Source organism: Halichoeres trimaculatus, unplaced genomic scaffold (genome assembly GCF_033239565.1).
Source record: "Halichoeres trimaculatus isolate MK-OKI-2021-1 unplaced genomic scaffold, fHalTri1.1 fHalTri1_scaffold_12, whole genome shotgun sequence".
Lineage (NCBI taxonomy): Eukaryota > Metazoa > Chordata > Actinopteri > Labriformes > Labridae > Halichoeres > Halichoeres trimaculatus.
The window spans coordinates 31,412,610-31,544,007 of NW_027437190.1; the positions used below are offsets into that span (position 1 = coordinate 31,412,610).

At 40.2% G+C, this 131,398-nt stretch overlaps 2 protein-coding genes across 3 annotated transcripts; both read left to right on the forward strand.

The window, feature by feature from the left end:
• The first annotated feature begins 14,826 nt into the window (after positions 1-14,826).
• sv2a (synaptic vesicle glycoprotein 2A) lies at positions 14,827-84,607 on the forward strand. The gene is made up of 13 exons (XM_074683395.1): positions 14,827-14,984; positions 46,279-47,064; positions 66,110-66,290; positions 69,138-69,289; positions 70,590-70,723; positions 71,275-71,364; positions 73,691-73,798; positions 74,266-74,354; positions 75,114-75,278; positions 75,535-75,668; positions 77,975-78,181; positions 78,318-78,477; positions 80,814-84,607. The coding sequence occupies exons 2-13, from the start codon at positions 46,455-46,457 to the stop codon at positions 80,995-80,997; spliced, it is 2,214 nt and encodes a 737-aa protein (XP_074539496.1). The 5' UTR covers positions 14,827-14,984; positions 46,279-46,454; the 3' UTR covers positions 80,998-84,607.
• A 1,830-nt stretch (positions 84,608-86,437) lies between these two features.
• Positions 86,438-90,647, forward strand: bola1 (bolA family member 1). 2 transcript variants are annotated; one of them, XM_074683740.1, is made up of 2 exons: positions 86,438-86,580; positions 87,204-90,647. In XM_074683740.1, the coding sequence occupies exon 2, from the start codon at positions 87,210-87,212 to the stop codon at positions 87,660-87,662; it is 453 nt and encodes a 150-aa protein (XP_074539841.1). In that variant the 5' UTR covers positions 86,438-86,580; positions 87,204-87,209; the 3' UTR covers positions 87,663-90,647. The 2 variants fall into 2 exon arrangements, with proteins under 2 accessions (XP_074539841.1, XP_074539840.1); XM_074683739.1 differs by having other exon boundaries at positions 86,442-86,580; positions 87,187-90,617.
• The last annotated feature ends 40,751 nt before the right edge of the window (positions 90,648-131,398 follow it).

Sequence of the window (131,398 nt, forward strand, 5' to 3'; positions counted from 1 at the left end):
CTTTTAAAGCCACACTCTTGTTACTTTAACACCTAAAGCAGCACTTCCTTGTGCTGCTGTTAATCTGTTTTCCTGCTGCTGTTTTTGGAGAGAAACTCATAAATGATGACGTCAGATTGGTGCATTAATCAGTGACCAGGAGAAATTTCTGATGCTATCAGAGCGACTGTTTTGGCACGTTAAACCTATGATGGCGTCATGCATTCTGACGGGTTTTGAGTGTCATAGTCCGTGTCATGTGTAGCTGTCATGGCAGTGGCAGCGCGTTAAAAGTCCCCCATGAGCTTCTTCCTCAACCCCATCGACTCCCGTGCTCCTTCCCTGTGAACTGCTGCTGCTGCAGGATGCCGTCCGGCCCGTAGAAGTACCCCGAGGAGGACGGAGGGAGGCCCCCCAGCTGGCGGATGGACTTGCACATGGGGCAGGGGTAGTCGGACAGGCCTTCGATGTCCTCGAAGGCCAGGTTGACGATCTGGTCGCAGCAGGGGTCGCAGTACAGGTGCCCGCAGGAGAGGCGCTTCAGGCGGGCCTCGTAGGAGATGCAGCACTGGCAGTGCGGGAGGTCGGGGCCCAGAGACAGGGAGCCGGTCAGGGAGCTGCTCTCCAGGCTGCCGCCGTGGCTGGAGCTCTGTTTGGTGGGAGACCTGAGGAGGATAACGACCAGTCCATCAACATGACGAGAAAATGTTTGAGTTTCAGACTAAACAAGCTAATTAAGACCTCCCATAAAGCCTGCACAGATTCTGATTGACATTTTAAACCTTTTTTTCCATCATATAAACCAATCCATCATGAGAGTCCTCATCATAAAGCGTCCAGGTCCATAAATCAGCTGATAAGGACTCACCACAGCCTGGGAACCTGAAACCTGTGTGTCTTTTTCTCCCTGCAGATCAATCACAGACATTTTTACAACTTAAGGCAGAAACAGACTCAACCAAGATGGCCGCCATTGATTTTTGAAGTCTGTATGGCCAAGGTTGTTGTTTCTTTCTAGGAAAAATTATTTCAAATTTTGGTGTTTTATTTTAAACTAGTTCACATTTTCTGTGAAATATTTTAAAGAGAGGCTATAGCGCTCTTTTATTGTCTTTATTCTGTCCCTCTGGTGCTGCCGTAATAGCTGTACATAATTTAAAGCTTAAAAAATCCCATATTTTTCTCTCACTGATGTTTAAAAAAATCCTTATTTCAACCTTGGTCTGAACACTTTTGTTTTAGCTGCTGTCTCTTTAAGACTCCTGGCAACACAAACCCCCTTCTCTCTGATTGGCCAGCTCTTTAGAGGCCTGTCAGGACAGAACTACTGTCAAACCTTAGTGTTTGAGGTCCATCCTTCAATGTGTCATGAACCAGTAAGGAGATCTGTACTCGTTTTGGTGTTTTTTTGTTTGTTTTGTTTTGATATTTTTTCTTTTTGGACTAGACTATTTTATTTTTACAGACTCAGGGTTTTCAACAACATATGAATATGCAGAGGTTTGAAAATCTGCACACATTGGCTCTAAACACCCAGCATTGTTACTTTATATCCATGTTTAAAATAAAGGGGTGCAGAATACCCCTTCTTTAACTTATCTAGTTTACAATGTCTCCCACTAAGAATAAGAGTAACAATAAGAAGCTAAACAGACTAGTTAAAGAGAAACACAGATTCATTGTTGTTTATTTACAGGATATTGCGCGTTCAATGAGACCTGAGAAGTATCTAGAGACTTTGTTTGATTAAAGACCTTTTCCAATGCTTTCAAAGGATGTTAAAGAAGACGCTGATGATGGAAATATGTTGTCGTTTCGTTAATGAGGCGAGAAGGCACCAAAAAGTGAGCAAAATGTCAAACAATGACATTTTCTGACAGCTTGGTTTAGACAGTGAAGGTCAGCATTAATGAAGTCATGAAGAGGACAGTTGGTTTTCTGTCATCAGCCAGACTCCTCGAAAAACATGTCACACAAATACGAAAACTGAAATCTGAGCAAGTGTTTGTCTTAGGTTTGGAAACAATTTGGCATCGTAGACTTAGGATGAGTTACAATCAACAGATAAGTCCAGGAAAACATCTCTTTTCCACTTTTAAAAGACATTATGAGGCCTGGATTGCTTGTGTAGTGTAAAAAAAATCAGACAATGAGGAAAGAAAGATTTTCTTATCAAGTTACCAGAAGAACAATCACATTTTTTCACACTATTGGCAGATTTTGTTTACTCTTTGCAAGCAATTCAGGCGTCATTTTTGTCTTTTCATATCTTGAATTCATACATTCTTTAAACCTGCAGGTGAATGTTATTTATGGTTGGTCAAATGAGACATTTTTGACTAATATTAGACAAAAACACAAGCTTATATTTCAGTTTTTGTAGTGCTTAGGAGGGCAGAGCACACCTTATCATTCATTGGCATATATGAAAATCGATGGCAGGGGGGGCATCAGCAAAGACATTTTTTTTGTTTTAATATCTTGAATTCATACATTTTTCTGGACCTATCAGGCGAATGTTCTTCATGGTTTGTCAAATAAGACTTTTTTTTACCATAATAAGACAAAAACACAAGCTCAGATATCAGTTTTTGTAGTGCTAAGGAGGACAGAGCACACCTCCCTTTTCTTTCATGTGTATACATGACAGAGCATCAGAAAAGACTCATTTTTTCTCTTAATATGTTACATTATGACATTCTTCTGGACCTGCAGGTGAATGTTTTTTATGGTTTGTCAAATGAGACAATTTTTTTACAAGTACAATACAAAAACACAAGCTTTTGTTTCAGTTTTTCTAGTGCTGAGGAGGGTAGAGCACACCTCCCTTCTCTTTAATGTGCATACATGAAAATCCATGGTAGGGGGAGCATCAGCAAAGACATTTTTTTCTTTAAAAAAGCTTAAATTCAGTCATTTTTTTGGACGTGCAGCTGAATGTTCTTTGGGATTTGTCAAACGAGACAATTTTGTACCAAAATAAGACAAAAACAAAAGCTTAGATTTTCAGTTTTGTAGTGCTAAGGAGGGCAGATCACACCTCCCTTCTCTTTCATGTGCAAAACATGAAAATCCTTGGTAGGGGGAGCATCAGCAAAGACATTTTGTCTCTTTTAATATCTAGAGTTAAGACATTTTTTGGACCTGCCATGTAAATGTTCTTAATGGTTTTTCAAATAAAACATTTTTTGCCAGTATTAGACAAAAACAGAAGCTTAGATTTCTTTTTTTGTGTGTGTGTGTGGTGAGGAGGGTAGAGCATACCTCTCTTCTCTTATGTGCATATATGACAAACCATGGCAGGGGGAGCATCAGCAAAGATGAAATAAGATATTTTTCTGGACTTGTCAGGTGAATATGGGTCATCATATGAAGTCCAGGAAAACATTTTCTCTAAAAATAAGACATCAACACTTGCTCTGATTTCTGGTTTTGCAGGAAACACGCGGTGCACTCTGTACACAGATGTGGGATTAGATTTGTTCCAGTGGATACAAACAAACAGGTAAAACTAGACCTGAGCTGAGCTTCTGGAGGGAGGAGTTCATGGGATTGCTTCATCATTTTAACCGCTCAGACATGTCTCTGATTAAAAACCTGAGACTGTTTGTACCTGCAGACAGGGAACAGCCTGTTTCTCTAGCAATGGATGCTCCTGATCTGCGTTTAGTCACCCTGAGCTGCCTTCAGGAGACGTTTCAAAGTGTGTACAGGTGATTTTATAACCTGATGCCTCCTGGACTAAAGGAGAGATTTCAGATTGGCAGATTTTGTGACACAAAATGGACTTGAGTGCGTGGAAATACTGAGTCAGAAAACCTGTTGCCATAACAACAGTGAAGTGAAGGTGTCTTATGTATTTGTCCTGATTTAATTTACATTTAAAGCACAGGAGCTCATTTATGGGAGATTTTACTCACAGAAAAATCAGCAGAAAGGAGAGAAAATGAGGTTTTATCAGAGTATTCCTGTCAGAGCCGGAAACACTGGTTGATATAAGTGAGAAAACGAGGTTTAAGTAAACCTTACTCACCTTGTCGACGATGAATCTTTGAAGCAGTCGAAGCTGAGAGCTGCGAGGATCCTCCACAGCAGGTCCATGCCGGCTCCTCTCATTTTAACATCCAGATTTCAGAGACCTGCTTTCTGACCAGCGTCATATTTTAGAAACCACGACACACCGCTGCTGCCTTTAAATTCAGGACAAAACAACCGAGACAGAGAGAGAAAACCTGCACCATCCCCCTCCCACGCTGCGTTTTTAAATATGCGAGAGCACAGGATGCGCCACCACCATCAGCTTCATCATCTTCATCATCATCAGCGTCCTCTGGCATGTGAAGGCGCGTAAACAAAGCGCTACTTTCATGTCGTGCCTCTGTCTGGGTCTGTTTCAGGAGCTTTCTCTCTGTGTGGCGTTTCTCTGCAGCAGCAGCAGTTCTGGCAGTGGGTGCAGTAACACGGTGTGTCCACAGGGGGCCGCTGCTGAGCTGATCCAGCTGCATCAATCAGAGAGAATCACGCACACGTCTGACTGGGAGCTCACCAATGAGCTTAAAGTGGAGCAGGACACCGAGATGACTGGAAATACTCAGGGGGGTCATGAAAGGAAGAGTAGAGATGTTCAAAATAATCTCAGCTACACCTCTGGATTTAGATCTAATGTGGATGGAGTGGATTTAAAAGCTATTTCCAGAACTAAGGCTCACTTAAAAAAAAAAAAAAATAATAATAATAATAATAATAATGAAAAAAATCCCAAAGTAGAGGTACTGAAACAGTGATAGATATGGCTTAAAAGCCCTAACAGCAAATAAAATGAATAAATTAATAATAATGATAATAATAATAATTATAATTATAATAATAATAATAATAATAATAATTTAAAAACAAAACAAGACTTTAATTTATATATAACTGTTTAAACAGAAAATATTTGATTTATTTTCCACAATCCATTGTTACAAAAAAAAAAAAAAAAAAAAAAAAAAAAGGAAACTCAGCACTATGTGCACTAAAGAAAAAAAAAGAAGCTTTTAAATAAGTTTTGGATCCTCATATTTAAGCAATATCTCATCTGTTTCATTTTCATGATAAACTGTCCTTCCTTTATGCACAGTCTATTTAAATTAAACACATTAACTGTCATATATTGATGAATGTCTTGTATCAGACCAATGGTATTCAAATAGGGGAGACCAGGTGTGGCCATAACATGGGGATTCTTTATACGTCACCTTTTCCACCAATCAGGGATAAGTACGACGGCGTATTAGGGCCACTAAATAAATTAAATAAATAAATAAATAAAATTTTGAGAAAAAAACTCAAAATTTTCAAGTTTCTAAAGTCACAAATTTATGACCTTGGAAAGTCATAAATTTACTGGTTTATGAAGTCACAAGTCCCGGATGCCACGCTTGAGAGATGCACACGCGTTACGTGTGTAAATTTATACTCAGTTATAGTTTTAAGGTCAGGCTGGTACACCAAACCCATTGTCACAAGGAAAAAAGCTCAGTGGTTTTGCTTAATCTACTTGGTAACATATTTGCCATCCTTGCTACAGTTAACAACTGTTGAGTGTTCAAGGCAAATGGCTGTTTAACTGTTTATAACAACCTACACATTCGAAGCCACATAAAAATCTTCGCGAAATTGGAATTTATGGGCAGATGTCGTAAACTTGTGACTTTACAAACTCGAAAATTTCTATTTTTTATTTTTTTTTTTAATTTTGTTTGATTTTTTTTTTTTTTTAAGTTTTTTTTTAATTTCTTTAAGTGGCCCTAATACGCCGTCGTAGCTAAGCGAGGAGTCACATGTTTTTCTCATTGTTTCATTTTACCTTGATCACTCTGCCCCGCTCACACTGTGGTTTGTAAGATGGTTCACCTGAAATCTGAATGTAATTATTTTGATTTTGGACTTTATTTTGTAAGGTCTATTCAAAGGACAGTAGTTTTTACACCTTCACAACATAAAAGATGAATAAAATAAAAATCTGACACGTCCTCACTCAGAGCAATGCAGAAAATCTAGTCCACCCATTCGTTACCTCCAGGTTGGATTACCTTAATTGTCTTTTATCAGGCTGTCCTAATGAGTCCACAAAGACTCTTCAGCTGGTTTAGAACACTACAGCTCCAGTGTTAGCTTCTCTACACCAGATCCAGAATTTAAAGTCATTCTCCAGACCTGCAGAGCTCATAGAGCCCTGTTACCCCTTCAGATCACTGCTGATCAGACATGTTTAGTGAACCTATGGTCTCTATAAGTTGTATGGGAGGTCAAGCCTTTAGCTAACAGGCTCCTCTCCTCTGGAATTATCTACCAATCAGGGTCCAGTAGGCTTAAAAATTTCACCATCTCATGGTTATGCTGCTATGGACTCAGACTAACACACTGACCAACTGAAGTATGCTAATAACATTAGCAGCTCTTAAGCATCTTAAGATAACATTTTGTTGTGAGTCAGTAAAACATAAATAAAGTTTTAATGATTAAAGATTAAAGATGGTGAAACAATCCTACAGCAGCTTTTGATCTGAGGAGTTTCAGAAATTCCTTTGTAAAGCGTTACCTCAAGTCACCACCAGAGGGCGACAAAGATCAAGCTTAGAGCTAAACCCTTAGGAGTGACAAATATTTCACTCTTTTTTTCTCCCTAAGAGAGAATAACTTTATTCCTTCCTGTGAAGACTGTAGTAGAAAGTGGACTTTTAGGCTTTAAACAGAGGTTTGTTTTATCATCAAAGAAGGCACTGTTATCATACAACACCAAACAAACAATTAAATCGAATCATAACCCAAAGAAGAGTCATTCAACTTAACTGATCAGCCTCTGCATGATCTGAATTATTGTTACATGTGACACACTTTTAGTAAACACCAAGAAGCTGATTTAAGAAAATAAACACCCCACATTCACACTCAAACAGAGACAAGTGATCTTTGACCTCTACAGTAATGAGACTGATTTCTCCTCCCTGTTTTCCACCAGTTTAACTACAAAATATGAGTCATTAAGAGAATTTAAATCTACATCCTGATATTTCCATCACTGTTCTTTGTTATTCTTGTGGGTTTCTGAGTTAACTGTGTTAATTTTAGTTATTTCTTTTGTGTGATGTGTTTTTGGTCACTTTGTTGCCCCCTGTGTTTGTTTTAGTTCTCCTTGTGTTCCCCCCCTGGTTGATTGCTCCTCGTGAGTTTCACCTGTGTCTTGTTTCACACCTGTGCTTGATGACTCCCCAGTCTATATAATCAGCCAATCACATGGCAGCAACTCAGTGTATTTAGCCGTGTAGACATGGTGAAGACGATCTGCTGCAGTTCAAACCAAGCATCAGAATGGGAAAGAAAGGTGATTTAAGGGAGTTTGAACGTGGCATGGTTGTTGGTCCGAGTATTTCAGAAACTGCTGATCTACTGGGATTTTAACCCACAACCATCTCTAGGGTTTACAGAGAATGGTCCCAGAAAGAGAAAATATCCAGTGAGCAGCAGTTCTGTGGGACAAAATGCCTTGTTGATGCCAGAGGTCAGAGGAGAATGGACAGACTGGTTGGAGCTGATAGAAAGGGAACAGTAACTCAAATAACCACTGGTTACAACCGAGGTCTGCAGAAGAGCATCTCTGAACGCACAACACGTCCAACCTTGAGGCAGATGGGCTACAGCAGCAGAAGACCACACCGGGTGACCCTCCTGTCAGCTAAGAACAGGAAACTGAGGCTACAATTCACACAGCAACACCAAAACTGGACAATAGAAGATTGGAAAAACGTTGCCTGGTCTGATGAGTCTGGATTTCTGCTCCACATTCAGATGGTAGGGTCAGAATTTGGCGTCAACAACATGAAAGCATGGATCCATCCTGCCTTGTATCAATGGTTCAGGCTGCTGCTGCTGGTGTAATGGTGTGGGGGATATTTTCTTGGCTCACTTTGGGCCCCTTAGTACCAACTGAGCATGGTTTAAAGTCCACAGCCTACCTGAGTATTGTTGCTGACCATGTCCATCCCTTTATGAGCACAGTGTACCCATCTTCTGATGGCTACTTCCAGCAGGATAACGCTCCATGTCATAAAGCTGGAATCATCTCAGACTGGTTTCTTCAACATGACAATGAGTTCCCTGTACTCAAATGGCCTCCACAGTCCCCAGATCTCAGTCCAATAGAGCACCTTTGGGATGTGGTGGAACGGGAGATTCTCATCATGAATGTTCAGCCGACAAATCAGTCAAAATAGACATCTGAATCGCAAGTAAAGAGGAAAAAAAAGTGCGTTTTTTTACATCACATACACTAAAAATATCTTGAATTTGCTCAAACTTGTACCTTTAGGTTGCCCTGTGGAATTGAAGCCATCATGAACACTGAGCTCTGACTGAGCCATTTCATTTTCATAAGTGTGTAACTTTATACCATCCCTCTGCTTTCTGCTTTGGGTTATTGCAGCTTTTATCACGGCAGATAAAAGCTGCTGCAGCGAAATCATTTAATCGTCCACAGTCAGGAAACGTGATCCTGTTTGTGGACGTTATTGTGTGTCGCTCAGGTGTGACCTTACGTTTTGTAACTGCAGAGAGGACACAATTAAGACAGCATTTAGAGTGAACAGCTGCAGGTTACACACACACACATGCACACACACAAAGAGGGCTCTTGTGTGTATGAAGGTGTGCTTTGGTTTGTACAGATGATGATCCGGTGTGTCGGGGCTTCAGTCGACCAGCTGCTGCGTGCTGGAGGGAAACCATACAGCTGTGTTCATCTGCTCAGTCAGATTACCAACAGGTTCCTGTGCAGGACGGAGGAGGATGGTGCTGCTTAGCTTCTCTTTTCATGCATGTGTGTCTTTCTCTATTTCCTGCAGAGATTGTTTCTATTAGTGCAAGAAGTTCAGCTGCAGACCTCCACTCTCAGCTGACTCTCCTCCACCGTCAGAAGGAAGTGACGTCGGGAAATGAAGTAAACCTTTCTAAATAAAAGTTGCCTTCAAAGTTATGTTGGGTAGACACATTTGGAGTAAAGATCTCATTTTTATTTCCTCGTTTGTTTCACACCCCAGCTATCTTAGCTTAGCAGTTGGAAAACAGTCCCCCCCCAAAAAAATAAAAATAAAAAAAATTAAATTAAATAAATAACTGTGGTTCAGGATTTTCCGCTTAAAGTTTTACAGAACTCACAAAAAAATGTACATTACTCTCTCACACCAGATTCTTATTCAACACATTCAACATGTTAAACATCTCATAATGGACCAAAAGCAATATGGAAAAAAATCAGAGCTAGCTTGACGCTAAGGCTTATTTTGCAACTTAAATTTAACTTCTATGCTAGTAGCATTTATTGATATAACTTCAGTTTTAAACCAGAATTTCAACTTTTATCACAGGAACATCTCACAGTTAGTCTTCTGACAAACTCTAAATGTCAAAACACTAAAAAACAAATGTTTTCCAACAATAAAATAAAAATAAAAACTTACAGGCTTTGGCTCAAATTTTTGCTTTTACCACTTCAAGACATTAGATGGCCTACTTCAGTCAATAGCATATAACAAAACAATAAAATAGGCATCAGGTGAAGTGCAATTTTTTACTTATCTTTGTTTAATCATGTACAGAGATATACACTTCTGTTGACCAACTTTTATTGAATTGTAAACTCTTTGTTGGCTCAATAAAATGCCGTTTGAGTTTTTAATAAAACAAAGTTTTTATTTATGTTTAACTTCACATCCTTACATCACTTCCCCCTGAAAGTGGAGCCTCCAAGAGAGTTAGCTGAGAGTGAAGGTCTGTTTTCCAAAACCCCTACTACGCTAGCAGTGCCTACTATTTTAGCCAAAATTCAGTCTGTAGTGGGCAGTATGTGGAAACTTGCAAAATCTGCAGTATGGCAGAAATCCCTGGATGTCGTACTGATCCAGGAAAATTTCTCAGTATACAACAGACCAGTCTACCTGGCATACTATTTCCCACAATGCACTGCGCTAATGCTGTTTGTCAATGCAGGTGACAGGTTTCAGTGAATTACTGCCATCTACTGGAATGAGTTGGAATTACAACTACAATACAACAACACTAACGTTGGATCAGGGGTCTGCAGCCTCTACTTTCAAGGAAGCTGTTTAGCTACAGCTCACCTGGATTAAAGTCATTCAGGAGCCACAAAATCTACTTTACCTTTACAATAAAGACAAAAAAGTGTAAAAAATTTTATACATAGCTAAAATATAGTAAATAATCTAAACAACTAGATTTTTGAATTTATGTAAACTTACATGTGGTGTTTGATTTTTATAAAAAAAAATTGCCAAAAATGTCTAAAAATTTATTAAAAATTTTGAAAATTTATTTTGCAAAATTTTCTTTTTTAAAATTTCAAAAGATATTGCATGAGAAAAATATTTTTATTATTTCAAAAGGTAACGCATGAAAAAAACATATTTTCTTTAATTTTAAATTTCAAAAGATAATGCATGAAAAATATTTTTTCCTGTTTTATAAATTCAAAAGATAATACATGAAGGATTTTTTCTTTTCTTTTTTTATTTTAAAAGATAATGCATGGAATTTTATTGTTCTTTTAATTTCAAAAGATAATGCATAAGGATGTGTGGTAGAAAACAAACAAATTAAAGGGTTAATGCGTTTTATTTTGTGTCATTGTCTTTAATCATCAATACTCTCTATAAGAACAACAAAAATGTTTTATTTCAATAATATTTTTTTTAAAACCATATGTGGATTATATAGAAGTGTTTTTTTACTTACCAAGATTAAAGTTCAAATATGAGGTTTCTGCTGTGATATGATAAACAAAATAACTAAAATCTCACAATCTACCCAGAGTTTGTTTTGTACATTTTTTTAAAAAAGCTTAAAAAATAGTAATCAGCTGTAGCTCGCTTTCTGAAACTTAGACAAGACAGCCCCAACAGAACTGTCATACAACATGCAAAAGCAGTATACAGTGCCTACTACAAATTAAATTCACACGTAGTATTTAGTCATTGGTTTTAAAAACAGCCAAGGTCTGCAGCTGGACCAGCATTTAACAAAACATGAACAATAAAAAATGACAGCTCCAAGTTTTTCCAGTGTTTTAGTGTAAAAAGCACACTCTGAAAATTAAAATAAAACATGAACAACCTTGAATTTGCAGGAAAAATGAGTGCAATGTCAACAATATTATTCTGCCTTCTCACCCCTTTTCAGTGGGAATGATGCATGGATCACCTCTGAGCCTCTGCAGGATTTAGATCCAGCCTCCTTCAGCCTGTCGTCTGTGTGCTCAGAGGATATTTGTGGGCGTAAACGACCTCGATAACACCTCTCCCCTCTGATAGATCCAAGGAGAGGAGGTAAGTCTTGGAAAAGAGCACATTCAGAGCACTTATCTCAGGGTTGTTCAATCTGGACCACCCTTGGTCAAACGGCCTGCCGGTCAGGTAATCTGTTACCCTGGGAACAAGCAGAGCGTGAGTCTGCATGACAATCAGCCTGTCCTCCAGTAGCAGAGACGTGTTGGTGGTAAATTCACTGCAGAGGAATGTGTCTGTTCAGTTGTCTATCTGTGGTTCCTGCTTTTATAATACTAAGCTACATTATGTCTAATCTGTTGGTCTGACCACAAACTGCCTGTAGGACAAAACCAGATCAGATTAAACCACAGGCTTGGTAAAACTGTCTGAAACATCCACAGGAGAGTTTCAGCTGAACTCAACGCGAGCACTAATGTGTCACATTTTGACTCTGTTGGTCTCGGTCAGCGCGTGTTAATCAGTCACCACAGTCAGACAGATGGACGGGGCGTGCTGAGAGCAGATAGCAGCCTGGGAGTCCAGTGGATCAATAGATGAGCCACACAGACAAAAGCATCTGAAGGCCTGAGGGGAGATGAAAGGACTCGTCTGATCCTGATGACAATCTGAGGACAGCTGCAGCGTCACCCAGGACCTGAGAGACAGGAGACCCAGGGATGAATGGATGAGGTCATGTTGTTTTGGACCAATCAGGGACAGGGCAATCGTTGCCTGAAGTCCTGTTTTTATCTCACAGTGTATTAATGATGGCACTGAAATGAATCCTGCTCCAAATGATGTGAACATTTACTCTTTCTATCGAGGTCACAAACTAAACCAAAGTTAGTGAGGTCTCATTGAACATTTGGACTGTGTTAAAGCTTCTCGTCTAAAATCTAAAGCTCTGTTCATTCAGCAGAAACTCAACAGCTCTTCCAGCTGACAACTTTAAATTAATGTTTTTATCATGATGAGAAAATGTGAAAGTTCAAAAAACACTTCAGAGAAAACGAGACGAGTTTAAAGTTATGAAATTCTGCAGGATGAGAAATGTATAGGGATATTTTTTTTCCTTTTCCTTCCTTCCTTTCCTTCCTCCCTTTCATCCCGGCTGCCATCCTTCCATCATACCTGATTCATACCTTCCTTCCCTCTTTCCTACATCCTCTCCTCTCCTTTCTTCCTTATCTTCCCTTCCTCTTTTTCTTTATCTTTCTCTTTCTTTCTCCATTTCTTTCCATATCCTTTCCTTCCATTCTTTTCTCCATTCCTTCAAACTTTTCATTCTCTTCCTTCTTTCATACCTCTTTTCATGTCTCCCTTGCTTTATCCCTTCCTTTTTTCTTCATACCACCATTCCCTCTTCCCTTTGACCTCTGACCTTTCTTCATTGCTTTCTTTCTTCCTTCCTTCTTTCCTTCAAATTTAGACCTTCCTTCTTTTGGTCCTTTCCCTCTTTTTTCCCTTACTTTCTTCATTATACTGTCATTCCTCCTTTCTTTTAACCTCTGACCTTTCTTCCTTCCGTCTGTCATCCCTTTCTTTCTCTTTTCCTTCAAACTTAGACCTTCCTTCTTTCTTTTCTTCCTTCTTTCCTTCCTCTTTTCCTTTCTCCCTGCTTTATCCCTTCCTTTCTTCTTCATACCATCATTCCTGACTTTTCTTCTTTGCTTTCTTCCTTCATTTCTTCCCTCTTTCCTTCCTTCCTCATTTCCTTCAAATTTAGACCTTCCTTCCTTCTTTCCTTCCTCTTTTATTGTTCGCTTCCTTTCTTCTTTCCCATCTTATTTCATTTCTTCCTTGCTTTATTTCCTTTCTTCTTTATACCATCATTTTCCCTTCCTTTTAACCTCCTCCTTTCTTTCTTTCTTTCTTTCTTTCTTTCTTTCTTTCTTTCTTTCTTTCTTTCTTTCTTTCTTTCTTTCTTTCTTTACTTCCTTCTTTCCCTTCCTTCCTTCATATATTCCTTTCACCCTTACATCAAACTTAGACCTTTTTTCATTTTTTCTTTATTCTTTACTTCCTCTTTTCTCTTCTCCTTTGCTTTATTCCTTCCTTTCTTCTTCATACAATCATTCCTTCTTGCTTTTAACCTCTGACCTTCCTTCCTTCCTCCCTTCCTTCAAATTTAGACCTTTCTTTCTTCTTTAGGTCCTTTCATTCCTTTATATCTTTTTCCTTCACTTTCTTCATCATACTGTCATTTCTCCTTTCATTTGACTTCTTACCTTTCTATCTTTTACTTTTCCACCATTTTCCTTCCTTTCTTCCTTCCTTCATACATTCCTTCCACCTTTCCTTCAAACTAACATCTTCCTCCCTTCTTTTCCATCTTATTTCATTTCTTCCTTGCGTTCTCCTTTACTTTCTTTTTTTAAACCGTCATTCCCCCATTCTTTTCACCTCCTCCTTCTCTTCCTTCTTTTCCATCCTTCCTTCATTTATTCCTTTCACCTTTACTTCAAACTTTGACCTTTTTTCCTTCTTTCCTTTATTCTTTCCTTCCTCTTTTCCTTTCTCCCTTGCTTTATCCCTTCCTTTCTTCTCCATACCATCAATCCTCCTTCCCTTTAACCTCTGACCTTTCTTCCTTCCTTCCTTCTCCTGCCATAAACACATCCTGACATATTCCCTCATATTGTCCTCTAATGGAGAACATTTTCCTTGGTCAGAAGCAGGACACGGAGAGGTGAGCTGTGATTTCATCAGTCTGTGATTTTGGGACGAGGATATTTGAGCACACTAAGTGACTGATTTTTACAGAAATCACTAAAACAAAATCTAATTTCTGCTCTAACTGGTGTTTGGCTCATGTTGTGATTTGGTTCAGTATTTTCTTATTAACTCCACCTCATCTCAGAGTGATTCAAATTAGCAACCAGAGTGTGCAAAGTGGATCCTGAGGAAGCCAAGAAAGACAGACAAAAAGAAGTATAAGCTGTCAGACCTGGTGACTGATGAAAACTGTTACCTGAACACCTCAGGTGAGGACTTCCTGTCTGATACATGATGCAGAAGCTTCTCATGTCGTGATTTCTCCACATGTCACTAACACTGCAGTCATCTCTGTCTCTAACAGGATTTCACTTTTTTCCACCAGGGGCATCCTTGTAATATTTCTCTCCTATCCTAACATGGCCAATTATGGGCACGAGCCGCAGCACGTGCCGGGAGAGGCTCGTCTTGCACAGTTCGTTGCACCAACCATTGGGTGCATATGGAGCAAATCACAGTGTGAGGCGCGGAGCGTGGATGTGGACGCAGAGCGCGGCTTCCACACCTGCCTGAGAGCATCCTCTGACGGAGGGTGGGATTTTTAAAAGTTGCACAAATAAAACAATCAATAAGGAGGAGATTATCAACCTTAGAAGGTTTTTCTTTTTGCAGCAGCTCTGCAAACCCCCCTCTCCTCTGTGAGACGAATGGTGTCTGCTGGAGGAGGGATGGGAGCAGAGGAGGAGGGGGCGGTGTCTCCATCCAAGAGGGATGTTGTGTAGTAAGTGAAGGGGGCGGAGGAGGGAGGAAGGAAGGGAGGGTTCAGCTCTGCTTCTACGTCAGTGTACATCACAGGGACACACACAGGACCTTTTTGCTCCAGGTACTCGGGGTGACTCCCTGCTCGGAAAAATCCCAGCTCCGGTCCCCCTGAAAGGCGCAGACCCTCCCTCTTTAACCTCTTTAAAGGTAAGACAACAAATAATCCTCTTTACGCGCGTAATCTGATCCTAATCTTCCTGTTGATGCGTTAATTCAGCCAATTGTCCCTGCTGATGCTGTCATTTCCACCCGAGCATCCAAGTAGGAATTGACATTTTATGATGTGCGTGTCCTTCTCACACGACTCGACTTTCATCTGCACTAAAAATGTGATAATAGGCCTCTGCTGCGCAACGCGATGACCCCTAAACCTGCACCCGAGGGGGACGCAAGGGACAACTCGACCTTTGAGGAAGAATGTTGACAATTTGTCAGAAATGTTGCACGAATTTGACGATTCTTTACGCGTTTTTTGGCGAAATGTACGCACAGTCCTCTTATCTTGATGGGAGGTCTTGCGCGTTAAGAGACATCATCATCATCCATGAAAGCGCAGAGGATTCACTCTGAGGAAGAGGAGGGAGGAAGCAAGGAAGGGTTGGATGTTTGGTGATTTTGTTTTAATGTCATGAATCTGCACTCATGAGCTTCCCATCATCGATTTAGTGTTCGATTACAGATTGGTGATGCTTTTTGGCACCGATGCCCTTGTCTCCCTAACAGTTCCGGCTTTTTAAATGTGTGCTCCAGCTGTAGAAAGAATTTTTTGGAGGTTATTCTAAGCCTTCTTGTTGTTTTTTGTTGAGTATAATCCGTTGAAAAGGAGAAAGAGCGTCAAACTGAGAGTGCAGCTGGGTATCCTGTCCTGCGTCGTGCGCCAAAATGACCTTGTAGAAACCCAGCGGGGAGAATATGATGGAGAAAGAGTGATGAGCAGCTTTTCCTCCCCCTCTAATTTTGCTCTTCTTTGCGGTGTTTGATGAAGCTTCAGAGACTTTGATGAGGGGCAGTGTTTTTGGAAAATGTGAAAGCGTTTGAATGAAAGGTGAAAGATCTGTCTGGAAACAACAGATGGGATTGATTGTTGTGCAGATTTTGTGATGCGTTTGAAAGTTTGCATGTCTGGTGCCTTGTCCCTGTGGCAGCCATGATGCAGTTCCTGAGCTATTTATGCAGCCAGCCCACATGAAGGGTGGCAGTGAAGGGAGCAGCTACTGATGCAAACCTGCAGGATGCTGACAGTCTTCACCTCTGGAGGAAAAACATGATGTTACATCCAGCTCAACAGGATGAAATTCAAATTCTGCATTTCTTCCTCTCCAGCCCGTCCCTTCAGTTTCCTTACCTTACCTGCTGTGGGTGTTGTGTTTAACTGAAGCCTCTAAGCAGATGGTGGGTGTTTCCTCTTAATTATCAGGGCCCAAAAAGGCAGCAGCCAGCTGGGGTTGCTGAACACCAGACTTCTCAAAGAGAGCAAATCATCTCAACATGGCTCTTTGTGAAGCTGGTGTACACAATTAGGGCTGTAATTATTTACTGCAGAGGTGTAATAAGTAGGGATGTCCTGATCTGGTATACTGATCGGTATCGGCGCCCGATATAGGGGAGACTGGGGATAGTTGCAACAAGCCTTATTTCTCCAATCAGAAACATGTTAGAGTGATGACACTCACACTGCACATGCTCAGTTAGACCCTCTACCCACCAAGAAGAGAGAGGCCATACTGAGCATCTGGTCCTGCTTCTATCAAGTTAAGTTGTTTTGGAGGTATGGAAGTAGCTTTTTTCACGACCTGTTTTTTTGTCGTACTGTCCTGACCTTATGTATGAATGAATCCAAACCTTTCTAGTTTGAATCACTGTTTGTTGACTATTAAATGACATGGTGAGCATGTGTCAATGTCAATGTGGCTAGCAAGCACATGGCGTTTTGTCATGACTGGTACCATGGGGACAGTTGCAACTGTAGCAACTGTCCCCATGCTATCAGGTTAGTCATATTAGAAGAGACCACACAACCATATTTTTAGATTTTTAGTTCAAAATAGATAAAATTAATATATTTTATGGCTCATGATGAACAGAATAGACAGTCATATGGAGAAACTAACGCTTATGTTAAACGGAATAATTTCCCAAATAACTTGTTAAGCAAAAATTAGCACTTAGTTATTATTGTATGTTGTATGTGTCATATAAACTTGTCATATAGTGAATGAATCATCTAAATAGAGAAATTGTATTCCGTTTCTTTTCAGTATGCCAAGAGTGAGGAAGAGAGTCCCTAGCAGAGGGGTTCCCCTCAGTATTTTGGAACAAGCCTCAGATATTATTACAGTTGAGGACAAATCAGCGAGGGCAGTGACCAAGGCCTTTGACATATGCCACACCACATTGTTCAGGTTCCACAAGAAAAAAAAGAATCTTGCAAGCACGGCATCAAAAAACAAGCCGCTTGCAGGGTACTGGACCAGCAGAAAAGTACTCTCAGAGGACCAAGAGAAGAGCCTCAATTAATATTTACAAAGGTTTTGTCCAAAAATGCAATATTTAGTTTTTATAGCTTCTGTAACATCTGCACATTGACTCAAGGTAGGCCCATGTTTTAAACAAAACTAATTAAATACCTTAAAGCTGTACAGAAAAGAAAATTAAATTTGAGACCACTCTGGGTCATAACATTAGTATTTGTCCTATTTAGACAAAACACTGTGAATAATAAGTGAAAAATTAATGTTTTTTTTTACATAAATATATATATGTTGCAACCGTCCCTGAACTGTGTTGCAACTGTCCCCAGGTTTGGGGTCAGTTGCAACTTCTGAATTCCTCTATTCAAATTAATATTCTGATTGATATGTTATATGTAGCCATCTTTAAATGGTATGGGCATTTAGCAGACAGGTGTAGGTTTAATATGTAAAGATTTGGTGAGACTAGTCCAAAAAAAAGTGTTGCAACTGTCCCCAGTCTCCCCTAGCTACTTTTGGAGGATCAGATAACATCTGATTTTGTTACATGATTGGGACCAATCCTCTTTTCATGTGTCTTCAACAGTAGCCACGTGGACATGGACCCAGATATTCCGCTTGCATTTGGCTTCTTTGCTCAAACGGAAAGAATATAACCTTTGTATACACCTCATTCTGAAAGAAAAGTGCCAATCTAAATGGACACTTAATCGGTTTCAAAGAGGTGGAATATTCCTTTCCCCAAACTGATTGAGGTATCATGTATCCACTCAAACGGAAAGTTGTCAGGGTGCGTTCTTTCAGCGCATGCTCAGATATGACGTAAGACGCAACTAGAGACGTTCCTCAATTTTACAAATGGCTGCGAGCCGTCAGCACTGGGCTGCTGCGGAAAGTTTGTTTTTGATCCAAACTTTGAAAGAAATGAACAGAATTTCAAGACTGGACGGACGACATAAACAAACTATCGTCCTCCAGCTTTGATAAATCTCGTGACGTTTACGTTTTTCTGCGCATGCCCCATTGACTATTCTGTTTGTTTATAGCGGCGCCTGTAGACCAGAGATATATTCCTTTCCATGTATACTAGGGCTGGGCAACGATTAAAACTTTTAATTGTAATTAATCGCATGATTTCCCTGATTAATCATAATTAATTGCATTGTAAATTCAAAATCTAATAATGAATTCAAAAGCAGTGTATAGGGCACTTTTATTGGAATGTTCTGCCATACGAACAAAAGTGCCATAACATCTGTCATGCAAACACTAAATCAGTACTTGTTATACAGTAATAGTTAAATCACATATTCAGTGCAAATCAAATTTACAAAATGTAAATACAAAATTAAAGCTTATTGCCACTGTCAGGGCATTAAAGTGATACTCCGTGATGGAACAAGTTGGGTCCTATCACAAGGTTTAGGGCAGAAATTACCCCTACAGCTGTGTTTTTGTGCAGCAGAAGCCCAGGGCGCTTGCACCTAACACCCCCTCCCTGCTCCTCTGCTGGTTTCCTCTGCACTCAGACGGGGCCAATTTTTACTTGACCAAAAACACAAATAAACGGACTCCCACCGAAAAACTCTGATATCGGTCTGCATTCACACTGTATTTAGAGAATTTTCAGCACGTTACTTTCACACAAAAACACCGCTAAATAAGGCTCTAGTTCTCATCGTGTCTCTTTGTCCTGGCAGACTACCTGCGTTTGTTTATATCTGGCACGCCGTGCGCGCGGACTGATACACTAAGCGGTAAGCGCCTTTCAGTTCCGTGACGGCAGACCGCAGCTAGTGCTGTGCACGGCACTCACGCTTTATGTGTTCACAACTGGATCAACTTTGACTGACGTTACTTCCTCTACGGCTGTGCCAATCGCTTCTTCATTTGAACCATCAGCCATTTCCTCATCATCTGTTTCCCTTCTTGTTCAGACTGGATGGGTGGAATCATGTGGCTCCACACGCTGTACCTCGTCCTTAAGAGGAATGAACATATCCTACCAGCACCAGATGAAACAGACTAAAAAGACTTTTCTTTTCTTTTTTTATTAAAACACTGAACTTACCGACATGGCAAAATCATGTCGGTTATCATAGTAAATTTCCATAATGGTAAATTTTCGGTTCATCGCCCAGCCCTACAACAAATATGATCCATCATTTACCACAGAATCACCCAACAGAGTATGGGATTTATCAGAGAATCGGATCTGTATCAGCAAAACATACTATGATAAAATTGGATTAGATCGGAAGTAAAAAAATCTGTTTCCCTAGTAAAAAGGTTTTGAAGATGAGAAAAGACAAACTTACCATTAAGAGGCGCAAAGAAATCTAGAAACTCAGCTAGCTCCTAATATTTCAAGATGTTTTTAAATAAATGAAAAACAAATTCTTTGCAGATATCAGCCTCCTAAATGTTGACAGTGATGCTTTTGTGTCTCACAGAAGCCTGAGCCTTTTAAACACATTTCCTAGTCGCCCTCAGGGCAAATATTTGTGAATGAATCTGGGATAATATGCATGATGATCAATACCCCTGCCTGCAGAGGATCAATAACATGTTGAATTGTTTGTGTCTCTGCCCCGAGGCCTCACTCAGCAGCGTCAGAGTGACTCTGCACCCGAGCTGCAGGTGAAGCTAATGCTCACGCTGAAAGCTGCCCTCGCTGAACGCAGGAAGGAGGAGCACAGCAGGGGGGGAGCTGCTCTGTTTGGTGTTCTCATTTTCTGCCTGCTACCCCGCTGATTGGGCCGCGCTCGGCTCAGTCCGCAGAGATTAGCCCCCGTCACAAGTTACAACTCGCCCTCCCTGCAGCTGGAAGCGATGGTGCCCATTACATTAGCATAACATGTTAAAAAAAAAAGAAGGTGCAGCAGAGCACGGCTCTCCACCTCATGAACTGCAACTGAGCCGTGACAACATCAGCGATGAGGGAGTTTAAAGACTGAGATCAGTGACTTAAGGTCATTTTTATTGCACCCTTTCCTGCTCCTGATCTGCTTTTGGCTGAATGGCTCCTCAGCTAAAGATTTACAGTGAGACTGAGAGGAAATCGATGGCCTTCCCTGTCGTCTCCAGATGGGTGGGTCGAAGCAGCGATTAGTGTCAAGCACATAACTCTCCATTAACAGCTCAAAGAGGTGTTACAAAGCTGTGTCCTGTTTTTAAGAGCAATGCATCAGATTAATATCCATTGCTGTTTAAATTTTTGGGTTTTGTCTTTCCAAAACCCTCTTTGTAAAGTTATAAAACAGGTTTCAAGGTTGGATATGGCTGTGAGGAGCAACATCTGTCATTTTTCTTTTTTTCTTGAAGAAAATAATTTCTCAGATTGATTTTGTTGTGATCTCAGATGCTGGAGTTGGAATGTTGTAAAGAAAAAGGAAACAGTCTCTTTATTTAGAATCACTACCGATTCTGGCCACAGGTGTCACTCTAATCAACACCAACCAGCGATCACCGTATCTTTAAGTTCCAACTTGAAACCTTGTTTAAAGACAAGAAAATTGAACACAATCAAACTCAACTCAACACAGCAGGTTAGCAGGTCAACCTCCTTCAGATTGGTTTGTGTGGTTTGCACTAGCAGAGCTAGCATCACCAGCCTTTTGCTACCCCTACTATCTTTTATATGTTAGTAAGGGGAGGAAGAAAAAATCAATTCACAAAAGTACTGGAATTTTTTGTTTTACAATTTCAAACTCTGAACTCTGGAAAAAAAAATATCCCCCCCCCCCCCCCCCCCCCCCCAAAAAAAAAATGTAAATCCTTAATTTCAGTCTGAGAAAAAGTTACCACTTTTCTCCAGCAGAGGGCAAAATGTTTCTCCTAGACTCAAGTGATGTGTATTTGTTTGGGAAAATATGGCACCTGATATAGTCTGTAGACATTATCATCATCAATCAACTTTTTCACATGGTCTGGTGTTAAAAAAGCAAACCAAAAATCGCAAGAATCTGAAGTATTGAAGAAACGCATCTTAAATTGAATTGGCACCCCAAAATCGAAAGTTGTGACAGTTTTATTCTAGATCAAAATACAAACAAACATGCTGCACAACAAAATGCCGCCATTCTTTGCTTTCTAAAGTGTTTGATCACATCCAGGTAGTAGAGCATTATAGCGTTAAAGCAGTAACCACAGATAGGGCAAGTGGTGGATGGCTGTGCTACAAGCTAGGTACAATTTACAACCTGTCATGTCGTGCCTACAGTCGTCAAATTGTTAAATAATGTTAAATTCTGGTGGAAGCTAAAAAAAATTAAATGTTTTTTTTTCCAAAATTAATCCTTCAATTTAGTCTTTGTTTATAAGCTGGTCTGGAAAAAAGTTACCACTTTTCTCCAGCAGAGGGCGAAATGTTTCTCCCAGACTCAAGTAGAAACATGGCTCCTGATATAGTCTGTAAACATTATCATCTTAATTCAACTTTTTTGCATGGTCTGGTGTTAAAAGCAAACCAAAAATGGCAAGAATTGGAAGTATCGCAGAAACGCGACTTGAATCGAATCAGTACCCCCAAATCGAAAAAAGTTGCGAGAAAAGCACATCGTCCCAGCTCTGATGTTAGTTTAACTCCACACAGTTTTATCTCCACTTTCTAGATTTTAAAATACTAAAGGAAAGTGTTTGTTTACGTCCAGGTAGTAGAGCGTTATAATGTTAAAGCAGCAGCCACAGATGGGGCTAGTGGTGGATGGCTGTGCTGCAAGCTAGACACAATTTACGATTAGTCATGTCAGGCCTACAGTAAAAGAATTGATTAATAGTGTGTAATTCTGCTGCCAGTTAACAAGAGTGACCATTTCTAACTGTTTATGTGACAAAAGGTGTTTGCACCTTCCAATGCATTTATTTTGTATCAATTGCTAAAATTCGCAGCAATTGATCCTGAGCAAACCATCACACACATGTACACCAGTCTTCATTCATCAACGAAACATCACCCAAAATTTGTAGAGAAAATATGTCAGAAAATGTGAATATGTGATGTTGCAAGTAACCTACGGTGTCTCTGAGCAGTCAAACTACCTTGGAAACGAGCTGGGCGGATATGAAAAAGTGCAAAAAATCAAACCTGTTCTGAAAAAAAATGACTGACGAAAGTTTCTGATCGATTGTGCAAACATGATTGACATATCATGGGACTGAATTTGTTTTTTAATGTGTGTAAGATTTGGACGAAAAAAACGGTCTCAGTGTGCAAAAAGTCTTAAATGTGCACGCCCAGGTGGGAGAGCTAGCAGACAAGAAAGCCACAGCCCTAACGCTACCCAAATATCAAACATAGGGTGTTAAAAAGGATTCATTTCACCCTTGATAAAATTGTTTTAAGAAAAATGGAAATACCAAATATGCTAGTTGGTCATTTAGGCAGATTTTTGACATTTGTTGTTAAATGTATTGTTGGGCAGCTAGCCTAGCATCCCTCAGTTAAACCACAACTGTTATTATTTCTTCATGTTTCCTTCACTGAACAAAACAATATGAGTTAACTATTTATCTTAACAGAAACTCAGACATATTTCATCCCTCACTTTCTCTCTTTCACAGTATGCTAGGCTAAGCTAATATAAACATGGTCTTGTATCACAGAGAAAGTGGCTGAGATCTGACTGATTTGAGAAGAGAAGTGCTGTGAACTTTGCTTTTCTTTTGACCTCCAGATGAACTGTTCGATATCATCCTATTTATCTTACTGTGTGTTAGCAGGCGAGGGACTGACCTTTGTCCTTTGCCGACTGTGCATCACTCAGTTTTGCAAGAGAATAAAGACCAGACAAAGACACTCGGATAGTTTGCTGAGCTTTAATGAAGCCCTGAAGAGAAACCTAAACATTCACGAAACAAAATGTTCACTAACGTGTATTATGTCTCATGTTATCGTTTTTCTGCGATAAAATTAAATTCCTTTTTAAGAAAGTATCTATGAGATAAGAAGCTGCTAGAAGCCGTAACACACAGCGTCTCTTTGTTTGCCCTCCTCTGCTTCAGAAACTGGTGTTTGCTAGTTTGAGCCTGATGCAGTAATGAGAACACACCCTGCAGCTCCTGCACAAACACACAGACTTTGATGCACAGTGAAGTGAGAGGAACGCTTGTAGAGACAACAATGAAATTCACAAACTGTAGCAAAGGCGTTATGCTGGATGTTCACTGAGAGAGGAGGAGCTGCAGAGGAGGACCTGTGGAGCCTGATGTGATGGTGAATGTTAGTGCTGAGAATTTGGTCTTAACTCTTTTACTAACTATATTCTACATGTGTTGATAATTTTCTGCTTCAAAACCTCACCCATCTTCATTTTTTACTTCTAATTCAACCTGTAATAAGCTCTGAACCTTTTTACAAAGGCTGTGAATCGTCTCCTCTGACACTTACCCTGTTCAGCAGTGTCATATATGGGCTTTTTTTTAATCTGTTTCATATTATTTAGATGAGTCTGTATTTTTATCAGTTTAATCACTAGCAAAATAAAAATCCTCACAGGAGCTTTAAGTACAGTTTCTGTTCAGGACAGACAGCTAAATCTGTTTTCATGTTAGCGTGCTAATGTTAGCACCTAATTCTGGCAAAGCTACAGCCTCACAGAGGTATTAGCATCATGTAAACCTGTAGATAAATACATTTACCTTTATTTGGTAGACCTTGCTAGTCTCAGGTTGGACCCCGTTTGCCTTCAGAACTGCCTTAATCCTTGGTGGCATAGATTCAACAAGGTGCTGGAAACATTCCTCTGAGAGTTTGGTCCATATTGACATGATATCATCACACAGTTGCTGCAGATTTGTCGTCTGAACATCCATGATGAGAATCTCCCGTTCCACCACATCCCAAAGGTGCTCTATTGGATTGAGATCTGGGGACTGTGGAGGACATTTGAGTACAGGGAACTCATTGTCATGTTGAAGAAAGCAGTCTGAGATGATTCCAGCTTTATGACATGGAGCGTTATCCTGCTGGAAGTAGCCATCAGAAGATGGGTACACTGTGCTCATAAAGGGATGGACATGGTCAGCAACAATACTCAGGTAGGCTGTGGACTTTAAACCATGCTCAGTTGGTACTAAGGGGCCCAAAGTGAGCCAAGAAAATATCCCCCACACCATTACACCAGCAGCAGCAGCCTGAACCGTTGATACAAGGCAGGATGGATCCATGCTTTCATGTTGCTGAGGCCAAATTCTGACCCTACCATCTGAATGTGGAGCAGAAATCCAGACTCATCAGACCAGGCAACGTTTTTCCAATCTTCTATTGTCCAGTTTTGGTGTTGCTGTGTGAATTGTAGCCTCAGTTTCCTGTTCTTAGCTGACAGGAGGGTCACCCTGTGTGGTCTTCTGCTGCTGTAGCCCATCTGCCTCAAGGTTGGACGTGTTGTGTGTTCAGAGATGCTCTTCTGCAGACCTCGATTGTAACCAGTGGTTATTTGAGTTACTGTTGCCTTTCTATCAGCTCCAACCAGTCTGTCCATTCTCCTCTGACCTCTGGCATCAACAAGGCATTTTGTCCCACAGAACTGCTGCTCACTGGATATTTTCTCTTTTTGGGACCATTCTCTGTAAACCCTAGAGATGGTTGTGGGTTAAAATCCCAGTAGATCAGCAGTTTCTGAAATACTTAGACCAACAACCATGCCAAGTTCAAAGTCTCTTAAATCACCTTTCTTCCCCATTCTGATGCTTGGTTTGAACTGCAGCAGATCGTCTTGACCATATCTACATGCCTGAATGCATTGAGTTGCTGCCATGTGATTGGCTGATTAGAAATTTGTGTTAACGAGCAGTTGGACAGGTGTGCTTCACAGACTTGCACATATGAGTATCATCTGCATATTAAAGAATAGAGAAGGATAGATGAATGCTGGTGTTTTCACATTTTAATGATGGATTCAGTTTGATATTTGTTGCATCACTTTGGATCAACACCCTTTAGTTGTATAAATATATGTTGGGATGACTGCAGGCTGTGCAGAATGATAATGAGCCTAACAGAAGGAGATGACTCTAATGGGAGCCGTCTGTCCAGGCTGTTTTGTGCTCCACAGTTTCTCCCTAACATGCTACACTGAACTGCACCTCTCAGCTGCCCTCGGTCTGACTCCTCTTCAGTCCATTTCGCAGCGAGCACAGCCAAAATGGATGCAGAGAGCTGACGTCACTGTGTTTGACATGGTGTTGCTAGCCGCCTCGGTGCCACCAGGGTGACGGTGCACACCCAGAGCCGGAGCAGGGGAACAACGAAGTGACTCATGTTAGGCTGTAGATTCTCCCAACGGGGACTCTGCAGCCAGGGAGGAGCCACGACCCACTGGGCCCAACGACCAATCATCGCCCCCCTCCTCTCTGTCCTTAGCTTTAATGGGCCTGGAGCCACACAGGAACATGGTGCAGCTGAGTAAAACTGTCACTTCCTGCGCGGCTCTGTGCAGATGTCGCCCTGTGGTCGGTGGAGATGAGCAGGAATGGGACAGAGGCTGGAGTGAGAGGAGTTTTATTTTCTGTAGCATCAATACATCACCGCTGAGGGACGAGGAGGCTCTGGCACCTCTGTCCTTGTGGCCAGAAAACAAGACATGAATAATGGATGGATTCCTCACACACACACACTGAGCAGGACTGCCCAGGCGGCTCAGACCAGAGCAGCTAATAGGAAAATGATGGATGAGAAAGGCTGGTCGATGGGCAGGGTTGGGGAGTAACAGATTACATGTAGCAGCGTTACGTCATCAAGATACAGAAATAACTAGTGCTGTCACTTTAACTCATTAGCTGCCAGTCATTTTCAGAGCATCTTGAATGATCTTTCAAGACCCAAATAATATTGTTTTCTATGTCATCTTGGGTGCTCCATCCTTTGATCCTCTCCATGATCTCCATTGTCTTTTCTCACGATGGCGCCGCACTTTCTCTCTGAACTACCGCAACACATCCTCAGTCGGAGCGTGAGCTACCTGAACTTTTCTGACTTGCAGCGTCTCACTTTGTCTCTGTCATCTCACATCTTCTCCTCATATCCATGCTGAGCTCTCATCCAAAGAGCACACCGCTCTCACCCACGGTAGTTTACGAGCAGGATTTTGATTGACAAGCTCCACCAGACCTAGCGTCCCCCTGCTTAAACATAATTTAATTCTATAGACGCAGTAAACTGTTGCAACTAAATTGACATCCATAGACGTCAATGGCAGTGAACAGACATTTTAACATTGGCGATTGAAAACAAATGTTAATTTGCAAATCGTCTCTTCTTCGTGTTTTCATTTGATTAGTCATGCACAACAATTTTGTAATGTCCTAGAACTCAGATTCTTTATTTGGGGACGTAAGCAGATATGAGATCAAAATGCGATTAATTAGATTAATTAGATTACAAATTATGCAATCAATTATATATATATATATATATATATATATATATATATATATATATATATATATATATATATATATATATATATATATATATATATATATATATATATTTTTTTTTTTTTTTTTTTTTTCATATTTTTTATATGTTTTTGTGTTCAACTGAAACAGCATTTCTTGCCTTAATGTTCATGTTTGGTATTAAAGTAATCTAAAAGTAACCCAAAGTAATCAGGTGTATTACTATTGTGATACTTAGAGTAAGTTACTGATGACATTTTTTTAACAGATAACTTGTAATTGTACTGGATCGCATTTTTAAAGTAACCCTCCTATCCCTGTCAACTGGTGGACATACAGAGTTACTATAGGAGACTCTGTATGGAGGACCAAGACTGCCAAAATTAAAAATAAATACAAGTGGAAATTAAATAATAATAATAACAATATATACATAAGTAAATAAATTAATAAATAAAAGTGAAAATAAATTAATAAATAAATGTGAAAATAGAATAAAGTATTAATATATAAGTACATATTTATTTATTCATTTATTTATTTATTATGTATATTTTTTATTATTATTTCTTTTTTAATTTTATTTTCATTTTTGTTTATTTTTTATTTTGGCAGTTTTGGTCTTCCATAGCTCTGGTGGCAGAAACGGCAAAATGTGGAGCACAAAAATAGTTCAGAATGCAGGATAAGAAATATTTGGGTGAAAATGTAGTTTGTAGATCAGAATTGTCAGAATATGAAAAACAATCCTAATCCTGCCATAAAACATCCTGACACATGTTCCTCACACCGCCCCCTAATGGACAACATCTTCCTTGAGAGGAAGCTCTTCTGTCAGCACTTTTAACAGCTTGTTTGCCACTGCTCTGTGGAGTGACAGCCTCCTATAGCCCAGGTTATGTATATTTATAAAGACAGCTGCCTTGCTTCTGTTTTCCACCTCTGTGAGCAGATCTGAACGAGCGTCTGGCTGGATGTGATCTCCTGCTGCGCTCTGAGCTAACACAGAGCTTCATTATGAGCGTGGGTGTTTGCTGACGGAGTCTTGTGGGGGAAGTCTTCAAACAGAGGGAGCGTGTGGGCTGTCAGTGCTGACCCGGCACAGGAGAGCAGGACGGACTCTCCAGCTCAGCTTACAGTAGCCATCCACAGAATCAGCTTATAAAGTCAGATCTTAACACAATAAACCATAAAGAAAATTAAAAGTGATCTGTTTCTGTACATTATGTGCTCTTTACATTTCTGTCTCGATCTGAGCCGTGCCGAGCCACGGGGACGATCTATCAGAGGAGGAAATTTCCTGCAGGCTCTATGACGAGAAATCAGAGATGTCAAGTGAAATTAATTCAACGCTGCATGACATTATCAGCCATCTGCAGCTCTGAGGACTCAGCACTGACCGAATCATCCCCATCTATCACTCCCTCTCCCTCTCCTTTCTCACACACGAGTGTGAAAACTATCAACACTCGTGCCGGTCGTGCTCACACCCGCTCACTGCAGCGTCTGTGCTGTCAAAAGAGCATCAAGAATTGATTCACTGTGTGAGAGGAAGTGAAGAAAAGATGAGCAGCAACTCACAACTGCTGCTCAGGGAAACAACAGAAACATTTCTTTTTTGTTGTCAGTGAAATCTAAAGATTGAGTTAATAAAATCTGTAGACTCAACTATAACTCACTGACAGAAATGCAGGATGCTGGAGATGTCAGTTTCACAAAAAGCAGGTCGAGCAGGACAGGAAGTCATGCACAGAAACCATCTAAAGTGACCAATGATTTTCATAATGAAAGAAGCCAAACCAGATGTGAATAGGCTAATGGATCTAGATTAGATAAACCTCCTATCAGTGTTTTGTGACCTCCACTTTAGGAACCACTGATTGAGAGGATTGATAAAGTCATGCTATGTGTTATAATAACAAACTGAGCTTCTCTTAATGAGCAGACACTCTCCAGAGCTGTTCTGCTGCAGTGGGATCACCTCAGGTGTCTCACAAACTCAAAAAATACCTGCAGCCCACTCACAGTATTTATTAGTCTGAGTTTGAAGCGACTGAACATCTCGTCCAGGCTGCTGAGTCACTTTAAAATGATTATTTTGTATATTTTCTTGCTAACAGTAACAAAACCAACTGTCTCATGCGGCTCTTTGACTCCTTTGCATGTAGCTTCAAAAAATATTATCAAAATGAAGAATTTTGTTTTCCCTACAGAGGGTAGTGAAGGTTAAGGACACTGACACAAAATAAAATCATGTGTTAAATTTTTTTGAACTAAATCTACATCATATTTTCAAATAAAGCTTTCAAATTTATTTAGGTGATTTTTGCATTTTTTTTCCATTTTTGCAAGTTATTTAATTTTGTTATTTTTCATATTTTTCAAAAAAAGCAAAAAAGAAGATTTGCACATTTTTTTGATATTTTTTGAAGTCCATATTTTTCCTACAATTTAATAATTTCTGCATTTTTTCAAATTATTTAAACTATTTTTTTGAAAACTTCTTAAACTGTTTACTGTTTTTTTTTTTTTTTTTTTTTTTTTAGATTTTTGTAGTTTTTAAACTTTTTGCAAGTCTTTGATTTTAATTTTTTGGACTTTTTTTTTTTTTTTTTTTTTCAAATTTAGCCAAAAAGACCCAAAGAGTTAAAAGATTTTGCAAATATCATTATATATATATAATTTAATTAATTAATAATTTCTTCAGCTTTTGCAATTTTTTTTTTTACTTTGGAATTTTTTCAACTATTTCCAATGTTTTAAAACATTTTTTGTCCCAATTTTTGAAATTTCATTTTTTTTGCACATTTTTAAAATTTCCTTTCCTTGAAAAATTTTGCAAATGTATTAAATTTTTAACATTACAAATTCTTCATTTAAAGAACAGGAAAACAAGTTAGATATCACATTAGATTAGATTAGATTAGATAGGAACTTTATTAATCCTTTGGGAGGGTTCCCTCAGGAAATTCAGAATGTACAATGTACATGTACAATCTAATCATCTTAATAAACACAAAAACTTCTTGTTTATATTTATTCACTAGATTTTTCCTTGTCAAGAATTTTAAACACTTTTTTGTCTTCATTGTAGAAGAAACAGTAAATTTCCTCTCCTTGGTGATTCTTAAACATGATGCTCTGCTGCTCTATGGTGCTGCTCCATGATGCAGATCTGTGTTGTCTTTTTAGACACCCGTGGCAGGAAGTGTTGCTGATATGAAGCCTGTGATCACAGGTGTAGGCCGAAAACCTGTGACAGCTCTCGCTATAATACTGAATAAATTTTCAGGGCTTTACTCAAAAAACATTAAAACCAGTCTGAGTTTGACTCCATCGTCTGAGCCCTTAAGCAGAATCTGTCTTCCAGATGATGCTTTGAAGGTGTAGTCTGGGGTTTTTCATATACTTGCTCATCATGTGAGTTATCTTGCTTTTTTGTGATCTGATAAATCATTATAGTCAATTTTTTTTCCAGCAAAACCTTCATAAAATCCAACTCTTCTGATATCTTTAAGCCTTAACTGTTTGTCAGAGAAACTTGACACTCAAAGACATCCCAGTGGACTGTCGTGATCGAGTGTTTTAACAAAGAAATATGAAGAAGAACTGATTGGGATAATGGTTAGCAGCAGCACGACTGTAGATCCCTGCTTTGCATGCATGAAGCTGTGTTAAGAAGTGTCAAAGTCTTCCTCTGCACGGTGCTGAAAGCTGAGGTTATATTTGGAGAGAGGAGTGAGTCACGCTGGCAGAAAACGAAGGGCTGTTAATTGGATGCAGCTTTAACAAAATGTGAGAAATTCAAATGGAGAAAATCTACCTGAGAGCAGAGACTGAAGAGAGACGTTAGAGAGGGCGTTTCACCTCGATGTTCCATATTTTAAATATCTCAAACACTGTCTTGTTTAGATTTAACAGGATGAAAACAATAGATTGTTTAGACGTCTTAATGTGGATGTGAAGACAGGCGTCCATTGATAAATGTGAGCCGTAGTACTCTTTACTGTATGACCTCTTTCTACGACAGTGAGAGGAAATAAAGCAGGAGAAAAGATAGTAACTGTCAGGTGAATAAATGGATCTGCTCTGAGTGTGTGATGGGATTTCATCAAAGCTGCTTTTATTCAGAGAGGAGTCGAGAGGTTTAAGGGCGGTGGTCTCCGAGCTGAACGATCCATCTTCTGGAAGCCCGGTAACCTCCTGCCAGCAGCTGTCTGCCGCTGAACGGCTCTTGTATTTCCACTAAATAAAACGTCCCACTCCTATCATCGAGTGCCAAGGCCTGACGTCAAAAGGAAAAGTCTATTTGGAGCAGCTCATCAGCTGCTCTCAAGGTTCGAGATTTAACAGTGCAGCGAGGAGTAATTGTTAAAAGCTCAGGGCTATCAGCGCGGCTGATGAATGGAGGTAATTCACTGGTGTTGAAAGAACGGCCTTGTCAGAGTCAGACTAATGTGGTTACAACTCCCTCAGTGGCAGCTGGAGATCCAGAGAGCTGCTCTGAGAGGTAAATAGAGGAAGTGAGAGCAGACTTTCTACGCTCATAATGAAATATCAGTCTCACAATAAACCTTTCTATGAAGGACATTCCCCCTTATCATGTTAGAGTTTATGTCGTGCTTTATTTATGTTTAAACAGTGATAGAAAGATGCACAGAAATACTCACTGGTGTAGACTTGTGCAGCCTTTCCATTGTCCCCCTGGTCGTCAAACCTATCCCCTCCTTTCACTGGTTCCCAGGACTATGGTGGGACTTGACCTATGCCCCCCATAATCTGCTCCTTTCTAAAAAATAAATCTCTCTGTGCCATCCTGAGACATATATCTCTCAGTTTCTCCCAAGGATGCAGGTGTGTCTATCCCGACACTGCTTTACAAGAGGTCGCCACGAAAACTGCTCCCCCTGGTGACTGGCTGCAGAATAGGTCAAAAAAATCTAGCTCTCCAGTCATTCCAGATGGGCTGTGGTCCAACTTTAAAAAATTAATACACCTTGTGGAAATGTTTTTCATGTCTTATTGTTTTGGTGATTTGAAGATATCATTTGGCTGCCTTGTATCCAAGTCCAATTTTTCCTGAAAAGTTTGTTTTCATTAGTTGTTTTTCTTACCTGTCACTTTCATAGCACATTTGAGCATTTTGTTGATCTTCGATTCATACTGAACACATAAAAAGCCAAACCAGGCTGCCATCTCTGGAACCCCAAAAGATTTATAATTTAGTATATAAAAACATTTTGATAAACAACAAGTATAGATAGATGGATAGAAAATACTTTATTTATCCCCGAGGGGAAATTCAGGAGTCACAGCAGCAATCAATAAAACAAAAGTAAGAAAGTGTATATAATATGGCCATTAAATTGTGAAAAAAGACAATGATATTGTGAAAATATATATATATTTCTTTAATATCAAATTATTTCAATATTTCATAATGATTATTGCAACAATTTCATTTTTCAAGCTTTAATAAAATATTGGTTTTTTTTTCCACGTTGGCCTTTAAAGGACATTACAAAATAAAAATTGACTTTGTAGAATTTTTTAAATTAGATTTTTAACTAAATTATTACTTTTTTATTTTATAAAAGCTTGGAATTCAAAACAAAGTCATTTAAAAAAAAAAGTATTAAATTGTAAAAAAAAAAGTCATAATGAAATATATAACTATAATGTCTTGACATTTAAAAAATAATAAAACATATTTTTTAATTATGGTGCTATTTTTCACAATTTAATGACCATATTACATATTTTTCTATTATTCATCAATATGGTTTTTTATTTCAAAAGTTGTTTTTATTGAAATAATTGTAAACTTCTTTTGATTTTATAATAGCTTGGAATTTTAACCAGAAAGTCATTAAAAAAAGTATTAAATCTTTAAAATAATCAAAATGAAGTAGTTAATTTTAATAATTTGATATTAGAGAATAATAAAACATATTTCATAATAATATAATAATAATAATAATAATAATAATAATAATAATAATAATAATAATAATAATAATAATAATGCCCTTTTTTCTATCATTAATCAAAATGATATTTATTTTAAATTATTGTTTTTATTTATTTAATTATGAATTTTTGGGGGGTTCTATAGTCATCCCATATCTGATCAGAGTCCCCATAGCATCATTATGGAAGGTCAGCAGCTTGGTCAGATATTTGGAAGGGGGTTGGAGGAGATACTTGTCGATAGTAAAGCCTGCTTTATACTTTTGGGCCTACACAGTGATGGCGACACATTGATGCAGAAGAATGGTCAAATAGGGTCACAGGGTCAAAGCAGAAGTATAAACCAAGCTTACTCTATAACCCTCAGAGGATCCGTGTCATTTGTGCCCCTCGAATCAGCCAGAGGCGCTGTGGTTTCCTGCTCCCATCGGTCTGGTTTGCACCTGTATGCTTGGCTTGTCGGGGGTTGCTTGGAGTCAAAGTGTTTTCACAGTATCATCAGTAATAACTTAAATGTTTTTACAGATTTTCTGCTTCCTAGCATCTCCAGACAATCTGTAAACTGAGATGTAGCTTGGTTTTGTTAGCCTGCCTTTAGCCTGTGTACAGTTCACCGTGTATGTAGTAAGTCAGTGAGCCTGCTCTCCCCGTCCCTCTTGTGTCTCCTCTTGTGTCTCCTCTGCTCACTGAAAGAAAATGAGATTACATAATTAAGTCTTTCATCAGCAGCAAGCGACAACAGGAGGTTTTTTCTTGATCCCCCTCCAGAGTTTTAATTTATTATCAATTTATACTTCATTAGAGATGCCAGAGCGGTTTGCAAAACCACTTTGTCGACAATAACTCTTCATGCTGCGAGCGCGTATATGTATCGTTTCTCCTCCAGACAGATTCCAGACCGCACTGAAATCCAGTTTCTCACAAAGATAAAACAGAGATAAATGTATCCTCTGCTTTGTGCTCATGGCTGATTATGGAGGGTTATTGAACTGCTGCGATGAAGTGGCCACAGCTGCACGTGCTCAGCAGCGAGTCAGTCAGCAGGCGTCCTCGCAGCAGCATGTGAAAGGCTGATCAGGTGGTGATTTGTTGCCGCTTTGCATTTAGATGGTCCTCCAGAGTCTCAGTACAAAGGTTGAGGCCATGGTGATGAACGGGGAACAGCCAGTCATGTGACTCCTCAGAGAGAGCTAGAAAAGTGATTGAGTCTAGCGATGAGATGAGACTCCAGCTGTCAAATATCTGAACGTCTAGAGACCTGAAACGAGATACTACGATATGATGTAAAAGAATCATGTCACAACACATTACATTATCTGTTTAAAGGGGCTGTGAGGAGTCTGACAGTGATCTTGAAAAAGTCTTCCTTCTAGATATATGCCTGATCGTAATCCACGTTGTAACATGAGATTATCAGCGCCAATATAACTGGTTACAGGTTATTTTGAATTGCTACTTCTTAGATTCCAGTTCGGGTCGACCAGGACCAGTTTGATGTACCAGGTCTTTATGACAATGGCTGACTAAGTTTAGTTGTGAGAAGAGAAAAAACACTGAGATTTGTGTTTTTCTCTGCTGAAAATGATTTCTGTGATTAATTATGTCGTGATGGTGGACACTGGAGCCTATAGCCGTGTTTCCACCAAGCAGTCTGGTTTGGTTCAGTGCGGTTTGGCACAGTTTGGTACAGTTACGCCTGATCCCGTTTGTGTTTCCACAGCAAACTGTGCCCTCTGGTGGTAGGCGGCGTGTAAGCAGGATGCTTAAAGCCGCAGCTGTTAAACAATAGCGTGACGCTGTAGCAGCGCTACACAGTGTACCCTGCTAATAAATCCAGCGAAGAAGAAAAACGTGACACAGTAAACAAGTTTTCTTGATATCACGTTTCAAACTGTAGCGCTACATAACTGCACTGATAAGTCTCTTACCTTATGGCGCGTTGTATCTAGGGATGGGTACCTTTCACATTTGAAATGATACGGTACCGATGCCTGGTACCTGGCAATCGCTATCGGTACTCAACGGTGCATCGCTGTTGTGTTATATGGTAAAAATGATCAACTTGTTTTATAATATATATATTTATTTTAATTTAACATATTTATTCTTCAATATATAACTATATTATGCTGTGTTCATGTCCAGCATGGAAAATCACCTACTCTTCCACTCCCTCACAGTCACAAGAATACATTTAGGTACCTAAACATGGTACCTTTTGATTTTTTGTGAAACGGTACCTGGTACTTTTGACAGAATTTGGTCAGTACCTATAAAAGTACCTAATTTGGTACCCATCCCTAGTTGTATCCTGTAAAATGTTGTCTTGAAATAAGAAAGTTTGTTTCAATCTGATATCCATTTAATTCCAAAATAAACACACGCCTCGCTAAAAGTAATTTATGACAGTGTGTGTGAGACCCCGGCCACTAGGTGGCGAGGTAGTGCAGTTAAAACAGATCCTCCTTACAACATTTTTTTATAGCAAACAAAAAAGGAAGAATTGTCCTGTAAAAGACAAATTATGATGAATGAAACAGTATGCAGGGTGAAAGTTTTATTTCTCTCCTCTTGGGTAAAGGCTGTGTTGTGCTTTCCGTGACTTCCGCACGAGAGAACGTGTGAGGCTCTTATGCTTTTAAAACCCCACGAGGCGTCTGATTGTCTCCATTCCCAAACTGCAGGGGGCGGTGTGTCACAAACATACATCTACCAGAGTACTTAATGAGAGTTGAAGAAGTTTGCCTTTGTTTGCACAACACATTTACGTATCTGTCCCAGAGATTTTTTCCATGTTCTTTTAACCGAGTTCTCTTCTCTGCCTAGAGTGGCCGCAATTTTGCGCCATGATTTATTTACCACTCAGTTATCACGGTGATCTCTGTGTGAAGAGTCTTAGATGCCTGTATTTCTGCACTTCGACCACTAAGAGATCCTCTTCTTTCGCCATCCTTAGAGCATCTCTGTCCAGCAGGTTAGAGATTCTCAAGTTTAAATCAGCCTTAAAAGTCTCCTGATGCAGATAAAACTGAATTAACTGCCTGTTTTTGCTTCCTGCCATCATTTAAAATTAATTCTTGCTCTAAGTGGTATCTTCATCGTCTCGCCAACTTACCATGAATATTCAAACACACATCATTCCCCGTCTGCTTCTCCGTCTTTTTCTCTATTTGTCAATGAAAACGGCAAACGAGGTCACTTCCTCTTTCCCTCCACAGACCTTATTATCTCTACAGCATCCAGCCTGTGCTGTACATTCAGTGAACTGTACACTGCTGCACAACACACACTCTGTGCCGTCGTATGTAGAGTCAAACTTAAACATCTCAGGGGACGCTGGATTTGAAGCTGGAGTGAGCTGTTGCCGTTTGTTTTTGAGCCATGAAATCCAATTTTCTGCAGCAGGATGGAGCTGAGAGGAGGGAGCGAACTCACCATCACGGCTGTCAGGGCCTGTAATGTGTTTGTAATGGTGGAATTAGTTTTGAGACATGAATTAGAGGAGGTAATCCAGGTATTTGGACTCCATTAAGAACATTTTACTGTTAATCAGAATTTGATTTAAAAAAAAAGGTATGCATTGAAACTTATGAGCTCAGTTTGGAGCGGTGTTGTTGTTGAGTTGTAAATGACAGACAGACTGAGCAACAGATTCACCGAACAGCATCACAACATGCGAGTAAAGACTGAGCAACTAAAACATGACTCTATTCGTGATGCTCTTCTTCAGAGTGACAAACTGTTCATAAAAGAGCCGCAGAGTTAGACTGATGAAGCCCACAAACTCAGAAAACACAGATCAGCCACGGCGTTACGACCACTGACAGGAAGTATCACTGTTGACGTGTTGGAAGCAGGTGTTAAGATGTGACGTGAGGTGGATGACTCATTGAGAGTTTCTCAAAAACAGCAGATCCTGTGTTTTTCCTCCTGATCCAATAAAGTTTGGCTGAGAAGAAAAAGTTGATGCTGCTTTTGATAGAAAGGTGTCAAAACACTCCACAGTGAAGGATTTCCACCGCCATTTCCAGAGATACATCTTAAAACATTTGAAAATAAAACGGGTTCAGTGTTTTGATCCATTTTTACACCAGTTCTGTGAGTTCTTTGCAACATATTTCAAAATAAAACCTGGTATTCAACTCTAGTTTTATGTTTTAGACCCCATTCACACTATATTGTTTCATCCAAAAACGCTGTAGTAAGCATGCCAGGCCTGTAGTCGGCGCTATAACTGTCTTGTCCAGAAGCAGCTTTTAGGAGATCTACACTGAAGTAAAGTTGAGCTGATCATCTGGTGAGTTGATAAATGCAAAGTGCAAAAGTGGAGCAACAGATGCTCATTTTGTTGAAAGACAGTCAGCAGATTCAGCAGACTGTGCAGCACAAGCACAGCATGGTAGTTCGCGATGATCGTAACAACGGTACAGTTGTACTGTTGGATGCACATGTGTGAAGTGTAGTGTGACGTCAGTGGTTCTACTGAAAACCCCGTGCTGTTTACACGTCAATGGCTTAATGATTTTATGAGTTAGGATTTTAAGTAAGCTACGAAGATGAAGAAGAGATCAGCAAGTGGACAGATATTAGGTGGACATACGTTTTTAGAGGAGAAATCCGGCGTGTACCCAGAGAGCAGTTTAAACACACAACTGTCACTCGATGCTCATGACTGAATTATCCGTGGACACTTTCCAGACTGTGACAGAACAGGACATAAACATGTGTCAATAAATCAGAAACACTCCCAAACCAAAAAGAGCACACAGACTGCTGAGTCTGAGACCCGGTTCATGATAAAAGAACCAGAAAACTACGTCCAGAGTTAATTATTCACCCGCAGACGTTGCTTGTGTTTTAGTGTAAAGTGTGACCCTGTTATCTGGTGACTCTCGGCCATCAATCACTGATGCTGTTAGCTGAGAGTCACCAGTTAGCATGGTTGCTATTAACTCCAAAACACTGGTTGCTTTGTGACGGTCCAAACTTGATAGGAGTTGCCTCTGTTGTGTAGTATCATTCCTAAAAACTGACCACAGAACAACCGTACATTTTATGCTTCCAACAGGTTGAAATTAATGTTTAAAAAACGCTAACTCATCTGAATGAATGGAGCTAAACGCTGCTTTCTGCGTTAAAGATGCGTGCGCGTCTTTATGATGACATAGACTGATAATCCCTCCATACTTACAGCTAATGATAGCATTTGTGTTGTTCTGATAACACTAACGTTTGTATATTTTAGAACGACAAATTTGGCATACTCTGGTCACTCCACAGCAAATTTAGATTTAAGAGACACAAAATTTTCCATTTTTATCGCTGAGCAACCAAGTCTGAGTCACTGAGGTCAGCTTTTAGTGGATCTGCTCTCAAGTTTTTGGTGCTAGATACTAAAACCCACCTTTGAAATTCTAATGAAGTCCACATCTAATCAGGGTACAGCTGATTGGTGTTTACTGAGAAACAGATCAATGGATCAACATATTTCTAATTGATGTAAAATAAAGTGGAAGAGTTTTCTATAAATTATAAATTAAACTCTGTTTGTTCTCTAAATCCATCCCCGAGCTTGCAGCCTGGGGGCCGTTTGTTGGATTCAGAAAGGCTTTTTTTTATAGCAATACTTCCACAAAGCTGTTCAGTCAGGGAGTAATGGAGCAAGACCTGACCTTCAGGCACTAACACTGAGGTCCCAGTCACTGAGGTACAGAGATGTTGATTTATCCTGCTGTTCGACCTGAGGCGTTTGCTTTTAAACCCCTGAATGTTGTAGTTTAGAGACATCTGAAGCCTCCTGCCTGTCTGAGGTGGGATATTCATGCAGGAGACAAAGGTTCAATACAACATTAAGCATGTTAGTGTGCTGAGGAATATGTTCCAGAAATATCTCTGCAACTTTTTCATAAATTTTGTACAAGTGATTGTGTGCCCAAGGTGTGAATCAGCTGAAAATTGGTGCAGATGTTTACTTTTAATTTCTAATCAGGTCAATATTTAATCTTTCTGGGACTTATTTTCTGGCAAAATTAAGGAAGTGTTATCAACCTGAGTTGATCTTAATGTGCAAATTGCTAATTAGAAATTGCTGGCAAACTGAAATTGCTCATGAAGCATTATAACATCTTACACTGAGCTCATCAGGAGAGTAAAAGTGTGTATTTGCCTGTGGATCAAAGCATTGCTCTTTAAGTTCTTGCCTCTAAGCTAGCCTGGAGGAACATTTCTTGGTGTATGAACGTCTCATGACTCATTTAACGTCCTTATGTTGCAGAGCGTCAAGATATATATTGATGTAAGTGTTTGAAAAGATCTGAAATCCAATATGTCAAAGGGCACTGCAGATTAAATTAATGAATATAAGATGATATCTCAGCTTCAGCCTCTGACTTCTGGTTGCATCATGCTAAACTCTACGCTAATCATCCAATCAGAGACAGATTTAGCTTCTTTAATCTGCATTTATTCCACCACTCTGCAGGATCTCCCTTCAGTCTGTGTCTCGGGATCTTAAAAGAAACCCCGTCTTCTCCGGTTTCAGTATCAGCTGGCTCTCAGTGAACGCGTTCTTAGAAACCCGGCGGTCCCAGCGGACCTGTGGGTCGTGTGATGTTAGCTTGGCAGCAGTCGGTGTCTGTTCAACGCCCCTGAGGCTGCACAGGAAGCTTTCAGAGGTTTCCTCCCTCCTGCTTTGTGCCGTCTGATACCAGCCCCTCCTCCTCGTTTCCTCTTCTCTGTCGACATCAGCTGTTGTTTTCTTGCTGTAATAAGAAGACTGTGTTAAACAAATAGCTTAGAAACATTTTAATGAACCGTGAGGCTGATAATCGTGTCATGAAGGTTGGCTTTAGGTTTATTGCCTCTTCCACTGTGCAGTAAACGCCTCCCTTCGCCCTGCATCATATACGGTACATGCCTCATTGATTTATTGATCTATACTCTGTCGCTGCAGTCAGATCACTTACTGGACATTGAGAAAACAGTTAATACAGACAGAAGTGTCACCAAGCATCCTGGGCCCTATATGGAAGAGGATATAAGAAATTTATGTGATGTAATTTAATTACAGGGGGGAGCTTGTTGACTCAGATTTATGGCTTCGATTGGTTGCAGACGCTCCTTTTCTAAGGAGCGAGTTGACTCAGGACACATGCAAAGGTGTCAGTATTAAGCTTTAAGTATCTAGGACATGATTCTGGCTGGTGAATTTGAGCAACTGTGAATCAGAAATCAAAGTTTTAAGCCCTGGAGAAAACTTAAAGAGGGGGTATTCAGCATTTTTTAGACTTTATTCTAGGGATGGGCGGGTCCTGGTATTGGGTATCAGGCAGATACCAACCTTATTGAAGGTATCTGGACTCATTAAGGCTGCCAATACCAGCAGCCGATACTCAAGGCAAAAAAAAATCTTCCACAGAGTAAGTCCTCCTCGCCAGTAGTTGGCGCTACATTGCTGTGTTTTTTTTTTTTTGGTCTTTTATTTTAGACTTAAGGGCAGAGTGACTGTCTTTGTTCAAAAAGACCTGTCACTGTTAAATGAAACTTTATATTTCAGGAGTATTAGTGAATATTCAAGAGGGAGTTGTCATACTGGTATTGGTCTGAAAAAAGTGGTGTCAAACATCCCTACTTTTTTCTGTCCCTCTGGTTCCACCGTAGTAGCCCAACATGATTTAAATCTTTAAAATCCCCTTTTTTCTCACACTGGTGTCTCAGAAAATCCTTTTTTCAGTCTCTCTCTGAAACACTTGGTTTTAGCTGCTGTCACTTTAAGGTTTCCCGTTCCACAAACCCCTTCCCTCTGATTGGCCAGCCCTCTGTAGGCCTGTAGAGACTATAAACAGACCTCGATGTTTGAGACCCACCTCTTCCAAGTGTCTTAGTTCAGGAGATCCTTATGTGATGACTTCATCAATTTAGCAAGTCTCATGGAAATCTCATAAAGATCTCGTGCTATATTTTTTATAGAACAGCATTTTGCACAGTTGAAAGAGAGATTAAAGGATTTCTACAACATTTGGATATGTGGATGTTTGAAAATCTGTACATTTAGTATAAACATCCAGTATAAGGGGGAGGTACCTTCTATGTTTGAATACTGTACTGTTGCCTGGTACCGGTACTCAACGGTACCAAGTTTTGGTACTTTTGAGTGTATTAACATTAAAATCAATATTAGTTTGTTTAATGAAATGAAATCTCAAAGTCTTTCAATTTAACATATTTATTTCTTGATGTTCCGAAATCGGCTACTCCCCCACTCCCTCACAGTCACGAGGATGCGTTTAGGTACCTAGACATGGTACTGTTTGATTCCACGAGAATCTGTTCTCTGTACTACAGGCGGAATTTGGTTGCTACTTGGGCTGAATGATTTTGGACAATAACCTAATTGCAATTTTTTTGGACTAATATTGCGATTTAGCATGCGATTTTTGGGGGGGATGTTTATCTTGTATATTATTCACTAAACACAAGCAATAAACTGTTCTATAGTATGACTAACACAACAAAGATACTGTCAATATATAAACATTTTTTTCCTGTCGGCCAGGCCCACATGTTATGATGAAATGAGATGAAGTGATTCATGAATAGATAAGAAAAACACATCTTGATTTAACTATTACAATCATGGCAGAATATTGACTGACTGATTTTACGTCATGCCTTGTAGACATGTAATATAAATATCATTAATTTCCTTAAAAAAATCAGAGATAAGAACAAAGCACTGCAGAGCAACAGGCAGTGTGAACAATTATATAAAACATAAGTATAAATCCTCTCTTCTTTGAATCTCACACAAAACAAAGTGAAGAATTGTGAATAAGACCAAATCTCTGGCTCAACTGCTGAAATATGTCAACATGTGGGGTGCACTTATTTATAAAATGAAAAAGAAACAGTGTGAGCATAAATCAAATCTCACTGATCTCTCATCCGTAAAAAAACACAAACTAAAGTGCAGAAATATAAATAAAAACATTTTTTTGGTTCAACCACTTAAATATGTAAATGCGTGGATTGCAGTAAAAGACTTTTTTTTTTGCAGCCTTTTTGATTTGAAAGTTGCATTTCTTATATTGCGATGTCAGTTTAAATTCAATTGATTGTTCAGTCCTAGTCAGTACCTATTAAAGTACCTAATTCGGTACCCATCCCTACCCAGGACTAATAGTTTTTATATCCCGATTTAAAATACAGGAAAGCGCTCTCTTGAAATCTGCCAATTCTTACATCTTCACCCCTGTTGTTACCAGGGATGGGTACTGAATTAGGTACTTTTATAGGTACTGACCAAATTCTGTCAAAGTACCGGCTACCGATTCACGTAAAATCAAAAGGTACCATGTATAGGTACCTAAATGCATCCTTGTGACTGTGAGGAAGTGGAAGAGAAGGTGATTTTCCATGCTGCACATGAACACAGCATTGCAAGGTTATATAATTAAGAATAAATATGTTAAATTGAAAAAAAAATGTATTCTATTATTAAACAATCTGATATTTTTTTACCACATACACTCAAAAAAGTACCAAAAGTTGGTACCATTTAGTACCAATAACGATAGCCAGGAACCAGGCATTGGTACTGTTTTGTTTCAGATGTGAAAGGTACCCATCCCTAGTTGTTACTGTGCAGGTTATTTACAGGTAACTCAACTGAATCCAAAACCTTGCTCAAAAAGGACAAAGAATATAAAAGCACCATGATTTGGGACCTTAAAATATGGATTAAGCATATTTTAGTTATACATGAGATTTTTATTTTACTGCTCAAATTTGCGTTAATGTCTTCTTCCCCTGAGTTTCCAGCTGAAGCCGAGTGTTAAGGAGGGGACAGTGAGAGGAGGGGCTGCTGTTAAACATTTGGCAGACTTGGACCTGAGCAAACAGAGAGGATGACTCAGAAAATTTGGACATTAGCCTGCATCGCTCTTACAACACCCTCCCCAGCCGGATATTTCAGTGGGTAGAGGATGAAAGAGGGAAGGAATATTCTGAGCTGTAAAATTCTCCTCATATCACTTTAAAAATCCATGACTTCAGACCACAGATGTTATAGTTTGGATTTCTTCTTGCTGGGTGTTTTGTAAGGCATTGACTTTTGAAGTCTGCAGATATTTAAGAGGAAATACATGAATATAAATGTTGCACAAGGAGACAGTGTTGGACATTGTGTTGTCTCTGTTGTAATGCTCTGCAGTACTTTGTTTTCCCGTGTTATTGGCGATGTTGTTGGGCGCCTCCAGCTCCCTCAGGCTGAACATTTCCTCTCTGCCCCCTGCTGAGCTGCTGCTGCTGCTGCTCTTTTCAAAGACACTGAGAACGACTTCAGTTATGGCTACAGCTGCAGTGGAGACACACACACACACACTCACACACACACACACACACACACACAGAATGTTTCTCTGGGGAGACGTCGTCTCTACTCGGTCTCATGAGCACTAACATGGAGGAGTTTTTTAATGTTGCAGACAAAGAGTAAACAGACTCCCATCTCAGTGATGTTAGACAAGCAAACAGACGATCTGGTTTTGATAGACCAGGGTACAGATGGGGTGTTTTTCAACTGCAGGAACCAGGGTCTAAATTTAGTCCTGGAGCAATAAACTTATCACTGAAAATGACCCTGCCTTGGGGGAACTTTTCTGATGTCCAGGAACTTGGAGAGGCAGGGTTCATAGTGTTTTTATTTCCACAATAAGATGACCACCAGTTGTGATTGACTTGGTTTAGACCCTCCTAACCAATAGTCTTCTTTGAGCCTGATAGTGAGTGTGCATGTGTCCCTGTCAACTCCTGGTGACCCTGTAAACTGGAGACCTTCAGCTGAACGTGTTGGTGGAGATCCAGTTTATAGCAGCTGTTTAAACACGGAAACCCTCAGAAATACATCCTTGTTTATATATTCATGACAAAATCTCCTCTCCTGTTTAGCCAGTTGAAGCGATTTTAGGCTTTCCAAACAACTTCTAGCAGCGACAGCTTTGTCACCAGCACTTGTCTCCTTTCTAGTGTCAAACAATTCAACAGCAGTGCTGCATATGACAATGCCAGGCCTTTTTTTACTTAATGGCCTTCGTTGTTGTTGTCTCACTGCCCCCTATTGGTCCGGTGGTGTATTGCAATTACATTTTTTTTTTCTTCAAATGTCACTGGCCTGATTTGGATAATCTTTCCAGCCTGTGGTGGGAACACAGACCAACAAAGGGCCTGTTTCATAGACTGTATATAGAGAGGACAGCGTGGCTCCGCAATTTATCATTGTACGGTTTTGAAGCCAAAATACCGCCATCTCAGGCGCCACCATTGTAGCAGTTTGGAGCCAGAGTCTGCGCAGTAGAGACGCTGAGGGATTCTGGGAGAATCTGAGTGGAGCTGGGTGACAAAATTATTTTTTTCATTATTATATTATACACGTTTTACAATCCCTGAAAAAAAAATACACCAGAACGGCAGCTGTCAATCATCGTTAAATGTTACGTAAAGCCTCAGTTTTAACCTCGTCTAACTAATGAAAACGAATCTCTTCAGAAGAAAAGAGGACTTGGATTCAAGACAGCCAAATGATATCTTCAAATCACCACAACAATCAGACGTGAGAAACATTTCTACAAGGTGTAATAATTTTTTAAAGTTTGACCACAGCCCATCTGGAATGACTGGAAAGCCATATTTTTAAACCTATACTGCAGCCAGCCACCAGGGGGAGCAGTTTTTGTGGAGGCCTCACTTTGAGCCGAGCAAGCGGACGTCCACTTATTTTTTACAGTCTATGGCCTGTTTCCACCAAGTGATTCAGTTTGGTTCATCTCAGTACGGCATGCAATTTGTGGCATTTCCACTGACCAATCCCAGGACAAATTCCCAGATAACTGAGACGAACTGTCCCACTTTTTGGTAAACTTTTGTTTGGGTGCCAGACAAACCAATCTGACCCCACAGGCAACACTGCAGTCCATTCATTGGTTGAAAGAATCATCACTTACCATGCGACAGCAGAAGTATTTCTCCCAAGAGCCTCATGGAAATCACAAATAAGAGGAATTGCTGCATTTCTTCCATCCTTGCGCTTTGTTCACTGTGTTGCGTTTTTCTTCTTTTTTTGGATTTTCTATTATATAACTCACACAGTTATCGGCCACCGGCTTACACACCGTCTACCAAGAGGGGGCATGGTTGGCTGTACAGGATCAGGCTTTACTGATCCAAGCTGGACTGCTTGGTGGAAACAGGGCTTTAGAGCCTTTTTTTCAGGTGATCCATATTTTGGGGGAAACAAGCCACGGTGACCCAATCCAAAATATGTCATCTGTAAATGAATTGAAAGATAAAAGGGTTCTTTAATCATGTTTCTGCATCATCTTACATCTTTTTTATCCCAGTCATATGTGATATTCAGGACAAGATATTAAGATGCAATGTTTGTCCAGCATCCGATAATGCATCTTTTTTAGCCTGACATCACTGCACAGCTGTAACAAGCTGTAACAGCCCCGTTTCTGCAGCTGGTGCCCGTCAAAGATCCAGCAGTGACTTTGGACTTTCAAACTCAAAGAAGTTTTGAATCTGACTTCAAATCTTTCTTTTGGAAACCAACGATCAAAGTAATCAATGGGTCAGCTCTTTCGTATGTGTGATGGTGACATGGTGCTGTAAAACAGTAGGAAACATACGGTGGTTTGGCTTTGGTTGTTTGAGTAGCACCAGCTCATGGCTTCAGGCTTTTGAAAAACAGTTACATGATTCCAGTTATGGTAAACATTGTGGCGAAGACCCTTCACAATGAAAACATAACCAGCTATAATAGTGTGAGGAGCCAATCATCAGTAAACAAATCAGTGAGGGGAGACTTCTTCAGGTTAAGGAAAGCATGAATTTTGTTTAAAAACTAATTTGGTGACCCATAAAAAATCTTGGGCCTTGTCCTCATCAGTGAAACGAACAACGACAGAGTCAAACTGACCGGGTGCTTTGTTATTGTTCATGATCAATAAATTTGAGCATCAGAGCTTTTGAGTTTCATCACTTTAATGGATTATCACTTCAAGTTAGCACGTTCTGCAAATCTTAGTCAATGTGTGAAGACCACAGAGAGACATTTTCTTTATCAATAACTGGTTCAAACATGAGTTCACACATCGATTCATGACATCCCTCAGTGGGAGCCTTTTTACACGTTGACCTATACTGCACCGCGCTTGTTAATTAAGCATGTCTGTCGCAGCAGGATCCATCATATGTCGTCTCCGCAGCGTGCCGCTGTAAATGCCACGCTGTGATTTGTGCCGAGCCGAGGAGAGGGCTATGAGAGGACTGCTGTTCAGACAATACAGGCCACCGAGCTTCCACGCTCAGATGTCGGCCCCTTAAAGCTGTCATGCCCTTTTTCCTCAGCCATTAGTGCTGAGCCAGATAAAGTGTCCGGCAATGGCAGTGTCGATGTGAACGCCAATGCTCTTTTGTAATTCAGAGCAAATTGGCTCTGATGGAGATCTCTAAAAAATGTGCTTACGATGGATGTTTTCTCCTGCCAGGCTGTCACTGTGATGAATTGTTCTCACACAAACTCTTGTCTGTCTCGTCTACAGGATTTGGAGTCCGTGCTCACGCTGGCCACAGAGCAGCAGCAGCGGAAGAGTCGAGGAGCAGGGAGCTGTCCGTGGTGCTGAATTCACCAGCTAACAGAAAACTCCACTCATGTGCTTGGGCCGCTCCTGATAGCCCCCATTCCTAGCAGCGACTGACCTACACCCCAAAATCCAAGATGGAGGACGACGGGAGATACAGAGATGGCCGCTCAGACTTCATCCGTGGCGCGAAGGACATCGCCAAAGTGGCCAAGAAACAGGTTGGTAAAAAGGTAGGGCGCGGCGTGGACAGAATGGCTGACGAGTACAGCAAACGCTCCTACAAACGCTTCGAGGAGGAGGATGATGATGACGACTACGCAGGTGTGCCAGGTAATGACGGAGGATATTACCGCAACGACAGCAGAGCCAACGACGACGAAGGCCACAGCGACTCCACCGAAGGACACGACGAGGATGACGAGATCTACGAAGGCGAGTACCAGGGCATCCCCAGGGCTGACTCGGGGAAAGCGGCAGGCATGGATGGCGTAGCAGCGGCGCAGGCGCAGCAGTTCAGAGACCTGTCCGCCTACGAGGGGGAGAGGAGGAAAGACCAGGAGGAGCTGGCCCAGCAGTACGAGACCATCCTGCAGGAGTGCGGCCACGGGAAGTTCCAGTGGACACTCTACTTTGTCCTCGGGCTGGCGCTGATGGCGGACGGCGTGGAGATCTTTGTGGTCGGCTTTGTGCTGCCCTTTGCAGAGAAGGACATGTGTCTATCGGAGCCCAACAAGGGCATGCTGGGTAAGATTTCCTGACATTATTCTAGTTATTAAAAAAATACTGAAACGTTGCAACACTTTCACATCCTGTTGACTGTATAAAAAGAAAGATGACATCACAGCTGATAAAAAGTGAAGCCAAAATATCTCTATTGATTATCGGGATTGGCTGGTAAAGCTGCAGTATTGACCTCTCTCATTCTACTAACCAGAATTAAACTTTCCAACAAAACAGCAAAGAAGTTAATTTCAGCATGAAAAACTCCTCAAAATTTGAGAAAGAAATGAAAAAAATCTGAGAAATATCAGGGTGATTAAAACTTAAATACTGTCTAAGGGGTGCTCTAAATGTTTTGGCTTCACTTTGAGTATCTGTCATGTCATCCAACTCTTTATACAGCCTATGTCACAGCCCATTGAATCTGCCCTTTGCTGATGTGTCCATTGAATGTCTTACCTCTCAACTTTTGATGGTACTTTTCTGCAAGGGTTCAATTAGCTCCATTAGCCATGTCTGTGAATAGCATGATGCTACTCTGCCTTCTGGTATTCCCTCTGTTGATGAGTTAGCACAGCTAGCTTGTTCATCTTATTGGAGATAGATCTTATGTTATCCAATAATGATGGATGGAAGGACAGGCCGATTTCGTTACTCCTTAGCTCACACCTGAGCACGTCGTCCTCACCTTGTGGGGAAACATCTGGCCCTGCACCAGTTAGCATTGTCATGCTACAGGCTGCTAACAGCTGATTTCACTTACAGGACTTGATACGGGCCCTGTAACAGGAATGAGCACAACTTAAATCTTTATCGGGGATCAGGATAGCCAGACTCACTGCTTATATGGACGTGCTAACATGGCGGTTTCTTGCCTCATAAACGGTGAAAAAAAGAACTAAAAATTTACGAGGTTTCAGCTTTTTAAAGGACAAACACAGGAAGAGTCAAGTGGGACTAGTTTTGTTACTAAATCATAAAACAAATACAACAAACCAGATTCCTACAACCTCAATGTTTTACCATTCTTTGAAACAGTCTACCAAGCAGTTTAATTTCTTGAAAAAACCTCTGAAGATCAACATTTTTTTCGTCAGATGAGCCAGAAAAAAAGATAAGTTATACTTTATTGATTCCCAATTGGGGGGAAATACTTTTGTTACAGCTCCTTACAGCAAGGGACAGGGGAGAACAACCCTAAGATGAAGACACCGTTGTCCATATTTTAATCAAATATTTTTTAAGGAGGTTTGTCAGTTTGTTTGTCTGTTAGTCTGTAAACAACATCACTCAAAAAGTAAGAAACAGATCTTGATGAAATTTTCAGGAAATGTTCAAAATAGGATAAGGAAGAAGTGATTAAATTTTGGAGGTGATCTGGATCAGGATCACTGTCTGGATCCAGGACTTTTTTTAAAGGATTCTTTATTATTGTGAGATAGGGCCGTTTTCACCATATGTGTATATAACTCCACCATAAATGGTCAGATTGCTTTGCAAAATTATACAAGACAAGTTCACCATATTTTCTGACAGATGTAAAAGTATGATCCAGATCCTGACAATATTCTGGATACTAAGATCTGGAATATGAAATATGTACTGGGTCATCATAATTTTCAACACTGTCAGGAAACAAATTATCGAACAAACCTGCAACTAACACTAATTAGTGTGGAATGAAAATAAATAAAACTAAAGAAAAAAGATACAAATAAGTATATAATAGAGATCTGTATGTGTTGAAAAGGGGAATAAAGAGAAACATTTAAAAAAGGAAGGATATATCTGCAAAGACCAACCATGCAATCCCAGAACAGCTGCCCAATAACCAAATTCACACCTGATTTATGAATATCTGAAAATATTGGCTCATAAATTTTATCCACTGACTGATAAAACAAACACTTACCTTCTAAAAACTACACGTACACATACACTGTCATGCAATCCAAGAGTGTGAATGACCAACAATTGACCTGTGTGTGGATTAAGAGACTAATTAACCAAATAATCCTAAAACCCACTGATCTAGTGATATAACAGAAACATTATTACAGGAGCCAGACCAAAGTTAGCACTGCTCAGGTTTTAATTACAGCTGCCCAGGGTTTGCAGAAAGAATCTTTTATGAGTTTGAGTGTGGGTAATAGACAGCTGGTTCATGGGTCCAGAGGTGGTGTTCAGGGAGGCCCTCACAGGCAGCAGATGACCCTCTGATGAGCCTTAATTTACCTCAGCAGATCCCTTTATAAAACATTCAGAAAGCACTTAACAACAAATGGGAATGCAGCGGCTGTTTTTTAGCTAAGGCAACTGTTTTCTTTGTCTCCCACGCCCTTTCTGTGTATTTCATTTCTATGTCTCCTTTGGGAGTTATGCCGCCGCCTCACGTTGTATCTCTGTCTTATCTTGGCAGTTACCTTTGCAGCTTATCCTGCAGTAATTGCTTTTCTACAGCCTTGTTGGCAGAGGAACTACAGCTATTTAACATTCAACTGCCCGTGCAGCCTGTGAGCAGCAGCAGAATTTTAATCAAACTCTCTCCACCAATCCAAACACAATGTTCTTCGGTTCGCTTCGGCTGGTTTGCTAGACTGTGTGTGTGTGTGGAGGTGTGTGTGGGAAGTGTTTTAGATTTGCATTCCTTCTGTTTGCCTCCTTACAGTTAAAGCTGTCTCTCGGTCTGTTTCTGTATGCTGTGAAACACCTTGTGATCATTTCCTCTCTGTAAGGCCAACGTCCAATCACAGCGGAAACCCGCCTCGCCATCTGTCATTGGCTGCCCAGCAGGACGCAATGAGTAAGGGCAAGAGTCCTCCAGAAAACACATCAAAACATACGGCTGTGTTTGTATCTGGGCCTATGTATTAGGTATAGTTTCATATCTGAAGTCCAACCCCTCTGGGTCTTTGCTGCTGCTCTCCCTGCCTTAGCTTTCACATATGCACATAAAAGAAAAGTGTTCTGTGCACCCAGAACAGAGCCTTAAAGCCAAATTAAACTTGTGTTAGAGCTTTTTGACAAGATTGTTCTGATGTAGGCAACAAACTTGTGAGAAGAATTCAATTGTACATCAAGGAAGTAAATGAAAATATTTATATTTACATTTATTTCCTTGATGTAGTTGAAGTTGAAGTGTTTTTGAAATTTTATAAATAAAACACAAAATTCCAAAAACACTTCCACGATGAGGAATGGACACAAAAACTGACACAGAGACTAAATACCCAGGATGGCTAATTAACATATGGAATACAACAAAAGCAGTGGATCAAGAAACACAAGACAAACCCACTCTCCACACTTGGTCTGAAAAATGTTAAAGACCCCTGCTCCAGAGAAAAATGAAATCAAAGACGGATACAAACCATAGACTGTATAAAACATGGACGTAGTCTCGCCGACGTCACCCGTCTGTTTCTTAAACTGAAAATGAAGCACATCGGCTATAGCGGCCATATTGGTAGTGGCAAGGGCTTCGCCTACAGCCATAGGGTGCCTGTCGGTCACGTGACCCTCAGCTGTGCCTCTTATTGGGGGAGCTTGCGATCTTAATATCCTCTGAACTGCTGAGTTAGAAAAACATTCACCTCCCGTACAGTGGGAGCTGGTAGTAAAATTAACGACTCAGACAGGAGACGTTTTTTACACCAGGCTGTAAATAGGTTAATTTCTGCTTTGGAGACAGCTTTTTTGGCTTGGTGTGTATGTGACTTCCTGTACTTACAGAGCCAGCCTCAAGCAAACACTCCAGAAACAGCAGATTTTGGCACTTCCGCATTGTCTCATATTCCCAGACCAAAGGTTGCCGCTTGATACAAACACAACATACATAAAACATCCTGGTTTCTACAGACCTCTACCATCATCTGGATACCCCTCAGGCTTGCAGCGTTATCAAATTATCTTGCTTGCAAGCACAGTATGAAAATTGGTTGCAAACCATAGGCTGTTTAATATTTGGATGTATGATGTCGATGTCAATGATGTCACTGGTTTGTTCCTGATAGAGAGTTTTGAAGCCCATCGTCAGCAGTCATATTGGAAAAATACTAAACTCTTCTCAGCTTCTGTAAAGTTAGGATGATGAATAGGGATGGGTACTGAATGAGGTACTTTTATAGGTACCGACCGAAATCTGTCAAAAGTACCTGGTACCGATTCATGAAAAATCAAAAGGTACCATGTTTAGGTGCCTAAACGCATCCTTGTGACATAGAAACAGCATTACAAGGTTATATATTACAGAATAAATATGTCAAATTGAAAAACAAAAAAATATATAATTAAACAAATTGATTTTTTTTTACCAAATAAGCACAAAAAAGTACCGAAAACTGCTACTGTTGTGTATCGGGCGTCGGTACCGTATCGTTTCATATGTGAAAAAGAATAGAATAGAATAGAATAGAATAGAATAGAATTGAAAATACTTTATTTATCCCCGAGGGGAAATTCAGGAGTCACCGCAGCATCTAAGAAAACAAAAGTAAGAAAGAGTATAGAAAGTGCAAAAAGGTCCATGAGAAATTAGATGACGACATCCCGTCCACCACTCTTCAGTTCAGCCAGTCTCCACCTCCACAGGGTCCAGGACTGAGCCTCCCCAGAAGTCTGTTCTGTCTCTGTCTCCTGGATCCTGTCTGCTCACAGCAGGCGAAGCTCCTCCAATGTGGGGCCGACGTCCGACGTCAGCTCCGTCAGCCACATCCGTGAACAGCACGATGCCGCTGGATTAGCACGGCTAGCTCGTCCATTCCCTGGGGCTAGATCCCATGTTCCCAACAACGATGGATGGAAGAACAGGTCCACGTCGTCACCTCCCAGCTCACAACCGAGAACCAGCACGTCGTCCTCACCTCCTCCTCCTCAGCTCGAGGGAAATCATCAAGCCCTACACTAGTTAGCATTGACATGCTACAGGCTGCTAACAGCTAATTTTGCATGTAAACAATGCAGCCATGGTTACATGTAGGATCTCCAGACAAACACAGGAGAAAAGTAGTAAAAAATACAGCCGAAGCCACAAAAAGTTTGGTGAACAATGAACCATACAAAGTGATGATCCACTCCAAATACAAAGATGACGAAAAAGAGACGAAAAAATTACAAGAAACGGACAAAGACGAGAGAGCTGCCGCAACAGGCAGCTACTTGGGTAGCGCCTAGCAACGGATCTGAAAGGTACCCATCCCTAATGATGAAACACTTTTTTTTCTTGTATTGCTGCGGTAACTCCCCCTGAATGTCTCCTTGGGGATAAAGTATATTTTATTCTATTCTGTTCTATTCTAATCGAAAAACGCAAACTTTTAAAAACGGCCTCCGGAGTGGAATTTTTGGAAACTCTGCTGACAGCGTTGCTGTGTAAACAGTAAGCTGGCGTTTTCAGTGGAAACGCTGATTTCCCGCTCCACTTCGGGCATACAACAGTAGAACAGTACGGCTGTTAGGATTGTCATGGACTACCATGAGGAGGGGCTTAGCTCTTTCGCAGACAGCTGCAGGGTGCTTACTTGTCAGTCAAGTCAGCCATGCCCTTATTTGTGACAAACTAACATGAAAATAATGGACACATACAGTGTGTGCAGAGAGGGAAATGAGCTATTCAGACATGAAATTGTTTTTTTAACCAGGCTGTAAATATGTGACTGTAACATTTGGTATGAATGTTGTTTCTCATGTTTCTGCCTCAAGTGGAACTGTGTTTTTTTGCACTTCTGCGCAGGCTTCATTACTCAGCAGCCAGAGGTTGCTGCTTGCTTCAGAAACATGACGTGCTGAAGAATGATCGTCTGAGTTTTTTAGACAGATAATAGATGAGATGTAGTTACATAATCTGGAGTGGAGTCAGGGTTTGAGCTGTCACTGTGCTGCCGCCACATTGATGAGCATTGATTGATGTCTCTGCACTCGGGGAGGCCTGATTATTGATCGCCTGTGCTTTTTAAATCAACATTATGTATTCTGCATTAACGCTGGCTGGGGGGTTATTGGTGAGTAACAGTGATGCTTACAGCTTTATCTATTTCCATCCTCGGCCAGGGTGATTCTGATTGGACGCTGAGTTGAATTTTCTTTTACAATCTGTCATAAAACTAGGGATCGGTACCTTGTACATTTAAAACGATATGGTACTGATGCCCATACCCTTAAAATTACCTGATTTGGTACCCATCCCTACATAAAACAGGTCTGCTGATAAAGAACAACATGTTCTCTGTTGCTCTGTGAGCTGCAGCGCGGGCTGCATCAGTGGGAGGTTTATGTTCCTCTAAATTCTTGTCCACTTGTTTTCTCATATTCTGCAGCTTGCTCGCTGTACTGAAAAAAAACAGGAAGCTGTACATGTTAGATAGCATGAAAATGTTACAGTGCTTCAACCCCGGTGCAACATTTGGCAGGCATCCATGCCTTCATTGCTTACTGGGTTGTGTGATTTTCCTGGTGGTCCTTGCGGAGGATCAGGTTTACAGAGCTGACATGTTTGGTTGTGAACACTGGCCTGTGTGAGGCTGGATATGTCTGTCTGCTCACATGCACGTAAAATTCTGCATACATTATATTTGTGCGTTTTTCATTTTTTAAATCTGGAGGTTTTAGCTTTCTTTGACTGCACCTGCCTGCATGTGGCTTAAATTATCACATCTTCATACATATTCCTCCTCTTCTTCTCCTCCCTTGCTCCCTGCCAGCGTTGTGTTATACCAGGGGGAGCCAATAGGGAGACACAACCATCCCCAATTCCCTCCCCCCTCCCTCTTTCTGTTACGCAACACCCCTGACTCATGCTAGAGAGCCTCCTCTGCTCATGCCTATCTGCATCCCATGATTCCTAGTGTCCTCAACCCCACCCCCACCCAATCCTCACCCTCTCCTTCTCATCGAGGTCTAAATGGAGCTTCCTCTGCTGTCACAGAGCGAGCCACTTCAGCTTGACGCACTGTGGCAGAATCATAAAGATTCGTACTGTATGTGAGTGACTCTGCGAGAGGTAATTGCCTGCAAAATATCACCTCCTTCACAGAAAGAAGCACTGAGCTCTACCCTGAGACACATTTAGAGAAACAACCCTGTTATTTTGTTTTTTTTTCAAGCACTGGAACAAATTTTTGCACCAATTTGCTCCAAGAGAGGAGACACATTCAATGGCAGCAGAGCGTTTGTCATTGATTGTCCTTGTTGTGAGGCTGCAGAGGTGAATCTGAAATGAAGCAGAAACTGAGGGTTTGTTTCACCATATAAGGAGGAGAAAAGTACTGGATAAGCGTGAGCCTTTTTTTTATAAATGTCAAGTTCTCTGCACATTGTTGATCTTTCTGTGCTGCTGCGACACAATGAGGAGTAAACTCTCTGCATATGAAGCTCCCTGCAGGATTATTTTGATCTATCTGGGCCTTTTCTCTGTTTGGTGTTCTTCAGGAGGATGCATCTGCAAGCTTTTCTCAGTGCGCTGCAGCAGCATGCATACTAAGCCTCTTTTTTTTTCTGGAGAGAGCTATTTCACAGATTCTCCTGAGGCCTGTTCACACATGCACCGCACCCCTGAAATTTCCAGAATTGTCTAGGAGGGCTGAATATGCAAACACTATCTTCTTCTAGTTTTCTGACCCACCTTTCTTTGTATTTTCTGTTGCTGGTCTTCAGGAATAAATTAAAAGAAGTCAAGGTGAGCTGTTCCTTGAATGCAGCAGGTAAAAAAAATAATAAACCATTCACACATGTGCAAAGAGGAAACAGCATTTATTTTCCACAACTTGTGCACGACGAGTACGATATGCATTCGTCTCTGCTCTGGGCCGATGTTGTGAAATCATCCAGTCACACATAGCACTGATATGGAGATAAAATTGGGTCAAATCTCCCACTGTGAGGCAGAGGTGGCGTCATGAGTGGGCCCAATGGTCCCAGGCCCACCCACTTTCTAACAGGCCCACCTCAAACTTTTCTTTCAAAAAAATATTAGGGGTGCACCGATCACAATTTCCTGGCCAATCACCAATTACCAATCTATAAAAACCCTGACCTGCGGATAAAGACCTGGGCCAATACAGATTTTTACTTTTATTTTTTAATTTTTTATAAGTGACAGCATATACCTTCAATGTTCCAATCTTATTTTATTGAAAAGCTTTGAACAATACCTATGAAACAATAAAATCTTTATGTTTTAACTTAAACAACCAATAAAGTGTCCTGAGTTTTAGGTCTCAGAGCAAAAAGCAACAATGGCTGGCTGTCAGACCTTCCTGGAGGTTTATAAGATCAGTTTGATATGTAAGGATGGGCCCATCACAAATCCTCGAAAATTAAGGAAATCTGCACCGATCAATTGGTGCATGTCTAAAAAATAGATTTTTCCTTCATTTGTTTTTTTTTTTTTGTTCTAAAGAGGAATATTATAAAACTCTGTCATTTTATTATTGGTTTGCTATCACTAGATGCTCCGTCTAAATAAAATGAGCCGAGTAGGGATGGGTACCCTTCACATTTAAAATGATTCGGTACCGATGCACTGTACTTGGCAACAACAGTACCAATTTTCATTACTTTTTGGTGTTTATTTGGTAAAAAATATAAAAAAATACCAATTTGTTTAATAATAAGTTATATATATGTTCAATTCAACATATTTATTCTTCAATATATAACCTTGCAATACTCTGTTCATGTCCAGCATGGAAAAACGGCTGCTCTGCCTCTCCCTCACAGTCACAAGGATGCATTTAGGTACCTAAACATGGTACCTTTTGATTTTACCTGAATCGATACCTGGTACCGACTGAATTCTGTCAAAAGTACTGGGTATCGATTCATGTAAAACCAAAAGGTACCATGTTTAGGTACCTAAATGCATCCATGTGTCTGTGAGGAAGTGGAAGAGTAGGCGATTTTCCATGCTGGACATGAACACAGCATTACAAGGTTATGTATTGAAGAATAGGTCAAATAGGTCAAATCTCCCGCTGTAAGGCAGGGGCGGTGTCATGGATGGGCCCAACAGTCCCAAGCCCACCCCAAACTTTTCTTAGAAATATATATACATATTTTTTATATTGAAGTTTATTATATTGTGTTTATTTACTGTTGACAGAATTCTGTCGGTGCCTATAAAAGTACCTAATTTGGTACCCATCCCTAGAGCCAGTTTGGCAATTTTTAGCCTGTTGGTAAAAAGAAGTTATTTGTCATTTATCCTCAGTAGGAATAGAGAATAATTTTGTACAGACTGTAGATTTTTGTCTTTTGTTTAACCGTGGTTAATGTTGCCGCTCTCACAGCCTGAAATACATGGAAAGTTGAGCTGGCGCAGCCCGCTGGTGCCTTTGCCGTCTGATGCACTTAAATTTTATTGAGTATTACAGGATCAAAAAGCAACCAACTTTTGTTATTTAAGGCCCACCCAAAATCAGTTTAACCCACCTGAAATTGAAATCCTGGATCCGTCCCTGCTGTGAGGGGCATAATGTTGGAAAATGTGCTAAAACCGATCGGTGCATGTGTAAATGAGGCTTTTTTTGTGTGTATCACATTTCATCTCATTGGTCTTAAGTGATGACTATAAAATCAATCATTAAATATCACAGACAGCAGGAACAGAGAGGATGGAAAAGAAGAACTTCCTGAGTCTCACCCGTGTTTGTGTTTTCCTCCAGCTCCTGTGAGAGATGCTAGCAGGGGAAAAACTTGGCAAACCAGGTTACACGCTGCAGCCGCCTGATATAATAAGCTGCTCCTGTCAACAGAATCTCAGTAAACATTTTTTAGACGTGAACGAGTGTCTGTGGGAATTAAGCTCTCATATATTAGTATTCAGCCTGCATTTAAAGAGAAATATGCAGGCTGGGAGGCAGCAGATGGTCTAATTGTATTCATCCTGTTGGCAATATTGTTTGGATTGAATTTTGAACGTGGAGTGGAGATTGGAAAGGCTGTGTAATGTGTTATTAGCATTTTATTGTGATTAACTCAGCAGTAATGATCATTTCTGCTAGACGAGGTTGGAAGATGAAGAAGAGGATTCTCCAGACATCAATAACAGAAACAGTTAACTGTTAAAACAGTCATCAGTAAGTGGCTCTTGGTCATTTTCATCAAATTAAATCTGTCCCTCTTTGATAAAAGTCTGCTCACCCCTGGTTTAAGTCGTCATCAGAGGAAGTTCTTCTGATAAGATGCTTCATCCTCCTCCTCCTCATTCAAAAAGCCCTGCACACTCTCTTGCAGAAAGGGAAAACCATCTATTTTTAGCCTCCCTCTGCCCTGCCCCCTCCCTCAGCCAACATGTACAGACACACAACCCTGCAGTGGCACACACTTTGTCTTCCTATGTTCATACACTCACACAAACACACACACAAACACACACACAAACACAGCGTGCCCTGAAGCCTTTGGGAGCCCTGTCACTGCTCAGACAGGCCACCATCCTCCCCTCCTCCTTACTCACTCCATATCCTCCTCCCGCTTCCTCCATGGGAGGTTCTCAGTCATCTAAAGACTCCTGCTTCTCCTCCTTCCCATAGTTTCACTCTTTGACCTGTTTTCCCCCTCATGTGGATGGTGTTCCTTGTGTTTTTTTTTTTAGCTCTAAGTGAGAAACGTAAGAATATTTTTCAGTAAAATCCAAGTAACTACAAAGATAGAAGAGAAAGAGACTGAGTTCTCAGGTGGCTGTGCAGTCATGGTGTCCCTCAAGGATCAGTGCTGGGTCCCCTTCTGTTTACCCTCTACATCACTCTGTTGTTTTTTTCCTCAAACAAACTCACTGACTTCAAACATCAAGATGTAAACATGTTTATTTTGCTCTAAATATAATTTTGTGTTTGTAGTTCCTGGTGTTTCTGCAGCCAGCCTCAAGTGGACGCTTGTTGAACTGCAGTTTATAACACTTCTGCACAGACTTCATATTCTTAGAGCCGGAGTTGGAGCTGTAGTTATACCTATGAAATAATAGACATGAAAGGGACTGGCGAGCTTTTAATTTCTCCTACATCCTTGTTAGAAAAAAAGTTGCCGACAAGTGAATCCACATCTGCACAGTGTGATGTTTAAACGAGGAAAATGTATTTCAGAAACTTAATTTATTTTAATTTATTTTTAATTTTTTCAAATTTATTTTAATTTTTTTTAATATTTTTTTTTTTATTTCCAATTGTTTTTTTTATTTATATTATTATTATTATTTTTTTTTTTTTTTGTCTTTATAAATTTAAGAAAGAAACTTCAATCGTAAGATTTTTCATACATCTTATCAAATATTTTGCCACTAATGTTGATAAGATTCAATGGGGAAAAAAAGAAAAAAGAAAAAAAAGGAAATTTTGAATTATTAAACTCTTCTGTAAAAGTTGTATGCACAACTTTTTTATTAGTTTACTGACACAAAGTGAAATACTCGTTACAAAACATTTTTCAAATTTGTCATTGAGATCAATTTGGCCTTCATTACAATTTTACATTTCTACAATTTCATAAAGCAGACACTTTTGTCAAAAGTACAACCAGCACCCATACAACCATGGGTGCTGGGGGCGATCCTAGGGGCCCATCATTGACAGGGGCCCAGCAATATTTCTTTTAATGGGGCCCAAAATCCCTGGCAGCGCCCCTGCATACAACACAAGCAGGCACGTTGACTTGTCGAAACAAGACCTTTTTTCTGGTACCGGGTCTGGTTAGACAAGATGTCTTTAAAGCTGGGGTGAACAGATTAACCCGACTGCTTTCATCTTTGCAAGAACTGAAGACGTGTAAGAAAAGCTTCTGCTGCTACAAGAGAAAGTTCGTTCATATTGTGAGTTTAGCTCTCAAGAAAACTTCATAGTCTCTACAGAGCTGTGCAGTGTGTAAAGAAAGGAATAAAAAATGAGTTTCTGTGGCTTTTTCTTCAGCTTTTAATCCATCATTTGACCCCTCAGATGGATGAGATAACTTTAGATTGAATCGATTCTTTAGTGATGTATTGTAGCCTCGTGGAGAGAAAAACCTGAACCGGCTGATGAAGACAATGGAGGCAGATAGAGAGCAGAGATAGTGATCCTGTGATAGTGGGCGGAGCTGAAGAGGCTGACAGGTCAGCACAACACATCTGGCAGATCTCCACACCCCAGCATAAAGGGAGACAGCGTGGTCTCTCCTGGTCTCTGTGTCCCTCTTTCTGTCAGTCTGTCCATCTGCTCTTCTGTCGCTCTGCTGCAATGCGGCGACGGCTAAGAGCTCGGCAATCATCTCTGGCTCGTTGTTGCTGCGATGAGCTGTTCTGTCAGGAGGAGAGGCTCACAGCTGTCTCTCTGCTGTGCTCTGCCGGTGAAACACACACAGATGAACACACGCCTCAACCATACACCTATAGACGGTGCAAGAGTATACACTTTGAGTCCAGGAGATTCACACACATGCCTGACATGGTAACACTCAAACAATCCCCAGCAATCGATCATAGGAGGGAGTGAAAGTCACCTTCTTCTCGTCTTCAGCACTGCAGTGTTTACACAGAAATACAGACAGATGGACGGACAGAGGGAATGAGGGATGACTCACACACTTATACCCTGCAAACACACTTTTTCCCAATGCCTTTGAATCTCTTTTTTATCTAAAAGAATAGGACATCCCTTTATGTGAGTGCCAAACTGGGAGTTTCCTGCCCTACATTTTGTCTTTCTGTAAATACTCCCAGCAGTTTGTTTGTAAGACTGTGATGGATTGTGCTTTCTTATCTACGGCGGTTTAACGTGCTTGTTTTCCAGCCTAATTGACCTCCTAATTGCTTTCCTGTCCGGCTAATTCAGACCATTTAGCTTAAAGAAGCAGGAGCTGATTCTGTGTCATCAGCTCTCATTGTGTGCAGAAACAACTGGAAGGCTCACAGCAGAAGCCGCTTTTCTTGGTGCTAATGATCAGTGTAAAGCAAGCTGGTCATCACGATGGAGGAAACACTGGGGAGCATAATGAGGCAGAACTCTGTAACATCTAACAACAATCTCTACCAGCTCTGTGGTTTAGTGGCTGTTAGGGGAGATGGTGAAATGCAACCGTTTGCTTCTTATTACAGTTAAGAGCCTCTAACTGCTGCTTAAAACCTCTCTGTGAGTCCCAGTTTTAATCTATTTTTAAGGTTGCAAAGACGAGGGTGTGAAAAGTCAAAGTGTGCAGAGATGTGATCATAATTATGACGTCTTAGAATGCCACAAGAACAAAAACATTTTTTTTAGTGACTGCAGTCACTTTTGTTCAGGAGGCAAATGTTTCTTTAATACCAACATAACCAATCCATTACTTAAAGGTAGGGTCTGCAGGAATTCCGGTTACTATCCAGTGCAGATTTGTAAAGAAAGAAAGTAGAAAAACTAATATTGTCACTTTATGGAATAACCTGGACAAGGACTTTAAAGAAACCAAACCACTCAGTGTCTCCGAAAAAACAAAATCAAAACCAGTATTTTAAACAAGTACAAGGTTTAAAAGATATTCCTGAATTTTCAACTAAAAATAAAAAACAATGAGTCAATAAATAAAATAAAATAAAATAAAATAAAATAAATTAAATTAAATTAAATTAAATTAAATTAAATTAAATTAAATTATATTAAATTAAATTAAATTAAATCAAATTAAAATAAATGAAATTAAATTAAATTAAATTAAAATAATAAATTCTTTAGGGGGGTTTTCAGGTTTTTTTCAGTTTATTTATTTATTTTTATTTCGATTTTTTTCATGGAAATTTGCACTTAAGTTTTTGATTGCTTTGCTTGTTGTCTTTCTGTTAAAAAGAATTAAAGTAAGTTTTTTTCTGATACTGTGTTAAACATTTTGTGAGTGAAGGGGCAGATACAATTAGACCTTTTCCTTCTTTCTGCTCTTTTTCATTCGTTTAAGATTTTTATCTTTACATTGTACTCGTATTTTTGTGTTAACGCAAATAAAAAAAAAGAGAAACTAAACTAAAACTAAGCATACTGTAATTGTCACTGACACTTATGTCTTACTTTAATGTTATACTCCCTTTCAGCAGACTGTCTGCTACAATTTGGTGTTAGTTGCAGGTTTGTACGATAATTTGTTTCCTGACAGTGTTGAAAATGATGATGACCCAGTACATATTTCATATTCCAGATCTTAGTATCCAGAATATTGGCAGGATCTGGATCGTACTTTTACATCTATCAGAAATTATGGTGACCTTTTCTCGTATTGTTTTGCAAAGCAATCCGACCATTTATGGTGGAGTTATATACACATATGGTGAAAACAGCCCTATCTAAGAATTCTTTAAAAAAATCCTGGCTTCAGACGGTGATCAGGATCACCTCTAAAATTGAATCACTTCTTCCTTATCCCATTTTGAACATTTCCTGAAAATTTCACCAACATCTGTTTGTTACTTTTTGAGTTGTGCTGTTCACAGAAAAAGAAACAGACAAACAAACTTGGCATGTTAGCACAAGCTAATCACGGGTAATTGACACAAAGCCTCTGTGCTACGTCTACAATCCTAGCTGCCCAGGATAGCTTCTTCCACTTGCTATCATCAACACACAAAGTCACTTGTGCACTTGGCAAATGTGATTGGCTGATGTAACCTTGCTTACTTTCCACCCAGAAACATCCTGACCAAAACATCAACATCCAGGCAGAGGAGGGGGTTGAGGCAGACACAGACACTGACACACAGGAGACTATTAAGATTCTGTAAAAGTTGAATTGGGTTTTTTTTTTCATCTGGTTAATTTATTGATTTAGTTATCATAACATTCTTTGTTTTTAACAAGATCTTGTAGGACGACCATGAGTCTTTTGTAAGCGTTCAGTGGAGTTGAGTTTCTCCACTCCTAAAATTTGGAAGTAGTCTCTTTGAAACCCTGCTCTGTGGGGCCGAGCGTTGTTGTCTAAGAGGATAGAGTTCAGCGTCAGACTGTGTCGCCACTGATTTCTGAATTTAATCTCTCTTTCATCTCTCTGCATTGAGATTGCCTCCAACAATGATATGCCCTGTTTCTCCAGTGGGCAAGGTGCCGCCCCACACCATCAAACTCCAAACAATGGCGCAGCTTGGTTTCGCAGATCACAAGCTTGAAATTGCCTTATTGCTCAGACTGTATCCAAATCAGTCAAATGTGGCATTCTTTGAGCAGACACCTACTGACCACTGTAGCAGGGCCCATGCCAATCAGACTCCTGATTGTCAACACCTGGGGGTACCAGAAGCTCGGAACAAGAGTTAGTAGAAACAGCAGAACCAGCTGTTTGGCAGAGAACTGACTGTACAAAAGGGCTTTTTGGAAACATTTGACATTTACAGAGACATCATTGGAAATCAAAGAGCGAAAGGCTCTTTCAGAATCGATTTGTAGCCTCTGCCTTATTGTGGGTTGCAAATTAGCAATTAGCCATTAGTCATGGTTGAAACTTCAGGAAGAGATGGGCTTTGAGTTTGGATTGGTTTGTCTATTGATCTTAGGTTTGTTTGCCTATGATAACAAAGCAGTAATCTGCCGTTAGCTTAAGGTTTGTTAGTTTAATGGATTTAAGTCATGACTTTCCATTCAGAGTATAGTATTTGGAATAACATAGGGTTTAATGGAGACGTATGCCAATTTTATATCCTATAGATGTGTTTATATAGTATGGGTTTTATAAAAGTGTGTATCTACTCTCAGAAAAAGAAAAATGTGATTGAAACAAAGATGTGAAATGTGGGAAATATACACCGGCCTCTTCCTTTGTATTCATCCTGGGTGATCTCGCCAATAACTCGAGTCACTGCAGACTCAGGGAGCATGGAGACTGTTGACAGGATGTCAATAAGGCAGCAATTGCAAAAGGAGCAGTGTGTGTCTATGTCTGTGTGTGTGTGTATGTGAGTGTGATGGAGACAGACGGAGTGAGGCAGCCGTGGATAAGTTCATGAGTGGTGAGTCATGTTAGCACCTCAGATCAAACGGCTGGGTTGACATGGGTGCTGTTTGTTTCTGTTAGCAGCCTTTTTGCTCTCCGATGAAGACTTCTTGTAACTTCTTGATGTGAAATAAAGGCCATCCACTGTTTCCTGGATATTCAGTCTGTGCAGAGAAGAGATGGCTGAAGTACAGAAGAAAAACCTGCAGAGAGGAGTTGTAAGGTGTCAGAGAAGTGATGTCAAGTCTCACCTGAGGTTTTCTGTGTTGTGTTCAGGCTTTTTTGGCAGTTTTTCAAAGTTTTCTTCCACAGTGGGAAGAAGACAGGTTCTCAAAACAGCTCAACACTCAAATTCACATTCTAGCATTTCTGAATCCTGTTGATGAATGAGGATAACAAATCTGATCTTTCAAACCTTTGAATCACTTCATAGTTAAAGAAAAAGTCTGGATTTCAATATGCTAGTGAGTACACAGCTCACCTTTTCTTAGCTTAATGCTAATGCTAATTAATCTATTCATCTTTACCCGTACTTTTCCCTTAGGTTTACATTTATTTGTTTATATATGTCTTGTCTAGCTGCAAACGACTTTCCCTGTGGGAACAATCAAGATACCTTTGACCTTTGACCAGTGCATTGGGCACAAGGTGGGGCACATCCTGAACAGGTGGCCAGCCTATCACAGGGCTCACATGTAGTCAGACAGCCACTCATGTACATAGACCTATAGGCCGTTTTAATGTTGTTTTTTGGGGGCTTTTACACCTATATTAAAAAAGGATACCTGGACCAGCAAAGCTAGAATGGGCGAGACAAAGCCATTATGGGCAAGTATAGGCCAAGCCAGTATAGAGCCTCATTTTAACCAATCGGTCCAGTTTGGTTTGTCTCGGTACAGCACACATTTTGTGGTGTTTCCATTGACCAATCCTGGGACAGTTCCCCAAACTACAGACCCATATGTTCCCACTTTTTGGTACCCCTCTGTTGGGGTGTCAGACATACCAATCCGACCCCAGAAGGTTGAGCTGCAACACTGCGATCCATTGATTGGTTGAAAGCATTGTCGCTGACCCTGCATCAGCACCTGCTCTAATTCTCCTTGTGGCACACAGCCTTCTCTGAAACAAAGCTTGATTGCACTTTGTAACAAAGAGCCACATGCGAATCACAGTGAAGACAGATAGTTACATGTCTGCCATCATTGCCTTTTAACTGTGTCACATTTTACTTCTTTGCTGGATCTATAGACAGTATAGGCAAGGCCAAGCCAGTATAGGCCAGTATTGGCAAGGTCAAGCGAGCATAGACCAAGCCAGTATGAGCAAGTTGGTCTAGGCCAGTATGGGCAAGGCCAAGGCAGTATGGGCCAGTATTGGAAAGGTCAAGCCAGCATAGACCGAGTCAGTATAGGGCAAGCTGGTCTAGGCCAGTGTAGGTAAGGCCAAGCAAATATAGGCCAGTAAAGGCCAGTACAGGCAAGGCCAAGCCAGTTTAAGACAAACCAGTATGGGCAAGGCCAAGCCAGTATAGGCCAAGCCAGTATAAGCCAAGCCAGGATAGACCAAACCAGTATTGGCAAGGTCAAGCCAGTATAAGCCAAGCCAGTATAGACCAAACCAGTATTGGCAAGGCCAAGCCAGTATAAGCCAAGCCAGTATAAGCCAAGCCAGTATAGACCAAACCAGTATTGGCAAGGCCAAGCTAGTATAAGCCAAGCCAGTATAGACCAAACCAGTATAGGCAAGGCCAAGCCAGTATAAGCCAAGCCAGTATAAGCCAAGCCAGTATAGAGCAAACCAGTATTGGCAAGTCCAAGCCAGTATAAGCCAAGCCAGTATAGACCAAACCAGTATTGGTAAGGCCATGCCAGTATAAGCCAAGCCAGTATAGACCAAACCAGTATAGGCAAGGCCAAGCCAGTATAGGCCAAGCCAGTATAAGCCAAGCCAGTATAGACCAAACCAGTATTGGCAAGGTCAAGCCAGTAGAGGCCAGTATAGGCAAGGCCGAGCCAGTATAGGCCAAGCCAGTATTGGCAAGGTCAAGCCATTATAGGCCAGTATAGGCAATGCCATGCCAGTGTAGGCCAAGCCAGTATAAGCCAAGCTGGTCTAGGCCAGTATGGGCAAGGCCAAGTCAGCATAGACCAAGCTAGTATAGGCCAAGCTGGTCTAGGCCCGTAAATGCAAGCCAAGACCGTATAGTCCAGTTTAGGCCAAGCCAGCACCCACCCCAGGCAGTTTTAATGTAACCACTCAACCTGACGAGCATGTTTTTGGACTGTGAGAGGAAGCTGGAAATCACTTATGCATGCATGGTGAGAACCTGCAAACTCCATAAAGAAGGCTTCTGCCAAACCAGGAATTCAAACCGGGAACCTTCTTGCTGTGAGTCAACAGCACTTACCACTGCACCATCATACAACCCTAATAAGATAAAATGACTGACTAGATCCTTAAGATACGGACTTAAAAATGATCTCCATCTCAATCTACAGAAAACATTTGAGATTATATCATCACTAAACTTACATTAAATTAAAATGCTACTCACTTTTTTCCCCTTTAGACTTAAGATGATGATTCCTTTAAACAGCACAGAAACCAATCACTTCACTCCTGAACATTCTCTGAAGATTAGACTTTCCCTTCCAGTCTTGTAAGTTTCTGCAAGAAGTCAGTGTGAGCTGATGTGTGACACAGCAGGTAAAATTCACTGTGAGTGAGTGGGAGGGTGATGACGTCTATATTATGCAACCACTGCTTGACTCTGTGCATGCAATGAAGCTGCTTTGTGCTGTTTGCAGCTGGCCAGCACGTTTGTTGGTCCTGTAAATCACCACTACGTTGATTTAAAAGCAAAAAGGTGTCGTCATCTTGTCTGACTCTTCATCTTTGGAAACTTTCAGAGGCTTCCAGGAAGACATAAGGGGATGGTATTGATAGATTTAAGTCTAAAGGCTCTCTTTTGTTGCTTCAGTCTGTGGAGGTGATTAAGCTGTTCTCAGTTTTATAGTTTAATGAGTCAGTTATGTAATACGGCTGAATTAGCAAACACTGGAAATCTAATGAGAGTGGTTGTAACTGGAAGTAATATCGATAAATTTACCTCGTTATGATCCAGTCTACATTAAACCTCTTCCTCCCCTCCCCCTCTCAGGTCTCATCGTGTACCTGGGGATGATGGTTGGAGCCTTCGTGTGGGGCGGCCTGGCTGATCGGATCGGCAGACGGCAGACCCTCCTCATCTCCCTCTCCATCAACAGCGTGTTTGCCTTCTTCTCTTCCTTCGTCCAGGGCTACGTCTCCTTCCTCTTCTGCCGCCTGGCCTCTGGTGTGGGGTAAGGACATAGATGAGTCACACACACTCTCGCACACACACACACACACACACACACACTGTAGCCAGGCTTGGAAATGAAACAGTCACGACCACTGTGGCACATCATTTGACGTGACAGGCATAGCAGCGCCACATGTCAGAGGACAGAAAGAAAAGCTCCACCTTTACATTCTTGGATGTTTGTCTCATTGTTTGACCTTTTTTTGTTTTCATGTCCCACTTTTCTTCAAACTGTTTCATCTACTGCTACTTAAGGAGCTAAAGAAGCTTTCAGAAATAAGTCAGGTTTGACTGAGTCTTTCGGGCTTCCTTACATCTTAGTATCTTTACAGTGTTTCTGTCCTGCTGGTGGCAGTGGCAAATGTCAGGAAAATGGCAGCTAATGCTCTGATATTCAGTCTGAATATGAAACATGACCTTCACTGAGCTTCAGCTGGTTAAGACTCAGTGGGTTAGCATTAGCCGTAGCATGTTTGCCTTATTCACATTTGGCTTCGATTTAAGCTACAGTGTGTAGCTTTTAAAGCTTTCAAATTCAACTCAATCGACAGGAGCAACATTTGGTAAAAACATACTGTATATGTTACCCACGCTTTGAAATGAGATTATCAGTGCTAGTGTAGGTTATTTCGAAGTACTACATCTTAGCTTCTTGGTAGCTTCTTGATCAGGTAGAGCCAGACTGGATTGATTCGTGTCTCTATGACAACACCACGCTGGCTGACAAAGTTTAGTAGTGAGAAGAGAAATCTGTGTTTTTCTCTGCTGAAAACGATTTCTGTGATTAATTTTGTAGTGATGGTGGACACAGGAGCCTAACTGTCAGACAGAAAAAGGACAGAAGAGCAGAAGAAAGATAAACAAGGGAGTGATAGAGCACGAGCTAAAGGCTAAAACAGGGGCTAAACTGTTTGTGCTAATGATCATTCCAACCCACAGTCAGCAGTTATTCTGCAGTGGTCTGTTCAAACTTGAGAGTCTATCAATAAAATGAAGAGTGAGGTTACGTTAGCTCTGATTGGTAGATGACTGATAGGATATAACCAGGATTTACTACCTTTACTCATTACCAAAACATCTAGGGATGGATACTGAATTCAGTACCTTTACAGGTACCGACCGAATTCTGTCAAAAGTACCGGGAACTGATTCACGTAAAATCAAAAGGTACCATGTTTAGGTACCTAAATGCAGCCTTGTGACAGTAAGAGAGTGGAAGAGTAGGCGGGACATGAACACAGCACTGCAAGATTACATATTGAAGAATTAATATGTTAAGTTGAAAAAAAAAATCTTTTTTATTGAACAAATTTATGTTTTTTACCACATAAACACAAAAAAGTACCTAGAATTGGCCACGTTGCGTACTGGTACCGATTTCCAAGTACTGGGTATCGGTACTGTATTGTTTCAAATGTGAAAGATACCATCCCCAGACATGTCTTACAGTATCAGGCTGTCAGAGCTACGTATGGATGGCTACTAAACTACTGTATGAACTGACAGATTGCTTTTTGTCATGTTAGCCTATTGATACTTTGTAGCACCAGGCTGCTAGTAGTGTTACATTAGGTGGCTACTGACATACGGTACAAACTTAGGGTTGCTTGTTGTCACGCTTCAAACTTCAGCGCTACATAAATTTACTGATGAATATCTTACCTTGTTGCGTTGTATCCAGTAAAAGTTGTCTTGAACAAAGAAACTTAGTTCGAAAACAAACACACGCCTGGTTAAAAGTCACATTTTTACAACAGTGTGTGTGAGACTCCAGGCCAGAAGGTGGCGAGGCAGTCCAACTAAAACAGATCCTCCTCATAGTATCTTCAGAGAGGTGTTTTCTATAGAGGCAGGCCTCTCTACACCAAGGTCTAGCCGTAGATCTGCCCCAAACAGGCCTCCAGAGGGCTGGCCAATCAGAGGGGAAAGGGTTAGTGGCGCATGGAGCCTTAAAGAGACAGCCACCAAAACTAAGCGATTCAGACAGCGGCTGAAATAAATGTTTTCAAAATCTCCAGTGTAAGAAAAATAGGGATTTATTTGAGCTGTAAATCAAGCTAAGCTACTACATGTGTACTCCAGGGACAGTTTAAAGCTTGAAAACAAGCTCAGTACCCCCTCTCAAAGCAATATCACGCAGAGGGTCGAAATGTTGTGCCTGATGTCAGCCCTGAAGTGATCTGAAATCTAATCTAAAATGTCTAATATCCCAGTTGTTGAAATGGAAATATGATTCTTGTCCAGCCATCTGGTCTCAGAGTAAGAAAACACTCAGAAAAGTGTTGTGCCTGCTCAGCGATTACAATAAAAGACTGAAACACTTTTGTTCTTGTAAAATAAGCAGAACCTCCCTTTTCAGTATGGATGTTGCCCCATTAGCAGTGTGGTGAACTGCGATCTTGTGCAAATTGAGCCATTATATTAACAACACTGCTCCATTTTAACTGGCAGAGCTGTGAGTTTGAATCTGTTCCCAGAATCTTTCCCCTAAACTGATGTGATGGAGCGTGTACAGCAAGGCTTTAAAGAAGTTGCTATTGATCGCAGTCAGCTGGACCTTTATGGGCGTCTTTTATGTTCCTTTTTAATCAAGTACAAGATTTCTAGCCTCCTTTATATCACACTCTTTCCTGCTGGTTCTCAGAACAATCTATTTAGCCTACTCTTTGTGCCATTATTTCCCTTCTGTTAAAGAACAATTGCCACATTCTTTTGTTTGTTTCCCCTCTGTTTATCCCCTCTTATCTCCCTCACCATTTGCCTCTCTGTTGGTCTCCTCTTTTGTTTGTTTGCTGGCTTTAATTGTAATTACGTTTTATTGCCTCCCTCTCTCTGCACCTCCCAGCATTGGCGGCTCCATCCCCATCGTGTTTTCTTATTATTCGGAGTTCCTGGCCCAGGAGAAGCGAGGAGAGCATCTGAGCTGGCTCTGCATGTTCTGGATGATCGGGGGCATCTACGCCTCCGCCATGGCGTGGGCCATCATCCCGCACTACGGTGAGAGAAACGTACATTTAGTCTACACTCACCAGCCACTTTATTAGGTAGACCTTGCTAGTACCAGGTTAAACCCACTTTTGCCTTCAGAACTGCCTTAATCCTTGGTGGCATAGATTCAACAAGGTCCTGGAAACATTCCTCAGAGAGTTTGGTCCATATTGACATGATAGCATCACACAGTTGCTGCAGATTTGTCGGCTGAACATCCATGATGAGAATCTCCCGTTCCACCACATCCCAAAGGTGCTCTATTGGATTGAGATCTGGGGACTGTGGAGGACATTTGAGTACAGGGAACTCATTGTCATGTTCAAGAAACCAGTCTGAGATGATTCCAGCTTTATGACATGGAGCGTTATCCTGCTGGAAGTAGCCATCAGAAGATGGGTACACTGTGCTCATAAAGGGATGGACATGGTCAGCAACAATACTCAGGTAGGCTGTGGACTTTAAACCATGCTCAGTTGGTACTAAGGGGCCCAAAGTGAGCCAAGAAAATATCCCCCACACCATTACACCAGCAGCAGCAGCCTGAACCGTTGATACAAGGCAGGATGGATCCATGCTTTCATGTTGTTGAGGCCAAATTCTGACCCTACCATCTGAATGTGGAGCAGAAATCCAGACTCATCAGACCAGGCAACGTTTTTCCAATCTTCTATTGTCCAGTTTTGGTGTTGCTGTGTGAATTGTAGCCTCAGTTTCCTGTTCTTAGCTGACAGGAGGGTCACCCGTGTGGTCTTCTGCTGCTGTAGCCCATCTGCCTCAAGGTTGGACGTGTTGTGTGTTCAGAGATGCTCTTCTGCAGACCTCGGTTGTAACCAGTGGTTATTTGAGTTACTGTTGCCTTTCTATCAGCTCCAACCAGTCTGTCCATTCTCCTCTGACCTCTGGCATCAACAAGGCATTTTGTCCCACAGAACTGCTGCTCACTGGATATTTTCTCTGTTTGGGACCATTCTCTGTAAACCCTAGAGATGGTTGTGGGTTAAAATCCCAGTAGATCAGCAGTTTCTGAAATACTCAGACCAACAACCATGCCACGTTCAAAGTCTGTTAAATCACCTTTCTTCTCCATTCTAACATTCAAGCCTAAATGCATTGAGCTGCTGCCATGTGATTGGCTGATTAGAAATTTGTGTTAACGAGCAGTTGGACAGGTGTGCCTAAGTAAGTGGCCAGTGAGTGTAAGTGTCAAAGATCTAATTTATGAGTTACACACCAAGACTACAACCTGAAATGGTGCACATTGGACAAATTAATAATAATCGCAACACTTTCCTCTGTCCTCGTCCAGGCTGGAGTTTCCAGATGGGCTCTGCCTACCAATTCCACAGCTGGCGTGTCTTTGTGTTGGTGTGTGCCTTCCCCGCCGTGGCGGCCATCTCTGCCCTCACCACCATGCCTGAGAGCCCACGCTTCTACCTGGAGGTCAGCTCATTGTGCTTTCTGCACACTCAGACGTCGCAGAAATATTACTGGAATACATTTAGACTTCCTGAATGCATAAACAGACCTCAAACTGAGAGCTTCGCTGTACTTGCAAATTGGTAGACACTGTGCTGCTGAGGAAGTGCTGCATACACATTTATCCAGAATATTCTGAATAGATATGGGCGTATAAACAGCTTGGAGTAGAATAAACAGCAGGGAACCCTAAGATGGATAGTCTGAAGTTTATTATTCTTCATTTTATTCTGAGTGCTGACTCAAGAAAGAGTAAACTGAGGATAAAATCAAATTTTAAAGGATATAAAATGTTCATTTTATGAGTCAGTCTTTGCTACTTTACAGTTTATGGCTGTGTGTTGGGGATATTCACTCTCCAAATTATCTTTATCTATTCCGCTAATCCTATTTTATCCATTATAGAACAAATGCAGATACGTTCGATGTTGTAATTGAATCAAATTCATGTCAAAGCTTTGCTCTGTGGTCACATCTGCATAGAAATCAACCACTCATTCATTCTCCTCCCACAGAACGGGAAACACGACGAAGCCTGGATGATCCTGAAGCAGGTCCATGACACCAACATGAGGGCTAAGGGTTACCCAGAGAGGGTCTTCTCTGTAAGTCACGTCCTCTACGTTCACACACTTCCGTCTGCATGCAGGGGGAAATGTTCTCACACAGTGCACGTGATCCGGCCCGCAGGCTGAGAGAGTGCAGCAGGTTTTCAGCTCGCTGCTGCATAAATTAGCATAATCATAATTTCATACAGATTTTCTTTTAACCACTGTAATCCCAGATCGCCAAAAGCCATGCAGTTAATGTTGATATTTAAAGATGGGGCATTCTGCTTTCCCATGTTTAAAACATGGATATAAAGTATTAATGCTGGATGTTTGTACTAATGTGTGAAGATTTTCAAACTGCTACACATTCATTAAGAGTGGGAGAAAAAAATGTTTTTTTTTGTTGTTGTTTGACAATATCAAAATCAGTATTCTTTGTCAAAAAAATCTCTTTTTTTATTTAATTTCTTTATTTCAGTCTTTTCTTATAATCTGTATTGGAAAATAACTACCACTTTTCTCCAGGAGAGGGTGAAATCTTTCTTTCTGACTAACATAATGTGCCTTTTATGGGAAAATATGGCTCCTGATATAGTCTGTAGACATTATCATCATCACTATTTAACTTTTTCACATGGTCTGGAGTTAAAAAAGCAAACTAAAAATCATGAACATTAAAGAATCGTAATTGAAATCGGATCTGTACCCCAAAAATCGTAATAGAATCGAATTGGGAGAATAGCATACCATCCCAGCCCTAACTTTTCTGAGTCATGGGAAATCCTTGAATCTGTCTGTAAACAGCCCCAAATGCTTAGTTCTAAAAGCATCGCAAAATCTTAACAAAATCTTTCTTAAGGATCATAAGGATCTCCCAACAAGTTAATGAACACTTGAGGGTGGGCCTCAAACACCAAGGCCCACCCATAGCTCCGCACCTGTCAGGCTTCCCGAGGGCCGGCCAATCAGGGGAAGGAGGTTTGTGGAGCAGGGAGTCTTAAGCCGCGTTTCCAATAAGCAGTCCGGTTCAGTTCAATACGGTTTGGGACGGTTTGGTACAGTTAAGCCTGATCCTGATCCTGTCCACAGCAAACTGTGCCCTCTTGTGGTAGGCAGCGTGTAAGTCGGATGCGGAAAACCGCATCTGTTAAACAATAGCGTGATGCCGTAGCAGCGTGACACAGTTTACCCTGCTAATAAATCCAATGAAGAAGAAAAACACGACAGTAAATAAAGAGCATAGATGGAAGACATGCAGCATTTTGTCCTCTCTGTGATTGGCATGTAGCTCTTTGATACAAAGATCAATCAAGCTTTGTTTCAGAGAAGTCTGTGTGCCACCAGGAGAAATGCAGCCGCTGTCGCACGGTAAGTGACGATTCTTTCAAACAATCAACGGTCTGCAGTGTTTTAGCTCCACCTTCCGAGAGTCTTGGTTATTTGGGGATCTGTCCTGGGATAAGTCAGTGGAAACGCCACAAAATGCGCGCTGAGACAAACCAAACTGGTCTGCTTGGTGGAAACGCAGCTTTTAAGAGACAGCAGCGAGGGTTTTCTAAAATACAAGACTGAGAAATAGCTAAAAAGCTTCGACAGGAGAACAAGACAGACATGAAACAGCCTTAAAAAAGCAAAGTACTCCCTCTTTAAGAAAAATGAAATATATATATATAATATTTAGGTACATGCAGGTAATCACTTTAAGGATGAAAGGGGATGAAACAGTCAGAATCAGATAGTTAAAATCTGCTCTAAGATCAGTGGAGTTCAGCTGATGGACTGGAGCTCCTTTTGGAAGAGATGTGTGGTCCAGAAAGCCAGAGGAGTAATCAATCAACCTGGCCACATTTTCTCTTATTCCCCTCTGGGAACAGATACTCTCACTCATTCATCCCTTCAGCTGTCAGGCTGCTAAGTGCTGAGCACAAAACTGAACTTTCATTATTTTGTATTTCATTTACCATGTCTATTACTGTGGCACTGACAGGTGAAGGTGAAGGTGCTGTATGTGATCCTGGATGTTTATATGAGGCTGTTCTAGATGATGGATTCAATAAAGGAAGGGTAACTGCAAACTGAATTAACCTACAGGGATTAATAAAGTCGTCTGAATCTGAGAGGTGTTATATTTATTGCACAATTTACTGGATTTTTTTTCCCCCTTTGATTTAAATCTGGGACCAAGAAATTGAAAAGTCTGAATATTTTGTTTTGATTTAACATTCTTTAGACATGATTTGACAGATATGTATCTGTTCTGACAAAAATAATCTTGAAAAAATAAGTGCACAGCCTTTGTAGTAAAAAAAAAAAAGAAAGGAAAATCATGATGAAAAGTTATTTTAGTGATGTTATAAAATGATGTATTGTCTGTTTTCAGGTGACCACAATCAAAACGGTGAAGCAGCTGGATGAACTGGTGAATCTTGGAGATGGAGCTGCCTGGCATGAGAAGTGGAGGATAAAGCTGACGTCTCTTTTCCATCAGGTAACCACAGCACAGATATTTGGAATAACATTAATAAGCAGCAGATTTTCACTCTTGATGCTGTTGATGCACCTTTTGTTTGTCAGAGGTATGTGGCTGTGACATAATGACCACCTACAGGTGAAGTAGACTCTGATTATCTCATAATGATGGCGTCCGTCAGTGGGTGGGATGTGTTAGAAAGAACATTTTGTCCTGGAAGTCTGTTTGTTGGAAGCAGAAAAAAGGGATGTGACTTGAATGCCACCAAGTGATCAGCAGAAGCTCTATTCATGATTTATTCTCCCTCTGTGTGGACTGTGTGTATTTGGTGACTGGAGATGTTTACTTTATGACTAGAAAGGGATTCTGGGAGTCGGTGTTTATGTATCGTAGCTGCAGCTTGTTTTCAGAGTGATTTGGTGTTTGTTTACTTCTTATCTGGGTGTACTGTATATTTATTATGTTCTCTCTTTCTCTCCTCTCAGGTTTGGAGCAACTTCCAGACAGTTTTCTCTCCAGAGTACCGCCGTACCACCTACATGATGATGGCCGTCTGGTTCTCCATGTCCTTCAGGTGAGATTAGGTTAAAAAAAGATACTCTGCTGCAGGTCTGGCAGGGTCTTTGTGAGACACAGAACCAGATACTGAACTAATCTGTGATGCCTGTGGATAACACTGGATGCATACTGCATTTATGGAGGCCTAACTTTTCTTATTGTTATAGAATTGAATAGAATAGAATAGAAAATACTTTATTTATCCCCAAGGGGAAATTCAAGAGGAGTCACAGCAGCAATCAAGAAAACGAAAGTGAGTCCATCATTGTCCAGTCAGCCAGCCTCCACCTCTACAGGGCCCAGGACTGAGCTTCTTCAGCAGTCTGTTCAGTCCGTCCAGTGTTAGCTCTGTTAGCCATGTCTGTGAATAGCATGATGCTACTCTGCCTTCTGGTTTTCCCTCTGTTGCTGGGTTAGCACGGCTAGCTCGTCCATCTTATTGGAGATAGATCTTACGTTCCCAATAACGATGGATGGAGGGACAGGTCCATGTCGTCACTTCTTAACTCACACCTGAGAACCAGCACGTCATCCTCACCTCCTTCTCCTCACTTTGTGGGAAACATCCGGCCTTGCACCAGTTAGCATTGACATGCTACAGGCTGCTAACAGCTGATTTAACATATAAACAATGCGGCCATGGTTACATTTAGGATCTCCAGACAAACACAGGAGAAAAAATAGCAAAAATATCACTGAAGACAAAACCAGTTTGGTGTCTGCGACTAACAAATAAGCTATACAAAGCAATGACCCACTCCTTTTCCTCATCCAGCTACTACGGTCTGACGGTGTGGTTCCCCGACATGATCAAGTACCTTCAGAAACAAGAGTACGCCTCACGCACCAAGGTTTTCACCAAGGAGAAAGTGGAGCACGTCACCTTTAACTTCACCCTGGAGAACCAGGTCCACCGCCAGGGAGAGTACTTTAACGACAAGTGAGTCAGCTGCTTCAACTCATTCATGTTCAAATCAGTCAGATAACCTTCAATACCTCCAGCAAATCTGCAAAAACGCTTCTTTGAACCTTCTCTTTGCATGAAATCTGTTTTAGATTTCACCCTCTTATTTTCAGGCCCCGTCATGACAGACTTTGCATGTCTCCCCCTCCTTTCTGCACCTCCATTTCCTGCTTCTTTTCATCTCTTTGCCTCTGTGTTTTTGACTATCACCCCTCTCTGTAACCACATACAGATTTATGGGTCTTAAGATGAGGTCTATGGTGTTTGAAGACTCGCTGTTTGAGGAGTGTTACTTTGAAGACATCACCTCCAGCAACACCTTCTTCAGGAACTGCACCTTTATCGCCACCCTCTTCTACAACACGGGTGAGATATAACTGCACAAACACACATGAGAAGAACTGTGAGGTATCAAAAAGTGATACTGAGATTGTCTCACTTTCATTTATTTATCTATTATCCATGATTTAAAATGAGATCAAAACAATGTTGGTTATTTCTAAATGCTATGTCTCAGTCTTGGTGGTTGGGTTGAATTTTCCCTGGAGAAGACAAGTTACTTCACGGCACATAAACCAGAAGTCGTTTTGATGATGTGATGCCTCCTGCAAAATTTAGCAGTGACAAGTGAGTGGTAATGGTGGACACTGGAGCTGGACTATCAAAAAGTTTTGTTTCCATCACTTCTAGAATTGCGCAAAACAGAGATATTCCGATAAAAATCAGTAATGGAAACACCAAAATTTTGAGGTGTGTGAGTTGGAGAGCAGACGAGCTGGAAATGATGAGTTTCATTCGATGTTTTTGCTCCTGCCTGTCTGACGTGGCGTGATCACAGCCGACAGTTTGACCAGTGAAAATGTTCAGGAATCAGCATCATCATCATCAGTTGAGCATCCGGACGGACATTGCCTATTATTTTACCAATTGTCGGCAATTCTAGTCGTGACAGAAACACCGGCTATGATAGATATAGCTCTAATGCTAAAGAAATTAATCATTTACTTGCTTTTACAACTTTTCTGTGTCCGTTTGGATAAGTAACCTCTGTCAACTTCCATTGTGTTGTGGCATTTGCATTTGTGTTACCACTTTTGCAAATCGTCTGACACCCACTGGCTACTGTATCTCAAAGCATCGGGCTGTGAGGAACTAGTCTGGAAACTGAACTACTCTACTAACTGAGGCCCTGTTTGCACAACGTTTCATCTAAAAACGCTAAAACACAGTGAAATCGCAATGAAAAAAAACTGTGTTTACATGGAAACGCTGATGGACTGAAAACGGTGTAGTAAGCATGCCAGGCCTGTAGTTGGTGCTATAACTGTTTTGTCCAGATACCGCTTTTGGGAGATCTCCACTGAAGTAGAGTTGAGCCAATCATCTGGTGTTTTGGCAAAAACTAAGAGCAGATATAGAGCAACAGATGCACATTTTGTGTAAAGACAGTCAGAAGATTCGTCAGCGTTTTCATTGAAAATGCCAGCTTACTGTTAACGCGGCAACAGTGTCGGCAGCGTTTCAGAAAAATCCCACTCTGGAGGCTGTTTTCAAAAGTTTGCGTTTTAGGTCGGCTAAAATGCCATTTTCATGTAAACACAAGGCTGAAACGCAACAAAACTTTTGCATTTCACCCTGAAACTGTTGTCGTGTAAACAGCCCCAAAGTTTAAAACCAAGCTCTATGGAACTACAAATAAATACATTACCTGGTCTCTTTGCATCCTGAGAAAAGTCGTCCTGAACAAAGAAAAGTAGTTTTAAAAAGAAAATCTTCTCTCTAAAGCAAATGCACACCTTAGCAAGAGTCACCTCTTCAACAGTGGGTGATGGTGCTCGTGGGAAAAGGGGTATTTATCCCTAAAATACACTACAAGGCCTGGCCAAAGGTGTCTGCAAAAATCCAGATCTGTCTTACTCTGACTGATCTTTTATAAGAAGCAACATCTTTATACAACTTGCATCAGTTTGATGCAGATTTCCTGTAATTGAAACTGATGTGATCAGTCGACAAGTGAGTAAATCTCTTTGGCACCTTTGCTCTCTTTGTGCTGTTTTGTACTTGAGAGGATCTCCTTTAAATCAAGTTCTTTAAAGTTAAAACAATAGCACACTCTAATAGTCGTGAGGGGTTTCCTGGATTCACTATAGAGTATTACAAAGGATGGATGGACCACTACACTGCAAAAAACTGAAATCTTATCAAGTGTTTTTGTCTTGTTTTCTGGAGAATATGTCTTTTTAGACTTAATATGAGCCATTTTCACCTGACCAGTCCAAAAAATGTCTTCTTTAGCAGATTTTTCTTGTTCTGCTGGCAGATTCTTTGTTTATGTTACAAGCAATTCAGACCTCATTTTGTCTTTAAACAACTTGAAATAAGACATTTTTTCTTGTCTGACCAGGTGAATCTAGCTCATATGGATTGTAATAAGACAATTTTTACTTAAAAAAAGACAAAAACACTTGATAAGATTTCAGTTTTTTGCATTGTACTACTCTGAAATAAACTTGTCAGCTGATCTATCAAAACTCAAGGAAAATGCAATTTCTGCAAGAAACAAGAGACTTTCTGAGGAGTGATTTAGACATGTGGAGAGGATGTGTAATGTTAACTTTTGTATAAACCAACATTTTTAACTTTTTTCTCTCCATCTGTCCATCTTCTGTCAGATCTCTTCAAGTATAGGTTGGAAAACTGCCGGCTCATCAACAGCACGTTCCTGCACAACAAAGAAGGCTGCGTGATCAGCGATGTCAGCGATGAAAACAATGCCTACATGGTCTACTTCGTCAGCTTCTTGGGCACCTTGGCTGTATTGCCGGGCAACATCGTCTCGGCGCTGCTCATGGACAAGATTGGACGGCTGAGGATGCTAGGTAACGTGGACATGCGGCCTCATTAAACGTATTTACACAGTGTTCATTTTCCACCCAGGGTTGGAAAGTCAAACTGTGGTTCCCTGATGATTTCCTTTAACTTCTCCAACCCTCCACCTCTCCTGTCTTCCTCCAGCGGGCTCCAGCGTGATCTCTTGTGTCAGCTGTTTCTTCCTGTCCTTCGGTAACAGCGAGTCGGCCATGATTGCCCTGCTCTGCCTGTTTGGGGGGATCAGCATCGCTTCCTGGAACGCCCTGGATGTGCTGACGGTGGAGCTCTACCCCTCTGACAAGAGGTAGGAAACGCAGGCATGCCCTGAAATCTCCCTGACGCTGTGAAGACATTATGGTGCTTGCATGACGTGATAAGCGCCGTCACGGGACTTGCCCAGCACCGATTGGCTGGCTCACAGGGATGGATGACATTGCGGGGTGAACTCATTGGCTGTTCATGTGATGCAGAGCGTACAGCTGTCTTGTTGCCACCTAATGGCTTTGGAAGGATCATATTAACGGTCTTTATGGTCCCTCTTTAATGAGCTCAGGCTGTCAGACCTTATCAGATAAATCTAATAAAATGAATTCATGAAAAATACAGTTTGTGTGGAACATTATGAAATCATGGCCTGAAGAGAAAGCACGTTTGTTTTGTGTTTGCTCTGTGTTCATGGTAAAAAGCATTTGAGGCATCATTTTATGAGACAGTGCTCCACCTTGTGGCTGTATGGACTATCTGCAGCTGTTTCTAGAAATAATGTTCAACAGTTTAATTCCACAACAATGTTTTTTATTACTAATAAAGATAATATAAGGTTAGCAGGTAGTGATGGGACGTACAACCTGGACATTATGTAACAGCTCGTCACTGCAGACAAGAAGAGACAAAGCAAACATCCAATAGAAAGCGGGAAATCCAGAAAATTCCTACAATGCAAAGAAATAAAAACAGATCAAGCTGGATGGTGTGATGAAAGTAATGGATTTTCAAAAAAAAAATCTAGGGGGAAATGTAAAACCTTTTTTGGAAGAAGATGAAGACATCACATTTGTTAAAAGGAGATAAAATACTGAGATAAAAATATTAGATAAATAAATGGACCAGTGGGTGGATAAACAAATAGATTTACAAGTAAATAATTAAGTCTAGAAGAAGGAGTCAGAGGAGGTATTGGGGACAAAAAATTTAAGAGCATAAAAAAAAAGAGTTAAAAATAAAAGATAGATTAAAGTCAAATTAATGACATTGAAATGCATTGAAAGTGAAATGTAATGCAATAGGTGAAATTTCATAAAATCGTATAAGTAAGTTTTGCAGATTTAAAATGGCTGTGAGGAGTTCAAAAGTGATCTGGAAAAAGTCTCTCTTTTAGATATATGCCTGATCATAATCCACACTTTAAAATGAGATTATCAGCACCAATATTGCTGGTTACAGGTTATCTAAAATTGCTATTTCTTAGCTTCCAAGATGAATTGTCCAGGACTGGATTTATCTAAGGCACTTCTAGGTCTCTATGAAAACACCATGCCAGCTGATGAAGTTTAGTAAAGAGAAGAGATGAACATTTCTGTGATTAATTTTGTAGTGATGGTGGACACAGGAGCCTAACTGTCAGACAGAAAAAGGACAGAGGAGCAGAAGAAAGATAAACAGGAGAGAGATATAGCCCAAGCTAAAGGCAAACAATGAGCTAAACTGTTTGTGCTAATGTACATTCCAACCCACAGTCAGCAGTTGTTCTGCAGTGGTCTGTTCAATCTTGAGAGTCTATCAATAAAATGAAGAGTGAGGTTACGTTAGCTCTGATTGGTGGATGACTGACAGGACATAACCAGGATTTACTAATGTTACACATTAAAGCACTGGGCTGCCAGCTGTGCTAAATATAAACAGCTACTAAACTTCATACAAACTGACAGTGTTTACTTGTTGTCAAGTTAGCCTACAGATTTGTCGGAGCACTGAGCTGCAGGTGTCGCCAACATATAGCTGGCTACTACGTTTGCTTGATGTCACTTTTCAAACCATAGCGCTACGTAACTGTACTGATTAATACCTTACCTCGGCGCGTTGTATCTTTTCAAAAGTTGTCTTGAACAAAGACAATTTGTGATCCACATCTGACATAACACAGAATGAACTGAACTCAACACAGAGACTATGTAGACAAAGGGGCCAATCAACAGGAGTGTGAAACAAGACATGGGTGGAGCAATCAAACAGGAGGGAGACACACGGCCAGGAGGGAAAACTTAACCAAATACAAGGAGCAAGAATTAAAGACTAAAACAGGAAAAAAAAAACACAAGACAAGGGTCACAAAGAATAAAACAAAACCCTTAAATAGACCAAATCATTACAGTTTGTTCATTTTCCAGATGATACATAACAGATGACGTGCACTAATGAACTGACCTTAAATTGTTTCGTACCTTCAAAAATAGGTATACTCAGGCATCCTGAGTGTGACGTTCAGATAAAGTCTATGTTCAGGAAACACTTCATGTTCATAGCCTTGGTATTTGCTAATTTTCCATAGCCTGTCTTCTTTTCTTGTTTTGTTACTTTTTTTCAATGAGTGATCAAACACAACACTAACCTGACTGTTCTTTTATCTTTATCTTTCCTCAGGACCACGGCGTTCGGCTTCCTCAACGCCCTCTGTAAACTAGCAGCAGTTCTAGGCATAAGCATCTTCACCTCGTTCGTTGGGATCACCAAGGCCGTGCCCATCCTCTTTGCCTCGGGGGCGCTGGCGGCGGGCAGTTTTCTGGCCCTCAAACTACCAGAGACGCGGGGTCAGGTGCTGCAATAGTGTGGCGCCCACAGCTTTCCAGGGAACAGAAGGGTTTTTCGCCACACTGTGAATGAAGAGCTCAAGAGCCCTCAAAACCCTCCCCTCTAACCCCCTCCTCCCCTCACTATGATAGAGTGACGTAAGTGCACATGCTTCAAGATTTGCTGTAAATATTTGGGATCAGTGATTATTTCATAGGAACCCCTTCATGCAATCAAACGTAGAAGCTACGACAGACATAGGAGAGCTTGGAAAGACCTGGAAAGTAGACAGTAGATCGATGATGATTGCTCCAAAGTGTTGTCAGGTGTGAGGTAAAGTTCAGTGAAAAGATGATTTTTAATTTCTTGTAAATGTAAATCTGTTTTCCTGATCAGAGAACATCCACCCGGGGTTGGAGGTCAGGGGTCGGGGGTTCTTGATGATGAGCCATGGAAATAGACTCATAGAAATGACCACTAGCCATTGTTGCGGAGTTCTCTGTAATCACCTCCATCACCCGTCAAGTCTTGAGTACTTTGCCATTGTTGGACATAGAATCAAAAATGCGACATCCTCCGCCTTGATTTGAAGCATTTTTGACTTCCTCTGGGTAAAACCAAGACTCACCTCTCTTGGCTTTTCTCTAAAACAAAGACCTGTACTCATTCTTTTTTCTCTCCTAGAGGTCTTGTGTTGGTGTACAGACTAACTGCCATTTTATAGATTATAGAACATTCCAGGTTTGCTTTTTGTTGTTGTTAGATCGTGTCTAAGGAGATCAATCCAGGCCCTTCCTCCCTTTAAAACATCTTTTCTGATCACGTCCTGAGACATTTGGATCAGCTCATGGGTTCGTTTCCCATGCCATGTTTTAAATTCTGTGCTGTCATGGTCGCCATTTCATCACGAAGATGAAGCTGTTTGTTAAGATGTACATTCGAAGCACAACCATTTGCCGGTGTGAATGTCCACTAACATTTTCTTAACTTCAGGAAAATGTTTAGAAACTCACAGTCGGGCACCATTTTTCAATCATACTGTGTATTCCTTTGTACGAAATGCCTTTTTAGTACCTCTCCTCCCAGACTTACAGTATGTTTGCCTCTTAGAAAACATGTTTGGAGGGTGTTTGCATGTCAAAGTATGTATGTAATACTATGGAAATTGAGAGTACAACATATTAGCATAGCTACATTTACCCTTTAATTAGTCTGGCTTGATTTAATCTAAGATTTTGAAGTTTCCCCACACACTCAAAACAGCTCTGCTCTGTTGTGGTAGCAGTAAACATTAGCGCACACTTCCAAAAGAGGAATATTTCTTCATATTTCACATCACAAAAGTGAGTCAAAGGGTCAAAAAGTGAGCGTATTTCACACTTCACTTTCAGCTTTTATGATTTCAGTGGAGGCACAAATTGTGTAAAGTGTGTAAGAGATGACGGAGAAACTATAATCAAATTATTTGTGTCAACTGAATGTTTATATTAATGTGAGTGTGCTTCTTGGTGCAATATTGAACCTCTGTGCAATATTGTTTTTATTTTCGTCTTTTAGCATTTCACATTCGGCGACACCTTTTCTGGTTTGTGAATGGTTGTGAGGTCGCTGTCTTTGACTGGTAACTGATAAATTTCAGGCTTTCTTGTTCAGAAGAGCAGAGAGTAGCACCACAGAGTGCACAGAAGAAGAATGGATGGCGAGCTCTGCGTCCAGATTTAAAAAAGCAGCAGAGTCTTCCTACTTTCAGTTTCCTAATGTGAGATGTGTATGTACTGGACCGTTGGTGATTTATTGCAGTGTAAAGGATCGTTCCTGCTAACGGGGTGTGAATTGAGAGTGCACTGGACCTTGTGTTTACTTGTGCTTTATGACATTATTATATTATACAAATGTAGCTAGATACAACACGAGATCCACCGTAGAGAACTCACTGCCAAGGGCTGCCTGTCATACATCTCACATCGGTAAAAGCACAGAGCTGGTGAAAACAATTACCACATTCCCCTAAATGAGAAAAACAAGACTGATACGTTCACAATCACATGGTTAAAAAAAAAAAAAAATCGTTAATGTGTAGATTAACAAATCAAGTTCTTACCCAGACTGCCATTTTGTAGGATAGCAGCCATACATAGACTCAAGACAGTTGAATAAAAAGACGACACATTGCACTAAATGTACAATGTCGTACATGCACAATTGTGTGAGTTCTTCAAGACACAATCTGACACAACCTTGCTAGAAGTGTGAAGAAGAACAAGGTGTTAAGCAAGAGCACAAAGACCAAAACCAACCAAATGACCGGATTGTGAACACGAGTAAGGTTGTGAACATCGGTGCTTCGAGCTTTGACGACCTGCCCCCTTAAATTTCACTCCTGAATCTGACCTTGGATCCATTATCTATGAGTGTGCCATCTCTCATTAATTATTGCCAAATATTTTGTATGGCCTGAGTTTACACATTACACCATCACTTCTGTTTTAGAAATGAATATATGTAAATAAAAGTACTTATATTATAACTAAGGCTATAACAGTCGGAGCTTTGGAGAAGTCTTGGTCCATTTTCAGCTGTTGATCATGCAAAATAAGAGCACCTGGACTCCCACCTGTTTCAGGAAGTGAGTTTTAGGGTGCTCTTATTTTGAAACTGCAGGAAATATTGACATAGGGGTCAAAGTGGATGGCACATGAAAAGGAAAATCAGCCCAAACTCCCTTTGAAAAGCACATTGATGGTAAATAAAACACACGTTATAACTGCACCGATATAAAAGCTAAGCATCAGCAGTCCTACTCTCTATATGTCGTCCTGTATCACCCATGAATTAAAAACAACGATGTCAAGGTAACTGTTGTACTTGTTGAAAATGGATAACCGTTCAAGCGCTAACCTGTCTCAGTGACTCAGTTCAGGCTCCTTCCAAGTCGAAATTGTCTCGTAGATACATATCTCAGCTTAAGTTACAGGGTTTTTTGTATAATTGTTGCCTGAGCAACAGTCAATTGTGAGTGCAAAAAGTTAACAAAGCAATAAGTGTTTGGGTATTGTCTCCTCTTCTCTTCTCTGAAGCTATCGAGAACAGGAGTTACTTTATGCTGGCCTTGTCCACTGAAATGCTTAGTGTTGGCGTAATAATGACACAGGACTTAACAGCAGACATTTGTGTGTACTCTCTAAAAACAACCCTAAGTCTTGAGGCTCTTGTCAATAAGATTGCATTGCCATTAATTAAATGTAACAAAGAATTTATCACCTTTGTCATTGTACTGTGCTGTAGAAACTGTAGTTGATTGTTTGTAAGTATAGAAACTGTTTGTGGAACCATGAATATGAAAAAAAGTTATACAAAAAAAGTGTAAATGAACAATGATGTATGTTGTCTTTGATTTTGTGTATTTTGTAAAAATGAGGAAGAAATATAAGTAAATACATCAATGTTAAATACCGGTTATGAATCATAATTAGCCCTAATGTGACAACATCAGTTTCTGTTTAAAGGTGTGTGAGATTTTTTTCTTATATTTTCTCATTGTTGATTTTTGATCGGGTTTGCACTCCGCTGTGCATCTGACCCTTTGGAATCACAATGGATAACAAAGAATCATGAAGAATAAACAAGTGGAAAAATATAAAAAGTCACTTTTTGTTGTTTTTTTTATGTCCACAAATATTGTTTGACTTTATATGAACTCATATGCCTCAAAGAAATAAATTTTCTTTCATCATCATCCTGATGCTGGATTCTACGGAAGAGGACTAGGGCCACTGAAAAAATGGCCACATTTTTTTTTATTACTTTTTTTTTTTTTTTTTTTTGAGAAAAAAAGTTTTCCTCATAAAAAAAATAATAATGAAAAAAATCTGGCTTTTTTTCCTCATAATTTTGACTTTTTTTCTCAGAAAAATGGGAATAAAAAAATTGGATATCATTTTTATTTTTGTTCGGTTGTAGATCATTATTTTCACAGCTAAGCTTTCTTGTTATTTGACTTAAAGTAGAAACACAGTTTTGCTCCTTTCAGTCATTCAAGAAAGGCACCAAAACCCGATCCTCTTCCATATTAGTTTCAAAATTGCAATTGTTTCCTAAAGAACACAACAGAACAGAATCTTTGTTTAATAAAGAAAGGGAACACTGTCTGCTCCGGGCTCTAAAGCTGTCTCCATACATAGCATACATCAGCCGGACCATATTTCACTCTTAGACTAAAATTGTGTCAAGCAATCAGTCACAGCTGCTACAAGAGGCTCCTCATTACATTAGGAATTGGAAACATGTAGAGCCTCTTTGGAGTGAGCAATGAAATTTGAGAACTTGTGTTGACTATAGCTACTAAAAAACTTAAGTGCAGAAAACAAATGGGTATTTTCAATCTAGATACAGTTTATCTCAAGTTAGCTGTTTAACTCCAATTTGTTTAGTTTATTTTGCTACTTTTCAAAAAATCCTTCCATTATCTTTACCAAATTCCTTTTCAGGGTCTCAGGGGGCTGCAGCATATCCAAGCTGTCAGGCAAGGCACACCCTGAACAGGTCAGCAGTCAATCACAGCCCTTGAACTCTGGGATGAAACTGAAGTATCCAGAGAGGAACGATGCATGCATGGAAGAAGACAAGAAAACACAAAGTTGCTTTTTTTTTTTTTAAATTTATCTATTTAATTATTCTGCAGAGGGAGGTGTGGCTGAGACTAAAACTTAACAGCTTCGATTGAGATAACTGTCGATGATGACTGTAATCAAATATAAGCATTTAAAAGAGGCAGGAACGCTTTATTATTAAGGTAATATATCTAAATCTATCTAATTATGTACACTGTATTTTTTTTTAAATTCATTTATATATAGTTGTTGATCTTTTTTTAGATTTAATTATTCTGCAAAAGGCGGTGTGGCTGAGACTAAAGCTTAACAGCTTGAATTGAGACAACCCTCAATAATGACTGTACTTAAGTATATGCATTTAAAACAAGCAGGTACGCTTTATTATTAAGGTAATATATTTAAATTTATCTAATTATGTACACTGTATTTTTGAAAAATCATTTATATTTAGTTGTTGGTCTGTTTTTTTTTTTTTTTTTTTTTTTTTTTTTTAATTTATTTATTTATTTTTGTATTAACAAGATGTTGAATCAACAATCAAAAATGCAGTTTACATATCAGATATTAAAACTGTCAGATAAATGCCACCATGAATATCACCAACTGATTATCAATTAGTGTCAGATATTGAAAAGATTATGCTGGGCATGTTAGCTGTCACTTTAAAGAACAACCTAACAGGTTAACATGCACCTTTGCTATGAAAGGAAGAGAAACGGGGAGGCTGTTGATTTGATATCAAAAAAATAAATAAATAAAGGGGTTTAAAAAATGTTTAAAAAATTGTGCTTGTAACTTTTATTGTCGTTTCATCCCAGTGAAAAAGCTGCATTTTGAAAACATGACGCGGGAGGGCAGTACCGCTTTAGCCACCCAGAAACACAACACTAAACATCACTGCGCATGCGCAACTTCTCTGCACTGTTGAGAGCTGTGTGTTTTGGCTGTAAGGTGAGAACCATTAGTGGGAAAGTCTACCTGAATTGTGTCAACGATTTACAGAACAGGTATGTATTATTAAAAAGGAGTGTATTGTATTCATTAGAGCTGTTTTGGGGTAGAGTATGTCTAACGTTTGTCTCATTTCAAGGACAACGTGCGTGATGTTTACAATGAAAGCTAACGGCTAACTGGCTACTTTACTCTGCTAGCGGTGAAGCTGCGCAGTGACTTTAACTAGAAATTGTGACAACTGAATGACATTTTAACGGGAAACACAAACGTTTGCGTGATTTTATGCTACCTGTAGCGCTGTCTATTGATTCAGCTGCCTTAATTGTGGGTATTTTTGCAAGGTCAGTGTTCTGTTAAAGCACCCTTTCTGTCGAAACCATAACGCATCAGTCGTTACACAAAGGTCTTGGTTTGACATGGTCACACTTGTACAAGTTGATACAATCAAATACAGTCACTCTCTTATAGATTTTATTCTTCTATGGCTCCACTTTGATGATAACACTTTACTTTTTCTCCTTTCTGTCTGGTTAACAACATAATTTTTTATGACTCCAATAACATAAAGTCTTTTGGGGTTATTTTTAATCCTTGAGTTCTTTTTTATTACATTAAAATGTCTGAAACATTACATATTGCTCTCCACTTTTTGATAATAGGTGGTCTCCTGTCACAGCCTCAGATGCTGCCCGCTGTCCTCCGCTCTGCTCGCCCCATCTCTACCATTCCTGCCTTAAGCCGGCCACTGGCCCACTTCAGACCACACATGGACCCAGACCCCAGCCGGCCCGTTGAGAGGGCCATTAGAACCAAACTGACCAACATGCTCCAACCGGACCACTTAGAGGTACATAATGAAAGCCACATGCACGCCGTGCCCCCTGGCTCTGAATCCCACTTCCGTGTCTTGGTTGTCAGCTCCCAGTTTGAGGGCCTGCCGTTAATAAAGCGCCACCGTCTGGTGAATGAAGCTCTAAAGGAGGAGTTAAGTACCTGTGTTCATGCTCTAGCCATCCAGGCAAAGACACCTGAGCAGTGGGGGAGCAACCCCACCCTGGCTAAGAGTCCAGCCTGCATGGGTGGCTCGAGGGGAGATCACACAGTGGAGGAGAAACTGAAAGGCGGGAGGGAGTAAAGGTTGGAACAGCGGTGCTGCTGCTGCTGTTAGACTGAACTGTAAAGACTTGAAGAACTCAAAGGATCATTTTTATCAGCAGTCAACAGAAGACATTTGTCATTCTACCATAATAAAACATGAATACAAACGTAAATCATCAGTGTTTTAGAAATACATTGTGCATCTAACGCATGATACAACTCCTCACCATGGTTGCAATAATTTGCACTTTGAAACAATTAGACAGTGCTACTACACACAGGTAGGTTTACATGCTTCTTAGTCAGTCTAAATACAAAACTTAGATTACCATGTCAGCATTCAGAGAAAAAGTGTCTGCTTATGCTTTGAAGATTTCCTATGTCTATGAATTTCTTGGTTGTTTGATTGTTGAAAAAAGTCAGATCAGGTCAATTTTTGTGAATTCCTTCATTTATTTATTTCAGTTGCCTCGCCCTAATGTAAAAGCACAGACCTTTCCTTCTGTTAGTAAAAAATACACATACCACACGGACATTCCATGATAGCAGACTGTCTGCTACAATTTGGTGTTAGTTGCGGGTTTGTTTGATGCTTTATTACCTGACGGTGTTGGAAATGATAATGACCCAGTACATATTTCATATTCTGGATCTTCCAGAATATTACCAGAATCTGGATTGTACTTTTACATCTGTCAGAAATTATGGAGACCTTGTCTCGTATTGTTTTGCAAAGCAATCCGACCATTTATAGTGGCGTTATATACACGTACGGCGAAAACAGCCCTATCTCACGATGATAAAGAATCCTTTAAAAAAAATCCTGGATCCAGACGGTGATCCGGATCACCTCCAAAATTAAATCACTTCTTCCTTATCTTGTTTTGAACATTTCTTGAAAATTTTATCAAGATCTCTTTGTTACTTTTTGAGTTATGTTGTTCACAGACAAACAAACAAACAAACGGAGAAACTCTCCAAAAATCATAACCTCCTTGGTGGAGGTAATCAGCACATGATTTATAAAGTGAATTAACAAATAAGATAAAAACAACACTGACAATTCACAAAATTTATGAATAGGCAGACACAATCCCACAATCCAACAAAGAGTTAGAGGTGTTAGAGCACAGGCAGATCGAGGAAAAATCAGCTTAAAACTATAAAGACAAATGATGCATGAGATATAATAACGGCTTAAATCATTTAATCATTTTATATTTACCTCTCTTTACTGCCAATGATAATAACAGTAATATAATTGCGGAGGACTAAAGTAGATGCTTTCTATAACACCGGCTAAACACAAGGGGGCAGTATGTGCACAGATTTTATGATGAACTGGATCGCGCTGAATCCAAGATGTCTTCATTATTCTCCTTAAAGTCAAATGTCAAATCTTCCTCACAATGGCACATTTTGTCCCACTTCAATACAACACAAAGCAGTTTTTTAAATATCTCATAACTACAGGATATCCCAAGGATAATTTGGGAGAATTTACCCTTTCTATTTTAAAATTTACACATCTAAGGTCATTACTCAGATTTTAGTAACAACCCAAGAGACATGATAATAGAAAACCTTTCTTTACTCATCACTAATAAAAGGCTCAGTTCATTATTTCTTCTTGTTGGATTGAGATCATTCTGGATTTGAATACTCAGGAGAACAAATGAGAGGACAGAAGTACAAAATGTTCGGTCATGTGCTTGTTCCCAGAATGACACACTTGTTTCTGTGTATATGTGTGTGAGTGTGCAAGTATACATTTACGTGGGTGGCCGTCTATTTTAGTCTTGGGGTTGTATGTGTCCCTGTGAAGGTCTTCTCGTCCTACCCTCAACCCTGATGACTAAAAGAAATCACTCCTCAAGCCTGAGAGAGGGATAAAACAACATATGAGCGTAACGGGAGTCTCTACAAACAGTGGGAATGATCATTTATCTGCAAGATTAATTTACAACCATTAAAGCGAAAGTCCAGTTTTGATGCAAACCAAGCAGGAAATGACACCAAACACACACTACAGAGCCAAAGCAAACTTTTAATGCTTTGCTGCAGTGCTGTTCAAAGTTATTGTTAGCTCATAAAGACAGGCCTGCAGAGGAATGCGGTGTCACCCCAAGGTAATGCGTGTCGTCTTCTGCAATCATCCTCCGCCTGGAATTGACAGCCTGTCAGGCCTCACAAAAGGACCTGGTGAGGAGGGTGAACAACTGGTGTCACTGGTTTGGAAAAAGGAAAACAGTAACACAACCACTTTATGACCCCTGCTCACCCATTAGAGTCGGGCCCGAGGGGGGGCGTGAAGCAAGGTCGCGGCTGTGGGAGAAAGCAATAAGCCGGGCCGTTCTGCCCGGGGACCCGCAGACTGTCTCTGCTGATGAGATTTACATGTCAGGATTCCAGGTGCTGTTATGATGGAGAGGGGAAAGACGTCAAGTCGTCAAAGGTGATGAGGTGGAGTGCAGAGACTTGTCCTAAACTTAAGAGCTTAGACTGTCTTACATGTGTGAGTAGTACATCACCCATTTAGTCCGTGGCAGGTATACAGCAAAATTACAGGGTCGCTCAGGTCACCTCCATAGATTATGACTTGTTTTGGCCAGAGGAGGAATTGCAAGCGCCGTAATTGACCAGCTTCTCTTGTGTCTAGTTATTCTAGGGTCAGTAATTCTGCTTTATGGTAAAGGACGTTTACAACAACACTTGGTTGAGCAATTTGGATCTAAACAAAAGAAAACTTCACTGAAGTTTGTGTTCAACCTCACAGGAAAGGAAGGTTTAAAATCATCAATTAAACATTTTTGACTTTCAGAGTGAGGATTAGATGTTTGCCTATTAGGATACCTCACCAGCTCTGTTATAGTTAACATACTTCATCATGTTGAGTAGGATATCTCACATGTAATCTTCCACTTCATCTGTCCTCAAGTCAAGTTAAAGGTACTTCAACATGATCAGATAATTCTAGCATTCTCTCTGCCCTTTGGCATCACTCCATGTTCAAATTAATGAATCATCACTTTTGCGCCAAATAAAAGTGTGTTCACAGACTTGAGAAGTAATGTTTCTTTTCAATTCAGAGATTTGATCATGTAAAATTTATAAATAAAAGTAGTTCTTAATGTGAAGCCTCTTAGCTTTGAGTTAATTAATATTGAAGTAACTATAATAAAAAGTGAAAAGTAATAGTCACTGTGTGTAATTATTAATGTAACAATAATTGATATTTTTGGATACCCAATTCATTTTTTGAAATTATAATTAACTCATTTTATGGTAATAATGGATGTTTTTAACAAAAAAAAAGATAAAAATGATTCCCAATTTTAACATCTTTCATTTATGGAAAAAAGCATGTCGATAAATAATTATTATAACATAATATAATGTAATATAAAATAAAATATAATATAATATTATATTATATTATATTATATTATATTATATTATATTATATTATATTATATTATATTAAATTATTATTTACCTGCCCTAAACCCAAAACACAAGTAATAAATTAAGTCTTTTTAATTACAAAGACTTAGCAGCATATCACAGTAACCTGAAACAAAAAACAAGCAAATTCAGATTCTTTTCAATTATTAAAAAACACACACATAAAATTAAAGCTCCTGTAAGGAAAATTGAAGCAGTTATAAAACTTACTGAAATTATTATATTTAGTATTAGAAGTAGTATAGTCATTGTTATAAATATTATAAATCAATCAATTAAATAATTTAATAATTAATTGATTGATTTTAATTTTAAACCCCCATTACTGCTGTAAGGTGGTAGATGTCACCAAAAGAAATGTACAGCATGGTGAAGGTTAAACCCTTTTTTTTTCTTAATAAATAAAAAAATATATATTTGTTTCTTTTTTTAATCTTTTCATTTTTTTTCTTTTTAATGTTTTTTATTTATTTATTTTATTTATTCATTTTTTTAATTTCCATAATTGCTGTGAAGGGGGAGATGCCAGCCAAGGAAATTTACAGCATGGTAAAAAATATACCTTTTTTTTTTTTTTACTGTAAATATATTTATGGTAAGGGACTAAAGATGTTCAGGGTAAAAGATCGGCAGGAAAATAAGAGAAGTCAGTGTGTCTACAGGGGGCGCCAAAATCATTACAAACAGTGCCTCACAGGGGCTTTAAAATCCTCCCATGTCCCTCAGCATCAGAGCAGACAACAGGTTTATAATGAAACAATGATATATAGATCTCATGTTTGAATGTTTAAGCATCTTTTTCACTGTAAATATAAAAAATATCTCAGTAGAAATGGTGAGGGTGTGAGTAAAGATGAGCTCTAACTCATTGGTGGTCTACATGAAGAATAATAAGTCTGCTGTTTTAGCTCATTCAGAGTTAATTTACTGTAGATGTGTGCAGGGCCTGTTCCATCATGTCCAGACTCCCGTGTGATGGATCTGTCTCCGGTCTCAGGTCTAGCCTGAACGGCCTGGAGGGTGCAGCAGGTCAGTGGGAACTCACCTTGGCAGCGCTGCCTCTGCGTCAGAGCCCCAGGACAGATGGTGCCAGGCTGGGCTGAGACCCCGGGCAGAGCAGGGTTCCCGCGATGAGCAGCCGCTGATTTACGCCGCGGCTCCGGACCTCGGGGTTGGGGTGCGGGGGGCTCCTTCTGCGCAGCTGACCCCTGCTGGTTGCAGGGTCACACACTGCGAGGGAGGGGGAGGAGGGGAAGACAAATGGGTGTCTGAGAAAGGGTGGTTTGGTCATCCCAGGGGACTGGCTTCGTCCTCAGGCCCCCTGGTCAGCTGCGGGGTCTGTGCAGCATGTGTGCAGGGAGAGCAGGCTGTTAAACACGTTTAATTTTAACCCCCACCAAGAACAACAATCAGTATGTTTATTGTCTTCAACGCAAAACCAAATGTCCCTGCACCAAAACATGTTTTTACTTTGCAAAAGACATCACAGAGAAGTTTATTCTTTCTCAAAAGTTTGACAAGTGTGTTTTAATTTAATAAACCCTGCGTGCGCTGAAATTAAAACTAGAACTATTTTGAAAAAACAATCTCAGTTGTAGAAAAACAAAGGTTTGGAGGGAAGGAAGCTCAAAATCTTCCGTCCCAATTACAGTTTATTAATCACAGAATGGCTTTAAAGCTCCCACACAGCTCCGGTGATTAATCTTTAGCTGGTTTCATGCTGTAAAAAAACACAGAGTTGAACTTAAGGTGATGGTAATAGGCTATTAAGGCCTTTTAATTGGACACCCCCCTCCTCCTTCTCTCCCCTCTCCTCTCCTCGCCAACTCCCCGTCTCCCACCGCACCGCCAGCTAATGAAATGAGTGAATAGCTGGCTTGAAAGGGAAGGACAAAGGCAGAGATAGGCAGAAGACAATATCCTTGTGAGGGAGAATTAGTTACACTCAGTAGTCTAAGTATTCAAAGCGCACAGCATAAAAAAAAGGATTGGGGGGGTTAAGATGGGGATTAAGAGAAAAGTCCACACAGGTGGGTCGCTGGGAGGGAGGAGGGGTCACATGACAGGACGCTACTTGGTTTGATAAACAACAGCCGGGGCCCACAGGAAGAAGGAAGGGAGTTATTTTATAGGCAGTATTAAGTGCTCCACCACATCAGGTATTCATTATGGTAAATCTCCCAGGTGTGCTGTACATGCAAGTCGAGCCACACATCTTAGGAGGGCGGATTTGATGCAAAGTAACTTGGACTGATTGATATTTGCTGTGGACAGAGAGGGTGGGAACTGCTCTTCTTGGTAATTAGATTTTGAGCGCGAGTTTTTGTTCTTCTGTTTGCTGCAAAAAAATGAAAAGAAAAAGCTGCCTCAAAGTCTCAAAATCATGAAGTTATCTAAAAAGCAATGAGATTAATACTAATAGACTTTTTTTTTATATTCAGTTTTTTATTATTTAATTACTTAAAATAGAAACACATTTCAATGTTTTACGTGTCCATGACAAAACATGTCCTGCCTGAGGCCTCTCAGCTTCAGTTTTCTTCTTCTGCCCTGAAAGCTTCCTCAGTAATTTCACTCAGTCTAAATTTTCGAAGTTGTGGTCCCGCTGGTGTTGACCTCATCTCTACATGCAGCCACTAGCAGTGAAACCATTATTTCAAGCAGGAATAACTTAAAAGTAAAAGGACCCAGTTGTATTTTTGTTTGAAACCTGTCTTTACCAGTCAGGGAAACTCAGTGTCACAATGAGTGTGTTTACAAGCAGTCAGTAACACTTTTATATCAGCTATAACCTGGTTGCCCTCGGCCATGTCAATACCAATAACCCTCATATTCCATTTTTTAAAATACAAAAATCACCCCTGGGTTCCTCCTTTTCTAACCTGAATATTTGGTCATGTATACACCTTTCAGGATATCCCAATCCAATCGAACATTAATTTGTGTTCTGCGCATGTTTTGTTTGCAAGGAATCTTGGTCTTTTGAGTGCAGGAAGTCCGCTGTGCTGCTGCTGTTGTTGTTGCTATGGATACAGCACGATAAAGCAGAGATGATGCGCATTGTCTCATGATGTTCTTTGTGCGTTGCTGTTTTGATTGCTTACACATGTAAACGGGTTTTTCTGAATGTTTCAGAAACCGCAATGTTGACCTTGACCCGAATATTTACGGCATGTAAACGTAGCCGTTGAGAAGGGGGAGCTACTGTAAGAAGACACTGGCACATGAAAGTCTGGTGCAGCAACTATAGGGATGGGTACCGACCTAATACTGTCTGTGTTACTGAGCACTGATTCACGTAAAATCAAAGGAGATGTAGCATTTGTGGCCGCAGGAACTAGCTGGCTGAACGATGAGGAGATGGCTTTTAGCAGTCTCTCATAATGGGACAAAAGCAGATCGCTCCTAACTAGCGCTTTGCTAACTGAATTACCTCTTCTCTCTTCTTGAACTCTCTGTTCTCCCTCCTTTCTGTTTCCTGAACAGACCGATCAGGCTGGGCTAGGGCAACTCTTTCCTCCCATAACTCCCCATCACTTCCCCCCACAGTCCTGTAGAGTTTTTACAGTACCATGTTTAGGTACCTAAACTTAACCCTCTGACTGTGAGAGAGTGGTGGAGTAGGTGATTTTCCATGCTGGACATGAACACAACATTACAAGTTTATATATTGAAGAATAAATTTGTAAAATTGAAAAAACTGAAATTTTATTATTAAAAAAAGTTAGATTAAATACCACATAATCACACACAAAAGTACTGAAAATGATACCCTTGAATGCGGATACTGATTTTCAGGTACCGGCATCAGTATCATGTCATTTCAAATGTGAAAGGTACCCATCCCTAGGCAGCTGGTTATCCCACGAATCTCTGGCATTTTTCATCCACATTTAATTTGGGAAAATGACCAAGGGCCAACGACTCTCAGAGAAACATCAATGAATCCTGAAAGTAACGTAGGAATTCTCTATTTAATGTTTCTTGAAAAAATCAGTCACTAAGTGTGCAAACATCCTTGTTGAATCATCACAGGCTGATGAGATTAAAGCTCACCTGTCCCTCAGGTGTCTCTCGATACCAAATGATCCGTGGTCAGTTTTCTGCAGTGTTACGTGCTGCGTAAACATCAGCAAACTCTGCTTCTGACCAAGGAAGATGTTCTCCACTAGGGGGCAAATGGAGAAAATATGTCAGGATGTTTTTATGGCAGGATCAGGATCTGGATTTAACAGGATTGTTTTTCATATTCAGACTATTTTGACCTGCAGACAACAGTTTTAGTCCTAAATATTTCTTATCCTGTATTCTGAACAATGTTAATGCACCATTTTTGGTCTTTTCTGCATCATTTTATAGCTTTAATCTAGTCTTGTGTCCTCGGATGTGTTTTTTGAACTCACACTTCTCCACATTATGATAAATCCATTCATTTAAAGTCATCAGCTGTGAGAGCATTACGTGTGGTCCATGCCCAGTCCAAATGCAGTGTATGTTTTCATTGAAGCTAATCTCCTGATGTCTAACAGTGTCTTTTTTGTATCTACTCATGTAAAACTAGCACGAATGGTTAAAATAATCAGTGGTCATGATGTCGGGGATTGTTCATGTGTTTGCTTTTGGATCAATAACTTCTCACCACTGCTTCTTTAATAACCCACACATTGTGGGAAATTTATGACTTGCTTGAGGGGAGTTGTGTGAAATGTGTGTTTTTAGATCAATATTAAATTACCCCTGGAATGGATGCCATCTCAAACATCTACTTTTTGGTTCTCCGTGGTTTTTATCAGTTACAAAAAGTCCCTGAACACACATGATCATCAGACTGATCTGCTGATCTCGTGTCCCAAACAAAATCCAGACGCCAGTGAGAGAAGCTGAGCCAGGATCAGCTGACAGCAAAGAGGAAAAGTGAATTGTCAAAGAAAGTAACCTCTGTGTCTTCACTGACGTGCATCAGTCTTTTTGTAAATGTATTTTTTTTGTTCTCCTCGCACTGCTCAGTCAATCACATGATCACAGCAGTAAAAGTCATGGGAGTTTCTCCTGGGGGTGTCGAAGCATGGGGCTGGTTAGTCTGGTTTTTGGGCCAGAGTGCACAGGCCAAGGCCTTCGCCCTGAGCCCTGCACGCTGAGTTACTGACACGCAGGCAGCTCCTCTTCCCTCCCCTCCAGGGCACTAACCAGAGGAGTGTGCATGTCAAGACAGATGGGTCACAGATAAGGCCTCCTCTTTGGGCTCCCTCTGTACCCTCTCAACCTCTGTGATCTTCCCACTCCTCCTAGCTTTGAACCTCATTCCTGTTTCCCCCCCTCCGCCTCCACTCCCTGTCAATCACACCATTTCTGTGCAAGCTACCCTTTCTCTTTCTCCTCATAAACTTCTTCTGACCTCTTACCAACCTTCATCCAATGTTTTAAACAGCCCGTCTCATGTGAAGCAGAGCTGAACGTGCTCTAAACTCCCTCTTTTAGTGTAAAAGTTTCCCCGAACCGTCCCTCAGTCGCACACGCCTGAACCCTGACACATGACTTCTCTCTTCCTCCTTCTTTCGCTCCTTCTTTAGAGCTGTGTCTCAAGCAGGATTACATTCACTTAACCCCCTGGAGTACCAGACGCCCCATATGATCATGTTTATATCTCCCACACAGCCTGGAGCTATTATCATATCATCATATTGTGTTATGGCTTCGCCCCTCGGGTATTACTCAGTGCTGATGTTTTCAGTCGAGAGGTTGTAAGTTATTCAAACACCCGTGTTTAGAATATTTTGTAGGATGTGAATGACAGCCAGCACAGAAACAGGCTGCAGACCCATGAAGCATATGATATTCACATATCTGTTTTTTATAGCAGCGGCAGAAAGACGCTCGTAAAGCTCCACTCCGACATGTTTATCATCATAAAACCGAAAGGAGAGTTAACAGAGATTGAGCACATTTATGGCTGAGCTTCAAATATCATAAAAAGAAAACTGATTAGCATCTGTTTTCCTCATGCAGGGGACACTGTCACTTTGCACCTGCTGTTCCCTTGTTTTCAGATGATGCTCATAAATATTTATGTGTTATTATTTATCATTTTTCCAGAGGCGTCGTTGCACGGCTCAGTGCCTTTCAGTTTGTCCACTGATTTGTTCTTGACTGAAATTAATCGGAACAACCACAGGAAGTTTTTACCCAGACACCCATGATCCCAGGAGAACACTGAGTTGATCTCCTGACTTAACCCACTGTGGTACGCACAGTGATACCACTTAGAAAATAATTTTTCAAGTAATTTTTTGTCTTAAAATAGATCAAATAAATGTAATATAAAGAAATTACAAAAAAAAAAAAAAAAAGATTTTTTGAGGGTTTGTTGCCTTGAGCCACACTAACACTGTACCATAATGGCCAGTGAGGAAAAAAGATAATAATTTATTCACATTTTAACATTTTTTTTTTTTTCGAAAACACATGGATAATACTTGATGACCTCAACAGTTTAAGAAGTATGCAATAAAAAGTGTAAAAGCTTAAAAATAACTCTTTTGATATGATTTCATGTCTGATCGGTGCCTGAAGCAACACTGTACCACTGAGGAATGCCCCATTGAAATGAATGAGTCAAGGAGTCTGAACCAGTGGCGGTTGCTCTAAGACTGTAAGGACTTCAAGGGAAGGAAAGCTCAGCGCCTCCTAAAATGTCCCCAAAAAAGTGGTGATATGTTCTGCTGTGTGAACATTTCACTGACTAAATCAGAGCTAGAATTCCTTCATCTTTTGTTCAGAATCAGCTCCTATCACAGGTAACTGGCTCCAGCTCCTTCTCATTCATCCCCGCAGCGTCTCAGCTCTTTAACACCGTCGGACGCTGAGCGTCTTCTGACTTCAGCGGGGAAGCGTAGAGTGGGTTGTTCCACTGTGGAAACTGGACGGTCATTGGATACACACTGGGCTGTGTCCCGCCCATCGGACACTCAGCGTCTCTGGGGGTCTATGAGACAGTGGGCTAGCCTAGACGCTGGGCTTCTGCATGATGATTGGATGATCTGTCTGAGGCCGAATCCCTTTTTGACTGACAGTGAAATGAGCCAGTCAGTGATCTTGAAGTATGACCCTCCACCAGAGCGTCTTCTGAGTTTTACAGTCAGTTGTTTTGGACTGATCCGGAGGCTTTATCGACCCCCAGCGAGTTTACCTTTCTTAAAAACGACGAGCGTTGTGTTCAAAGATTCTCTCTCTTTTCACCAATAAGCAGCTACAGCTACAGCTGTGGAGCTTCTCCCCCTGTCACTAGCACTAACAGCCTGTCGTAGTCTCAGCTGCCACTGGACCCGAGCCTACAATGTGAGGCCCCGTTTACATGACAACATTTAATCCAAAAACGCTAAAACACAGTGAAAAAAAATCTGCATTTACACAGAAACACCAAAGGACTACAAACGATGTAGTAAGCATGCCAGGCCTGTAGTTGGCGCTATAACTGTCTTGTGCAGAAGCAGCTTTTGGTAGATCTCCACCGAAGTAGAGTTGAGCCGATCGTCTGGTGTATTGGGGAATGCTAAGAGCAGAAGTGGAGCAACAGATGCTCATTTTGTTAAAAACAGTCACAGATTCAGCAGATTCAGCAGCACAAGCACAACACGGTAGACCACGATGAACGTAAAAACAGTACTGTTGCTCAGCGTTTTTACTGAAAACACCGGCTTACCGTTTACACGGCAACAGTGTCGGCAGTGTTTCTGAAAAATTTCACTCTGGAGGCCGTTTTCAAAAGTTAGCATTTTAGGTCGGCTGAGACGCCGTTTCCATGATAAAATCAAATTATTTTCATTAATAATCAGTTGTGTTACATTCTACTTGTGAATAATTATCAACACGCTCATGGTGGGGTGGGAGAAAATGTTTTTAAATCTTGTTTTTTTGTTGTTTATTTGTTTGTTTGTTTTTTCAAATTTAAGTCCTTCTTTTTAGTCTTTGTCCATAAGCTGGGTCGAAAAAAGTTGAGATGCTAGATCTCTTGAATAAATTTCAACAACATACTCATGTGATGTGCATTTTTGGGAAACTAAGGCTCATCATAATGCAACTTTTTCACTTGGTCTGGTGTTAAAAAAGCAAACAAAAATTTGCAAAAATCTGAAATATCAAAGAATCGCAATTTATATCCAATCAGCACCCCAAAAATTGAAAAAGAATTGTATTTAGAGAACAGCGTATCATCCCAACCCTAACTCATAGTATGCCAAAAAGGCTCAGAGGGTACATGAGATAAAAACAAACTAATGAACTGTGAAGGAGCATGCCTATGTTCCTACAGCCTTATGTTCCCATATGGCTAAGATTTTTCCTAATGTCTGGTTTTGTTGATTGTGATGATTTCTGCTGATGATTGACACAAAATTACTCTCTCATTCAAAGCTGCGTCAGTGCTGAGGTGAGGTGTGAGCACCATAAAGTGCTTCCACTTCCAATATTGTGGGAACAAAGGGCTGACCCCACTTTGAGTGCGGCATGAGTGGGCATGAGTGTGGGGGAATGCGGCGTGAGAATGGCATGATGGCGGCGTAAGTGCGGCATGAGCATTATAAGTGATTCCAAAAAACCTTGTGGGAAGAAAGGGCTGGCCCCATTTGGGGAGACGTGATTTCCATGAAACCTCTAAAAACTTAAAAACAGTGGGAAAAAATAAGTCCATAGATAATTACTGTCATGGTCACTCTTAAATCCAACTGACTGTGGAACTATGTGGCATTTTTCTGCTGCCTACAGTTTTAAAACAGAGTTTCAGGGTCACTATGAACAGTCTGTGTAATTTTGTATTGTTGCTTTCTGAATGACCTAAGAGCCATGCAGAAAACACAGACAGCCTCACATCCACAGCTGTGGACCCTATAAGTCATGTTTTGCCTTCTTTCCATCTGAAAACTGTCTTTTGTCGTTAATCTCTGAGCAACATGCAGCTCTTTTGTATTGATTGCATCCCATTTGCCTCCAAGAGGTTGATTCCCTCATTCATTCATTCACGATGCCTCCTCTGCTGGGCGTTTTTGAGCCCTATATTAACCCATAAGTGATATTGTTGGAGCAGGAGTTTGGGTCAAAAGGGTCAGGCATACGCAGGCCAGTAAACGCAGGGTTAATCTTAGCTCTTCCAGATGTACCGACCATCTCAAAGGAGCTGCGAAGGCTCCACTCGGACTTCCACAAAACGTGATCTATTGTTCGTGTGTCAGCAGCGCCGTGATATATTCTATCCTACACTCGTGGACAAAACGTACCCCGGCGATTATACAAGCGGGGCCATTCGCTGTGCAGAGAAAACGCCAGAGCGGTGACTGGACACCAGGCGGCTTGACCCCAGGGTCTCGCTCTTCTTTGTTTCCACTGACCTCTGTTTCTTTTACCCCCCTCTGAACCTAAAACCTCTGTCCCTCCATGCCCCCCTCCTGTCCCTGAGTCCCTCTTCCACACACTCTTCACACACATACAAATAAAGAAATGCCCCCCCTTCGGTTTATTTTATTAGCACTTTGAAACCCAGGCCTTTTACAGGGGAGTGGGGAAAAAATAATAGGAAGGGGCTTTAATTAGGAGAGTTATTAGGGCTCAAATAAAACAACAGGGTCAGGGGGAAGAGCTGGGTCAACTGGGAGTGTGTGGGCTTTGATATGAGGACTTTGTCATCTTTAGGTTTGACCCTCATATCCCCAGAATAGGACAAGGCTCAGGGTTACGCTGAAGAGAGTCGTTAGGGGACGTGCACACTTTCTCTGGAGTGTGTGAAGAGTCGGAAAGAGCGCCTCTGTGAAGTGGGGATGAAGAGGGTCTGGCTATAGTTTCCAAAAACAATACGACACAAGCGGGATTTCTGTTTGTCTAAGATTATGGACCAACTGTGGACGTGCCGTATTCCAAAAGACAAGAAAAACAGCAACAACAGTTCAATTTTGCTTCCATGTATCAGTCCTACATACATAGATAACTTTTGATTATTTAATCAATCATTTTGCTCCACCATCACAACTGGAAACCATAAGAGGTGTGCTAAAATATCAATATTTCAACTCTTAGTATCAATATTTTTGTTAAAATAAAAATTCATATCTTAGGTGAATTGGAAGTACGATACGTTTTCCGCACCTCCACTGAGGTAGATGGCGCCGAAGAGCTTCTCCCCTGAGCTTTCCCCAAAACCTTGTTATAAATAAAATCTCAAAGCATATTCAAAATATTTTATTCCTAAACTTGGTGATGTGGGTTTTGATGCCATAAAAATCAATGTTTTCTCTCTATTCTTGGGTCAGTTAGTTTAAAATTATTTTAACTTTCATTTTTACAGTGTAGTAGACTGATAAAATGATAATCATAGTCATGTTTTGCGCGATATTAGATTTTTTATGAGTGACATTGGTTACAACAAGTGACATTTCTCAGTTTCACCAACTGACCACGTCTTTCACCCAATCAATTTTTTACAACATTAGTTTAATGTCACAGTGGTTTTAAGTGACAAACTTGATGCACTTTATGTTTTTAAGTTAAGTGTTTATGAAACAACTGCATCTGACTTTCATTATTTCAAACACAATAAATTAGAAATGTTGTTTCCAATCAAATAGTTAACTGGGTAGAATATCACAATATTTCACAATATTGTGATATTGTGATATTATTGTATCATGACGTTCATGAAACCATTTTGACTAAAAGTAACTAAATAACAAAAAAGAAACACGTTGGATCTATCTCTATCTGTTTGGGATGAGTCAGGATTTTCAAATATGTAGATAGTTGTAAATTTATAAAGAATCAAATACTTCATGTTACTACTTTCTTGCCCTGGAAAATATTCTTTTTCCTTATTTCTAAAGGGCCCTGACACACAGACTGTATCCCCTCTGGAAGCTGTTTGCTAACTGTCAATTAACAACAGAAAGAGAAAAAAGGTTCATGCGAGTCTGCGATGGAAGTAGTGTTGTTCGTAGAGATTCAAAACTAGAAAAAAGTGCAGGAGAGCTTCTTTGACAGGATTAGGAAAACAAAGGTTGAGTGCAAACTTTAAAAGGCTAAAGTGGCACAATATAAATATACAACTATACCCATAGAACAAGGCAGCCAGCAGAATGGGTAGTAACTATTCGGTTAACGTCCAGTATTATAAATGCCACCTGTCCATCTGTACAACCATCCATCTGTTTATTCCTGCAAATGCACAACTTAATTCATTGTATCCAGATTTTCCGAAGCAGAGAGATGCATGTGGAAAGGTGCTAGTGCTGGTGATATCATGAACCCAGACCCCAGTCTAGAAAAATGTCTTGTTTCAAGTTATTTAAAGACTAAAGTGAGGTCTGAATTGCTTGTAACAAGTTGAAAATAATCTGCTAACTTTTTTCTTTGGCAGATTTTTTTTTACTTGTTCCAAGCAGTTCAGACCTTATTTTGTCTTTAAATAACTTGAAACAAGACATTTTTCTAGACTGGTCATTTGAATGTGGCCCATATCGAGTATAGTAAGTCATTTTTAACTTAAAATAAGACAAAAAAACTTCATAAGATTTCATTTTTTGCTGTATTGGTAGAAAATAACTTGTATTATTTAGCACTAGCACAGCTGGGATTTGATCGCAGGCAGGTAGCCACTAAGCAGAGTGCTGGAATCAGTTGCTCACCTGTATCTCATAAAAATGATTCATATTTAACATGTCAGCCTATAAACTTTGCATTAAGTTCATGAACATTTTATTTTTTTGTGCAACTGGTTAGAGAAAAATATCTATATTTAGAACGTCTTGGTGCCGTTATTCTGAGCGCTCAGTGGATGTCTTATCACATGACTTGTTGAGACCTCCCTGTTGTGTAATTGTGATTCTACCTGATGGTTCACATTGTATGTGCATGATGAGGCATGCAGAGCACTATGTAGCTCTCCAGCTGTGTGTGTGTGTGTATGCATATGTGTTTGTTTAGTGCCAGGTGTGCCATCCCTTGTCTTTGTGATAAGCCCAAGAGGGGATAAGGACGTGGAAGCCCCCTGCAATTTCCTTTCCTCAGCTCTTTACCGGCTTCCGACTCGGCCATACCTCAGAGTACGTTCCTCCTCCTCTGCCCCTGTATCTCGTTCCCTCTCCTCCACTTCCCCTTCCCCTCTTCCCCTCTTCTCCTCCTGCCCTCTGCGGCTTTCACGCTGTTTACCAAACACACCAACGGCCTCCTTCTCCCCCTCCTCCTCCTCCTTCTCCTCCCTCTTCCCTCGCTCCTGCACATGCATGTCTTTGTTTGTGATCATCTAAGTAGAAAATGGTTCCCAACTACCGGCTGGGCTGCAGTGTGAGACAGGAGGCCTTAAGTGGTGCTCGCTGGAGGGGGGGAAGCCGCTGAGTGAGTCCATGCAGCTCCTCTGAGGAGGGGGGCAGAATTTGGGAAGCGATGTAGAAGAGGAGGAAGCTTTGCACACAGAGAGGCTGATTAGCAGTGACACTTCATTTACTGTAAATTTATTCAGCAGCTGAATACAGTGAACCATCATGATACTGTCCTAAAAAAGAAACACCAACATCCTTAAGAAAAAGAAAACTTTTTAAACAAAATTAGCTCAGTTTGGTGTTTTCAGCATCCAAAGGCCAAAAACACTCTCAGCACCAGATGTTTTCTGTCTCTTAGATCCACTCACCGTTCGTTTGCTTCCAAAACAAATGCACGCCTTGGCAAGAGCCACTTCTTTACGTCAGTGGGTGATAGTGCTCATGGGAAACAGAGGCTGTTTTCCAAACTACACCAGTAGTGCCGACTATTTTCACGTCACTCCTGTCCTTGCATCTCTTCGCTGGCTCCCTGTATGTTTTAGAATTGATTTTAAGATTTTACTGATTACTTTTAAAGCTAGCTTAGGTCTCGCAGCCTTAAAACCTCAGGTGGAACTCTGCTGGTCATTTTAAAGTTGAGACTTAAATCTAAGGGTGATCAGGCTTTTTCCATCAGGGCCCCTCAACTTTGGAACGACCTTCCCGAGGAGATAAGACGGCAAAATCAGTGATCTCTTTTAAAATTCTTCTTAAAACTCACTTTAACTGACTTACTTTTATGTAATCTTACCCCATTGTATTATTTTAATCTTTTTATCTATTTTATTATAATTATTTTATTGTATATTTGTTTAATTTTTTAAATATATATATTTATGTTTTTTGGTTGCATCACCAGATTTCAGTGTATTTATGCGTATTTATGGGTTTATTTTTATTTTTGTGTTTTTAATAATTTTCTTAGTTTTTTAATGTTTTTATTCTCTTATTTCTCTCTTAGAACCTTTTTCCATTTTCCTCCTGGTGTGATGTCATCATTCCCCCGCCATTTTTTCCCCTCTTTAATTATTTTATTTCATTGCCTGTATAATATGTCACCTCCCTCAGCCCTGATGTTCTTTTCTCTTATTCGGCGCCATGTTTTTATGTGTCAAATCACTTTGAAAACAATTTGTTTTAAAAGGTGCAATATAAATAAAGTTTATTTTTATATTATATTATTTTAGCCGAATTTCAGTTTGTAGTAGTCAGTGTGCAAAAACTTGCAAAATCTGCAGTATGCCAAAAATCCCTGGATGTCTAACAGACCAGTCTACCTGGCATACTGTTTCCCACAATGCACTGCACTAACGCGGTTTGTCTATGCAGGTGGCTGGTTTTGGTGAATTACCGACATCTACTGGAATGAGTCGGCATTACAACTACAATACAACAACACCAACGTTAGACGGTCCGTGAGATAGAAATGAAGTGAAGAGATAGAAACGCAAACCAGTAATTACCTTCACCAAACTCTCACAAAAACAGATATAAGTCAAAAAGTAACAAACAGATCTTGATGAAATTTTCAGAAAATGTTCAAAATGGGATAAGGAGGAAGTGGTTAAATGTTGGAGGTGATCTGGATCACCGTCTTGATCCAGGACTTTTTTAAAGGATTCTTTATCATTGTGAGATAGGGCTGTTTTCACCATATGTTTATATAACTCCACCATAAATGGTCGGATTGCTTTGCAAAACAATACAAGACAAGGTCACCATCATTTCTGACAGATGTAAAAGTACGATCCAGATCCTGACAATATTCTGGATACTAAGATCCAGAATATGAAATATGTACTGGATCATCATTTTCAACACTGTCAGGAAACAAATTATCGTACAAACCTGCAACTAACACCAAATTGTAGCAGACAGTCTGCTGAAAGGGAGTATAACATTAAAGTCGGACTAAAGTGTTGGTGATAATCATAATATGCTTGGTGGAGGTCTGAGCTCTCTGACAGTTTTTCTAATTCACTTTTTAAACCATTATATGGAAGTGATTTTTCCATCAGCTGTAAAAATAAAAATCCAGTCAGACCACATTCTACATTCACATGACCAATCTGGCCACAGGTGTCACACATTGATGCTTTGGCTCCTCTTTTCTCACAGGACCATGTTTTTCCCCCCAGAGTTGAAGCCACATATCAGGAGATTTCAGGAGATTTGGATCAAAAAGCAAACAAAAAGGGTTTTTAAGGGTAATGTATGTCAGCAAGCGGTCCCAAACAATATTTAGCACAAAGGGATTAAACCTTTATCTCTAAACTTTGGCATCAGTCACAGTCAGAGGCCACCATTAAAGAGCCCTGCAGAGGGAGAAACCAGCCGACAGATGTGTGAGACAGATGTGTATGTGAGTGTGTGTGTGTGTGTGTGTTAGGGGAGAAAGGGGGAGAGCGTGCTGCTGGATGAGATGTAGGTATTATAAGTGGCTTGCTCCGGGATGACCAAGTAGGTCAAGAGAATCAAGGCGGGAGTGAAGGGGCTCACAAAGCTGTGAGGGGAAGGTCAAGCGTGAAATCCCTCCTGCCTTGCCACTGTGACCCCCCAGGGAGGAGTTCTGGACATGCAGTGAGGCGTGTGTGTGTGTGAGTGTGTGTGTGTGTGCAGGCAGTAGAGAGGGTATATTATGTGGCATTGGTGCCATGTAGTTCCACTGTATAAACCCCCAAAATGACGAGGAATCTGAACTTTCCAGTGGTAAAAACTGGCAAGACATTTCCCTGTGGTCGATTAGTGAGTTTTTACGCAGAAATACATGAACAAGATATAGTTTTTGTTTTATCTGAGCATGCAACACCATCCTAACAAGATCTGTTCATCAAACTTTCAGACAACTTGACAGAAGTTTCAATTTTTTGAGAACTCACAGTCCAGTGTCCAAATATCTTGTCAGCAGGCTGTTTGTGCAGAGGGAAAGGTGCGTTCACATGCTGTGGGTAGGTAGTGCTGAAAAGTGCCCCTTAGGGAAAATCCTACTTTAACAGGTGTGTGCACAAGAGTGTGTTTTGCTGCATCAGTCTTCCAGTGTGTGTTTGCGTGTGGGATTAAATATTTCAGTTTTGTGTAGAAGGAAAAAAGTAAAAATGACTAAATTTGCACATTTCTCTTTGGCGTTAAGTGAGGATGTGTTAGCATTAGATCCAGAAATGTCTCAAAGTGGAAAACTTTTTAAACCTCCCTGTGCAGATTATCAATAGCTTACATCGTTGGTTTCAAACTAGAATACATAACCTAAATAGGGATAATACATTAAGGAGTTTTTATGGTGTATCAGAACTGGAAAGTGCGTGTTTAGTGTTTCTCTGCTGCTGTGCACTGAGGTGGATCGAGGGCGAGAAAAGCAGCCGCTGTGCAGCAGTGACATGAAGGCGACAGGGTGTGACAGGATGTGTCTTCAGACTGCAGGAATCTTCACTTTCTCACACAGAGACACACACACACACACACACACACGCACATGCACCAATCAGACAAATTAAATGTCAGAACCACTTTATGTGAGGAGAACCAACAGGTGTGTGTTTTCTAACCTCTGGCTTTATGAAGAGATCAAAGTCATCAGGCATCATGTGGCTGGAGTGTAGAGAAATCGATCCAGCTGAGGTTTGTCCTCATCATTTGGAAATAATGCAGTTAATAAGTCATTCTTATTCAGATTAAAATGCCTAATTAAACTGATGGTGAATAGACAAAACCATCTGCAGAGGATGAGGACCAACTGAAGAAAAACAAATGCGTCATTTTTTTTTCTTTAATAATGTTTCTGAGAAAAAAAAGTCAGAATTCTGATTATTTCTTTAATTTGCTTTATGTTTTTTTTATTGAATTAATTTTCTATTTTTTTCTAATTTTTGAATTATTTTATTATTTTTTTTTTCCATTTTTTTAACCTTTTAATTTAATCTTTTTTAATACTTATTATTTTTTTTTTTTAATGGCCCTAGTTCTATTTGGCTTCTATGGTAGAAGCTGCCCCCTAGAATACGCTCCCATTTAGCTCTTGTAGTCAGGGTTTAAGTCTTTTATGACATAATTTTGAGTCGTAAACTCAAAATTTGATTGTGGATTTCTGGAACTATTTTATTTCAAACATCTGAAATTGAATTTACAAACAGTAAAACTGATTGAAGATTTCTTAAAAAGGGAATTTTCATTAGATGAATCCTCCTATAAACATCTAAAATGTTAATTCAGGTTTTGAAAAATGACAAAAATAAATAAATTTCAGGTTATCTGTGCTTATTATATTTATAATAATATAAATTAGTGATGGAGCCACTAAAAAAAAAATTCATCCAACTTTTTTTTTTTTTTTTTCTGAGATAAAAATTTCAGAATTTTCTGTCTTTTTTCTAAAAATAAATAAATAGATAAATAATAATTAAAAACATTTTCATTATTATCTACAAAAAAAGGAAATTCTGACTTTATCCCAGAAAAAATAGTAATAAAAAAAACTGACTTTTTTTTTCAGTGGCCCAAACCTCTTCCGTACAGTCCAGCTATTGGATTGTAATGATTTAAGGAGCTTGCCTTAGGACTACCCTTGTCTGTCTGAGGCCTGACAGCTTGTTATAGATATGTAGAATGAAATCCAGGTGTTTTATTAACAGTAGTGTGTTGATCATGTTTCTCTCAACATTATAATCCTGTCATTTGCTCTTTCTCTCCTGTTGCTGTTAAAGGGACATGAGGAGTCTTTAGAGCACAGGTACCCTGTTTTCATTTGAATCATGACATGTGGTGAAGTCTTCAGTTCACGTTCTTCATCACTTTGACACCAACAAGCTTTGTCCATTGTATTTAGACCTACCCTGCTCTCAGGATAGGGACTCCACAAAGGAAATAATCACTCAGGATTAAAATGGGATCACGACCTCAGGTCATGAGACTTGGATGAATGAGGAAGTATGAAGCAGGACCGGTCAGTGCGAGGAGACAAATGTCTCTATCTCAAAGTCGGCAATTAACTCCAGAACATGTGACGATGCTTTTGCTGTTTTCACTCAGGGTAATTTAGCCTCCAAGTGCTTAATTGCTAAACTCGCCAATACCTGCTGCTGAGAGTGACGGTGATACATCATCATCTTCACAAAGACGGTTATTACATAAGAGCTGAAGGATTGATTTCCCCTGTGAGAAGTCTCTCTGCTCCAGGCTCACGTAATGAACGACCAGTTTCAGGCTGTGAGTGACGGCCTGTAAGTGATGACCCCGAGGTTTCCTTTGACACACCGTCCAGGAGAAAAACACAGCTGTCTTTCAACTTCTGGTATTTATTTCTGACTACATTTCAAAGTTGGAGAGGCTGTTGAGTGTGGTGAGTGTTTTTGACCTGCTGGGTGTTTGAAGCAGGTAAAGAGAGGAGGAGGTTTTCTTCTGTCAGCAGCCGTCAGCTGTGTGAGCGGAGGTTAAGTGAGGTGAACAGACTGCTGTGTGTTAACAGTAAGGAACCAAAATTAAAGAATGTGAGTTCTTTAAGTAAATTACTCCACTGATTTTTGATGAAACTATACAATACTCAACTACTTATTAAGAAAATTCAAGATAACCCTGATGCCCCAACCATTGTTTGTCTGATATATGGACGTAGTGTTTGTGATGCCTCCTGTTTGTTTCTGATACAGAGTTTTGAAACCCAAGCTAACTCAACTAGCTTAGTTTGAGTTAGTATGAGGTGAAAAAAAGAGGGTCTTTAACAACTTAACAGACTGCTACAGGGTAACCACCTGTCCGTCAAGTCTGCCATGCCCGTATATGGGCAAAATTCATAAGTTTTATTACCTTTAAAACATCAGAATGTGAAAAAAATAGACTGTGTAATAAGTGGACGTAGTCTCTGATGTCACCCATCTGTCTCTGAAACAGAGTTTTGAAGCAGATTGTCGACAGGGGCCATGTTGGAAAAGGGGCGGGCTTTGAGCCTCCACATCAATAGGGTGCCTGCCTGTCAGTCAGCTGAGCTGTGCCTGTGATTGGGCAAACTCTTATTCTTAAAATCTTCTAAACTGCTGAGTTAAAAAGAAATCAGCCCCTGTACAGCGTGCAGATTATTGAAATTATTAAAATTACTGAAATGATCAATTCAGACAGGCAACATTCTATGTATCAGGTAATAAACATGTGTTGTGCAACCCATCCAACGGCTTTTTTATTCTTCGGCGTGGTGTGTATGGGGTTTATGGGACTTCAAGATTCAGGACGTTTAGACCAGAGGTTGCTGCTTGGTGTTGATAGAGAAATTAGTTACTCAGACCAAAACTGTTTTTGAACCAGGCTGTAAACATGTTTAGTCTGCTTGTTTCTGAACCGCAGATGGTAAAAAACAAGACAGTGAGTTTGTGTATGAGATTGATTGACAAAGAAAAAACTTAAGACACTTTTTCCATATTAACTAGTTTTGTAAACTCAGCACACAGTACAAGTTATTGCTTTTTGCTAAAGCCTAATTTTTATGTTTATTTCAGGTAATGAAAATGTTTTTCACTGCTTGTTTTAGTTATTTTCTTTTTGTTAAATATAATAACCTTGGTAGATAAATGTAGCAAGATGCCAGTAATTTACTATAAAATAATTAACAGTATTAATTATTTTTACCCATAATCCTTCAAAATGTCTTTTTAGACTGAAACTGAGCCACATTCGCATGACCAATTCATGTAAAATCAAAAGGTACCATGTTTAGGTACCTGGATGCATCCTTGTGACTGTGAGGGAGTGGAAGAGTAGGTGATTTTCCATACTGGACATGAACACAGCACTGCAAGGTTATACATTGAAGAATAAATATGTTAAATTGAAAAAATATATATTTTATTATCAAACTAATTGATTTTTTTTTTTTACCACATAAGCACAAAAAAGTACTGAAAATTGGTTCCGTTTAGTACTGGTACCGATTGCCAGGTACTAGGCATCAGTACTGTACCGTTTCAAATGTGAAAGGTACCCATCCCTATCTGAATTGTTTGTAATAAGTTTATAAAAATCTGCCAATGGAACAGGAATAAATTTATTTGCAAATATTTTATTTAATTTTATCTTGTTTTCTTTTTCTGTACTATAGGTTGAGGAGAGAGTTAGCTGTTATGTATTTCTTTCATGTATGTATTGATTTTTTGTTTAAGTTTTTTTAATTATATTTTTATATTTATTTTTATATTTTCTAATTAATGAACTAATTGATTTATTTATTTATAAATTGTAAATTTCTTTTTAGATTTTATTGTTTTACTTTTTTGTGAATATATTTCATAATTTTTCATATCACATTTTTTGTATACTTATTCCTATTTTTAGAAGGTTTTTTTTTTTAATTTTAATTTCTTTAGTTCTATACTTTGCATTTACATATTTTTCTCTTTAAAAAAAATCATTTGTATATGATTTATTTCATTTTTAATTAATTTTCTTTTTTCTTTGTTTTTTTCCCTATATTATTATTATTTTTTAATACCTTTACCATCACTCATGGGGCAGGAATTAAGTATTTTCTACCTCTTCTCATGAAATGACTGTGAATTAATGATTTATTTTTAGACAAAGTGTATCCTAAAAAAAAAAAAAAATCTTCTCTTCCCAACATATCACAGTAGAAATTAAACTGCATCATCTTTGCAAATCACAATCATTTCAGGAAATCAGGAATAAAGTTACTTCTATTAAGACATTATTCTAGTTTTAAACACATTTTTAAGCATTTTATTCTGTCCCATTGGCAGGATTTTTTTTACTCGTTACAAGCAATTTAGACCTCATTTTTATCTTTAAACAACTTGAAATAAGACATTTTTCTGGACTAAGTTGAATGTAGCTCATATCAAGTGTAATAAGACATTTTTTACTTAAATCAAGACAAAAACACTTGATAAGATTTTAGTTTTTTGCAGTGTAGCAAGTTACTGCAGACATTACCATAGCATTATGCTAGTGTAAAGTAATGTATAGCCCCGTTTTCACCAAGCCGTTCAGTCAGGTTGCTCAGCATGGCACACATTTTGCAGCGTTTCCACTGAAGAATCACAGGACAGATTCCCAAATAATCAAAACAAGCCGTCCCACTTTTTAGGACCCTTCTGCAGATGTGCCAGACTAAACCGATCCGATCTGGAAGGTGGAGCAACAACACTGCAGATCGTTGATTGGTCGAAAGCTTTGTAACAAAGTGCCACATGCCAATCACAAAGAAGATGAAATGCTGGATCTCTCCCATCGTTGCTCTTTGTTTACTGTGTCACGTTTTTCTTCTTTAGATTCAGACATGAAGGCACCACAGTCATGCCTTAAAAAGAACTGACAAGTTTGTGCAACCCGTCCAAACTGGTCTTAAAGTAAAAGTGGAGATGAGATGACGAGGCAGGGCCATGATGTAATTTAGGTCAGTGGTCAACAACCCCGGGGATAAAGACCCTTCACATAGACGCAAATCAAATCTGAGGGAGCGTGTATGTAGCATTTCTCTCACACGGAGACATGAAGACGACTGATCATCCCACAGTATCTGAGTAAATGTACTTCCCTGCATGTGTCGAGTCCATATCAGAGGGAGAGTGTGTGTAAATGTGTGTGTATCAGCGTGCAGAAGGCAGGTTTGTTGGTGGAGCAGGTCAGCCAGCCGAAAGGCGGTGGGCCGAACCGTAGAGGTGGGGGTCCCTCCCAGGGGTCAGTGCAGAGAGGATGAAACCTGTCATTAAGGAGGTGAGGGGAAGAAAGCTCTCAGCGGGGGTGGGCATTGTCCTGGGGGCGGGCGGGTGGGACGGCTCTTTAGTGCCTCAAATAACACGGCCCCCGGCGGCCATTGTTGGGGAGTGAAAGGGCCCAATGGGGGGGTCACAGGGGTGAGGGGGCAAACCTGAACAGTGGTCAGTGGGAGAAAGGAGTCCGTGGGTGAGGAGGGGAGAAAGATGGGGAGCTGAAGGGGGGTGGGTGGGTTTTCATACAGTTGTTTTCCTCTTTCTTTGTTGACAGCTCATCCAGAACGTGGTTCCTGTTTTTCCTCAAGCTTTGCTGCGTTCATCAAGTGTTTGTAGCCAGTGTGACTTTAAAGGATCAAATGTTTGGTGCAGTTTTTAATTTCGTTTAATTTTTTGGCTCACATTTTGTAATTCTGGATGTGCTGGTGCTTACTCATCCCTGCAGTGTGTGTTTGTGTGTGTAGGGAGGGGGGGTACGTGTGTGCAGGTTAAATAGCAAAGGTTGACATCTCTTCCAGAGCTCAGTGCGGAGTCAGGACCTTTCACTCGTCTGAAGTGTTTTAAGGGGACAGGTCAGGCAGATAATGGGAAACTGGAGAGAAAAGACCAGAAAGGAAAGCTTTCCTCTTTACTGGAGGTCTTGAACGCAGCTTTTGACGTCCTGTCACTGCTCTGAGCTCCTGACTTCAAACGGGACTTATTCAGATGTCAGGATAAGCTGGAGGCTGTAATTTGCAGCTTATTTTCTCCTCAGGAAAAAGAAGGAAAAAGTTGGATGATATTTGTAGTAAAAAATTAAAGAAGCAGGATTCAAGAAGTTTGGAAAATGTTTCACTCTCCAAACAAAAACTTCCTGCTGCTAATTCTTGACAAAAGCATCCACTTCTCTGCTAATGATGTATACTTTACTCCACACACCAAAGCTGTTCCCACAGCCAGAGCAGCTAATAAACTGATAAACTGGACCAATTACTGACTCCATTAGTGGCTTTCATCCAATCCCAATGCACTGATGACTTTAGAGGGCCAATAAAAGTGCTAGGTTGTGACCTTAACGTTAAGGGACCCAAACAGAACGAGAGGGGGACACACAGGGGTCACACTTGTCACACCCCAGAGTGAAAGTGTGTTTACATCTCATTTTTCTACCAACACATCGAATGTGTGAACAAATACGGTTTAAGCTGCTTCAAATGCATGATTCTGGCAGCTCTTTTTTGCACTGACATCGAGATATTCACTTCACAGAGCGTGTCATCAAAAAGCCTGAATAAGGTCCTCTCTGTACTGACAGTAGCTCACGCTCTCAGGGCAAAACTGACACAGAACACACTCTTTATAAACAGTTTAACTCTTTAAACACTCCTGTACTCTTCAGTGTCAAATCTCCCTCAACAAGTACTTTAAATCCAGGAAAGTCTTTAAGATCAAAATTGTCCACTAATGCAAAAGATATGTTTGTATATAAGAGTTTATTTTTACCATATATATAAAGACATAAGAATTATCATGTGGTGTCTGTCAATCAAACAGTGATGCAGGTGTTTCAGAATAGGGTTACACTCTGAATTGACATTTTGTTTATTTATTTTTTAGATGTATTTTTTGCAACTTTTTTGCATTTTCATTTCTCCTGATTTTTTTTTTGCATTTATGTATTTTTTCTCTCTTTTTTCAAAAATGTATTTGCAAATATTTTATTTAATTTTATCTCGTTTTCTTTTTCTTTATTATAGTTTGAGGAAAGAGTTAGCTGTTATGTATTTCTTTAATGTATGTATTGATTTTTTTTATTTTATTTTATTTTTAAATTCATATTTATATTTTTAATTGATTAACTAAAGTATTTATTTATTTATTTATGAATTGTAATTTTTTAATTTTTTTTATTTTACTTTTTTGTGAATTTTTTTGTAATTACATATTTTTTTTTACACATTTTTGTATAATTATTTCTTTTTTTAGAAGTTTATTTTTTCAATTTTAACTTATTCTGTTGAATACTTTGCATTTACATATTTTTCTCTTTAAAGAAAATCATTTGTATATTATTTATTTCATTTTTAATTAATTTTCTTTTTTCTTTGTTTTTTTCCCTATATTATTATTATTTTTTAATACCTTTACCATCACTCATGGGGCAGGAATTAAGTATTTTCTACCTCTTCTCATGAAATGACTGTGAATTAATGATTTATTTTTAGACAAAGTGTATCCTAAAAAAAAAAAAAAAAAAAAAAAAAAATCTTCTCTTCCCAACATATCACAGTAGAAATTAAACTGCATCATCTTTGCAAATCACAATCATTTCATTTTTTTTTCCAACTTAATATGCAACAGTGTAAACTTTGCACATTTATTTTTTGTATATTCTCTATCCCATTTTTGGTAATTTACATTAATTTGTTGATGTTTTACTGTTAAATATTTTTGTACTCATCTTTGTAAACCAGTGATGCAGCTGCACTCATAATTCTGGTGTAACAACAACTGAATCTATCTGGAGAAATTAGCAGCAGGCCTCACTGGGAGGCCTGAAACTGTTACAACTCATGCTGAAGGAAAAATGGAGGGAAGGATGAAGAGGAGGAGGAGGAGGAGGAGAAGGAGGAGAGGGGCAGGCCTAATCACTTTCCCTGCTGACTTCACAGGAGGGAGGGAGGTAAAGATCACAGCTCCAGCAGCACATTGCAGCCGTCCTCCTCTCCTCCCTCCTCTCCTTGTGGTCTTTTGAAGGAGGGCCGGGATGCCCGCCTGCTGCAGCCCCCTCCCTCCTTCTTCCCACTGGGCTTTTGAAGGAGTGATGGATGGCTTCATAAGGATCCAAGATCCATCTCTCATTCACAAAATCACTGCCTCTTTAAACCACTTTTCTCTGTCCGTCCTCCTCTCCCTGCTGAGCTCCTCCGTCGTCCTCACAGCGGCTCTTCTAACCTCTCGTCCACTTTCTGTTGGTCACCTGTTTTTCTCTGCTCACACTTTTTCTTTTTCTTCTCATGGATGAAGGAATGTTTCTCTCTCCGTCTGCCTCAGGCTTTGGACAGATGTCTAGGCCTTCCTTTCCCAGCATTCCCTGGGGAGAGTAGGGACAGGTCTTAACACCCTCATGGTGGAGGGAGGAGGGAGAGCAGAGAGGAGAGAAGGGGCAGTTTGTTGTCCAAAGGGTCACGTATTGGGAGTCAAGTGATGCATAAGTAATGCTTTGTTTTGGCTGATCTGGGGAAGGAATTTACTGGATTTTCCTGTAATTGGGTTATTTTCCTTTGAAATGGCTTGTGAAACCAAAATCCTGGGGTAAAAAGGTTAATGCAATATGGGAACCATTACAAAAGTTGGGGAAATTGTATAAAAAATCTGATTATGGTACGGAGATTTACGCAGAACAATACAATTAAATAATACCAAAACAAAGTTGGAGCTCACCAGACTGAAGTCAGTAGCTCTTTGCACAAAGTTGTTATTTTAAAAACACAATCACGTTATTTACTCCTGAGAACTGGCTGCTGGGATACAAATAAATAACACGTAATCAGACGTTCACTATGGCTTAATAATCAGAATTAAACTCATTATAGTCTTAGTGATCCTGAATGAAAACACAAAAAAAAAGAAAGCAAATAGCAAACATAGTTTTTTGGAAGCATGCTATCTTCTGCTAAGTAGCTCTTAAATACACTTTGTAAAGTTTTAACTGGGTTTAAAATGGTCGCAAACTCAATTTCTTTGATCTGTCAAATCCGTGGTCCACGTCACAGGTCTGCATATTGCAGTTCCTATACAGAAGCCTGTGTACGTGGCGTAACGTCCTCTTAAAAAATGGAAACACCAAGTGGCAACCTCAGCTTCTACAGCCATGCTAAAAACTTTAGATCTGCAGAAACATCAGGAAACCATTTCAACGGCATTTAAAAAAAATAATGTTTACAACCTGATTGAAAAGTAGTTTAAGTCTGAAAAACTCTCGTCACAAACTGAACGATTTTTTTTTTTTAAGACTTATTTTTAAAGAGATTAAACTTGCAAGCATGGCTGACTTGACTGAAGAGTGGGCATCGTGTAGCTGTCTGAAAAGAGGCTAAACGCCCTCGTCTTTATTTTATCTTCACTCAAGATGAGCTTGGTTGAGTTCAGTGTTTTTAACATTGCCTGCTTGACGTAATTGATGTAATTACTTGCCAATACAGGATATCATTGCCTGTAACAGATCAATACTTCAGTGATAAGATTGATACTTCAGTTTCAGTTTCTTTTCTCTATATGTGCTCCTCTCAAGTGCTCATATGCTCATAACTATCCATCTAGATAGATAGATAGATAGATAGATAGATAGATAGATAGATAGATAGATAGATAGATAGATAGATAGATAGATAGATAGATAGATACTACAAATATATATACTATATAGTTAGCAAATTTTAAATAGATATAATTTCTCTATCTATTAAAAATATTTTTTTAAAAATCTTTTCACATTACTCACCGACAGCAGTTAGCATTTCATAGCACTGGAAAACTGCTAAATGAAACCTTGAACGATAGATGGAAAACTTTGTTATAACTGGGGAACAACTTAGCATGGTTAGCTTGATAAGCTAGCGATAGTGATAGTTCAATTTTACTGAAATTGTGCAGCAGTTGTTATAACAACTAAGGCTGCACTTTGTAAATAGCAAAGCTTATAATCGATGGACACTTAACAAGAGGGCTTACCTTTTGTAGCACAAGGTAAGTTAGCAAGGCTAACACAAACTAGCACTCATAACTGAGACCTCGAAAAAATAGAATAGTTTGTTATTATTATTATTATTTCTTGAGGGCTTTTTCTTTTTCCTTTTGTTGTGAAACTGGTTTAGTTGGGATAAAGTAGTCATGACTTGGCTTGAGAGTTGTTGGATGGTAAACTTTATTACAACTGGACAGAGCCACATTAGCTTACTTATGCTAGCTAAAACCATTAGATAGATAGATAGATAGATAGATAGATAGATAGATAGATAGATAGATAGATAGATAGATAGATAGATAGATAGATAGATAGATAGACATTTGTCTCTTCTGCAGTAAAAACAGAAATTTGTCTTAACACGGCTCCAAGTACAAAAATTTGGAATTGTATTGATTTTAATTTTATGTCATTTTGTTTTTGTTTGGGAGGAAGTGCCTTTGTAAGACCACATGTGTGATGTGGCTGTATGTGGTACCACGGTATTTTTTTGGCTCTTGGTCTCTGACTGGTTGACTACCTCTGATCTTTCTGGTGTGTTAAATCCATAGACCACCTTTTACCACTGTAAACGGTATGGTTGGAGACAAAATACCACTGTCAGAGGTAATTTAAAAAAAAAATTTTGTTTGTTTCTTTCTTTCAGGAGTCTAATCTTTTCTTGGCTCTCCTGTCTGAACAGCAGCTGTCATTCATTGTTAAAAGTGACATAAAACACAGTTTTTAACGTCCAATAACTAATAAAAAAGAAACTTTTTGGAAATAAAGGACTTGAGCAAAATGCAGCCCAGTAATATCTCCAAATCACCACAGCAAAAGTGAGAAACATTTCAACGAGGTGTAGTAATTTTTTAAAGTTTATCCACAGCCCATCTGGAATGACTGGGGAGAGAGAGTTTTTGACCTATACTGCAGCCAGCCACAAGGGGGAGCAGTTTTTGTGCTGAAGAGATGACACCTATTTTTGTTTATGTCTATGTTTAAATCTCATGACAAAGGGAGATGCTCCAGGGTCTCAGAGGTTGGCCGTTGACCTCTTCTTTAAAAGGTTTTATTTAACCACGTCTTTGTAAAATATTCACAGGGTTTCACGTCCATTCAGTGACTTCCAGTGTGAAACATTTGTAAGAAAGGAGTAAACTTTGTGTGGTTTGACATAAAAGTGATGTTTTTATTGAGTTAAACTGTTGTCTGATCTTCCGCTCACATCACTGCCCCGCTCTTACGCAGATCCAGAGACATTAGTTTATTGAATTGACTGGACAAGAAAAGAAATTCATAGCTGGAGTCAAAGCTTTTATTCATCTGACGACTTGCAGACGTCATGTTCCTCTAACTTGGCAACAAAGCGAGCTCGGGATTTCTGTTCCTGGGAAAACTAACTTACTGAGAAATCTCTGCGTGCTGTAGGAAAAAGGAAATCTGCCTTCCCAGGGGTCCTAACGTGTGAATGTAGATAAAAATCAAGATGTAACACAGATCTTTGAGCGTGCACCATCCCTGTGTTCGTCTGCTGGTGATCCTCAGCGTGTTTGGAGTGACAGCACACTGTGGTCGCGCTGTGAGGAGCCATTCAGGCCTCACAGCCTCCTCGGCACAGGCGTGAAAATTGGCTACATTTAATCAGCCACGGTGGAGGATTTAAAGAAGGGGATCAAGAGGGCTTTGTCTTAATGGATTTGCTACAGTTTAGGGGTCCGGCACACTGAGTTATACCTAGTTAAAAGCACATCACTCGCTAACAATATGACTGGAAACACATGGCCAGATTCCCGCATGGCTCTTTCTCTCACATGTGACATGTTTTGGATGTTATTTTGATATTTTTTGAGAGTTGATGGATTTATGGAGTCGGACACAAAGATGATTTTGATTAATTCTTCTCTCATTCATTTAATCTGTGTTCAAAAAAACAGAAATTTAGGGGATAAGTCAGCTTTTGTGCATTGGAAGCACATCAAATGACCCACACACACAGTGCGACGATTCTTCCCCGCTGTCTGTACATTAAAATTTCAAGCTTTGGGCCATGGCAATTTTTACCAATACAGTGCAACCATACAAGACGGAGGCGACATTCAGCAAAAGGGCCAGTGCAGTCAAACAAAGAAGTAAATCAAGTGTCCTGACACATGCTCAGCAGACAGTTTGCCGTTTGTCAAAGAGCCTGAATGGAACTAAAAGCAAAGTTGTGGACGCATCGGGGTGATCGGCATTGCTCAGATTCTGCACAAGAGGCCTTTTCAGACAGCTGCAACACTGATCACATTGTGCGAAGGCCAATCAAAGGGGAAAATGACGAGAGCAGTCATGCCGGACACACACAATGCACAAATGGCAGCGGTCAGATGGTGGAGGAGAGAGGTGGTGCTCCGGGGTTTTTTAAGACGCTTTTTGGGATAGAAGCTCAAATGTATGGGAAACGTTCTCACACCCAGCGTACAGTACATCAGGGACGGGCACATAAACTGGTTTGTTATACATGCGCACGTTTTAGTCTGTTAGACTTAAAAATATCTTTTAAAGTTTCACTGAAAAGTCAAACATGTCACTTTGCTCATCACTTAAACATTTGGGTTTCCTGAGGAGGCCAATAACTGATATTTGGAGCTGATACTCATTTGCAGTATCAAAGTGAAAATATTTTTATTTCTACCGTTTCATTTGGCAGATGCTTTTTTTGTAAAATGTAGAATGATCCAGAAAGTCACCACAATTAGTTGCTGCAAAAATACACTTCAACCTTCAACAACATTCAGTAATAGTGCTAACAAATCAATAAGAGCTGTGTGAGACCTTCTGACTCATTCTACCCCTGAGGACAAAGAGGAGAAGGCTCAGATTAAGGGCCCAAGTGTTCCCTGAACAGATGAGTTTTCAGACATCTCTTTGAGTAGAAAGGGACTCTATGGATCGTATAGAGTTTGGTAATTCATTCCACCGTTTGGGAACAACAGAGAAGAAGAGTCTGGCTAGTGATTTGGAGCCACACTGGGCTGGGAGCACCAGGCGTCTTTCACAAGCAGAGTGTAGTGGACCAGAAGGAGTGTAGACCTGGATGAGGGACCCCAGGTAGGCAGGAGATGTTCTTGTCAATGATTTTAAGCCAGAAGAAGAGCTTTTTGAATTTGATTGGAGCTGTCACTGGAAGCCAGTGAAGAGAGATGAACAGCGAGGTGAAGTGCTGCTGCATTCTGGGTAATCTGCAGAGGTTTAAATGTACACACAGGGAGGCCTGCTAGGAGTGAATTGCAGTAATAGTGCCAATGTTTTGAAGATTACAACACTTGACTTTGTTTTAATGCCTTATCTTTCTTAAAAAGTCAAATTAAAACTTCAAAAAAAGAAAAGAAAATGAATAGCTTCCCTTTCATTTTTTACTGTAGATAATTATTTCTGAAAATTCCATTATATCCAAAATGGTATCTTATTGTTAATTTATCTTTGTTTTAAAGTACTGAAGGTATTGTACTGTGGGTGGGACAATGCTGGAGATGCATTCAAGCCAAAACAACACAGGTTTAAATTGTTTTTGGATTGTTTCTAATCAGCTGTTAGTTTAAAAAAAAAAATGGTGGATGAAACAAGCAGTCATGTGATTGGCAGAGCAGCAATAGAGGCTGGTCTTCTTGAAAATTATAAAACTGCAAAATAAACCAAAAATGTCACTGAGCCACTTGTGGCCTGTTGAAGACTTTTGATGCACAGATGCATGATAGTATCCGCATGTATCGGTATCAGTATAAGCCCACACTCCAAATTCAGCCAATATAATAAACCAAGGGCTGCATGGTGGCGCAACAGGTAGCGCTGCAGCCTCACAGCAAGAAGGTCACCGGTTTGATTCCCAGCTTGGCAGGTGGGCCTCTTCTGTGTGGAGTCTGCATGTTTTCCCCGTGCATGCGTGGGGTCCCTCCAGGTACTTCAGCTTCCTCATACAGTCCAAAAACATGCTCATCAGGTTAATTGGTCACTCTAAGGTGTGAGTGTGTGCGTGAATGGTTGTCTGTCTCTGTGTCAGCCCTGTGATTGGCTGGCGACCAGTCCAGGGTGTACCCGCATCTCGCCCAATGACAGCTGGGATAGGCTCCAGCCACCCGCGACCCTGAACAGGATAAGGGGTTCAGAAAATGGATGGATGGATAATAAACCAATAAAATAACGGGCTGAGGCTGCAGATATTTTTTGAACTTTTTGTGATTTTGTTTGGACAGTTGAGATTGAGTCGTGCCACATTTTGCTCCTGTTTTAAGTTAAACTTGAATTTAAGCAGCAGTCTGTATGGCACATGTAGCTGACTCATTGAGGCACATTTACCATTTATGAAAGTAAGACTTTTTTTCAATTTAGGTTTAACTACTGTATAATTGCACTTCTCATATTTTTCCTGTGAACAGAGGTTGGAGATAAAATACCACTGTCAGAGGTAATTTTTTTAAAATTTGTTTGTTTCTTTCTTTCAGGAGTCTAATCTCGTCTTGGTTCTCCTGTCTGAACAGCAGCCGTCATTCATTGTTAAAAGTGACATAAAACACAGTTTTTAATGCCCAATAACTAATAAAAAAAGAAACTTTTTGGAAAAAAAGGACTTGAGCAAAATGCAGCCCAATAATATCTCCAAATCACAACAGCAAAAGTGAGAAATATTTCAACCAGGTGTATTAATTTTTTAAAGTTTACTGACTGTCAATCATGAAACTGGCCAAATTTGCCCTGGTTGTGGATAAATTATAAGGATTTTTTTTTTTTTTTTTTTTTTTTAGAAGCAACCGTCACAAATAAATATACAGTTTTAAGTATATATTTTTTCCTATTTTGTACAAGAAATGAATATTACATAACAAATGTGACAAGCGTACAGGGATGGGTACCGAATTAGGTATTTTTGGTACCGACCGAATTATGTCAAAAGTACCGGGTATCGATTCGTGTGGAGTCAAAAGGTACCAAGTTTAGGTACCTAAATGCATCCTTGTGACCGTGAGGGAGTGGAAGAGTAGGCGTTTTTCCATGCTGGACATGAACACAGCATTTCAAGGTTATATATTGAAGGATAAATATGTTAAAATGTGAAAAATTATATTTTATTTCTAAACAAATTAATATTTTTTACCACATAACCACAAAAAAGTACCGAAAATTGGTACCGTTGGGTACCGGTACCGATTGCTAGGTACTGGGCATCGGCACCGTATCGTTTCAAATGTGTAAGGCCCTACAAGCATATGCACTAAATAACAATATGCTACTTCCAATACAGAAGACAGTTGATGATCACTGCCATTATGTGCGTAGAAGACATATCGGTATTGGTATTGGCTGAATGAATTGTTGAATATCAGATATCGGCAAAAAAATCTAATATCATTCACCCCTAGTCCAAAGTCATAAAACACACTCTTAAAGAGACACATATCAAATCTACTGTCTCATTAAGATTTTATGGCTTTTTAATTCTTTTTTTTTTTTTTTTTAATGTAAGGATTTGTCTTACAGTGCATTGCATTTTTGTCACTATACTGTTTCAAATTCACAAAAATGAAAGCATGAAGGATAGGGAGATGATTAAATTTGATGAGAAGATGAAAGTTTAGAAATGTTGGGAACAAACAACAATCATGAGACAAAAAAGTTTTTCAACCTCAGATGTGGTCAATTATGACACAACTGTGTCGCCTGACATGTTTGTTTGTTTAGGGTTTAAAAATATCTTCAAAAGTCTTAAATTTTATTTTAAAACCAGCAACTCTGGTTATGTCTTGTTATTTATGTCTGCCAGTCATAAATTTATATTTTTCATTTTCCGCTCATAACAATTTTATTTGTTACGGAAGAACATCTCCGGGAACCAAACTGAAAAGCAAACCCAGCCTGAAGAAAATGAACCCAGAGTGACAGCACATCATCAGATCTCACCGTCACAGCTGAGCCAATCGTAACGTCCGTAAAGACAGACGCTAAAAAGCAGGTGAGACTCTGAACAGACAGGGGATGTTATTTACAGAGACGCAAAACACACAGTGACAGCCTGTAAACATGGAGTCAGGGGGCAGATGACAGAAACACATGTTCTGCTCCAAACTGACTCGTCTCTTCCGCTCCCTTCATGTGGACAAAGAGGATGATTGTGAAGATGATGATGATGGTAATGATAACAAGTAATGCCTGTTATGTTGTCCTTTCACTAAAATCTTCAAATGTCAGCAGATTCATTGAGTCTTTAAGGCGAGGAGGAAGTAATTAGAGGGTTTTCACAAGGAAGTTTCACTCACTCTGAACATGAATCTGCTTCCTACCTGCCTACGTACTGAGAATCACTTCGATCATGTGCTTCATGGGCACAAGAGAGAGTTTTTGGCCTCAAGCTGTCCCAAACGGGAATCAGTGTGTGTGTGTGTGGACGCTCATGTGTGGGAGGGCTGCTAGAACAGGGGATTTTTTGTGTTGGGGAAGAGAGAGGCTTGGGCACTTCATCTTCTCTTGTGTGCACTGCCAAAAAGGTCAGAGGTCAAAAGTCAGGGCGATTGGAGAATTCCGCGCTGCATGCCGACAGATCGGGTTTCAAGGGTGGGGGAGGGTTGTGGATCGCCCCAGAGGGATAGGTGCCTATGTGCATGAGTGTGTGTATATGTATGTTTGTGTATGATGCACGTGTGTGTGCGCAGAAACGTGTTTATGTGAGGGCTTGTCCAGGCAGCGCTTTTTTAAAAACATCTCAGCGCAGCTTTAGCTCAAAGCGTTTGTGACTTTCTCTGATGTTTACAGCTGTGTGTGTGTGTGTGTGTATGTGTGTGTGAGGTGTTCAGAGGAGGCTCACCCATCATAAGGCAACACCTTAACTCCTTGACCTCATTGTCACAACGTGCGCAGCTGAGAGACGCGTATTCCAAAAATGCTTCTGATCCATTTTGGGCCGTTTGTCAGTCACAGCTTTATTAAAGTTGTCCACTTTTATCTAATTACCTCTTTTTCTAATTCTTCTTGGGATGAAACACGTTGGTGTTCAGAAAAAAATAGATAATCAGAATGAAGTAGGCCCCCTTAACTGAGCAGGACGGGAGAGGAGAGAATACTTGATTCTGATTGGCCAAAATGTGGCTACAACCTGATCTCAAACAAATCAAATTTGTAAATCATTTTTAAATCATCTTTGTAAATTTCCCTGTTACTGTACCCTAAACATCTGTGACAGGTAGAAGTAGAGCAAAATCCTGTCCTGCAATCCGGGCATCAACAGCAGAGCTGGTCAGAGCCTCCCTAAGCTGACAGTGTGTGTGTGTGATAATGACCTTTTATTTTCAAATGTTGTTCATTTTGTCAAAAGAATAGTTCTGTTTTTGTCAATCAAAGCAAATCAGCAGGCTAGTTTCTTTTTTTTAAGAAGAAAGAAAAGAAAAAAGAGGCCAAACCTTTTTAGAATGGCCTGTAACTAGGTTTTATTTTACCGTATTGCTATAAGGAGGAACTGTTTTATTGCACTTCCTTGCTACCTAAATTACTTTTAGTGAGGCGTGTGTTTGTTTTGGAATTAAATGGAGATCTAATGAAACAAATTTTCTTTGTTCAAGACAACTTTTAACTGGATACAACACGCTGGATACATAACATCAAGCAAATGTTGTAGTAGCTGGCTATGTGTTAGCAACATCGCCAGCCTGGTGCTCCAATGTATCTGTAGGCTAACATGACAACAAGAAAACACTGCCAGTCATCTACCAAGCAGAGCTAACGTAACCTCACTCTTCATTTTATTGATAGACTCTCAAGTTTGAACAGACCACTGCAGAATAACTGCTGACTGTGGGTTGGAGTCAACATTAGCACAAACAGCTTAGCTCATTGTTAGCCTTTAGCTCATCCACTATCTCTCTCCTGTTTCTCTTTCTTCTGCTCTTCTGTCCTTTTTCTGTCTGACAGTTAGGCTCCAGTGTCCACCATCACTACAAAATTAATCACAGAAATTGTTTTCAGCAGAGAAAAACACGGCTCTCTCTTCTCACTACTAAACTTCGTCAGCCGGCGTGGTGTTGTCATGTAAATCAATCTGGTCCTGGTCAACCCGGTCAGGAAGCTAAGAAGTAGCTTAAAGTGTGGATTACAGTCAGGCATATATCTAGAAGGGAGACTTTTTCAAGATCACTGTCAAACTCTTCACAGCCTCTTTAATGAGCTCAAATTTTAATTTTGGCATCAAGTTTAAACATATTTTATAAGTTTTTATTTGGTCACCTTTAGATGTGTATTGATGGGCTTATTTATTTAATCCTTTATCCTCCCTTCAATACCTCATAGTAGTTATGAATCTTGGTATCTTTTACTGCTTTAATCTTTCAGGGTGTTTTATTGTCTTATTCTCTTCTTCAAATTTTGAAAATTTAGTTTCTTAATTTGAGTTTAATATCTTATTCTGACTTCAGTGTTTCCTTTGTTTGTCAGTGCATTTTATGTATTTATTTATTTATTTTACCATGTTCTTTATCTGGTATATGGAGTGGGGGTGTTGTGTGTTCATTATCTTTTTTTATTTATTTATTTATTTATTTATTTGCATCTGTATTTGGTATAAGCAGCATTATGTCGGGTGGACAGGTAGAAATGCAACCTTGATTAACTTTGGGGTGCTGCTCACTCTGCCTGGATTTAAACTTACCACCTGCTCACCTTATGTTATCTCTAAGATAACCTCTTCCTGACACTGTTCAAGAATGGCAGCCCAAACTGCAGGGTTAATCCTCAGTCCACCAGAACAACCTTGATATCATTATCAAGATCACTGGGTTCGAGTTGATAAGGGAAGTCGATTAAGATTTAATCACTGACTAACAAAACATCACACTTCTTCCCTTATGTCGCCCTTTCTGAGCTGAAACAAAGTTACAGAGATGTTGGGTAGATTTTCCAGGTGACCATTCAGATACTAAACTGCAAAACTTATTTAACCATTCAAGGACTCAAAGTGATTCAGTTTAGCCCCTCAGAAACAAAACCACTGAGCTTTAACTTGCTGAATGGCAGAAAACAAAAGCCGTTTTCTCAGACTGACAGAAGCAAAGAAGCTTTTGAAAGTTTACTGATTGGAGGAGCTTCTTTATAAGTCAACAAAAAGCTTAACCACATCAGCTCGCTCAGAGGAGCCAAAAACTGTCGATTCAGCCTCAATCAATCCAGAGAGACACGTCCTGGGTTTAAACATTTAGCAGAAGGTGCAGTCATTCAAACGGTTTGAGATGCTAAAGAGTACAGACCTCAGCGACTGGCAGCTCCCATTGTGGCCTTTGTAACTGATCATTAACGAACATGTGCTCCGGGCCCCCGGTGGCTCCCGGGGAGCCCGGACTGATCAGCACAGCTGTGTTTCTATTGTGATTACCCGCGGTGCCGAAAAATAACACAACACCCCCGGCTCTGGCTATGTGCTGGAATTTATTGTATTTACTTTCCGAGGAGTGAAGAAGCAAAGGTTGGGGAATAAAAGCCGCAGCGGTTCAGCGTGTCAGAAACAGAGAGGAGGATAACGAGAGCACTTTTATGAAACAGTGAGTGATTTATGTTTGTGTGATAAAATCCTTTCTTTAGAGGGGATGATGTGTCATGAAAACTGGAGACAGAGGCTGTGAAGGGAACAGTCTGCACCCTGTGGGATCTGTTACTCTTAGTTTCTGAGTGTTTAAACATCAAAGTGAAAAATGACTTTCTCATACTTTCTCCTCGTCTTGTAATTCAAAAAGGAACACAGTGTTACTTCTCGTGTTACATTTTTAACTGCAGCTTGATTTGATTGATTTTTAGTGAATCAAATTTAAAATGAAAAATGCTGAGAAAAATGTTAAAAGACTTAAAAATTTTGCAGTAAAAGCCTCTTGTCAGCTGTTTTAATGTGAGAAAGGAAACTGTCCATCTCACCCATGGGTCTTGCTTTGCTTTATGTTTGAATGCACAATATGTGGATTGTGGTTTCCGCCTTTGGCGTTCTGCGGTTTTGGTGGTTTTTGTGGCGAGCAGAGGAAGTAACGTACTGTGACCGTGCAGCTTCCAGAACAAGCCGTCCTCTCTCTGCCCTGAGCTCTGTTTTTAGAAGAAGACACGGGTCAAAGAACTGGGGAAGTTTCCCAGATCAGATCGATTTGCAAACATCTTTAACACCATAATGAGTCAGCAATGAGGTCTGTAGAAACTTATACCAGAAAATCAGATGCAAGAAAAACCTCAATACTATCATATGTTTAATTCTGCAGGAAATCTTCAAGTGTTTAAAGAAACCAGAGATTAACTATCTATCTATCTATCTATCTATCTATCTATCTATCTATCTATCTATCTATCTATCTATCTATCTATCTATCTATCTATCTATCTATCTATCTATCTATCTATCTATCCATTCAACCAACAATCAATCCATCTATCCATCCATTCATCCATCCATGCATCCATCCATCCATCCATCCATCCATCCATCCATCCATCCATCCATCCATCCATCCATCCATCCATCCATCCATTCAACCATCCATTTAACCAACAATCCATCCATCCATCCATCCATCCATCCATCCATCCATCTATCCATCCATCCTTTCATTCATCAATTCAACCAACAACCCATCTATCTATCTATCAATCCATCCATCCATCCATCCATCCATCCATCCATCCATCCATCCATCTATTTAACCATCCATCCATACATCCATCCATCCATCCATCTATCCATCTATTCATCCCTTTAACCAACAATCCATCCATCCATCCATTCTTTCATCTATTTAACCAACAATCCATCTATCTATCTATCTCTCTACTCATCTATCTATCTATCTATCTATCTATCTATCTATCTATCTATCTATCTATCTATCTATCTATCTATCTATCTATCTATCTATTTAACCATATATCCATCAATCCATCCATCTCTCTACTCATCTATTTAAGGCATCTCTCAATCTTCTCATTCTTTATTTTTCATATTTTTATTCCTTTTAAATGTATCATTCAGCTATCGATCCTCATACCTGACACAGAGATCGTCCATTTTTTACTTTATACAATCCAGTTATCCATCCCTTTTTATTTATCCTCCCATTCATTTCACTTTACTTTTTTATTTCATCTATCCATCAGTCCATCCATCAGACTTTTTCCATCCATTAATTCATTACTTTATCCATCTATTTGGAAATATTTCTAATCAGGACCAAAACAACTTCTTCTTGGAGGAATAAAAACCTGGACAATGACCAAACAAAACAAAACTTAGGATGTTGCAAATGTTTTAATGATGCTCGTCTCTGTGAGTTAAAACTCATCTTGGACCTCTACAGTCAAACTTTCCACCAGCATTTCCTAAACCAGCAGACTGTACACCTGCACTCATGTTCATTCAAACACGTTTTCACCCTCACACTTCACTTCCTTTACTTTTCTTCTACGTGGGAAGTTAACATTTAAAACAACATGTAAGGTTTCTTACAGCATCAGATCTTACACTGCACCCTTTCATCCTCCTCTTCAGTTTTTTCTGCTCCAACATGGCTAAGGATCATGAAAGAGTGCAAACAAGCCATTGATGGATCGGATGGAGCAGTCTAAACGTGGGGCTTGACCTCCCTGCCCCTCCCTCCTTCCTCTCCCCCGGCTGTTTGAGCAGCATGTTCGGATCAGGACCGACTCCCAGGCCCTAATGGAGGCGACTCATTTCGAGGGGGCTCGAATCTTTGATGGCGAGGCTGCTAACAAAGCGTCCTTTCTGCGGCTCGCTAAGAATTGGCCAGCAGGGTTCCAGCAGGGAAAATGTAAACGGGGGATTAGCCGGGCTAATGGCCCCAACTTGTCATTGATGTTAATTAGCGTTAATTAGGACCCCCTTCATTTAGCGGCTCTGATTGAGCTGCTGGTGTTTTCGCAAACGTCCTGGCTCATGTGTCAACTTTTTCACACTCGCACACACAGGCCTGAACACTTTCTCGTTCAATTCAGCATCTCGTTGGCGCTAACACTTGTACGCCGACAACTTCCCTCTGTTTGTTCTTTGCTCGTTGTCAGAGGCCATTTGCTCTCGCCACAATGAGTCCCTTTCACTGGGTTTGATCTTTGCAGCTATTCAGACTCCTCTTTTCTAGTGGTCAACCATTCCACCTCGACTCTTTACACAGCGCTACACCCCCTCCCCCGTCTCAGTGTGTGTGTGTTTGTTCGTCCACTGATCCAACGGAGTGACAGTGGAGGGATTTGGGACTTTTTTTGCTTCTGAGGTTCCTCCGCTGAGACATAATCGGCCACTTTGTTGGGTCGGTTAACCCCGTATTGTCCATGAGGCCCCTTGGAGCTGCTTTGCCATTCAGCTCCCTGGTATCTTGTACACGTGCATGTGCAAACACACATTCAGGAAGCGGGTGACACAAGCGTGAGGAGTGCATGTCCTGCGCGCTACCTGAGGCTTGTTTTCATTCTGACATCCACGACCACCCCTTCCAAGCGGCTCGCTCTCAGGCTCGATGTCCCAGCAGGATTCAGTGGTGTGAAATGAGGGGCCCACGGTTCGCTTCTGGTGGGAGTTAGGAGAGGAGAAGGGGGGCTCTCAAACGCCTCTCTCTGGCCAACACCTGGTATCACTTTATTAACCCTCGGCTGTCTTGACCCCTGAGAGCCGAGGAACAGCAGGGCCAAAGGGGGCCGCGAGGGAGTGTGAGGTAAGGAGGGGATGGAAGAGGAGAAGGGGTGCAAGGGGTGTATGGACGTCACCGTGCTGCCTTTGAAGGGGGATGCGATGCCCCCGCAGCGGAGCCCCTGCGATGACTTTACCAGTACTGTGACCCCCCTTGACCCTGACACCCCCTCTGCCTCACCCAAAACCACAACCCCTAGCTCCCTGCAGCTGCTAGCTCCCATTGGCCCGCCGTGGGCCGCTACGAGTCGGGGAAGAAGAAATGGACGAAGGGGAAAGAAGAGAGAAGGATGAGGGGGGAGAAGGGGGCCGTGCAAAAGGTCAACTGTTGGTCAGAGGATTTTATTGGGAGTGCAGGAGGGAGGGAGCAGGAGTGGGAGTATGCGTTAAAGACCACCGTCTGAGATTTTAACTGCAGGGAGGGGAATTTGGCCTTTTTCCACCCCTACACACGTTAAGCAGAGAGAGGACAAGCTCTGTTAGCTGGTGGCTAACGCTGAAGCACAGAGAAGTCAAGTGAAGTCGCTTCAACTTCACCTCCAGCTTCGGTGCATTGTTTTCCTGCATGTTGACTCCCGCTGCACGGCAACCACGCGGCAAAGTTAACTATCAGAGTCCAGAATCTTCTCACATCACATGCATTGCTTTTTCAGGGTATCAAAGATCTCCTGGGTCATGTAATTACCGTCCGATGGTAGGCCTGTGGAAATTCCATCACGGGGACGTCATACTGGAGGATTAGAGCTGATCCAATCAGAGGTTACGATCCATCCGAGGCGAGTCTGAAAACCCTGTATGAGCCTCTGATTAGCTGCTGGCACAGTCAATAGGGATTCATGATCCACAAATAGAAGCTGTAGGAACAAGTTAGCTCCACTGACCTTTTGTTGAAATTACCATCAAGATGCTGGCGGACCAGTTCACAGCCTCACCTGTACGAGAAGAGATGAACAGAGATGGGATCGTGCTGTTTAAAAAACGGGAAACACCTTAGACACAGTCATAGAACATGATCCACTCTTGGGCCTATTTGGCGTCATGAAAGAGGGGGTATTATCTAAAACCAAACGTATTCTGGCCTGTAGATCTATTCTACTTGGGTGGAAAGGAGCTTCCCTTCCTACACACTCTCTGGTTGCAGGACCTCATGTCTTCCTTAAAGCTATAGATAAGAAACGCCATTCTATTCGTAGGTTAGAGCAAAAGTTTTAAGGATATGTGGACCATTACTCTCTTAATTTCAAAGACCTGATGTTGTAATTGAACCTTGAGAGTCAAAATCCCGCCCTTGATGTTCCAGCTCCCACTAAAACTCACAGATCGGGCTCCCATGATCTAAATTTGGTGTCTTGTAGCAGTTGTCATACTGTGATAGTGCAATTTGTGTGTGCTTTAAGGTTTTCAATCTCTATGTCCATTGTATATGCATGCACATGTGTTTGTTTATATTAATGTTCATGTACTTTGTCTTTCAAACAGTTGTATAACTCCTGCGCATATGCACTGCAAAAAAACTTTATCTTATCAGGGGATTTTGTCTTATTTTCAGTAGAAAATGTCTTTTTAGACTTAATATGAGCCACATTCACCTGACCAGTCCAGAAAAATGTCTTATGTCAAATTACTTGAAGAGAAAAGTTACTTATATTAAGACATTATTCTAGTTTCAAGCAAGTTTTCTTGAAAATTTCCTCTTGTTCTATCGGCAGATTTTTCTTACTTGTTACAAGCAATTCAGACCTCATTTTGTCTTTAAATAACTTGAAACAAGACGTTTTTATGAACTGACCAGTTGAATGTGGCCCATATCAAGTATAACAAGACAATTTTACTTAAAATGAGACCAAAGCACTTGATAAGATTTCAGTTGTTTTG

Coding starts and splice junctions, on each gene's coding strand:
- sv2a (XM_074683395.1), top strand. CDS start 46,455: ATGGAGGACGACGGGAGATACAGAGATGGCCGCTCAGACTTCATCCGT. Junction 71,365..73,690: donor ACCCAGAGAGGGTCTTCTCT/GTAAGTCACGTC, acceptor GTCTGTTTTCAG/GTGACCACAATCAAAACGGT. Junction 78,182..78,317: donor TGGACGGCTGAGGATGCTAG/GTAACGTGGACA, acceptor GTCTTCCTCCAG/CGGGCTCCAGCGTGATCTCT.
- bola1 (XM_074683740.1), top strand. CDS start 87,210: ATGCTGCCCGCTGTCCTCCGCTCTGCTCGCCCCATCTCTACCATTCCT.